Source organism: Pristiophorus japonicus, chromosome 20, assembly GCF_044704955.1.
Source record: "Pristiophorus japonicus isolate sPriJap1 chromosome 20, sPriJap1.hap1, whole genome shotgun sequence".
In the NCBI taxonomy this organism is placed as follows: domain Eukaryota; kingdom Metazoa; phylum Chordata; class Chondrichthyes; family Pristiophoridae; genus Pristiophorus; species Pristiophorus japonicus.
Genome location: NC_091996.1, coordinates 88,117,721 through 88,261,899, shown reverse-complemented (window position 1 = coordinate 88,261,899; position 144,179 = coordinate 88,117,721). Strand labels below are relative to the sequence as shown.

The window sequence follows — 144,179 nt, the reverse complement described above, 5'->3', positions numbered from 1 at the left end:
CTCTGAACCCCCAATTCCCCAATGGCCCGCAGCCTCTGAACCCCTTGATCCCCAATCACCCCCAGCCTCTGAATCCCCCGATCTCCAATCACCCCCAGTCACTGAACCCCACTCCTGATCCCCAATGGCCCCCAGCCTCTGAACCCCCGATCCCCAATGGCCCCCAGCCTCTGAATCCCCAGGTCCCCAATCACCCCCAGCCTCTGGACCCTCAATTCCCCAATCACCCCCAGGGTCTGAACCCCCCGAACCTCAATCACCCCGAGCCTCTGATTCCCCAAACCCCAATCACCCCCCAGCCTCTGAACCCCCATTCCCCAATCACCCCCAGCCTCTGACCCCTGAACCCCAATCACCCCCAGGATCTGAACCCCTGAACCCCAATTGTCCCAAGCCTCTGATTCCCCAAAGCCCAATAACCCCCAGGGTCTGAACCCCCCCCCCGAACACCAATCACCCTGAGCCTCTGATTCCCCAAAACCCCAATCACCCCAGCCTCTGAACCCCGGGTCCCCAATTATCCCCAGCCTCTGAACCCCCGATCTCCAATGGCCTGCAGCCTCTGAACCCCAAGATCCCCAATCACCCTCAGGGTCTGAAACCCCGAACCCCAATCATCTCAGCCTCTGGACCCCAAACCCCAATCGCCCCCAGCCTCTGAAACCCCAAACCCCAATCGCCCCCAGCCTCTGAAACCCCGAACCCCAATCACCCCCAGCCTCTTAACTCCCGAACCCCAATTACCCCCAGTCCCTGAATCCCCCAAACCCCAATCGCTCCCAGCCTCTGAACCCCCAAACCCCAATCGCTCCCAGCCTCTGAACCCCGACCGGCCAATAACCACCAGTGGCTGAACCCCCACACCCCAATGGCCCACAGCTTCTGAACCACCAGATCCCCAATCACCCCCAGCCCCTGAACCCCAAGAACCCCAATCACCCTCAGGGTCTGAAACCCCCGAACCCCAATCATCTCAGCCTCTGGACCCCAATCCCCCCCAGGGGCCTGAAACCCCCAAACCTCAATCACCCCCAGCCTCTGAACCCCCGATCCCCAATTACCCCCAGCCTCTGAACCCCGATCCCCAATTACCCCCAACCTCGGAACCCCAAACCCCAATCGCTCCCAGCCTCTGAACCCCGACCGACCAATAACCCCCAGTGGCTGAACCCCCACACCCCAATGGCCCACAGCCTTTGAACCACCAGATCCCCAATCACCCCCAGCGTCAGAACCCCCATTCCCCAAACAGCCTCGGCTTTTGGACCCCCAATTCCCCAATTACCCCCCAGGGCCTGAACCCACTCCCGAACCCCAATCACCACCAGCCGCTTAAGCCCCGAACCCCAATCACCCCCAGCCTCTGAACCCCCGAACTCCAATCGCCCCAGCCTCTGAACCCCCGAACCCCAATCACTACCCCCAAGAGTCTGAAACCCCCGAACCCCAATCATCCCCAGGATCTGAGCCCCCAAACCCCTATCATCCCCAGCATCTGATTCCCCAAACCCCAATAACCCCCAGTGGCTGAACCCCCCCATACCCCAATCACCCCCAGCCTCTGACCCTCCCAATCCCCAATTACCCCCAGGGGCCTGAAACCCCCAAATCTCAATCACCCCCAGCCTCTGAACCCCCGATCCCCAATTACCCCCAACCTCGGAACCCACGATCCCCAATTACACCCAGCCTCTGAACCCCCGCTCCCCAATCACCCCCAGCCTCTGAACCCCCAGATCCCCAATCACCCCCAGCCTCTGAACCCCCAAACCCCAATCACCCCCCAGCCTCTGACCCCCAAACCCCAATCACCCCCAGCCTCAGAATCCCAAACCCCAATCACCCCAGCCTCCGAACCCCCAAAACCCCAATCATCCCCAGCCTCTGAACCCCAAACCCCAATCACCTCAGCCTCCGAACCCCCCAAACCCCAATCACCCACAGCCTCTGAATCCCTTGATCCCCAATCACCTGCAGCCTCTGAAACCCCTGATTCCCCACTGGCCCGCAGACTCTGAACTCCCGAACCCCAATCACCCCCAGCCTCTGACCCCCCCAAACCCCAAACACCCCCAGGGTCTGAACCCCCCAAACCCCAATCACCCCCAGCCCCTGAACCCCTGAACCCCAATCGCCCCCAGCCTCTGACCCCCCCCATTCCCCAAACACCCCCAGGGTCTGAAACCCCCAAGCCCCAATCTTCCCAGCCTCTTAACCACTGAACCCCAATTGGCCCCAGCCTCTTGATTCCCCAAACCCCAATAACGCCCAGTGGCTGAACCCCACCCCAACCCCAATCGCCCACAGCCTCTGACCCGCTCAAACCCCAATCGCCCCCAGCCTCTGCCCCCCCCCCAATCCCCAAACACCCCCAGGGTCTGAAAACCTGAACCCCAATCATCCAGCCTCTTAACCACCGAACCCCAATTGGTCCCAGCCTCTGATTCCCCAAACCCCAATAATGCCCCATGGCTGAACCCCCGAACCCCAATCGCCCGCAGCCTCTGAACCCCCGATCCCCAATCACCCCCAGCCTCTGAACTCCCAGATCCCCAATCACCCCCAGCCTCTGAACCCCCAAACCCCAATCACCCCTCCTCTGACCCCGGAACCCCAATCGCCCCCCTGCATCTGAACCCCCCAAACCCCAAATCACCCCCAGCCTCTGAACCCCCAAACCCCAATCGCCCCCAGCCACTCTTTTAGATGAGGCGTTAAACCAACTTGTTGCGATGCATATAAAAGGTCCCAAGGCAGTACTCAAAGAAGAGCAAGACATTCTCCCAGCGTCCTGGCCAAGATTCCTCCCTCAACATACGCCACCAATAAACAAATGATTGCATCATCCATTCACTCGCTGTTTGCGAAAGCTTGCCGTGCGGGTAATGGCTGCATTTGCCGGCATATCGACAGTGACCACCCTGCAAAAAGCGAATCACAGATTGTAAAGCAGGAGATATATAATGACGTAAAGTGCAAACATCTGCTAATCTGTATATTTAGGACATTCCACATAAGATTACTTGGAAACGGTGTGCATGTGTGTGTCAGAATGATCACATGCTCACAATGTTTTCTAGACTTACAGTTGAGAAACGCAGACTGCAAGAACAATCTAATGAGTTGGCTTCAGCTTAGGGGACTTCAGTTGCACCCTGCCAGTAACTACGAAGCCAATCCCAGCATCCAACTGCTGACATGAGATTAAGCTAACTCACCACAGAGCTTGCCCAAATGGCAATTATTCACAGGTGAGGCTAAACAGCGTGCATTGGCCAAGTCCCATAACATCCTCACTCCGGATTCTCACATGCACGCCCTTCCCAAAGGTGGTCACTGCATCGCGTCCCGAACCTGGGATCGGACACCTCGCTGAGTGTTGTCCTCTGGGTCAGCCGTCGCCCTCCTGTAGCAGCATGCGCTGCTCCCTGCAGTGGTATGCCACCGCACGCTGCTCCCTCTGATGGCGCCGGTCTGCCGATGGTCTTGCAGGCCGGGACCGTGCCATGACTTGGTTAGAACGCAGGCTTTACTTCCCATACCACCAAGGACGACGTGGGATGCTCGGCGGGTCACCCCCTCTTCTGTCTTCCTCGAAGTGCGGGCAGGTACAGCAGGAGTGGTGAGGTCGGGGCGAAGGAGCGGCGAGAGTTCGTAGAGCAATGTGATCGGGGCCCAGGAGAGGCGTGAGTTCGGGGCTCAGAAGAGGCGAGGGACCCAGGGGCAGCACGGGCCCAGCCCACACTGTGCGATATGTGTGGGTGCACTGGGTCCGTGCAGCAGAGCTGGTCTCCAGTCGTCCTGGTTAACCCTTGCCACTGGACCAAGACCTCGCTCTGTCAAGCCCCGTGTGGTGGCTGGTTTGCAACGGCCACCCCACGTTAAAAAAATCCACCCACAGACATCTTCCACCCTCCAGGATGTAGTTCGGGATCCGGAATATCAGGTCCTTCATTGAAACACCTGTGGACTTTTTGACGTGGAAGCAAGTCATCCTCGATTCGACGGACTGCCTATGATGATGATGACTCTATTCTTGTGCTAGTCTGCGCTGCACTACCTGTTTCGTGGTCAGGTTTGGGGGAATTCGTCCCTGGAATCATGAACTGCAGCTCCTGACCAGCGTTATGACACCAGCAAGAAAGAGAAAACGGTATAATAGGTACTCAGAAATTAACATGAATAGAACAGCGGTCGTAGATATAAGAGTGAAGTTGCACTTCTTAACAGGGACCTAGACAGCATAAATTGGTTCAAGATTTGTTTCTTTAGAGAAGGGGGTAGAGGGATAGAGCAAGGAAGCAAGGTGAATGGACTTGCTGGGCTCTAATGGCCTCATACTATTCCTAAAAACATTATTGTGGGAGCATGAGGATGCTGATACAATGACATGCCGTGAATGCAGCGCTGGTGACTTTGGGCATTTATGTAGCGTCATTCACGACTACTGGACGTCCCAAAGCGCTTTACAGCCAATCAATTACTTCTGGAGTGCAGTCACTGTTGTAATGTGGGAAACACGGCAGCCAATTTGCGCACAGCAAGCTCCCACAAACAGCCATGTGATAATGACCAGATCGTTTGTTGTTTTTTTGTTATGTTGATTGAGCGATAAATATTGTCCAGGACACTGGGGATAACTCTTCTTCGAAATGGTGCCGTGGGGATCTTTTACGTCCACCTGAGAGGGCAGACGGGGCCTCGGTTTAACGTCTCATCTGAAAGACACCACCTCTGACAGTGCAGCGCTCCCTTAGCTGATGGCCTCCAGTTATTGACTCACTGACCAATGAGGGTGTATGTATTGAACCCTCTCATGGAGCACTGTTTTAATTCCCCGCTTTTGTCACATTGTCAGCTTCACTCAGCTGGTAGGCCCCTCGCCTGAGCCAAACAGTCGTGGGTTCAAGACCCACTTGCAGTCTTGAGCATGTAATCCAGGCTGACACTTCAATGCAGTACTGAGGGAGTGCTGCATTGTCAGAGACTCTTTTTCTATTCGTTCCTGCGATGTGGGTGTCGCTGGCAAGGCCGGCATTTATTGCCCATCCCTAATTGCCCCTTGAGAAGGTGGTGGTGAGCTGCCTTCTTGAACCGCTGCAGTCTGTGTGGTGAAGGTGCTCCCACAGTGCTGTTAGTGAGGATTTTTACCCAGCGACAATGAAGGAACGGCCGATATATTTCCAAGTCGGGACGGTGTGTGACTGGGAGGGGAACGTGGAGGTGGTGGTGTTCCCATACGCCTGCTGCCCTTGTCCTTCTAGGCGGTAGAGGTCGCGGGTTTGGGAGGTGCTGCCGAAGAAGCCTTGGCGAGTTGCTGCAGAGCATCTTGTGGATGGTACACACTGCAGCCAGGGGGCGCCGGTGGTGGAGGGAGTGAATGTTGAAGGTGGTGGATGGGGTGCCGATCAAGCGGGCTGCTTTGTCCTGGATGGTGTCGAGCTTCTTGAGTTGAAGCTGCACTCATCCAGGCAAGTGGGGCGTATTCCATCACACTCCTGACTTGTGCCTTGTAGATGGTGGAAAGGCTTTGGGGAGTCAGGAGGTGAGACACTCGCCACAGAATACCCAGCCTCTGACCTGCTCTTGTAGCCACGGTAATTATGTGGCTTTTGGATGAGCCGCTAAACCAATGTCCTAGGGGGAGTGTTTGCTCGTGCTGTTGTGGAGGGGTTAAACTAATATGGCAAGGGGGATGGGAACCTATGCAGGGAGACAGAGGGAAGTAGAATGGGGGCAGAAGCAAAAGATTGAAAGAAAAATTAAAGTGGAGGGCAGAGAAACCCAAGGCAAAAAGCAAAAAGGGCCACATAACAGCAAAATTCTAAAGGGGCAAAGTGTGTTAAAAAGACAAGTCTGAAGGCTCTGTGCCTCAATGCGAGGAGTATTCGGAATAAGGTGGACGAATTAACTGCGCAGATACCAGTTAACGGATATGATGTAATTGGCATCAAGGAGACATGGCTCCAAGATGACCAAGGCTGGAAACTCAACATCCAGGGGTATTCAACATTTAGGAAGGATAGACAGAAAGGAAAAGGAGGTGGGGTGGCGTTGCTGGTTAAAGAGGAAATTAATGCAATAGTAAGGAAGGACATTAGCTTGGATGATGTGGAATCGGTATGGGTGGAGCTACGGAATACCAAAGGGCAGAAAACGCTAGTGGGAGTTGTGTACAGACCACCAAACAGTAGTAGTGAGGTTGGGGACAGCATCAAACAAGAAATTAGGGATGCGTGCAATAAAGATACAGCAGTTATCTACATATTGATTGGGCTAACCAAACTGGTAGCAATGCGGTGGAGGAGGATTTCCTGGAGTGTATTAGGGATGGTATTCTAGACTAATATGTCGAGGAACCAACTAGAGGGCTGGCCATCCTAGACTGGGTGATGTGTAATGAGAAAGGACTAATTAGCAATCTTGTTGTGCGAGGCCCTTGGGGAAGAGTGACCATAATATGGTAGAATTCTTTATTAAGATGGAGAGTGATACAGTTAATTCAGAGACTAGGGTCCTGAACTTAAGGAAAGGTAACTTCGATGGTATGAGACATGAATTGGTTAGAATAGACTGGCGAGTGATACTTAAAGGGTTGACGGTGGATAGGTAATGGCAGACATTTAAAGATCACATGGATGAACTTCAACAATTGTACATCCCTGGCTGTACAAAATAAAACAGGGAAGGTGGCTCAACCGTGGCTAACAAAGGAAATTAAAGGATAGTGTTAAATCCAAGGAAGAGGCATATAAATGGGCCAGAAAAAGCAGCAAACCTGAGGACTGGGAGAATTTTGTAATACAGCAGAGGAGGACAAAGGGTTTAATTAAGAGGGGGAAAATAAAGTATGAGAGGAAGCTTGCTGGGAACATAAAAACTGACTGCAAAAGCTTCTATAGATATGTGAAGAGAAAAAGATTAGTGAAAACAAACATAGGTCCCTTGCAGTCAGATTCAGGTGAATTTATAATGGGAAACAAAGAAATGGCAGACCAGTTAAACAAATACTTTGGTTCTGTCTTCACGAAGGAAGACACAAATAGCCTTCTGGAAATACTAGGGGACCGAGGGTCTAGTGAGAAGGAGGAACTGAAGGAAATCCTTATTAGGCAGGAAATTGCGTTAGGGAAATTGATGGGATTGAAGGCCAATAAATCCCCGGGGCCTGATAGTCTGCATCCCAGAGTACTTAAGGAAGTAGCCCTAGAAATCATGGATGCATTGGTGATCATTTTCTGACAGTCTATCGACTCTGGATCGGTTCCTATGGACTGGAGGGTAGCTAATGTAACACCACTTTTTAAGAAAGGAGGGAGAGAGAAAACGGGTAATTATAGACTGGTTAGCCTGACATCAGTAATGGGGAAAATGTTGGAATCAATTATTAAAGATGAAATAGCAGCTCATTTGGAAAGCAGTGACGGGATTGGTCCAAGTGAGCATGGACTTATGAAAGGGAAATCCTGCTTGACAAATCTTCTAGAATTTTTTGAGGATGTAACTGATAGAGTGGACAAGGGAGAACTAGTGGATGTGGTGTATTTGGACTTTCAAAAGGCTTTTGACAAGGTCCCACACAAGAGATTGGTGTGCAAGATTAAAGCACATGGTATTGGGGGTAATGTACTGATGTGGATAGAGAACTGGTTGGCAGACAGGAAGCAGAGTTGGGATAAACGGGTCCTTTTCAGAATGGCAGGTAGTGACTAGTGGGGTGCCGCAGGGCTCAGTGCTGGGACCCCAGTTATTTACAATATACATTAATGATTTGGATGAGGGAATTGAGTGTAATATCTCCAAGTTTGCAGATGACACTAAGCTGGGTGGCGGTGTGAGCTGTGAGGAGGACGCTAAAAGGCTGCAGGGTGACTTGGACAGTTTAGGTGAGTGGGCAAACGCATGGCAGATGCAGTATAATGTGGATAAATGTAAGGTTATCCACTTTGGTGGCAAAAACGCGAAGGCAGAATATTATCTGAATGGCGGCAGATTAGGAAAAGGGGAGGTTCAACGAGACCTGGGTGTCATGATACATCAGTCATTGAAAGTTGGCATGCAGGTAAAGCAGATGGTGAAGAAGGCAAATGGTATGTTGGCCTTCATAGCGAGAGGATTTGAGTGTAGGAGTAGGGAGGTCTTACTGTAGTTGTACAGGGCCTTGGTGAGGCCTCACCTGAAATATTGTGTTCAGTTTTGGTCTCCTAATCTGAGGAAGGACGTTCTTGCTGTTGAGGGAGTGCAGCGAAGGTTCACCAGACTGATGGCAGGACTGACATATGAGGAGAGACTGGATTGATTGGGCCTGTATTCACTGGAGTTTAGAAGGATGAGAGGGGATCTCATAGAAACATATACAATTCTGACGGGACTGGACAGGTTAGATGCAGGAAGAATGTTCCCGATGTTGGAGAAGTCCAGAACCAGGGGATATAGTCTAACGATAAGGGATAAGCCATTTAGGACTGAGATGAGGAGAAACTTCCTCACTCAGAAAGTTGTTAACCAGTGGAATTCCCTACTGCAGAGAGTTGTTGATGCCAGTTCATTGGATATATTTAAGAGGGAGTTAGATCTGGCCCTTACGGCTAAAGGGACCAAGGGGTATGGAGAGAAAGCAGGAAAGGGATACTGAGGTGAATGATCAGCAATGATCTTACTGAATGGTGGTGCAGGCTCGAAGGGCCAAATGGCCTACTCCTGCACTTATTTTCTATCTTTCTATGTAAACGTTAAGCCCTGTTTGCCAGTTCAGGTGGATGTACAAGATCCCACGGTACTATGTGAAGAGTCCTTGCCATGTCCTGGCCACCATTCATTATCAACGGACACCACCACCAACAAACTTGCAGTTTGTGGGATTTTACTGTGTACAATCTGGTTGTCACATTAATACCTGCAAATCACTACTTTTCAAAATGAATACATTGGCTATGAAGTGCTTTTGGATGTCCTGAGGATGTGAACGGCACCATATAAATGCAAGTCCTTGGTTTCTAGCTTTCATTATTACAGCTCCACTGCTGTCTTTGTGAAGACAACAACAACAACTTGTATTTATATAGCACCTTTAACGTTGTGAAACATCCCAAGACACTTCACAGGAGTATTATGAGACAAAAAATTTGACACTGAGCCGCATAAGGAAAAATTAGGACAGGTGGCAAAAAGCTTGGTCAAAGAGGTCGGTTTTAAGGAGCATCTTAAAGAAGGAAAGAGAGGTAGAAAGGCAGAGAGGTTTAGGGAGGGAGTTCCAGAGCTTGGAGCCCAGGCAACAGAAGTCACGGTCACCATTGGTTAAGTGATTATAATCAGGGATGCTTAAGAGGGCAGAATTAGAGGAGCGCAGAGATCTCAGAGGGTTGTGGGGCTGGAGGAGATTACAGAGATAGGGAGGGGGCGACGGCCATGGAGGGATTTGTAAACAAGGATGAGAATTTTGAAATTAAGGTGTTGCTTAACCGGAAGCCGATGTAAGTCAGCGAGCACAGGGGGTGATGGGTGAGCGGGACTCAGTGCGAGTTAGGACACGGGGCAGCGAGCACAGGGGGTGATGGGTGAGCGGGACTCGGTGCGAGTTAGGACACGGGGCAGCGAGCACAGGGGGTGATGGGTGAGCGGGACTCGCTCCGAGTTAGGACACGGGGCAGCGAGCACAGGGGGTGATGGGTGAGCGGGACTCGCTCCGAGTTAGGACACGGGGCAGCGAGCACAGGGGGTGATGGGTGAGCGGGATTCGGTGCGAGTTAGGACACGGATCAGCGAGCACAGAGGGTGATGGGTGAGCGGGACTCGCTCCGAGTTAGGACACGGGGCAGCGAGCACAGGGGGTGATGGGTGAGCGGGACTCGGTGCGAGTTATGACACGGGGGCAGCAAGCACAGGGGGTGATGGGTGAGCGGGACTCGGTGCGAGTTATGACACGGGGGCAGCAAGCACAGAGGGTGATGGGTGAGCGGGACTCGCTCCGAGTTAGGACACGGATCAGCGAGCACAGAGGGTGATGGGTGAGCGGGACTCGCTCCGAGTTAGGACACGGGGCAGCGAGCACAGGGGGTGATGGGTGAGCGGGACTCGGTGCGAGTTAGGACACAGGGTCAGCGAGCACAGGGGTTGATGGGTGAGCGGGACTCGGTGCGAGTTAGGACACGGGGCAGTGAACACAGGGGGTGATGGGTGAGCAGGTCTCGGTGCGAGTTAGGACACGGGGCAGCGAGCACAGGGGGTGATGGGTGAGCTGGACTCGGTGCAAGTTAGGACACGGATCAGCGAGCACAGGGGGTGATGGGTGAGCGGGACTCGCTCCGAGTTAGGACACGGGGCAGCGAGCACAGGGGGTGATGGGTGAGCGGGACTCGGTGCGAGTTAGGACACGGATCAGCGAGCACAGGGGGTGATGGGTGAGCTGGACTCGGTTCAAGTTAGGACACGGATCAGCGAGCACAGGGGGTGATGGGTGAGCGGGACTCGGTGCGAGTTAGGACACGGATCAGCGAGCACAGAGGGTGATGGGTGAGCGGTACTCGCTCCGAGTTAGGACACGGGGCAGCGAGCACAGGGGGTGATGGGTGAGCAGGACTTGGTGCGAGTTAGGACACGGGCAGCCGAGTTTTGGATCACCTCAAGCTTACGTAGGATAGAATGTGGGAGAACAACAGTATAGTTCAGCGAGGATGTATTAAACTAGTGTAAGTAACTTCAGATTTTGGCTGTATTCCTCATTTTCAATACAAAAACTGAAAATGGTCAGGCAGCATCTGCAGAGAGAGAAGCATGAGTTAATGTGTTAGGTCGCTGACCCTTCGAGCCTGCTCTGTCTTTCAATAAGATCATGGCTGATCTGATCATGCTCCACTTCCCTCCCCATAACCCTTTATTCCCTTATCACTCAAAAATCTGTCTATCTCCGCCTTAAATATATTCAATGACCCAACCTCCACAGATCTCTGGGGTAGAGAATTCCACAGATTTACAACCCTCTGAGAGAAGAAATTTCTCCTCATCTCAGTTTTAAATGGGCAACCCCTTATTCTGAGACAATGTCCCCTAGTTTTAGTTTCCCCTATGATTATCCTCTCTGCATCCACCTTGTCGAGCCCCCTCATTATTTTATTTGTTTCGATAAAATCACCTCTCATTCTTCTGAACTCCAATGTCTATAGGCGCAACCTACTCAGCCTATCTTCATAAGTCAACCTCCTCATCTCCAGAATCAACCGAGTGAACCTTCTCTGAACAGCTTCCAATGCAAGTATATCCTTCCTTAAATACGGAGACCAAAACTGCACGCAGTACTCCAGGTGTGGCCTCACCAATACCCTGTACAGTTGTAGCAGGACCTCTCTGCTTTTATAATCTATCCCCCTTGCAATAGAGGCCAACATTTCATTTGCATTCCTGATTACTTAACTTTTTGTGTTCCATGCACAGGTCCCTCTGTACTGCAGCACTTTGCAATTTTTCTCCATTTAAATTATAATTTGCTTTTCTATTTTTTCTGCCAAAGTGGATAACCTCACATTTTCCCACATTATTTTACTACATCTACCAAATTTTTGCCCATTCACTTAGCCTGCCTATATCCCTTTGTGTCCTCATCACTATTTGCTTTCCCACCCATCTTTGTATCATCAGCAAACTTGTCTACATTACACTCGGTCCTTTCATCCAAGTCGTTAAGGTAGATTGTAAATAGTTGGGGTCCCAGCACCGATCGCTGCGGCACCCCACTAGTTACTGATTGCCAACCCGAGAATGAACCATTTATCCCGACTTTCTGTTTTCTGTTCGTTAGCCAGTCCTCTATCCATGCTACCCCCAGCCCCGTGAACTTTTATATTGTGCAGTAATCTTTTATGTGGCACCTTATCGAATGTCTTCTGAAAATCCAAATACACATCCACTGGCTCCCCCTTATCCACCCTGCTCGTTCCATCCTCAAAGAACTCCAGCAAATTTATCAAACATGATTTCCCTTTCGTAAAACCATGCTGACTCTGCTTGATTGAATTATGATGGTGCAATACGTAAGAAGATGGCAATGGGACAAGAAACAAAAGATGGGTCTGGAGGAGAGAGAAATTGGAAAGGAAGAATCAGCAACAACCGCTGTATGAAACGATGGGGGCAGAGGTTATGACCTGAAATTGTTGAACTCAATGTTGAGTCTGGAAGGCTGTAAAGTGCCTATTCGTCATTTTCAAACCTGCTTCAATATCTTACCTGACCACCAGGTTTTCCGTCTCTCCTATTTCCCCAGGTCTCCCCCCAACTTTAGCTATTTACACACCCTTTGCGTTGAGAAATTCGTCTGTTTAGCTCCACCGTTAGCACCAGAGAGGGGTGCTAAGGGGCCACTAAACACCTCCCGCCCGTGCGCCCCCACGCTGTGACAGCCTGCCGCCAATGTCACTGGTGGTTTAGCGGCGGCGCTGTCATTTAGCGTGGTGCACTCTGGCCCTGCCCACTTGGTGACATCACCGAGTATGCGACGCCCCCTTTGTGACGCCTTTCCGAAATTGACTGCTTTCGCCTGCCGCGTGGTGCCCGGCGCCCCTCCCGACAGGGGGGAAGCAGCCAGTGCACGGAGGATTCCGGGGCTATATCGCGGGGAACGAAGGGGTAAGTGTTTGAGAGTCACAATTACTTATCTCTCTTACCTGCGGAAGGCCATTGGTAGCCTCCCTTCCAATTTACTGCAGGTTTTCCATATTCAACCTCACCTCTTCTTCAGGCGCTAGAAATGCCGGTATCCCAGCACATCAAGTTGAGAAGCGCTCCTGCCCCATGATGGGCCGTTAACGCCCAAAGAGGATTGTGTAACGCTTCCCTTAGTGCTTCACTCTCCTCTCGGGGCGATACAACTGAATATCCCACTTTGGGGCGGTAGACATCGCCCGGCGCTAAAGGCAATGCCCTGGCGGCGTCACCGCCTCAAAGAGGTCTATAACAAATTTCGAGAACTGGGTCTCTTTAATATCATAGGAACAGGAGTAGGCCATTCAGCCCCTTGAGCCTCCTCCGCCACTCAATGAAATCGTGGCTGGTCTGTAGCTCAACTAAATATTTTTGGCCATTGCTTAATTGAGATGATCTGCTACGTGCCCTTCTCTCATAATTCCTCTCTGAGTTTGGCAGTGTTTTTTTAAATGTATATATTTTCCCTCGTCCCCCCTTTTTCAGATTTTCAATTTGCGACACAGGTTAGCAAGGCCATAAAAAAAGCAAACCAGGAACTTGGGTTTATTTCTAGAGGTGTAGAATTGAAAAGTTATGCTGAACCTGTATCGAACTTTGGTTTGACCACTTATAGAGTACTGAGTACAGTTCTGGTCTCCATATTATAAAAAGGATATAGAGGCACTGGAAAAGGTGCAGAGAAGATTTACAAGGATGATACCAGAAATGCGAGGGTATACCTATCAGGAAAGGATGAACAGGCTGGGTCTCTTTTCTCTTGAAAAAAAGACTTTAAAATTATGAAAGGTTTTGATAGAGCAGATACAGAGAGTGTTCCCACTTGTGGGGAAGGGCATAACTAGAGGCCATCAATATAAGATAGTCACCAAGAAATCCAATAGGGAATTCAGAAGAAACTTCTTTACCCAGAGAGCGGTGAAAATGTGGAACTCACTGCCACAGGGAGGGATTGAGGCGAATAGTATCGATGCATTTAAGGGGAGGCTGGACAAGCGCATGGGAGAGAAGGGAATAGAGGGTTATGCATGAACGCTGGCGTGGATTGGTTGGGTCAAATGGCCTGTTTCTGTGCCGTATATCCTATGTATCACTATGCCTGTCCTCTTATGTTTCACTACATAAGAAACAGGAGCAGGAGTAGGCCCCTCGAGCCTGCTTCGCCATTCAATAAGATCATGGCTGATCTGATCATGGACTCAGCTCCACTTCCCCGCCCGCTCCCCATAACCACTTATCATTTAAGAAACTGTCTATTTCTGTCTTAAATTTATTTAATGTCCCAGCTTCCACAGCTCTCTGAGGCAGCGAATTCCACAGATTTACAACCCTCTGAGAGAAGAAATTCCTCCTCATCTCAGTTTTAAATGGGTGGCCCCTTATTCTAAGATCATGCCCCCTAGTTCTAGTCTCCTCCATCAGTGGAAACATCCTCTCTGCATCCACCTTGTCAAGCCCCCTCATAATCTATACGTTTCTATAAGATCACCTCTCATTCTTCTGAATTCCAATGAGTAGAGGCCCAACCTACTCAACCTTTCCTCATAAGTCATCCCCCGGGATCAACCGAGTGAACCTTCTCTGAACTGCCTCCACAGCAAGTATATCCTTTTGTAAATATGGAAACCAAAACTGCACGCAGTACTCCAGGTGTGGCCTCACCAATACCCTGTACAGCTGTAACAAGACTTCCCTGCTTTTATACTCTATCCCCTTTGCAATAAAGGCCAAGATTCCATTGGCCTTCCTGATCATTTGCTGTATCTGCATACTATCCTTTTGTGTTTCATGCACAAGTACCCCCAGGTCCCGCTGTACTGCAGCACTTTGCAATCTTTCTCCATTAAAATAATAACTTGCTCTTTGATTTTTTTTCTGCCAAAGTCACATTTTCCAACATTATACTCCATCTGCCAAATTCTTGCCCATTCACTTAGCCTGTCTATGTCCTCTAGTAGCCTCTCTATGTCCTCCTCACATATTACCCTTCCTCCCATCTTTGTATCATCAGCAAACATGGCTACATTACACTCAGTCCCCTCTTCCAGCAGGGTCCGCTCCCAAAAGGTTGTCTGTCCTCTCTACAGAAACTGTTGTGTGATTGCAGTATTTGCTCTTTTTATTTCAGTCCCTTGAAGTTAAGTATTAGCCTCAGGGCCCTTTGCAACCCCTCCCAGGCTTTGAATGCCTCCCTAGTTCCTTGGTAACCAAAACTGCACACAAGTTGAGAGGTTGCTATGAAAGCATACGGGATCCGTGGCTTTATAAATAGGGGCAGGGAGTACAAAAGCAAGGAAATTATGCTAAACTTTTATAAATCACTGGTTATTGTGTTCAATTCTGGGCACCACACACTTTGGGAAGGATGCCAAGGCCTTGGAGAGGGTGCAGAGGAGATTTACCAGGAATGGTTTCAGGGATGAGGGACTTCAGTTACATGGAGAGACTGGAGAAGCTGGGGTTGTTCTCCTTAGTGCAGAGAAGGCTAAGGGGAGGTTTAACAGAGGGGTTCAAAATCATGAAGGGTTTTTGTCATGTATGTATGCTTGGGGTTACTAGCCACCAGGTGGTGCCACTGTCGGAGGTCACTGGGCTGTACGCACGTGTACGCGGCCCAGATATAAAAGGCAAGCCATCATGTAATGTAATCACTTTGGGCCCGAATAAAGCAGAGCCAGGTTTGTACCTGTGTTAGTTTACAGTATTCAGTCTATCGAGTTATTACATAGATAACATTTGGCGACAAGTTAACTTAAGAACCGTCGCATGCAAAAATGAGCACAATTGGAATTCTGGAGCGATTCGTGGAGGGACAGGACTGGGCAGATTTTGTAACTCGCCTGGACCAGTACTTTGTGGCCAACAAAATGGTGGAACTCACTGACGAAGTTAGGCGCAGGGTAGTCTTCCTCACGGTTTGCGGTCCGAAAATCTATGGACTCATAAAGAATCTTCTCTCGCCTACAAGTCCAGTGGACAAGGACCATGAGGAATTGTGTGCTCTGGTACGTGACCATCTCAAACCAGAAGAAGGCATCATCATCTGACAATATCGATTCTATAAGCACGTTCATTCTGAGGACCAGGATGTGTCGGGATTCGTTGCCGACCTAAGACGTCTAGCTGGACCGTGTAAGTTCGAAAACGCGTTGGGAGACATGCTGCGGGATTTCTTTGTAATCGGCATCAACCACGAAGTGACCCTGCGTAAGCTACTGGCGGTGGAGCCGCTGGATTTGAGCAAGGCTATTACAATTGCCTAGGTGTGCATGACGACGGACAAAAACTTAAAGCAGATATCATCGAAAAATCGGAACTCGGCAAGAATTGTAAACAAGATTGTATCGTCGTTTGGCAGAGCTGCATATGGCAGGACCAACTCGACTGCTTATGCGAAACCTGTGGCTGCCCAAAGTCCGCCAACGGGAATTAATCCGATTTCACCATGTTGGTGTTGTGGGGGCAATCATCGGCCTCATCAGTGTCGGTTTGAACAGTACATTTGTAAAGGCTGTTCGAGACTGGGGCATCTCCAGCGCATGTTTCCGCAACTGAGCAAGCGTGCTGCGACACACCACATGGAGGATGATGACCAGTATAGCGTGAATCCGGATATGCAATCCGAGATACCAGAGGAGGAAGTGTATGGACTGTATTCATTCCTAACAAAGAGCCAACCGATGATTAATGTGAAACTTAACGGTGTGCCGGTACCGATGGAATTGGACACGGGTGCGAGTCAATCAATACTGAGCCAGAGGACATTCGACAAACTGTGGGATACTTAGGCTGTAAGGCCTAAGCTGAGTCCAATCACTGCCAAGTTGCATACGTACACTAAAGAACTCATAACGGTGATTGATAGTGCAGTAGTCAAGGTGTCGTATGACGGTGCGGTTCAAGATTTACCATTATGGATTGTTCCAGGTAATGGTCCAACACTGTTTGGCAGGAATTAGCTAGAAAAAAAATCAAATGGAATTGGAACGACATCAAAGCGTTGCCGTCGGAGGATGATTCTTCATGTGCTCAAGTGCTGAGCAAGTTCCCCTCGCTATTTGAACCAGGCATCGGCAATTTCATGGGAGGAAGGTGCAGATCCACGTGGACTCAGATGCAAGCCCCATCCATCATAAAGCTCGGGTGATTCCATACACGATGAGGGAGGTCGAAATTGAACTGGACAGACTCCAGTGAAGGGGTCATATCACCGGTCGAATTTAACGAATGGGCCAGCCCCATTGTTCCTGTGTTGAAGAGTGATGGCACTGTCAGGATTTGTGGAGACTACAAGGTTACAATCAACCGAGTTCGAAACAGGATCAATACCCGTTACCGAAGGCTGATGACCTGTTTGCAATGCTAGCCGTGGGTGGGGGGAAGTCGTTCACTAAACTGGATCTGACATCGGCCTACATGACACAGCAACTGGTTGAGACGTCGAAGAAACTTACGTGCATCAACACTCATAAAAGACTGTTTATCTACAACAGGTGTCCTTTCGGAATTCGCTCGGCTGCAGCCATATTTCAGAGGAACAAGGAGAGTCTACTGAAGGATATCCCTAGAACCATCGTGTTCCAAGATGACATCCTGGTCACAGGTCGTGACACTGCCGAACATCTGAACAACCTGGAAGAGGTTCTACATCGTCTGGACAAAGTGAGACTCAGACTGAAACGTTCGAAGTGCGTCTTCATGGCACCGGAAGTCAAATTCCTGGGGAGGAAAATTGCTGCTGACGGCATCAGGCCCACGGACTCGAAAACCAAGGCCATCAGAAATGCACCCAAGTCTCAGAATGTGACGGAGCTGCGTTCGTTCTTTGGTCTACTCAACTACTTCGGTAACTTCCTACCTAGATTGAGCACTTCATTAGAGCCACTGCACATGCTGCTAAGAAAAGGCGACAACTAGGTTTGGGGTGCATCTCAAGATAGAGCTTTTGAGAAAGCTACTAATCTGCTTTGCTCTAACAAGCTGCTGGTACATTATGATCCGTGTAAGTGTCTAGTATTGGCCTGTGATGCTTCGTCATATGGAGTTGGTTGCGTGCTCCAATAAGCTAATGAGTCGGGTAAACTACAGCCTGTTGTGTATGCTTCTAAAAGTTTGTCAAAGGCAGAAAGAGCCCACAGCATGGTAGAAAAAGAAGTATTAGACTGTGTGTATGGGGTTAAAAAGATGCATCGGTATCTGTTTGGTCTTCGATTTGAACTGGAAACAGATCACAAGCCACTCATTTCATTGTTTTCGGAAAACAAAGGTATCAATACCAATTCATCATCCCACATCCAGAGGTGGGCGCTGACATTATCTGCCTATGATTATGTCATTCGCTATAGGCCTGGCACCGAAAATTGTGCCGATGCACTGAGCCATCTACCATTGTCCACACCGGAGGTGGAGACGCCACAACCTGCAGACCTACTGTTAGTTATGGATGCTTTTGAAAGTGAAGGAACCCCTGTCACGGCTCAACAAGACCTGGACCAGCCAGGACCAGGTATTATCGGTTGTGAAACGTTGTGTCCTTAGTGGTGATTGGTCTGCCATACCCAAGCAAATGGGTGATGAGGCCAAACCTTACAACTGTCGCAAAGACGAACTATCCATTCAGTTAGATTGTTTACTATAGGGTAATCGTGTTGTTATGCCTGAGAAAGGCAGAGAGAAATTTGTACATGATCATCCTGGTATTGTCATGATGAAAGCCATTGCCAGGTCTCATGTATGGTGGCCTGGAATTGGCTCTGATCTGGAGTCATGTGTGCATCAGTGCAACACTTGCATGCAGCTAAGTAAAGCACCAGCGGAATCGCCGCTGAGTCTGTGGTCGTGGCCATCTAAACCATGGTCCAGGATCCACATCGACTTTGCAGGACCCTTCCTGGGAAAGATGTTTTTAGTTGTGGTGAATGCATATTCCAAGTGGATAGAGAGTATAATCATGTCATCTAGTACATCCACAGCTACCCTTGAGAGTCTTCGGGTCATGTTTGCCACTCATGGTCTGCCCGACATCGTTATAAGCAACAACGAACCTTGCTTCACTAGTCTGGAGTTTTAAGAGTTCATGAAACTCAATGGTATCAAACATGTGAGGTCAGCACCATTCAAACCCGCATCTAATGATCAAGCAGAGCGTGCTGTCCAAACCATCAAGTAGAGTATGAAACGTGTAACTCAAGGTTCACTGCAGATTCGCTTGTCACGCATATTGCTTAGTTATAGGACAAGACCCCACGCACTTACCGGGGTCCCCCCTGCTGAACTATTGATGAAGAGAGGTCTCAAGACCAAGCTTTCTCTTGTTCACCCTGACTTGAACGATCATGTTGAATACAGACTTCAAAGTCAGCAGTGGTATCATGATCGCGCTGCTGTGTAACGTGACATTTCTATTAACGATCCTGTGTATGTACTAAATTATGGTCAAGGTCTAAGTCGGTACTGTTACGGCCAAGGAGGGTAACTGAGTGTTTATCGTCAAGCTCAAGAATGGGCAAACATGTTGATCAGATAAAGCTGCGGCTTACGGATGAACCGGAACAGTCTGAGGAAGACACAATCAGTGACTAAGCAACATACCCTCAGACATCAAAGGACTCCGCTGTCATCAATGAATCTGGACTTTCAATCCGTGACATGGTCATTGCCACTCCCATCAGATCGGCTACCCAGCCCCCAGTCATAACAGGCTCAGAACGGAAAGCCTGGGACCGTCTCAATTTGTAAAAAGACTGTTACTAATATCTTAAAGGGGGATATTGTCATGCATGTATGCTTGGGTTACTAGCCACCAGGTGACGCCACTGTCGGAGGTCATTGGGCTGTACGCACGTGTGTGCAGCCCAGGTATCATGTAATGTAATCACTTTGGGCCCTAATAAAGCAGAGTCAGGTTTGTACCTGTGTTAGTTCACAGTATTCAGTCGATCGAGTTATTACATACATAACAGTTTTGATAAGAGTAAACAAGGAGAAACTGTTTCCAGTGGCAGAAGAGTCAGTAACCAGAGGACACACAGATTTATGGGAATTGGCAAGAGATGAGGAGAAATTCTTTTACACAACGAATTATTGTTGAAACCCTCATCTGTGCCTTTGTTACCTTTAGAATTGACTATTCATAGAAACATAGAAAGTAGGTGCAGGAGTAGGCCATTCGAGCCTGCACCACCATTCAATATGATTATGGCTGACCATGCAACTTCAGTACCCCATTCCTGCTTTCTCTCCATACCCCTTGATCTCTTTAGTTGTAAGGGCCACATCTAACTCTCTTTTGAATATATCTAACGAACTGGCCTCAACAACTTTCGGTGGTAGAGAATTCCACAGGTTCAAAATTCTCTGAGTGAAGAAGTTTCTCCTCATCTCGGTCCCAACTGGCTTACCCCTTATCCTTAGACTGTGACCCCTGGTTCTGGACTTCCCCAACATCGGGAACATTCTTTCCTGTGCTCTCCTAGCTGGCCTCCCATCTTTCACCCTCCGTAAATGTGAGCTCATGTCAAGGAAGGGTGGGGCCAAAAAGGAGTTTCTTCTTGTGTAGGCACAGGGTACGGCTGAGGTACTAAATGAGTGCTTTGCATCTGTCTTCACTAAATAGGATGCTGCAACTGTCGTAATCAAGGAGGTGGTAGAGAAACTGGATGGGATAAAAATAGATATAGGGTATACAATTATACAGGGTATTGGTGAGGCCACACCTGGACTACTGCGTACAGTTTTGGTTTCCATATTTAAGAAAGGATATATTTGTTTTGGAGGCAGTTCAGAGAAGAAACTCGGTTGATTCCGGAGATGAGGGGGTTGACTTATGAGGAAAGGTTGAGGAGGTTGGGCCTCTACTTATTGGAATTGAGAAGAATGAGAGGTGATCTTATCAAAACGTATACGATTATGAGGGGGCTTGACAAGGTGGATACAGAGAGGATGTTTCCAATGATAGGGGAGACTAGAACTAGGGGGCATGATCTTAGAATAAGGGGCCACCCATTTAAAACTGAGATGAGGAGGAATTTTTTCTCAGAGGGTTGTAAATCTGTGGAATTCGCTGCCTCAGAGAGCTGTGGAAGCTGGGACATTGAATAAATTTAAGACAGAGATAGACAGTTTCTTAAACGATAAGGGAATAAGGGGTTATGGGGATCGGGCGGGGAAGTGGACCTGAGTCCATGATCGGATCAGCCATGATCATATTAAATAGCGGAGCAGGCTCGAGGGGCCGTATGGCCAACTCCTGCTCCTATTTCTTATGTCCTTATAAAGAGGAGGTACTTAAAAGGTTGGCAGCGCTCACAGTAGGCAAGTCAACTGGTCCAGATGGGATGCATCCTAGGTTACTGAGGGAAGTAAGGGTGGAAATTGCAGTGCCTCTGGCCTCAGTTACGTTGGTAGACTAGAGAAGCTGGGGTCGTTCTCCTTAGAGAAGGTCAAGAGATTTGATAGAGGCGTTCAAAATCATGAAGGAGTAAATAAGGAGAAGCTGGGTCCACTGGCAGAAACCAGAGGACACAGATTTAGGATAATTGACAAAAGAACTAGAGGCGACATGAGGAAATTAAAAATTACACAGCGAGTGTTGCTGTGATCGGGAACGCACTGCCTGAAAGGGCGGTGGAAGCAGATTCAATAGTAACTTTCAAACGGGGAATTGGATAAATACTTGAAGAGGAGAAAATTGCAGGATTATAGGGAACGAGCAGGGGATTGCTCTTTCAAAGAGCCGGCACAGGCTCGATGGTCCGAATGGACTCCTTCCGTGCTGTAAGATTGCTGCACTCAAGCTGCAGTCTAACGACAGCTCTGGACAGTTTCTGCGTAACATTCTCTGCCATGCACTGGGCTGATTCAGCAAACTAATTCAGCGTTTAATATGTATGGTAATTAATACATTGGAGTTTAATATATTCAGTGTTCAGTCCGTAAGCGTGACCATGAACTTCCGGTCGCCTGTCGCTTTAATTTTCCGCTCCACTCCCACTCTGACTTCTCCGCCCTCGGCCTCCTACACTGTTCCAATGAAGCTCAACGCAAGCTCGAGGAACAGCACCTCATCTTTCGTTTAGGCACTTTACAGCCTTCTGGACTCAACATCGACTTCAATAATTCAGACAGTAAACTCTGCCCCTATTTTTTCCCCTTTTGTTTTACAAACCCCCCCCCCACTTTTTTCTGTCCCTTGGCAGCTGGTGATGATTCCGCCATTCACGCCCTATCTAGACTCATCTTTTGTTTCTTAACTTGTGCCAGTACCATCTCATTTCGGCCCATCATCCCTTTTGTCTCTCTAATCTCTCCTGCCTTCCACCCTAACACAGACCTTCCCTTCTGTTCTTTCCTCCCCTCCCCCTTTCCCCGCCCCCTGCACTTCCTTAAGAATCTGTTACATCTCAAACTTATCCAGTTCTGAGGGTCACAGACCCGAAACGTTAAAACTCTTGTTTCTCTCTCCACAGATGCTGCCTGACCGGCTGAGATTTCCAGCACTTTCTGTTTTTATTTCAGATTCCAGCACCTGCAGTATTTTTGCTTTTGTGTCAGCGTTTAATATGTTGTTGATTGCTGCTTCACGGTAATTGCTGTCAATGAAAATCGGACAGTTGCTCTAACCACCAGCCGCTCCACAGCGCCAGGGTGACAAGCTGAAAGTCTATCCCATTCAGCGTCAACTCTACGAACAGCCCTACTGCCTTTGCAACTTCACCCGTTGCTATTTCAACATCGGTCCTGGAGTATGTGTATCAACCACTTGCTTCTCCAGTGTAGTACCGTCTACATTTTCTGTTGTCTCCTAGGCCCTCTTTGTTACACATTATTTCTTGCCAAACCAAAGTGGACATAGATAATGGCCCTGAAATTCCAACCTCCCCGGATCCGTACGGAGTTCCTACGGACCCGGGAAGGCATTGGAAATGCCGGTTTCCAGCACGCAATGCGCATGCGCTGGAAACCAGCATTTCCGATCTGTCAAGTTTCTGGCTTGACAAATGGCCGCATCTCGGGAACGAGGACAAATTTCCGATATTTACGCTTACAAATGTCCTAAAAAATCTTGCGCCTGAAAAAGCAGGCGCATAGCCTACTTTTACAGGCGTGAGTGTTTTAAAAAACACAAAAACATATAAAAATAAAAGTTATTAAAACATATTTTATCATTAAAAATCCTCCCCACAACGGTAAATTTATTTAAAAAAACTTTTTTTTAAATCGGGAAATTATTTTTTTTAAGACAAATGAATGTAGTGTAATTATTTTCTATTTTTTATTAGTGTTTTGGGAATGGGGCTGTGTTTTGGGTGTTTCAGGCTCTATCACAATAGGAGCTTAAGACCCTGAGGAACTCCTATTACTATGATACCTTACCTGATTGGCTGCCCAGAGCCATGTGACTCCAGCTCGAGGCCTGCGCACGCGTCAACGTGCATGCGCTGCGAATTGCAGTCGAAGGAGGCCTCAGCATCGGAAAGTCGAACGTGGGCAGCAGCTGAAGTTGGTGCATATTTTTTCTCTACAATTCCCGGGGGAAGGCCAAAAAGGTATTTCAGGGCCATTATGCCCCATAGCTTCTAATTAATCTCACTATAATCCACGACTAGGAACATCCAACAGTATAAAAGCATAATCCAGCATAAAAGACTTGCATTCATATAGTGCCTTTCACGACCACTGGATAGCTCAAAGTGCTTTACAGCCAATGAAGTACTTTTGGAGTGTAGTCACTGTTGTAATGTAGGAAATGCGGCAATTTGCGCACAGCAAGCTCCCACAAACAGCAGTGTGATGATGACCAGGTAATCTGTTTTTATGTTGATTGAGGGATAAATATTGGCCTCAGGACACCGGGGAGAACTCCCCTGCTCTTCTTCGAAATAGTGGCCATGGGATCTTTTGCGTCCACTTGAGAGGGCAGACGGGGCCTCGGTTTAATGTCTCATCCGAAAGACTGCACCTCCGGCAGTGCAGTGCTCCCTCAGCACTGTACTGAGAGTGTCAGCCTAGATTTCTTTGTGCCCAAGTCCCTGGAGTGGAACTGTGAATCCACAACCTTCTGACTCAGAGGCGAGTGTGCGACCCACTGAGCCACAGCTGACACTATGGAGGAACCCTGCATTCAGTTTCCAGCTCAATCCCTCCAGGCCACAGCATGTCAATGGACCACGAAAAGAAATATTTTTTTTAATCACATCCCAAATATTCATTCCACAAGATATCCTGCTTGCAGAGCATTTGCCGCAATTTCTTCCAGCTGATTTGTGTTTTACTTTACCGAATTTTGCACTAATCAAGGCCTTACTGCCGGGGAATGGAACACTTTGCAGTCTCAAGCACCCAGTAGGTAAAGCTGTCAGGAGCAGCACAGGGTTGATGCAAACTAATGCTCACTCCATTTTGCCCCAACAGCATGCCTTAATCCCAACTCAGAAGAGCAGGCCCTGCGGCAACCTGTGTGGCAGTTTCCATCTCCTACACCAGCCATTTTGTGGCCTCTCTGAAGTGCGATGGACATTGGGGAAGAAATTTAGCGTCGCCCCGTTTGGGGCTAACTTTCGAAAGCTGGGAAAATTAGCGCTAACGATTCCCAGCTTTGACTAAATTCGGTGTTTGCGCTCCAGGAAGGAAGTGGAGCGCTAAATCAAGTGGTCCATTTTCCTCCTGGAGCGCTAAAGGACGCAGGCAGGGCGGTAGTGGTGCGGCGCTGCACAATGGGCGCGTGTAGCGCTGTCGCGATCCGAGGCTCCTTCCCTCCGTTAAAGGGAAGGACCATCGCTACAGGCTTTGCATTAGGACCAGTGAGCTGGTCATCCACAACAGCTGCGATCCAGCCCGATCAGCCCCATGCACTCCGGCAGAGTCATCATCATCATAGGCAGTCCCTCGGAATCGAGGAAAACTTGCTTCCGCTCTTAAAATGAGTCCTTAGGCGGCTGAACAGTCCAATACGGGAGCCACAGTCCCTGTCACAGGTGGGACAGATAGTTGCTGAGGGAAAGGGAGGGTGGGACTGGTTTGCCGCACGCTCTTTCAGCTTGGTTTCTGCATGCTCTCGGCGACGAGACTCCAGGTGCTCAGCGCCCTCCCGGATGCACTTCCTCCACTTAGGGCGGTCTTGGGCCAGGGACTCCCAGGTGACAGTGGGGATGTTTCACTTCATCAGGGAGGTTTTGAGGCTGTCCTTGGCAGAGTGCTGGGCTGATCGATCGCGGCGCAGATTTGAAAAAAATCACTTTACGGCCCCGTTGAAATCTACCCGCACTAACATACCCTTTTACTTGCGCCTCCGAAGCCCCCGGCCTCCCGAACAAGGCCTTCGGGGGGTGCCAGAGCTTGGGGCCCAGGCAACAGAAGGCACGGCCACCAATGGTTGAGCGACTATAATCAGGGATGCTCAAGAGGGCAGAATTAGAGGAGCGCAGACATCTCGGGGGGTTGTGGGGCTGGAGGAGGTTACAGAGATAGGGAGGGGTGAGGCCATGGAGGTATTTGTAAACAAGAATTTTGAAATCGCTCACTGTTCTTCCTCGTAGTTCTGACAAAAGGGTCATCGACCTGAAATGTTAGCTCCGGTTCTCTCTCCAAAGATGCTGCCTGACCTGCCGAGTGTTTCTAGCATTTTCTGCTTTTTATACTATATATTCTATTCAAAATATTGGACATGTGGTTGCAAGCAAAAGTACCAAAGAAACACAAGACAACTTTGGCCACAAAAAATCAAGGTTATTTTAACGTAAATCAACCTTTGAGAAATTCACCGTTAAGAGCAGTTTAAATATATTTTTCCTCACGGGCAGAAATGTCGGTGAACAGTTATACTTCAGCATCGTCATCATAGATGGTCCCTCGGATCGAAGATGCCTTGCTTCCACGTCAAAAAGGGATGAGTTCACGGGTGTTTCAATGAAGGACCTAATATTCCAGGTCCCGAACTACATGTTGAAGGGTGGAAGATGCCTGTGTGTGGATTTTTTTAACGTGTGGTTGCCATTGCACACCAGCCACCACACGGGCTTGACAGAGCCAGGTCTTGGTCCAGTGGCAAGGGTTAACCAGGACGACTGGAGACCAGCTCTGCTGCACGGACCTAGTGCACACATATATCGCAGTGTGGACTGGCCCATGCAGTTATACTTACGCTGAGTACATAAACGATAAAGGGATAAGGGGATAAGGGGAGCGGGCAGGGAAGTGGAGCTGAGTCCATGATCGGATCAGCCATAATCGCATTAAATGGCGGAGCAGGCTCGAGGGGCCGTATGGCCTACTCCTGTTCCTATTTCTTATGTTCTGATAAGGAGTTGTGGCCCTGAATTGCTGGGAATGTGACAAACCTGAATTTTAGCCTTCTATATAATCGTGAAGAAGAAAAATATCGGCGGATTTACAAATGGAATGCTCGTTTCTCTATTTTAGGAACCACACGCGGCATTGGAATAATGAACTACAAGGACTGAAATGGTGCAAACACTTTAGAAATATCAAATGCCTTCACAATGGTGTGAAAAGTGAAGCAGTTCACACTGAATACCAGCACTCCAAATGGCACAGTGGTGTAAGTGGTTGTGATGTGTTGCAAGGTTCACTGTTGAAAAATACAAGAAGCTGTTCCCCAGCCACAGCTTTAAAAAGTTATAACCATCAACCTGTCTGTATACGAAATAATGACTTGCCTTTTACGACCACCAGACGTCTGACATGAATCCATTAGCCATCTTCTTCAGAGATGATGACGCTATGATCAGGAAGCTCCATACCGACAATTTCTAAAATCAGTGTTTGGTTGGGCATTAATGCAAAATCCTCAAACAAAATACTTATCCACTGTTAAAGAAAGAAAGGCTTGCATTTATATAGCGCCTTTCACCACCACCAGATGTCTCAAAGCGCTTTACAGCCAATGAAGTACTTTTGGAGTGTAGTCACTGTTGTAATGTGGGAAACGCCAATTTGCGCACAGCAAGCTCCCACACACAGCAATGTGACAATGACCCACATAATCTGTTTTTGTTAAATTGAGGGATAAATATTGGCCCCAGCACACTGGGGATAACTCACCCCTACTCTTCTTTGAAATAGTGCCTTGTGATCTTTTGCATCCACCTGAGAGGGCAGATGGGGTCTTGGTTTAACATCTCATCTAAAAGACGGCACACATCCGACAGTGCGGCGCTCCCTCAGCACTGCACTGAGAGTGTCAGCTTAGATGTTTTAATGTGTTGAAGTCCCTGGAGTGGGACTCAAACCCACGACCTTTTGACTCATAGGTGAGTGCGCTACCCACTGAGCCACGACTGACATGAAAAAATTCAGATTATAATAAAGGTTGATCTGTCCCGCCAAAAAAACAGAAATATCGTCTCATAATCTCTATTATCAAATGTTATTGTGAGGGAAGAGCAAATGCTGGGAGCCCCCTGGGCTGATGGAACCATGTCTGATGGTAATGATACAGAGACGCTGAAGAAGCTGTTTCTCCACAGGTGAAGGTGCAAGTAATTACTGGAAGAAATAAATTGTTTGGCAGTAGCTGTGTGCGTGTGTGACATACAACAGCTTGCTGTACGTATATAGCAATGAATCAAGGTCACACTGCAAATTGCTGCTGCCGCTAGCCTGTTTTTAAACCCAGTGGAGGTGCTCGACTGATCCCTGCACAGAGGAGATTTTATGCGCTATCTTTCTTATTTATACACGACTGCTTTCCGCCAACACTCAGGCATAGTACTCATGGCCATCTACTGTCATGCCTACTTCACCGGGATAAAGGCGCACACACATATCCTCAGTCGCTTTTTAACCAAGCATGAGACCACTGCGTATGTCGGACCTGTCAGGAAGCCCTGCGGAATTTTAAAACGGAAAGGGAGCAGGAGTCAGTCTGCAGAGTCGGAAAGTCTGCGGAGTATCACGGCAGTGGCATACAGTTTCCATAGCGACGGTAAAATGTACCGCAGTCTGGCAAGCCCCACTGACAGACATTCAGGCTAATTGGATGAGTTCTTGGCAGCAAAGGCTGTCTATCCCTGGTGGGAGCAGGAACTGACAAGAGTCTGTCAGGCACCCAACCCAACGACAGCAGACAGCAGACAGCGGCTAGCCTGGAGAGGTCCAGAGTGTCCAACACTCCCCACAAAACAGACTTGCATTTATATAGCACCTTTCACGACCACCGCACATCTCAAAGCACTTTACAGCTTTTGGAAGTACTTTTGGACTGTAATCATTGTTGTAATGTGGGAAACGCAGCAGCCAATTTGCGCACAGCAAGCTCCCACAGACAGCAGTGTAATAATGACCAGATAATCTGTTCTTGTTATGTTGATTGAGGGATAAATATTGGGCCCAGGACATCGGGGAGAGCTCCCCCTGCTCTTGTTTGAAATAGTGCTGTGGGCATCTTTTACGTCTAGCGGAGAGAGCAGACAGGGTCCTTGGTTTAATGTCTCATCTGAAGGACGGCCCCTCCGACAGTGCAGTGTTCCTTCAGCACTGCACTGGGAGTGTCAGCCTAGATTTTTCATGCTTAAGTCCGTGGAGTGGGACTTGAACTCACAACCTTCTGACTCAGCGGTCAGCACTTAAGGTCCTGGATGCCCTACGAAAGAAGGAGCGGGTGGACCCTGTCGGGTGGTTCCCTGAGCAGACTGTCGAACTCGTTTGGCAGAACGTCTCACCGCCAGAGCTGTCACACAAGCACCAAGACGTAGCTTGGTTGGCGGTGAGGAGGGCCTCACCCGTCAGAGCGTTCATGCACAGCCGACGTCTCAGCAGCACGGCACGGTGCCCCCGAGTCGGCTGCGGGGCGGACGAGAACGTCACCCATCTCCTTCAGGATTGCGCCTTCGCAAGGCAGGTTTGGAAAGAGATGCAGTGGTTGCTGTCGAGGTTCATCCCGAGCAGCTCCGTAACACAGGACTCTGTGCTCTTCGGGCTGTTCCCAGGGACACACACCGAGACAGACATCACCTGCTGCTGGAGGGCCATTAACTCGGTCAAAGACGCTCTTTGGTCTTGCTGAAATTTGCTAGTCTTCCAGAGCAAGGAGATGTCCACATCTGCGTGCTGCAGACTGGCGCAATCCAAGATCCAGGATTACGTACTGAGGGACGCACTTAAAATTGATGCAGTCGCCGCAAAGGCACGGTGGGGAAGGGCCACAGTTTAAAGCCCTTCTGCCAAGGTAAACCCGGGGGCAGGAATCAGGACAAAACTCCCCTCGGGCCGTACTTGTAACTTCTTTTTTGTGTGCATGGAGCACCATGATCTGTAAACACCTATGTAATGCCATGTACAATGCAAGGTCTGTTTCGTGATGCACGTTGGAAAGGAAAAATGTAAATGTACTGTCACCCATTCCGTGTACTGTATAGTGACACTTATAATGTAATTTGTTGAATGTACTACAATATATTTCGTATTGTACCGAATTGTACTTGAACTGAAAAGCAAGGAAATGTATCGAACGGAACTGCTGTCAGCACCCAAATGTAGTGTGTGGGATTGCTGACCGCAGCTAAATGTAATGAACTGCTTTTGCATGTACTGTACAAATTTTTATATGAATAAAATATATTTTGAAATATAAAAAAAAACCTTCTGACTCAGCGACGAGGGTGCTACCCACTGAGCCATGGCTGATAGTGGCAGCTGAAAAAGGGAGAGTTGGCCTTTTAAGACTGACCCGATGGTCCTTGTCCCCTTTTCCCGTGTTCCTAATGATTAACACAACAGCAACATATAAAGGTACAGCGCTGGTTACTACTCTACCACTTCCTACCCTGTCTTTTGGTTTAAAGTACTCCACCCTCAGCCTGTAAGCAATTTGGGATAATAAGTCATTAGTGACCGTCCAAACTTATGCTGTCAAGAAGCATCTTAGTCCATTAACGGCTCCTTCTATTTAAGGACAGATGAAAGGTCTGGTATTATTGAGCTGGTATGCTGCACGCTACTTCCTTCCTTTGTTTCACTCTAACGGGACCATTCAACTTGAATTAACAATGGCAAGCTTTAAAAAAAAACTTTAATAGAAAGAGCACTCATAACGCTTAAAATTCTGAATACATACATTTAAAAAAAAAAGTCCCCACTGCCCCCCTCCCCGCCATTTTATTCCTTCTTTACTGGAAGCACTGACTCTGAGCTACAGTGCCATGGACGCTGGCTTCCCTCTGGTAACTACACCCAAGGGGTTATACTTCATGTAGGAGCCCAACCCAATCCTTCGCTAACATAGAATCATAGCATAGTACAGCACAGGAGGCCATTCGGCCCATCCAGTCAGCACCGGCTCTTTCGAAGGGCAATGCAGTTAATTCACCCCCACCCCCCTTCCCCCGCCCCACTCTTTCCCCATATCCCTGCAATTTATTCTCCTTCATTGCGAGAGGATTTGAGTATAGGAGCAGGGAGGTCTTACTGCAGTTGTACAGGGCCTTGGTGAGGCTACACCTTGAATATTGTGTACAGTTTTGGTCTCCTAATCTGAGGAAGGACATTCTTGCTATTGAGGGAATGCAGCGAAGGTTCACCAGACTGATTCCCGGGCTGGCAGGACTAGCATATGAAGAAAGACTGGATCGACTAGGCTTATATTCACTGAAATTTAGAAGAATGAGAGGGGATCTCATAGAAACATATAAAATTCTGATGGGATTGGACAGGTTAGATGCAAGAAGAATGTTCCCGATGTTGGGGAAGTCCAGAACCAGTCTAAGGATAAGGGGTAAGCCATTTAGGACCGAGATGAGGAGAAACTTCTTCACTCAGAGAATCATGAACCTGTGGAATTCTCTGCCATAGAAAGTTGTTGAGGCCAGTTCGTTAGATATATTCAAAAGGGAGTTAGATGTGGCCCTTATGGCTAAAGGGGTCAAGGGGTATGGAGAGAAAGCAGGAATGGGGTACTGAAGTTGCATGATCAGCCATGATCATATTGAATGGTGGTGTAGGCTCGAAGGGCCGAATGGCCTACTCCTGCACCTATTTTCTATGTTTCTATGTTTCATTTATCCAATTTCCTTGCTATTGAATCTGTATCCACCGCCCTATCAGGCAGTGCATTCCAAATCCTAACCACTTATTGCGTAAAAATGTTTTTCCTCGTGTTGGCTCTGGTTCTTTTGCTAATCACTTTAAATCTGTGCCCTCTGGTTCTCGACTCTTCAGCCATTGGAAACAGTTTATCTCTATCTACTCTGTCTAAACCTTCATGATTTTAAAAGACCTCTATCCAATCTCCTCTGAGCCTTCTCTGCTCCAAGGAGAACAACCCCAGCTTCTCCAGTCTATCCACACAACTATTCCCTCATCACTGGAATCATCCAGTAAATCTCTTCTGTACCCTGTCCAAAGTCTTTCCAGCACGATAGTGTTTAAAATCATGATGGGTTAGATAAGAGTAAATAAAGAGAAACTGTTTCTAATGGCTGAAAGGTCGATAACCAGAGGGCACAGATTTAAGGTGATAGGCAAAAGACCCAGAAGCAACGTGAGGGAAAACGTTTTTACGTGATGCATGAGGCAGACATTGACGCGGAGATTCAACATTGCCTCTAGTGCGCCAGTGCAGCCTTCAGTCGTCTGAGGAAAAGAGTGTTTGAAGACCAGGCCCTCAAATCTACTACCATGCTCATGGTCTACAGGACTGTAGTAATACCCACCCTCCTGTATGGATCTGAGGCATGGACGATGTATAGAAGGCACCTCAAGTCGCTGGTGATATATCACCAATGATGTCTCCGCAAGATCCTGCAAATCCCCTGGGAGGACAGGCGCACCAACATCAGTGTCCTCGACCAGGCCAACATCCCCAGTACTGAAGCACTGACCACACTCGATCAGCTTCGCTGGGCAGGCCACATAGTACGCATACCAGATACGAGACTCCCTAAGTAAATGCTTTATGCGGAGCTCCTTCATGGTAAACGAGCCAAAGGTGGGCAGCTGAAACGTTACAAGGACACCCTCAAAGCCTCCCTGGTAGGCTGGGAGACCCTGGCCGAAGACCGCCTGAGGTGGAGAAAGTGCATCCGGGAGAGCTCTTCGAGTCTCAACCCAAAGAGCGTGAAGAGGCCAAGCACAGGCAGCGGAAGGAGCGCGCGGCAAACCAGCCCCACCCATCCCTTCCCTCGATGAATGTCTGTCCCACCTGTAACAGGGTCTGTGGCTCTCGTATCGGACTGTTCAGCCATCAAAGAACTCACTTTGGGAGCGGAAGCAAGTCTTCCTCGATTCCGAGGGACTGCCTATGATGATGATGTTGATGGTTAGGATTTGGCATGCACTGCCTGAGAGGGCGGTGGACACGGATTCAATAGTAGCTTTCATAAAAGGAATTAGATAAATACTTGAAGGAGCAAAGAATTGCAGGAATATGGGGAAAGAGCGGGTGGCGGCGAATGGGACTGACGACTGCTCTTCGAAAGAGCGGGCGCAGACTCGATGGGCCGAATGGCCTCTTTCTGTGCTGTATTATTCAATGATTCTATAAGTGTGAGGACCAGGGGTTGGCTTTTGCCTCTCCCTAGCCCTGGGATAGTGTAGGCGACTGTAACACTCCAGTTGCTGGGCAGGACGAGAGTACGCTGGACACATGGCGAGCAGCTGACAGGCAACTGAGAGGAATTCATAACTGGTTCCAATTGTGCTCTGCGATGGCCTGCACCACACCACACAGTGCACTCACCCACTAAGCCAATGGGGGGGGGAGGCGGATGGATAGAAAATAACTTTTTGACGACAGAACTACTGATGTCGATTCAGAATTTTAAACATTTCAACATCTTAATGTCTTAATAAGGGGCCCAGCTGCTGAAATAATGTCAAAGGGTACTTTACTCTAAGTGTGGTCACCCTTACAAAATAAAACTAGTATTGTGCTACACTGCTGGCAAAGCATTCTCAAGAAGCAACCATCTTGGTAATGTTCTCGATGTTGGGGAAGTCCAAAACCAGGGGACATAGTCTTAGGATAAGGGCTAGGCCATTTAGGACTGAGATGAGGAGAAACTTCTTCACCCAGAGAGTTGTTAACCTGTGGAATTCCCTGCCGCAGAGAGTTGTTGATGCCAGTTCATTGGATATATTAAAGAGTGAGTTAGATATGGCCCTTACGGTTAAGGGGATCAAGGGGTATGGAGAGAAAGCAGGAAAGGGGTACTGAAGGAATGATCAGCCATGATCTTATTGAATGGTGGTACAGGCTTGAAGGGCCGAATGGCCTACTCCTGCACCTATTTTCTATGTTTCTATGTTATTCAGATGAAAGAATACATCTAATTCAAAAGTGGCAGGGGGAGGGGAGCACTAATTCAAACAGCAGGAACAAATTGAACCAATTTGTCCTTTTGGTGTAAAAGGAGCGAATCTGGCTCGACCACACGTTGAACACCCCTCCCGATACGCAAATCAGGAGAGATATTTAATGGGTGGCCGACCCGTGTCGCATGTATGCACTAGCGTCTGAAGTCAATTATTACCCCCGTGTCAATAAACCTTGATTCATAAGCGGCACAAACTGCCAATAAAGGCCCTGGACTAACTGCAGTAAACCTCGAGCTCAAACATGTGGTAGGCTAGGCCTACAATAAACCCCAGGATCATAGCTCAAACATGTGGCAGCCCTACAATAAACCCCTGCGTCACTGTTCGAACATGTCCAAGCCCTACAATAAACCCCTGCGTCATTGTTCGAACATGTCCAAGCCCTACAATAAACCCCTGTGTCACTGTTCGAACATGTCCAAGCCTTACAATAAACCTCTGGATCAAACATGTGACAGCCCAACAATAAACCCTTCATTCACAGCCCAAACATGTGCTAGCCCAAACATGTGCTAGCCCTAATATAACCCCTGGATCACAGTCCAAACATGTGCGAGCCCTATTATAAACCCCTGGATCACAGCCCAAACATGTGCTAGCCCAAACATGTGCTAGCCCTATTATAAACCCCTGGATCACAGCCCGAACATGTGCTAGCCCTAATATAATCACTGGATCACAGCCCAAACATGTGCTAGCCCTAATATAATCCCTGGATCACAGTCCAAACATGTGCGAGCCCTATTATAAACCCCTGGATCACAGTCCAAACATGTGCTAGCCCAAACATGTGCTAGCCCTATTATAAACCCCTGGATCACAGCCCGAACATGTGCTAGCCCTAATATAACCCCTGGATCACAGCCCAAACATGTGCTAGCCCTAATATAACCCTGGATCACAGCCCAAACATGTGCTAGCCCTAATATAACCCCTGGATCACAGCCCAAACATGTGCTAGCCCTAATATAACCCCTGGATCACAGTCCAAACATGTGCGAGCCCTATTATAAACTCCTGGATCACAGCCCAAACATGTGCTAGCCCAAACATGTGCTAGCCCTAATATAATCCCTGGATCACAGCCCAAACATGTGCTAGCCCTAATATAACCCCTGGATCACAGCCCAAACATGTGCTAGCCCTATTATAAACCCCTGGATCACAGCCCAGACCTGTGCTAACCCTAATATAACCCCTGGATCACAGTACGAATATGTGGTAGACTAGCCTTACAGTAAACCCCTGGATCACAGTACGAACATGTGGTCGGCTAGCCCTAATATAAACCCCTGGATCACAGTTAAACCATGTGTTAGCCCTAATATAAATCCCTGGAGCACAGTTAAACCATGTGCTAGCCTTATAATAAACACCCAGATCACAGACAACTAACGTGGTACCGTTATAACAAACCGCTGTATCGCAGACCACACCTGCGATGACCTTTTCCGCATTAGATTACGTGCTCGGCAGTTGGGAATGAAACGAAGGTCCGCATGAAGTATTACAACAAGATGCAACACTCAACAATAAGACACTCTCAATTACTCCTCGAACATGAACTTGGTAAATGCGTCTTCCACTTCTGATTTCTTCGACGTCAAGATTGCCATGTCGTCGTCCGAGAACAAGTCCGCGTCTTGCTCTCGTTCCTCGACTTGCTGAAACAGCTTGGTAAAACCTTTGTGGTTCGGGTCGACCCTGCGGGGCATTACGGGATCTTGGTGGCGAACCTTCGGCTCCATCGAGTGTTCCTCTTCATCCGGGACAGTCGAGACGCTCGAATCCATGGTGTAGAGGTCTGGATTCAGGCAAGAATTGCTCTTACCGTACTCAAGGCCCGTGATTTTCTTCTCAGTTACCTTGGCTTTCACAGGACCCAGCTCTGGCTCTTCAGTCCCGTTTGAGACTGCCGACATCTCAGCGACTGTGAAACAGAGCAGTAACGCATTAGTACTAAAGGCGGCAGAAACAGCAAGTACACAAGGGCAAATTCAGTGTTTCCAGCAGGGAGCCATGAATCATAGAAGCTTACGGCACAGAAGGAGGGCATTCGGCCCATCGTGTCCGTGCCGGCCGACAAAGAGCCACCCAGCCTAATCCCACTTTCCAGCTCTCGGTCCGTAGCCCTGCAGGTTACGGCACTTCAGGTGCACATCCAAGTACTTTTTAAATGTGGTGAGGGTTTCTGCCTCTACCACCCTTTCAGGCAGTGAGTTCCAGACCCCCACCGCCCTCTGGGTGAAGAAATTCCCCCTCACACCCCCTCTAAACCTCCCCCCAATTACTTTAATTCTGGTTATTAACCTCTCTGCTAAGTGAAATAGGTCCTTCCTGTCCACTCTGTCTAGGCCCCTCATAATTTTATACACCATGCTCGAGGAGATCTCTGGTTGGAGAATTAGCGCTACAGTGTAATAGCCCTGCCTCAGACCCATACTCCCTTCGAGTGCAACTGCCTGCTGGGAATGCAAAATTGGTGAATTTGGCCCATCATTTATATTTACTTGTAAAGGATTTGTATCATGTTTCACAATAGTCCAAGGTTGCAGCAGGCAAACTGCTCTTAGTTCTGTATTAATGGTTAATGCAACAGGCTCTCAAGCAGAACTTCCTTTCAATTTTTCCCTTGCTCCTCCGGTTTAAGTACTATGGGCTGGATTTTCGGTCTTCTACCGCCCCTGTTAGCGCCCCAGAGGGACGGCAATGGTGGCGTTAAGCACTTCCGGGCGGGCGGCCAACCAGCTTCCAGCGCTCCACCGGGACTTTCGGTGACGGTTTTGAGGGGGGCGCGGAGCATTACCGCCCGGAAGAGGTGAGCCGGTGTGCAACATCCCTGGTTGCGACACCGGCTTGATTTTTGGCTACCGTCCAATCCGTAGCGCCCCGTAGCGCGCCCTGCTGGGACCGCCTGTGAAAGTGGGCGGTCCGACCTGTAACGGCCGCAGTGAGGTGAGTAATGTCGACCTCAGGTAAGTGTGATTGTTTTCTATTTTATTTTTTTTGCGAGTTGTTTTGTGATGACGTGAATTATTTATTGGGAATGTTTTTGGTGCTTTTTTCCAGGTTCCCCTCCCCCCCGCCCCAGGTCGCTCACAGAGCGCTCTCCGAGGCCGGCTGTTTAGCTCGGGATTTTCAGTCACTCAGCCGGCCTAACGCCCTAAGAGAGGTGTGTAACTCCTCCCTTAGCGCTCCGCCCCACACTCAGGACCCAGCTGAAGAATTTTGCTGACTGAGGCGTAAACTGTTCCCGGCTGCAAACTTTACCGCCCCGCTGCCATTACCGCCCCGAAATGAGAAGAACCGAAAATCTAGCCCTAGGCCTCCACAGCAACTTACTTCCCCCACCTGCCAGACAGCAGAGCTAGCTCAACATATAAGGAGTAACACAGATCTTGCTACTGAGCTCATCCAACACTCTACTGCCCCGTGTCCTAATTCGCACCGAGTCCCGCTCACCCATCACCCCCTGTGCTCGCTGACCTACATTGGCTCCCGGCCCGGGAACGCCTCGATTTTAAAATTCTCTTCCTTGTTTTCAAATCCCTCCATGGCCTCGCCCCTTCCTATCTCTGTAATCCCTTCCAGCCCCACAACCCTCCCAACTACCCCCACCCCCCACCCCCGAGATCTCTGCACTCCTCCCAATTCTGGCCTCTTACCCATCCCCGATTTTAATCACTCCACCATTGGCGGCCGTGCCTTCAGCTGCCTCGGCCTTGAGCTCTGGAGTTCCCTCCCTAAACCTCTCCGCCTCTCTCGCCTCCTTTAAGTTGCTCCTTAAAACCTACCTCTTTGACAAAGCCTTTAGTCACCTGTCCTAATAGCTCCTTATGTGGCTTGCTGTCAAATGTTGTTTTATTATGCTCCTGTGAGGCACCTTGGGACGTTTTACTACGTTAAACGTGCTCTATAAATGCAAGTTGTTATTGTGGCACAGCAGAATCCCCCATTTTATAAGCACATTTAATCTGCTCCCCTGATGGCCTGGCAGATGAAGGCACTAAGCTAAAAAAAAAAAGCATCGGGATCCTGGGCTTCATAAATAGAGGCATAGAGTACAAAAGCAAGGAAGTTATGATGAACCTGTATAAAACACTGGTTCGGCCTCAACTGGAGTATTGTGTCCAATTCTGGGCACCGCACTTTAGGAAGGATGTGAAGGCCTTAGAGAGGGTGCGGAGGAGATTTACGAGAATGGTTCCAGGGATGAGGGACTTCAGTGACATGGATAGACTGGAGAAGCTGGGTTGTTCTCCTTGGAGCAGAGAAGGTTGAGAGGAGATTTGATAGAGGAGTTCAAAATCAGGAGGGGTCTAGACAGAGTAGATAGAGAGAAACTGTTCCCATTGGCAGAAGGGCTGAGAACCAGATTTAAGCCGATTGGCAAAAGAACTAAAGGCGACATGAGAAAAAAAATTTTTACGCAGCGTGTGGTTAGGATCTGCCTGAGAGGGTGGTGGAGGCAGACTCAATTGCGGCTTTCAAAAGGGAATTGGATAAGTACCTGATAAAAAAAACATTGCAGGCCTATGGGGAAAGGGCGGGGGGAGTGGGACTGGCTGAGATGCTCTTGCATCCTTTTGTGCCTCCTTCTGTGATGTAACCGTTCTAAGCTGTACAAAGTATAATAAAAGAAAAAAGATTTGCATTTATATAGCGCCTTTCATGACCACTGGACGTCTCAAAGCACTTTACAGCCAATGAAGTACTTTTGGAGTGTAGTCACTGTTGTAATATGGGAAACGCGGCAGCCAGCGTGCATACAGCAAGCTCCCACAAACAGCAATGTGATAATGACCCAGATAATCTGTTTTTGTTACATTGATTGAGGGACATATATTGGCCTAGGACACTGGGGATAACTCCCCTGCCCTTCTTCGAAATAGTGGCCATGGGATCTTTTACATCCACCTGAGAGGGGGCCTCAGTTTAACGTCTCATCCGAAAGACAGCATATCCGACAGTGTGGCACTCCCTCAGCACTGCACTGGAGTGTCAGCCTAGATTTTTGTGCTCAAGTCCCTGGATTAACAGGCTTCTATTTTCTGATCCAGCAGGAATGACCCACTCCAGAAATGCTGACCCTGAGCTGCTCTTGCAAAGTCATCATCATCATAGGCAGTCCCTCGAAATCGAGGAAGACTTGCTTCCACTCTAAAAGTGAGTTCTTAGGTGACTGAACAATCCAATACGGGAATTACAGTCTCTGTCACAGGTGGGACAGACAGTGGTTGAAGGAAAGGGTGGGTGGGGAGTCTGGTTTGCCGCACGCTCCTTCCGCTGCCTGCGCTTGATTTCTGCATGCTCTCGGCGATGAGACTCGAGGTGCTCTGCACCCTCCCAGATACACTTCCTTCACTTAGGGCGGACTGGTCTTTGGCCAGGGACTCCCAGGTGTCGGTGGGGATGTTGCACTTTATCAGGGAGGCTTTGAGGGTGTCCTTGTAACGTTTCCTCTGCCCACCTGGGGCTCGCTTGCCGTGTCGGAGTTCCAAGTATTGGAATTGTTGTTTTTGGCAGGTTTCCAGCGGTATTTTTCCATGCTTGCTGGGTTTGTCCGTCACGAGCGGAGGGAAGGGAATGATAATACCACCTCCTGCCGTGCAGCACAGCCAAAAGGCCCACCTCAGGGCTGAAGCAATCCCTGATGCCTTGTCTCGGTCAAATCACCTGCCTTTCCACTCTGCAAAGCGTCCCTTTAATTACAGGGTTAATCTCTTTTTATGCCCGCCACCCTCCTCCGCAACATTGGAAACCAGGAAAGCAACGGCATTTCTGACACCCAGTGTTGCGAAGGCTTAATAGGAAATATGTCTGATGAAATATTCCTGTCACTACTGTATCACCTGCTGAAACATAGGTGGATGTATACAACCTCTGACAGAACAATCAGAATGTGGTCGTGCACATCAGGAAGTCAGCACAACACCTCCCTGCCATGTTCCTGCTGCCAGAACCTCAAGATTAGATGCGAGTCCCTTCTCAAGTTAAAAATTCTGAAAAGCAAAATACCGCGAATGCTGGAAATCTGAATTAAAAGCAGAAAAATACTCAGCAGGTCAGGCAGCATCTGCGGAAAGAGAAACAGAGTTAACGTTTCAGGTCGGCGACCCTTTGTCAGGACTGGAAAAAAGTTATATAGAGATGCAACAGGATTTTAAACAAGGGTAGGAGCAGGGAAAGTGGGGAGGGCAGAGGAAAGAACAAAGGTCTGTGATAGGGTGGGAGGCAGGTATTGTGTCTGTAAGCACTCTAGCAATGACTCCACGAGGCAAGGTATTGTACTTGAATTGTGGTGACCTTAGTCCAGTTATTGCAGCTCCTGAGTGAGGGTACAGTAAGGTGAGCTGAGCTCCCTTTTATACCTGGTTACCTGTCGTGTACAGGTGACCCCTAGGTCTCCACCAGTTGCACCCTCTAGTGGTACAAGCATAGTATATACAGTGTGAAGATACATCCAGTGGTCTTATGTGACTATATATTGAGTGTGCAGGGAGTATACTTACGTTATACATACACAACAGCAAGAGAGATCAAGAGACAAAAGGGATGATGGTGCGACACCAAAGGAGATGGTAACGGGACAAGTTAAGAAACAAAAGATGAGTCTAGATAGGGTGTAAATGGAGATGGCAGAATAAGCAACAGCTGCCGTGGGAAAGAGAGAGAGAAAAAATAGGAAAAAAAATAAGGTCTGAAATTGCTGAACTCGATGTTGAGTCCAGAAGGCTGTAAAGTGCCTGAATGCAAGATGAGGTGCTGTTCCTCAAGCTTCATAAAATTCTCATCCTTGTTTTCAAATCCTTCCGTGTCCTCGCCTCCTCCCTATCTCTGTAATCTCCTCCAGCCCCACAGCCCCCGAAATCTTTGCGCCCCTCCAATCCAGGCCGCGAGTGCATGTGCGCACCGGGATCCGGACAGAATCTGGCTGAACTGTGACGCATTCGATGATCACATCACCTCACTGTCCAGGCTCACACACACTTTGGGTGAGTCACCAGAGCCTCCTGAGGCTTGTAGAATCGCGCCCTAGAAATCAGCCAGTCACTGTGGGGGCTGAGATTGTATCTGCCAAACCTACATTACACAATCATTGAACCAGCTCAACGCTGTTACGGGTAAATGACCAGAGCCTGCAAATTAAAGAAAGACTTGGATTTATATAGCGCCTTTCACGACCACCAGACGTCTCAAAGCACTTTACAGCCAATGAAGTACTTTTGCAGTATGATCACTGTTGTAATGTGGGAAACGCAGCAGCCAATTTGCGCACAGCAAGCTCCCACAAACAGCAACGTGATAATGACCCAGATCATCTGTTTTTTTGTTACGTTGATTGAGGGATAAATATTGACCCCAGGACACCGGGGATAACTCCCCTACTCTTCTTCGAATAGTGCTGTGGGACCTTTTATGTCCACCTGAGAGAGCAGACGGGGCCTCGGTTTAATGTCTCATTCGAAAGACGGCACCTCCGACAGTGCAGCGCTCCCTCAGTACTGCACTTGGCGTGTCAGCCTAGATTTATGTGCTCAAGTCGCTGGAGTGGGACTTGAACCCTACAACCTTCTGACTCAGAGGCAAGGGAGCTGTGTGAAATTATATTGTGTAATCAGATCCAATTCTTCTGGTCTGTATTTTAATAGAGGGCTTAACACTTTGAAAATGAACAAATTAGCGCTACCACTGAAATAACAGACAGAGGAATTTGATGCAAACACGTTTAATGTCTGTGTGATATCACAAAGCTTAATTTACAGGTTTGTACTGGCATTAGTTGGGGGCAGGGTGGGGGGGGGGGAGCGTGGGATGTACTGTTTCAGGTAGAGATGAGGTAACAGATGCTTTTTACTCTCTACAATAACAACTTGTATTTATATAGCGCCTTTAATAAGAACATAAGAAATAGGAGCAGGAGTCGGCCATACGGCCCCTCGAGCCTGCTCCGCCATTTAATACGATCATGGCTGATTTGATCATGGACTCAGCTCCACTTCATTGCCCGCTCCCCATAACCCTTATCCCCTTATCTTTTAAGAAACTGTCTATTTCTGTCTTAAATTTATTCAATGTCCCAGCTTCCACAGCTCTCTGAGGCAGTGAATTCCACAGATTTACAACCCACTGAGAGAAGAAATTTCTCCTCATCTCAGTTTTAAATGGGAGGCCCCTTATTCTAAGATCATGCCCTCTAGTTCTAGTCTCCCCCATCAGTGGAAACATCCTCGCTGCATCTTGTCAAACCCCCTCACAATCTTATAAGTTTTGATAAGATTACCTCTCATTCTTCTGAATTCCAACCTACTCAACCTTTCCTCATAAGTCAACACCCTCATCCCCGGGATCAACCGAGTGAACCTTCTCTGAACTGCCTCCACAGCAAGTATATCCTTTCATAAATATGGAAACCAAAAGTGCACGCAGTATTCCAGGTGTGGCCTCACCAATATCCTGTACAGCTGTAGTGAAACATCCCAAGGCGCTTCACAGGAGTATTATGAGATACAAATGTGACACCGAGCCACATAAGTAGAAATCAGTGCATGTGACCAAAAGCTTGGTCAAAGAGGTAGGTTTTAAGGAGGAAAGAGAGGTAGGGAGGCGGAGTGGATGAGGCAGGGAGTTCCAGAGCTTGGGGCCCAGGCAACAGAAGGCACGGCCGCCGATGGTGGAGCGATTATAATCAGGAATGCTCAATAGGGCAGAATTAGAGGAGCCCAGACATCTGGGGGGAGTTGTGGGGCTGGAGGAGATTACAGAGATAGGGAGGGGCGAGGGCCATGGAAGTATTTGAAAATAAGGATGAGAATTTTGAAATCGAGGCATTGCTGGACCGGGAGCCAATGTAGGTCACTGGAGAACGTGTATTTGAGTGATAGGCAGTCTGGGGAAGGATTATTAAATGTAGAATTTCTCAATTTACTGGGTGACCGCAAGTTTCAACAGCCAGATTAAAAGGAGGTTATTACGGAAAGACGGTTATATTTCCTCCAACCCAACCCCAATTTTCATTCCTCTGCTGAGGGCATTCAGGCTCCTACACAGGTTTTCAGGTTCAGTCATTGCTCCCAGCTACTTGCATCAATCATGCCGTCAGTACTCGGCTTAAACTAAAATTTGCATGAAAGTCAAATCGAAAATGAACAGAGGAACAAAAAGAATATTATAGTTCATCATTATTTCTTTTTAAACTTTTTTTATTTTCAGGAGTCTTTAATGACGAGACACTCTCCTTCGACTCAAGTGTCAGCCATGACTCAGTGGGTAACACCCTTGCCTTTGATGTCAGAAGGTTGTAGGTTCAAGTCCCGCTCCAGAGACTTGAGCACAGAAATTTAGGCTGTCATTCCGAGGGAGTGCTGTACTGTCGGAGGTGCCGTTTTTTGGATGAGACGTTAAACCGAGGCCCCGGCTGTCCTCTCAGGTGGATGTAAAAGATCCCATGGCACTATTGCGAGTGCAAGAGTTATCCCTTGTGTCCTGGGGCCAATATTTATCCCTCAATCAGCATAAAAAAACAGATTATCTGTTTGTGGGAGTTTGCTGTCTGCAAATTGGCTGCCGCGTTTCCTACATTACAACAGTGACCACACATTCCAAAAGTACTTCATTGGCTGTAAAGGGCTTTGAGGCGCCCGGTGGTTGTGAAAGGCGCTATATAAATACAAGTCCTCCCTTTAATTCTGCAAATAACGTGTATGTATACAGCAATATCTTGGGGGCCTCTCACGAAGTGCCATGCTGGCTCAGGTGGTAAATATGCTCCTGGGTGTGGTACTTTACCATAATGACGGAACTAGAGCCATAGACATTTCAGCATAAGACGCCCATCGTGCCAGTGCTAGCTCCACATCAAAGCTCTCTTTTCCCTACACCTTTCAATACTTTCCTTCGCGGGGGTGGGGGAGGAGTCTCCGATCGAGCCGGGGTGGGTTAGACAGAGACGCTTGATCCGGGAGCAAAGACACTTACCTCCTGGATCCAACAGTGCTCGCCTTACTTTAGCTGGCCGATTTCGCCAGGCCTGCAAAACCCGACCAGCTACAGGTAAATTTAAAATGGTTGCTATATCTGAGGCACGGCAAGCTCATTATAATATTTAAATGAGCGACCCGCCTCCTGGGGGCAGGTTGGCTGCCCCGCCCCCTCGGTTAAAACCGGAAGTGGGCGGGTTAGAGGCAGACTGGAGTCAGGATTCAGGCTTTCAACACTCTTAACTTCCCACTCGACTCCAACCCAGCTGTTTGCTTTGGGTTAAAATCCCCTCCAAAATCTTCTGCAGAGGCTGCCCTGTTATTTTGATCCACCTGTCAATTAAGATGCTGTGAAAAAATAAAAATTCAAACCTTAACGCAGCTGGGCCAAGATTGAGCCGATTGTGAAGTAGACCAATTTGACGCCCACCTAAAAACGTTGGCGATGACAAAGTAATGCCAAATGGCATTATTTTCTGCATGTGGTTTCTTTTCAGCGTTGAACCTATTATAATGGGGTTAAGATCATAAGAAATAGGAGCAGGAGTCGGCCATTTGGCCCCTCGAGCTTGCTCCGCCATTCATTAAGATCATGGCTGATCTGATCTTGGGCTCAGCTCCACTTCCCCGCCCGCTCCCCATAACCCTTCACCCCCTTATCGCTCAAAAATCTGTCTATCTCTCCGCCTTAAATATATTCAATGACCCAGCCTCCACAGCTCTCTAGGGCAGAGAATTCCACAGATTTACAACCCTCCGAGAGAAGAAATTCCTCCTCATCTCAGTCCTAAATGGGCGGCCCCTTATTCTGAGACTATGCCCCCTAGTTCTAGATTCCCCCACCAGTGGAAACATCCTCTCTGCATCCACCTTGTCGAGCCCCCTCAGAATCTTATACGTTTCAATAAGATCACCTCTCATTCATCTAAACTCCAATGAGTATCGGCCCAACCTACTAAACTCTCAGCGGTTCTCAGCAACAGGAGCATGGGAAGTTACTCTGCAAATTTGCCCAAAAATATTCGGAAGGGTTTACATTTGCCTCGTTCACGTTATTACATCCCACTCGACGCTGCACCCGAGCTGCAGCCCAGCAACATGTAACTTCCATTTAGCTGACCTGTCTGATGGTCGCCGGAGCTGCTCGTTTTCGCTGCGGGGACTCTGAATTTCTTGGAGTGAGTCGGTAATGCCTCCCTCAAAAACGGCACTGGAGATCCCATCTTCCTTCGTTTCTTTGGTTCAGCACTAATATGTTTGCCGTCTGCATTTTAAAGGGATAAGTTATCATTAGTTGGTGTAGTTGGTGTCAGCCTTGGCTCAATGGGTAGACACACTTGCCATTGGGGACATGAAAGTTGTGGGTTCAAGTCCCACTCCAGAGACTTGAGCACATAAATCTAGGCTGACACTCCCAGTGCAGTGCTGAGGGAGCGCCGCACTGTCGGAGGTGCCGTCTTTTGGATGAGACGTTAAACCGAGGCCTCGTCTGCCCTCTCAGGTGGATGTAAAAGATCCCATGGTGCTATTTCGAAGAAGAGCAGCGGAGTTATCCTGGGGCCAATATTTATCCATCAACCAACATAACAAAAAACAGATTATCTGGGTCATTATCAAATTGCTATTTGTGGGAGCTTGCTGTGCGCAAATTGGCTGCCGCGTTTCCCACATTACAACAGTGACTACACACCAAAAGTACTTCATTGGCTATAAAGCGCTTTTGTCGTGAAAGGCGCTATATAAATGCAAGCGTTTCTTTATTTTGCGCATGGTATTGGGGGTAATGTACTGACGTGGATAGAGAACTGGTTGGCAGACAGGAAGCAGAGAGTCGGGATAAACGGGTTCTTTGTGGGAGCTTGCTTTGCGCAAATTGGTTGCCGCGTTTCCCACATTACAACAGGCAGTGACTAGTGGAGTGCTGCAGGGCTCAGTGCTGGGATCCCAGCTCTTTACAATATACATTAACAATTTAGATGAAGGAATTGAGTGTAATATCTCCAAGTTTGTGGATGACACTAAACTGGGTGGCGGTGTGAGCTGTGAGGAGGATGCTAAGAGGCTGCAAGGTGACTTGGACAGGTTAGGCGAGTGGGCAAATGCATGGCAGATGCAGTATAATGTGGATAAATGTGAGGTTATCCATTTTGGGGGCAAAAACACGAAGGCAGAATATTATCTGAATGGCGGCAGATTAGGAAAAGGGGAGGTGCAACGAGACCTGGGTGTCATGGTTCATCAGTCACTGAAAGTGGGCATGCAGGTACAGCAGGCGGTAAAGAAGGCAAATGGTATGTTGGCCTTCATAGCTAGGGGATTTGAGTATAGGAGCAGGGAGGTCTTACTGCAGTTGTACAGGGTCTTAGTGAGGCCTCACCTGAAATATTGTGTTCAGTTTTGGTCTCCTAATCTGAGGAAGGACGTTCTTGCTATTGAGGGAGTGCAGCGAAGGTTCACCAGACTGATTCCAGGGATGGCTGGACTGTCATATGAGGAGAGACTGGGCCTTTATTCACTGGAGTTTAGAAGGATGAGAGGGGATCTCATAGAAACGTATAAGATTCTGACGGGACTGGACAGGTTAGATGCGGGAAGAATGTTCCCGATGTTGGGGAAGTCCAGAACCAGGGGACATAGCCTTAGGATAAGGGGTAGGTCATTTAGGACTGAGATGAGGAGAAACTTCTTCACTCAGAGAATTGTTAACCTGTGGAATTCCCTGCAGCAGAGGGTTGTTGATGCCAGTTCATTGGATATATTTAAGAGGGAGTTAGATATGGCCCTTACGGCTAAAGGGATCAAGGGTTATGGAGAAAAAGCAGGAAAGGGATACTGAAGGAATGATCAGCTATGATCTTATTGAATGGCAGTGCAGGCTCGAAGGGCCGAATGGCCTACTCCTGCACCTATTTTCTATGTTTCTATGTTTAGTTGTAGTTTTAACGGGTTATTCTGAGAATGTGTTGAGGAGGGATTTCCCCTCCTCCCCCCTAAAGATGGTTGGGATTGAAATTCGACACAAAACCGGCGGTATGGCTTTTGCCGCCCGTTATATGTCCCGTCCAGTATTCATTGACTTCAATGGGACTGAATATCGGGTGGGTCGTATAACGCGTGGCAGAATCGACACCGCCCGGTGAGTCTTTCTGGGGTTTGGATCCACCAGGGTGCCCAACCTCTGCTAACTCAGCTGTGAGACCTTTCTTCATGGAGATTTATAGGAAAAGGAGCAGTGCTTTTCAGTACTAGATCACCTGGGGTAGCACCACCACTGTTATAGTTCGCATGCCAGATACGAGACTCCCAAAGCAAACGCTCTACTCGGAACTCCCTCACGGCAAACGAGCCAAAGGTGGGCAGAGGAAACATTACAAGGACACCCTCAAAGCCTCCCTGATAAAGTGCAACATCCCCACCGACACCTGGAAGTCCCTGGCCAAAGACCGCCTTAAGCGGAGGAAGAACATCCGGGAGGGTGCTGAGCACCTCGAGTCTCCTCGCCGAGAGCGTGCAGAAACCAAGCGCAGTCAGCGGAAGGAGCGTGCGGCAAACCAGTCCCACCCACCCTTTCCCTCAACCACTGTCTGTCCCACCTGTGACAGGGACTGTGGTTCTCGTATTGGACTGTTTGGTCACCTGAGAACTCACTTTTAGAGTGGAAGCAAGTCTGCCTCGATCTCGAGGGACTGCCAATGATGATGATGATGATGATGATGATTTAAGTCTCTGCTCTTAGCCAGTCGTTCCAATGTGATCAAGTCGTCCAGGCTTGAATCACCTGGGGCAGTATCGCCACCACGAAAAGAAAGAAAATGAAAGAAAGAAAAAAAGAAAAGAAAGGACAGAAGGAAGGGAGGGAGGGAAGGGAGGCAGGAAAGAATGAGAGGGAGGACGAGAGGGAAGGAGGAAAGAAGGGAGTGAGAGGGAGAGAGAGAAAGAAAGAAGAAAAAGAAAAAACGGAAAGAAAGAAAGAAAGAACAGAATGAGAGGGAGGACGGGAGGGAAGGGAAGGGAGGGAGGGAAGAAGGGAGGGAGGGAAGAAGGGAGGGAGGAAGGGAGAGGGAGAGGGAGAGAGAAAAAGAAAGAAAAAAAAATAAAGTATAGCACCTTTCAACCTCAGGACGTCCGAAAAGCGCTTCACAGCCAATGAAGTGCTTTTGGAGTGCAGTCACTGTTGTAATGTGGGAAACGTGGCGGACAATTTGCGCACAGCAAGCTCCCACACACAGCAATGTGATAATGACCAGATAATCTGTTTTAGTGATGTTGATTGAGGGATAAATATTGGCCCCAGGACACCGGGGAGAACTCCCCTGCTCTTCTTCCAAATGGTGCCGTGAGAGAGCAGACGGGACCTCGGTTTAACGTCTCATCCGAAAGACGGCACCTCCGACTGGGAGTGTCAGCCTGGATTTTGTGCTCAAGTCCCTAGATAGGGATAACAGACACTGCCAAGTCCCATGGGGATGTTCCAGGATCCCAGGCTGGTTTTGGAGCCTTTTTTCTGCCATTGTCTTCCCTTTCTGACTCATTCTTATAAGACATTTTTATAATGGTGTTTATTTAATCTGGATCATAAGCACCAAAACCCCAGCATGTCTCTGTGTTCGTGCTGCTAAACCAGGCACTCTTTTGTGGGTTCAAGTCCGACTCCAGCGACTTGAGCACATAAATCTAGGCTGACACTCCCAGTGCAGTGCTGAGGGAGCACCGCACTGTCGGAGATGCCGTTTTTCGGATGAGACGTTGACCCGAGGCCCCGTCTGCTCTCTCAGGTGGATGTAAAAGATCCCGCTGCACTATTTCGAAGAAGGGCAAGGGAGTTCTCCCCGGTGTCCTGGGGCCAATATTTATCCTTCAACCAACATAACAAAAACAGGTTATCTGGTCATGATCACATTGCTGTTTGTGGGAGCTTCGCTGCGTGTAGATTGGCTGCTGCGTTTCGCACATCACAACAGCGACTACGCTTCAAAAGTACTTCATTGGCTGTGACGCGCTTTGGGACGTCCTGAGGTTGTGAAAGGCGCTATAGAAATGCAAGTCTTTCTTTTCTTTTTTCTGGCCACAGTAAGAGAGCTGGAGTCAGCAATGTAAATGGGAGGGGCAGCTGATTCATGGATGCCAGCTCCTGTAATCCAAACTAAAGACTCACCAATGTAAGGATACTTCTACAATGCCCTCGAATTCCCCTGAATCAGTACTTCCTGATTTATCTCGCCGCCTTCTCTTTTCAGCCCTGATTGTCTCCCACACGAGTGGCCTTGGGCCTTCACCTAATTTCCCCAGCATATATATATATATAAAATAAACTTCTGTACTTCCCTTTTTCCTTTCTTGCTTTCTGCTGATGGGTTTTGACCTTAATAGGCACCTTCTCTGCATTGTCCTGTAAGCAAACATACATTGTACTTTGTAAAACAAGGGGAGTTCAAATCACAAAGCATAAAATGACCTGCATTTGTTCGGCATTAATGTGTGATGTTCCTCGTTATAGCTAGTCTTAATTATATCGTAAGGAGAGAGTTAGGCCACAGCTGGAGTACTGCGTACAGTTCTGGTCACCACAATACAGGAAAGATGTGACCGCACTGGAGAGGGTACAGAGGGGATTTACCAGGATGTGGCCGGGACTGGAGAATTTTAGCATGAGAAAAGATTGGATAGGCTGAGGTTGTTTTCTTTGGAATGGAGGAGGCTGAGGGGAGATTTAATTGAGGTGTATAAAATGATGAGGGGCCTAGATAGAGTGGATAGGAAGGACCAATTTCCTCTAGCAAAGAGGTCAATTACTAGGGGGCATAGATTTAAAGTATTTGTTAGAAGGATTAGAGGGGAGCTGAAGATAATGTTTTACACCCAGAGGGTGGTGGGGGTCTGGAACTCACTGCCTGAAAGGGTGGTAGAAGCAGAAACCCTCATAGCATTTAAAAAGCATTTGGATGTGCACCTGAAGTGCCGGAACCTGCAGGGCTACAGACCAAGAGCTGGAAAGTGGGATTAGGCTGGATGGCTCTTCTCCGGCCGTCACAGTCACAATGGGCCAAATGACCTCCTTCTGTAAACGTCTATGACTCTATGAGTACAGCAGCATGAGGCACAATTGGGAACCATCAGATGAATTCCCACATGTTGCCACAATTGCGAATCCCCACATGCTTCTTTGGATAAGCTACTTACTGGCTTATCCCCTGAGGGGCTGAGCTGTACAGAACAGGAATATCCGAGGGGCCAATCTGGGTTCCGTGTTGAGTTAGCTGGTGGCGGGGAAGCGGGCGGGCCTCAGAAACCTTGCGCTAGGCTGGGGAAAATCATCCAGGGTTGCCTGCTTCTGATCTCCATCCAGCAGCCTCTGTTGAAACTGTGTGGCTGAGGGAGGGCAGACATACACTATCCTGGTAAAACTAGCTATTAAAGGAACACTGCTTAAAAAGGAATTAAGTAGAAATTAATTTTAACATGTGCAAATTTGATTCCAGTGTCATTAATATCTTATGAGAAGGAAATCTGCCACCTTTACCCGGTCTGACCTACATGTGACACCAGACCCACAGCAATCTGGTTGACTCTTAACTGCCCCTCTGAAATGGCCTAGTGAGACACTCAGTTGTACCAAACCGCTACGACAACGTCAGCACTGTGGGAGTCCCTTCACCACACGGACTGCAGCGGTTCAAGGCAGCGGCTCACCACCGCCTTCTCAAGGGGCGATCAGGGACGGGCAATAAATGCCGGCCTTGCCAGCGACGCCCACACCCCAGGAACTAATAAGTAATTAAAATAGGTTTTTATTTTACATAATACTTACATTTTTATTTCCTTTCCAGTTTTTGTGCCAAAAAGTGCTTCGCTGGATAAGTTGTAAAAATGCTGACTTATGCTGGAATACAGTTCCACAGGCACTGGACTCCCTCCAATACCTCGCCCAAATGCACATTCTTTGTGTGTAAGTTAAGACAGTGGGTGTTGGCAAACTGCTGAACTGTACAGCCCAACGGTGTCCTCACCCGACATCCATGCACAGGCACATTAAGCAGAGACTGCTGCCTAGTAATCGGGAGTGGGAACCCAACCAAGTCTTACCCTCCACTCCCAGTCCAAAGGCGCTGATGCAAACTGGAGCTGCCCTGCCTGCGATACAACAACAACTTGCATTTATACAGCACCTTTAGCGTACTAAAACATCCCAAGGCACTTCACAGGAGCGTTGTAAAACAAAGTCTGACACCGAGCCACATAAGGAGATATTAGGGCAGGTGACCAAAAGCTAGGTCAAAGAGGTACGTTTTAAGGAGTGTCTTAAAGGAGGAGAGCGAGGTAGAGAGGTTTAGGGAGGGAATTCTAGAGCTTAGGGCCTAGGCAGCTGAAGGCACGGCCACCGATGGTGGAGCGATTAAAATCAGGAATGCTCAAGAGGCCAGAACTGGAGGAGCGCAGACATCTCGGGGCAGGTTGTGGGGCTGAAGGAGATTACAGAGATAGGGAGTGGGGTGAGGCCATGGAGGGATTTGAAAACAAGGATGAGAATTTTAAAATAGAGGTGTTGCTTAACCGGGCAAATGTAGGTCGGCGAGCACAGGGGGTGATGGGTGAATGGAACTTGGTGCGAGTTAGGACACGGGCAGCCGAATTTTGAATGACCTCAAGTTTAGGTAGGGTAGAATAGTGAAGTTTGGAGGTGTCTAGCTCAGCACAGACCAGGGATTAAATCTGGGATTTTAAGGTGTGAATAGCAAAGTGCTGCACCAGACAATTCCTTGACCCATTCGGCCACTGAGGGGGCCATAACAACGGTCACAGCAGTCCACAAGTACTTTACTGTCTGAACATCCTTGAGATATCTCAACAATGTGCTATATAAATGCTAAGGGGTCGCAATTCCGTTTCTAACGCCGCCGTTACCACCGGAGAGAGGCGGCTAACGGGCGGCAACGGTACGGCCTACCGTTGGCGGTAAGCAGCGTCCGCACCTCCGGAGAAATTCAGTTGGGTCTTTGGTGGAGGCGGCAAGAGGTAACGCTGTGCCCTCTAACGCCACCCACGTGGCGATGTCATCCAACGCGCAACGCACCTTTGGCGCCGCTGTCACAATATTTGGTTTCAACGGAGGCCTCACCGGTAGGCGGAGTTACAGCCTGAAAAAAGTGGTGAGTACATAGTGGATCGCGGGCGGAATTGCCCAGAGAGCAAGGAAAGTTTTTTAATCATTATTTATTTCTGCATTTTTTCAATTAGTTGTAACAGTGGGGAAGTGTGTGTAGGTCGGAGACAGTTTTTTTTCTCTTCCCATTTTTTCTCCCGTTGCAAAATTGAGTCGGCCTCCTGAGCTCCCGCCCCGTTGGCGCCCGAGGATGAGTGTGCAATGCCATTTTTTAGCGCTGCTCTCTCATCTTTGGGCGCAAAAACTCCATTTGGCAGTTTTGAGCCTGCACCTAACTCCTGACGGTAAAATCAGCACTCAGGCAATGACACCGCCTCAAAAACGGCGATACCGAATTTCGACTCCTAAGTATTTTAAAAATAAACTCGTGGTACTGACCTCACAAAGGTTAAGCCCACAGCATTATCATCACACGTCAAATGCGGCAGCAAGCTGGAAATCGGTGTCTATACTGACACTTAAAAGGGGAAATTATAGCTCCCAGGTGTCGAAGGCGGTGGGACATGGGGCCGGCGTGGGAGGCCCGACCCATTTTACCGGCTGGGCCTCATTAACATCCTGCTGGCTAGCTGACCGTCTGAAACGGCTGTCCAGGGGCAGGCCTGGAAGGTGCCAGTCAGGTGAGTCGTGCGGGTAGGGCAGAAGGTTCGTGGGAGGGACGTTGTTACTGTGGCTCAGTGGGCAGCACTCTCTCTCGCCTCTGAGTCAGAAGGTCGTGGGTTCAAATCCCACTCCAGGGACTTGAGCACAAAAATCCAGGCTGACGCTCCCAGTGCAATGCTGAGGGAGCGTAGCACTGTCGGAGGAGTCGTCTTGTGGATGAGACGTTAAACCGAGGCCCTGTCTGTTCTCTCAGGTGGACGTAAAAGATCCACGGGCACTATTTTGAAAAGCAGGTGGGTTATCCTCAGTGAACCTGGGGCCAATATTTAGCTCTCAATTAACATAATAAAAACAGATTATCTGGATCATTATCACATTGCTGTTTGTGGGAGCTTGCTGTGCGCAAATTGGCTGCCGCGTTTCCCGCATTACAACAGTGACTACATTCCAAAAAGTACTCTGTTGACTGTAAAGCGCTTTGAGTCGTGAAAAAACACTATATAAATGTAAGTCTTTCTTTTTTCTTTGGAAAGGGGCAGAGTGGGGAGAATAGAGCTCAGGGTCCAAACTTTCTTTGCAAGACTCAAAGAAGGCCGTTAAAATTGCACTTGGGCCCTATCGAATTGAGTCCTGATTCACATATATTTATGAGACTCCCACGTGAGTCCTCAACCGCCGCTAAAACCGCGGTGCGAAATCGCCACTGGGAGGAAAATGAGCGCTAATTGTACCACTTGGATCCTAACTCTTGGCCCATCCCCAGCAGAATAGCCAGCCTCTGACCTGCTCATGCTGCCACAGTGCTTATGTGGCTGGTCCAGTTAAGTTTCTGGTCAATGATGACCCCCCCCCCAGGATGTTGATGGTGGGGGACTTGGCGATGGTATTGCCGTTGATTGTCATGGGGTGGTGGTTAGACTCTCGCTTGTTGGAGATGGTCATTGCCTGGCACTTGTGTGGCCCAAATGTTACTTGCCACTTATCAGCCCAAGCCTGAATGTCGTCCAGGTCTTGTTGCGTGCGGGCACGGAGTGCTCTATTATCTGAAGAGTTGCGAATGGCACTGAACACTGTGCAGTCATCGGCAAACATCCCCACTTCTGACTTTATGAAGGATGGAAGGTAATTGATGAAGCAGCTGAAGATGGTTGGGCCTAGGACACTGCCCTGAGGAACTCCTGCAGCCATGTCCTGGGGCTGCGATGATTGACCTCCAACCACCACAACCATCTTTCTTCGTGTTAAGTACGACTCCAGCCAGTGGAGAGCATGAAAAGTTAAATATCAGGGAATTATTGCAAGGACTGTTATGGACTACACAAGCTGCCAGCTGAAATCCTTGATTACATTGCGATCTGTAACCGATTTCTGCGTATTAATTACTCTGCAGATAAGCCATCTGAATCCCGATTACAGCTTCAAAGTCTTTTGCCAGGTATCCAACTATTTTGTATATTATCCATCCTAATTCCATGATTAGATTACAACATGTAGCTCACTTCCAGGTATTCAATATTATTCAATATATAATCCATCTGAATCCTCAATTAAATGAGACTAGCCTGCCTGTAGGTCACTCCCAGGTCATCACTGTTCCTGTGTAATGCAAGAATTGTCGAAACACCAATGGAGGTGCTACAACAAAGGTGCATCTCTGTGATGCCCCATCAAGTCAAGTCCTTGAGTTCCACTGCCTCCATTGCACTGGCTGATGTGCCTGGGAACAGCTTCACGTTTACCGATGTGTTCACATTGCTCTCCTGGCCGGCTTCCCACCTTCCCTAAACTGCCCCGTATCCTAACGCGCACCGAGTCCCGTTCACTTATCACCCCCTGTGCTCGCTGCTGACCGATGGTCTGGCAACACCTTGATTTTTAAAATTCTCATACTCACGTTTAAATCCCTCGCCTCCCCCTATCTCTGTAACTTCGTCCAGCCCTACAACCCTCCGGGATCTCTGCGCTCCTCCAAATCTCGCCTCTTGGGCATCCCCTATTTCCATCGCCCCACCATTGGTGGCCGTGCCTTCAGCTGCCTGAGACCTGAGCTCTGGAATTCCCTCCCTAAACCTCTCTACCTTTCCATCTCTCTTTCCTCCTTTAGGACGTACTTAAAACCTACCTCTTTGATCAAGCTTTTAGTCACCTGTCCTAATATCATCTTATGTGGCTCGGTGTCAAATTTTGTCTCACAACGCTTTTATGAAGCGCCTTGTGATAGAATCATAGAAACATAGAAAATAGGTGTGGGAGTAGGCCATTCGGCCCTTCGAGCCTGCACCACCATTCAATATGATCATGGCTGATCATGCAACTTCAGTGCCCCATTCCTGCTTTCTCTCCATACCCCTTGACCCCTTTAGCCATAGGGGCCACATCTAACTCCCTTTTGAATATATCTAACGAACTGTCCTCAACAACTTTCTGTGGTAGAGAATTCCACAGGTTCACAACTCTCTGAGTGAAGAAGTTTCTCCTCATCTCGGTCCTAAATGGCTTACCCCTTATCCTTAGACTGTGACCCCTGGTTCTGGACTTCCCCAACATCGGGAACATAGAAAATAGGTGCAGGAGTAGGCCATTCGGCCCTTCGAGCCTGCACCACCATTCAATAAGATCATGGCTGATCATCATTCTTCCTGCACCTAATCTGTCCAATCCCGTCAGAATTTTTACTGCTTTACAGGTGTTGTATAAATACAAGTTGTTGTTGTATTCAACTATTGCAATACACTCCATCGTAACTTTCACAAGCATGCACTTTCCATCAAGGATCAATGAAGCGAGACCAAGGGTGAACTATCACGCTTTTCTTCTGCCTTCCTAGCCCAGAGATGCCACGATCTAACTGCAGTGCTCTTACAGCTGCCTCGCCCGAGATCAAGTAACTTGTCGCGGACTAGGGACTTTCTCGATCCTGGACATTTTGCTGCGACCTACCTCACTCCAACAATCCTCATCCCTCCTGGCCTTGGACTCTGCTGCATCCTTGACACTGCAGGGAGTTTCTGTGGAATAAAAGCAATGGCTTCAATGCTGATGATTCTGTACCTGTAGCTGTGTGGCCACGCTCAATTGGTGTGCGTGATCAGTGTGTTTTCTCATTGCCTAGTCTCACTTTCTAAGCTGACAGCCAGTCGTAGGATTGCAGGATCGGATAGCCAATCAGCAAATAGGACTACTGCGTCCATTTCTGGTCACCGTGACACAGTTCCGGCATTGGAGTCAGCACAGAGAAGAGACAAGTGGTTGATCCCCAGTGTCTGCGTTATGAGGAAAGTCTGGACAGACTTGGGGGCCGAAATTGTCCCGCGCTGGATTTTAGGCGCACAGTTTGAATTAAAAGAAAGTTTAGCGCCCGGCGAGACGGACCGTTAAATGTTCCGGAATTGGGCTCTTAGAGCCAAAGAATGTTGTGTGCCGGTAACGGGGCGTTCGCGAGATGCGACTCTCAGCGCTGCGCCTGGCATATCACCATGAGGGTCCCGCACAAGCCACTTAAAATCCTCAAAAGTTACAGCACAGAAGGAGGCAATTTTGGCCCATCGTGTCTTGCCGGTTTCTTAATGCAAAAACCGTGCATGGGCGGAAGTTTGAATGTATTTAGAGAGAACATTGTTGAGGAATCATCATCATAGGCAGCTCCTCGAACGAGGATGACTTGCTTCCACAAGAGTTCACTGATGTTTCAATGAAGGACCCGATGTTTCAGTCTTGAACTCCAATTGAGGGGGTGGAAGATGCCTGTGCGTGGATTTTTTTAACATGTGGTGACCGTTGCACACCAGCCACCACACGGGCTTGACAGAGCTAGGTCTTGGTCCAGTGGCAAAGGTTGAACCAGGACGACTGGAGACCTGCTCTGCTGCACAGACCTAGTGCGCGCACATATCGCAGTGTGGGCTGGGCCCGTGCTGCCTCTGGGCCCTCGGCTCTTCTGGGCCCCGTACCCTCATTCGCTGCACCTCCGCCCACAATGTTCCAGGGCCCGGTGCTCCAGCTCTATTTATAGCCCCGACCTGCGGTGGTGTTCTCACACAGGTCGGGGCGGCCCATGATGTCCCAGGGCCCGGCGCTCCAACTCTAAGAGTAGAGCAGGTGCAGACCTGCCCCCAATCAGCTTCAGCTGGCGTGGACGCGGCTTAAGAACCGGCTGCCAGAGGAATGGTCAGTTTTAGTCGTTTTCTTTTTAAGTTCCTGTGGCTGTGCAGCACTCCGCCCCCACCCCGTCCCAGCGCTCACGCGAGATTGCTGCCTGCAAGGCAGGCAGCCTGAAATCGGTTCATGCAGAAGGGCGAGCTGCCCGTGGAGGTGCGACGGGCCTGTGAAAGTACCTCACTGGGATTATTTCAGATAAGGACTGAGGTCCCGTCTTCAGCCGGCCTCGGGCCTCCCGGCTTGGGTACACATTGCCTCCAAAACCGGGCGTCAACAGCTTCTGCCTCAGTGCCTCCATTGTAAGTTGTGTTTGTCTTCTGCTACAGCTAACATTCTTATGCTGTGCTAGCGTACCTACAATTTACATTAAAATGCTGCATTTTTAAATAAAATCTATTAGTAAAGAATTCAATTTGCCAAAGAAAACAGAATTTTCAAGTTGTATAAAGTATTTAAAAAGTACTTGGATAAAATTATGAGGGACCTAAATAAAGTGGATAGGACGAACCTATTTCCCTTAGCAGAGGGGTCAACAACCAGGGGGCATAGATTTAAAGTAACTGGGCGGAGGTTTAGAGGGGATTTGAGGGGAAATGTCTTCACACAGAGGGTGGTGGGGGTCTGGAACTCACTGCCTGAAAGGGTGGTAGAGGCAGAAACCTTCACCACATTTAAAAAGTACTTGGATGTGCACTTGAAGTACCGTAACCTACAGGGCTACGGACCGAGAGCTGGAAAGTGGGATTAGGCTGGATGGCTCTTTGTCAGACACGATGGGCCGAATGGCCTCCTTCTGTGCTGTAACTTTCTACGATTCCAATGTGTTGGAGAAATAATCAACATATAGTTACCCGGCGAATCTTGACTGTTATTCTCTTTGGTGAGTTCAGTGTCTTCATTTTCCTTGTATCTGACAATAAAGCCAAAGTGGGATAGTCGGTCCTGCCAAGTAAAATAAAATAATTCTGATGAACAAAACGGAGCTTTAATACAGTAATATATCCCCCCACCCCCCGCACACTCGCCATGGGCAGTCACAACAGACTTGTTCTCACACCCAACACACGCATGCTGTAGTCTCACACCACAAACCGCAGGTGCAGCCCCGCACTATAAAGAAAGATTTGGATTTATATAGTGCCTGTCACGACCACCGGACGTCTCAAAGAGCATTACAGCCAATGAAGTACTTTTGGAGTGTAGTCACTGTTGTAATGTGGGAAACGCAGCAGCCAATTTGCATACAGCAAGCTCCCACAAACCCCATCAGCATCATCATAGGCAGTCCCTCGGAATCGAGGAAGACTTGCTTCCACTCCTGGTGAGTTCTTTGGTGGCTGAACAGTCCAATACGAGAGCCACAGGTGGGACAGATAGTCATTGAGAGTAAGGGAGGGTGGGACTGGTTTGCTGCATGCTCTTTCCGCTGCCTGCGCTTGTTTTCTGCAAGCTCTCGGCATTGTGATTCGAGGTGCTCAGCGCCCTCCCAGATGCGCTTTCTCCACTTAGGGCGGTCTTGGGCCAGGGACTCCCAGGTGTCAGTAGGGATGTCGCACTTTATCAGGGAGGCTTTAAGGGTATCCTTGTAACGTTTCCGCTGCCCACCTTTGGCTCGTTTGCCATGAAGGAGCTCCGCGTAGAGCACTTGCTTTGGGAGTCTCGTGTCTGGCATGCGGACTATGCGGCCTGCCCAGCGGAGCTGGTGCTGTTAGCCTGACCAAGGACGCTGATGTTGGTGCGCCTGTCCTCCCAGGGGATTTGTAGGATCTTGCGAAGACATTGTTGATGATATTTCTCCAGCGACTTGAGGTGTCTACTGTACATGGTCCATGTCTCAGCCATACAGGAGGGGCGGGTATTACTACAGCCCTGTAGACCATGAGCTTGGTGGCAGTTTTGAGAGCCTGGTCTTCAAACAGCAATGTGATAAATGACCAGACAACCTGTTTTTTTGTTATGTTAATTGAGGGATAAATATTGGCCCCAGGGATAACTCCCCTGCTCTTCTTCAAGATAGCACCATGGGATCGTTTATGTCCACTTGTAAGAGCAGACAGGATCTCCGTTTAACATCTCATTTGAAAGACAGCACCTCCAACTGCATTGGAGTGTCAGCCAAGATTTTCTTGTGCTCATGACCCTGGAGTGGGACTTGAACCCACAGCCTTCTGACTCAGAGGCAAGGGTGCTACCCACTGAGCCACAGCTGACACAATGACCAAACCACAAACTACCACACTTCACAAGCTAACACCAAACACACTGCCACACAAGCACATTGTCACACCACATACACTGCTAACCCACTCCCACACCACAGAAATGTTCTCACACTAAACGCACAACATGAATTAAACACACTCCCCCACTATACTTCAGGTACAGAAAATAATCAAAAAGGCTAATGGAATGCTGGCCTTTATATCCAGAGGACTAGAGTACAAGGAGGGTAGAAGTTATGCTGCAGCTGTACAAAGCCCTGGTTAGACCACACCTGGAGCACTATGAGCCGTTCTGGGCACCACACTTTAGGGAGGATATATTGGCCTTGGAGGGAGTACAGTGCGGGTTTACCAGAGTGATACCCGCACTCCAAGGGTTAAGTTACGAGGAGAGATTACACAAATTAGGGTTGTATTCCCTAGCATTTAGAACGTTAAGGGGTGACCTGATCGAAGTTTTCAAGATATTAATGGCAACAGACAGGGTAGATAGAGAGAAACTTTTCCCACTGGTTGGGGAGTCTGGGGGCTGAATTTTAGGCTTCCCTGTTTTCGGGGCGGAAACGGAGGCGGGGCGGGAAAGTTAACAGGCGGGAATAGTTTGCGCTTTGGTAAGGAAGTTTTGGCATCTGGGCCCCTGCATCAAAGGGCGCAGCGCGAAGGGAGGCATTGTGTACTTTTTGTGGTGCAAAAATGGGAAACTCGCGAACTAAAGTGCCGGGCCGTGTGCACTCCAAGAGATGCCGGTGGCGGGGGGGGAGAAATACCTTAAAACACAAATACATTCCCAAAACATTGCCCACACCACCGCAACACAAATCGGTGAAAATCGGCACTTGCCTTCGGAGCACTTGACCTTCCTCACCGCCGCCGGCTATGGTGGACCGCTCTGGTTTCTCAGGCGGGCGTTGCGGGCGCATTTCCGGGCGGACGGGTCGAGGAAAAGTCCAAACTGCTGCCGGTGTTGCAACCAGAGGCGTTGCAACACCCGGCGCAGCACTTCCCGGCGGTGCTGCTCAGCGCCCACCGCGAGAATGGATCGGAGGATCGCGGGACACCTGGATGCTGCCTTCCGGGCCGTGCCGGGGCGAAACCGGGAGCGTGAAAGACCAGAAAATCCAGCCTTAGGACTGGGGGGGGGGGGGAAGGGGGCAGTCTAAAAATTAAAGCCAGGCCTTTCAGGAGTGAAATCAGGAAACACTTCTACACGCAAAGGGTGGGAGAGGTTTTGAAGTCTGTTCCGCAAACGGCAATCGATGCGAGATCAATTGTTAATTTTAAATCGGAGATTGATAGCTTTCTGTTAACCAAAGGTATTAGGGATATGGGGGCGAAGGTGGGTATATGGAGCTGGGCCGCAGATCAGCCGTGACCTCAGCGAATGGTGGAACAGGCTCGAGGGGCTGAATGGCCTCCTCCTGCTCCTATGTGTTATATGTGTAAGCACTTTAGTAATAACTCCACGAGGTACGGTATTGTACTTGAACTGTTGTGACCTTAGTCCATTTATTGTAGCTCCTGAGTGAGGATACAGTGAGGTGAGCTCCCTTTTATACTTGGTTGCCTGCAGTGTGCAGGTGGCCCTTAGGTCTCCACCAGTAGCACCCTCTGGTGGTACAGGTATGGTGTATACAGTGTGAAGGTACATTCAGTGGTCTAATGTTACAGTATATATATTATACACACACACAGCACTATGTTCCTATATACAGGCTAGAAATTGGCACTCTAGTGCAGTAGAGGTGCACGTCTGAGATTGGTGCTGAGAAATGTGGGCTAGAAATTAGTCTCAGGCGGTGGCGCACAACAGTTGCTATTGGATCGGCCACCCGTGATGCACAGTGCCTGATATTCAGCTCCTTTGCAGTCAATGGATTGTTTGTCAGGCGCTGCTTTTAATGGGCTGCCGATCCGATATCACTCCGTTTGTGCCACTGCCCAACACCAATTTCTAGACCATTGTCAGGGCAACAGAGAGTGACTGGATGCCTGAAATGGCTGTCCCCTTTATCAGCTCTAAGATCCTCACCTCGATGAGCACGATAAAAGAATTGAAAGGCTTGACATTTATGTTTGTGACACGTGGTCAGATCAAGGAAGGTTTCCTGCCTAATTTGGTTACCCTCTGGTGTTCTTACTAGTTAGTATATTTTTGTGAAGGTCAAATCCGATTCCTTTTTTGACTATCTGCAAAAACATACAAGGGAAGACAGACAAGCTGGCTTTAAAGCTCAAAATCGTAAATTAACAGAGACTCTAAAACACCTGAATTTTCACTTTCTGAGCCTCTTCAGCCATCTTCTTTCCAGCTTTTATCCTCTTTGTGAAATCATATTTCTAGATACAAGAGAAATAAAATAAAACAATGCTGGATTCTTCCCATAATAGCCTTTCTCAGTTCAACAAATGTTTAAGTAGCAGACGGGGCTTACCCCCGAAGCCCGCAATGTGAAGCCTGCGGCGGAGGAATGGAGCGCAGCCCGATCCCCGAGCCCGTCCGGCAGCGCCTCCACAGCCTGAGTCACACCTTCTTTACCCAGGAGCGCGGCGAGGCAGCGGAGCAGGGGGAGGGGCGGCCGCTGCGGTGTGACCCCGGTAATACAGAGACACAGACCTGCATTTATATAGCGCCTTTCACCACCTCGGGACAGCCCAAAGCGCTTCACAGGCAATGAAGGACTTGGAGTGCAGTCACTGCGTATTGCGGGAAACGCGGCAACCAATTAGTGCACAGCAAGATCCCACAGGCATCGATGTGTTGAAGACCAGATGAACTGTTTTTTTAGTTATGTTGATTGGGGGATAAATATTGGCCCCAGGACACCGATGGTAATTCCCCCTGCTCTTCTTCGAAATAGTGCCCTGGGATCTTTTACATCCACCTGAGAGGGCAGACGGGGCCTCGGTTTAACATCTCATCCCGAAAGACGGAAAATGGGATCAGGCAGGAGAGCTCTTGGTCGGCCAGCGCGCGGACACGATGGGCTGTAAATGTGCTGTAAATTTCTGTGATTCTGTGAAACTTCTCACATCACGGAAACGTCCCAAAACATTCCGACTGGCCCCGATTTTAACTCGACAGACTCCCCGCGCAGGCCTGAGCTAAAATTATAGTCGGGTCTCAATGATGTCACTGGGCTGCAACATGCATATGTAACGAAGGACTCGCTTGGCTCCGGGCGGGTGTCCTTGCTGCCTGTTCAGGAGAGCAGGTTAAAAATTGCAGAAGTTGCGATCATGGCAGCTTTCAGACAGGTCAGAACTAGGGCGATTTTACCGCCCACTCACCAGGTTTATGCTGAGCGAGTAGGGTAAAGATCACCCCTTGCGCAGGCAAACTGAGCAGCCACTCTGCAGGAACAACGCGCCACAAACTGCAACGAGATGAATGGTCGACCAGTCCGTGCCGGTGTTTATGCTCGAGTGGAGCACAAACGCCGACATGGACTGGTTGGGCCGAATAGCCCCTTTCTGTGCTGTATATGGTGTCAGCTGTGGCTCAGTGGGTAGCACACTCGCCTCCGAGTCAGAAGGTTGTGGATTCGAGTCCCACTCCAACTTGAGCTTAATCTGTATAGTTAAACAGGACCCGCTGATTGTGGGCTGGCATGCTTGACGCCTGCAATTTACAATAGAAGACGGCCAGATTGGGATGGAATAGCACCCCCCGCCCCCCCCACTCCATTTTAATTGTTCTCCACCCCCACAGAAACCAGGCGGGAGGTGTTAAAATCAAACCCCACATCCCACATGGAGGTGGCGTTACTCATTCATTTAAAATAAGTTGAGAGCAGAAGGACGCTGCAATGTGTGCACCTGTGAGTACGCTCACAGGTTGGTTGAGCTGTTGAGTTGGGAGTGGCTTAGCCAGTCACGTGATGTTCACAAGACTCAATAAAACCCTGGCCTGTTGGGTTCGGGGGATTCACGCTGAGGTATGCAGTTGTGAGCCTGGTGGATGAACTGGTAATGTGTCGTGCGATGGCTAAACCTTTGTTAATTAACTAGTTCTTAATAGCAATGTGTTGCTATGAATTCTTAAGCAAAGAATCCATAGAAACATAGAAATTTACAGCGCAGAAGGAGGCCATTTCGGCCCACCATGTTCGCTCCGGCCGACAAAGAGCCACACGACCCTCGGTCAGCAGCCCTGAAGGTTATACATAAACCTATGAACAATGGCGGAAAGGTAAAGAGCACCCAGCCCAACCAGTCCACCTCACACAACTGCAACACCCCTTACACCGAAACATTCTACACTCCACCCCAACTGGAGCCATGTGATCTCCTGGGAGAGGCAAAAACCAGATAAAAATCCAGGCCAATTTAGGGGAACAAATCTGGGAAAATTCCTCTCCGACCCATTCAGGCGATCGACACTAGTCCAGATCACCCTGGCCGTATTCGATTCCCTGCAATACTTACCATTATATCTGCGCCAGCCAGCAAGAGGTCATCCAGTCTAATCCCAATTACCAGCTCTAGGCCCGTAACCCTGCAGGTTACGGCACTTTAAGTGCCCATCCAACCATCTCTTAAAAGTGGTGAGGGTTTCTGCATCCACCACTCTTCCAGGCAGTGAGTTCCAGATCCCCACAACCCTCTACGTGAAGATGCCCCCCCTCAAATCCCCTCTAAACCTTCCAGCAGCCACCTTAAAACTATGCCCCCTCGTAATAGACCCCTCCACCAATGGAAATAGGCCCTGACTATCCATTATGTACAATCGATAGGGTCTCCTCTCAACCTCCTCTGTTCCAATGAGAACAAACCCATGAGGCAAGTACATTACAGATGCCATGTGTAATCGAAATTTGGTTGATGAAGTTTACTCACCGATATGTTTCTCTCCAGAGGAAGATCCTGGAAACTCTTTATTAGTGATACAGAGATCCATGCATGGCTTACAGTGTTGTCGAAAAATGTAATGTGGTATTTTGACTGGAAAAGCAACACAGGTGTTTAGTGAATAAGGCTATCACAATCAACTCACATTGTTCACCTCACATTGTTTAACAATGATTTTTTTAAACAGTTACACGGGGCTCCAAATGCGGCCCTCTCCCGGCCTCTAATGAAGTGTTGAGCTGTGCAGTTCGCAAAGTTGCACAATCCCAGGGCTGGAATTTCCGGTCCTTTGTGTTCAGGGTTTCGCCGCGGAGCGGCGTGAAGGGCGGCGGTCTCCAGCGCCCCGCAGCGATCCTCCGGTCGGGTTTCGCGGCGGCGCTGAGCAGCACCGCCCGGAAGAGCTGCGCCGGGTGTACAACGTCCCCCTGGTTGCGACACCGGCCCGAGTTTTGAGTCTTGCCCGACCCGGAACGGTCCGCCCAGAAGTGCGCCCGCAACGACCGGCTGGGAAATCAGAGCACTCTCTGGCTGGCTGTTTCGCGCGAGAGTTCCCCTTCCTTGAGCCAAGAGCGGTGTACAACGCCTTCCTTAGCGCTGCACCCCCTGACGCAGGGAGGGCCCAGGTGCCCAAACTTAAAGTGCTAACTTTCCCGCCCCGCCGCCTTTATCGCCCCGAAAACAAAAAAGCCTAAAATCCAGTCAATGCAGCGCTAGCTGACCTCAACCGGGGGAGGGGCATTACAATTGACCTCGGTGTTGACTGGGCTTGGGAGAGGGGAAAAAAAATCAACCAAAGTTGCTGCCTTCGATCACCATCCCTGCAGGAAAGAGCACGTGCGTGGTCGTCACATGTGGGACAGCAACAAAAACAACAGCTTGCATTTATATAGCGCCTTTAACGTAGTAAAACATCCCAGGGTGCTTCACAGGAGCGTTATCATTGACACCGAGCCACATTCAGGTGCTCCTGTCCTCCCGTTCACATCCGTTCCCCCACCCCCCTCCCTACATCAGCTGGGGGTCCCGCAGCGGTTCGATTTAAAAATTCTCATCCTTGTTTTTCAAATTCCTCCATGGCCTCGTCCCTCCCTCTCTCTGTGACCTCCTCCAGCCCTATAATGCCCCCACCCTCCCCCCCACCCCAAGATCTCTGTGTTCCTCCAATGGTCTCTTGCGCAACTCCGATCGGTGGCCGTGCCTTCAGTTGTCTGGGCCTTAAGCTCTGGACCTCTCTGCCTCTCAACCTCTCTGTCTCTCAACCTCTCCTTCCTCCTTTAAGACTCTCATTCAAACTTGCCTCTTTAACCAAGCTTTTGGTCATCGGCCCTAATATCTCCTTATGTGTCAAATTATCTCAGTGTCAAATTTTGCTTGATAACGCTCCTGTGAAGTGTCATGGTACGTCCTACTAAGTTAAAGGCGCTATATAAATACAGGTTGTTGTTATGTGGTTGACTTTCAATACTTTTGGAAGTGGCCTTGCAAGCCACTTTGTTGTAAAATAATTGCTATAGCCACCTTCTCAGGGCAATTAGGAATGGACAATAAATACGCCAGCCAACTCCCACATCCAGAGAACAAATACTCTGCACAGATCGTGAATTGAACCTGCAACCTATGGTGGCCGTGGCTTAGTGCTATACGAGACAGTAGAGACATACTGACCGGAAACTGATCTGAGTTGTTTGTGAACATAAAGTATTTCCCAGTCTGAGGATCATGGTCCACCATCCCTGGCCACCTAAATACAGTAAGTCAACAGTTGACCTCAGTCTTTAAAAACAGAATTTGAATGCAGAAACACAATTTTAGCAGTGTGACCACAGCCATGTCTGTGGCTAGTCAGCAATTTCTGTTGGACAACACTGACATGAGTTGACACTTCTGTACACTATGGAGGAAAGGCTCCACTATTGGTGATGCTGTCATTCAGGTGATGTCTTGTCTACCTGCTCAGGTGGGCATGAACGATCTTGTAATGTATGCACCTGCGAGTATGCTCACAGGATTGTAGAGCTGTTGTGAAGGCCTCCTCGTAGGACTGCTCCTGGGCATGGCCAAGGTGGCCATCAACCGGTCCAGGCTGCGGGCGGTCGAGGGGATCGTTCAGTGCGACTGCCTGCCTCTCTTCCGCGGTTACATCAGAGCCAGGGTGTCCCTGGAGATGGAGCACGCGGTGTCCACCGGTACGCTCGCGGCCTTCCACGAGAGGTGGGCGCCGGAGGGACTGGAGTGCATCATCACCCCCGGGAACCAAATGTTAATTTGAACCGTTAGTGTCTGAAGTTTAATTTGTTTAAGTTTGTCGGCTTTAGTGCCCCCCCCGGCCCCCCTTTTAACCAGGGGGCACTTGTATAATTTGTGTTCTTAGTTCCCCCCCAAAAAAAACAAACAAGGGTCCACTTGAAAAGTTTTTGGAGTGTGCCCCCCCCGTCCCCCTTTAACGAGGGGGGGCACTGGATTATTAGTTTACAACAAAAAGTTGGAGCAGCGCGAGTCCGGGGTTGGTGAGGCGAACTTGTGCAGCTACAGGGAGAAGGCAAAAAAGAAGTAAAAAGAAACAGAAAGGTGACGTCACAGCCAAATGGGTAAGTGATTGGCTGGTGATTGGTGAGTAGTTTTTCTTTCTTCTCTTTAACAGTGAGTAAACTTTAACATTATTGTTGCCTATCTAAAGGTTAAGTCATGGCAGAAGAGCTCGGTCGCGTGTTATGCTCCTCCTGTACCATGTGGGAACTCAGGGACGACTCCAGTGTTCCTGACGACTACGTGTGCGGGAAGTGTATCCACCTCCAGCTCCTGACAGACCGTGTTGCGGAGTTGGAGCTGAGGGTGGATTCACTCTGGAGCATCCACGATGCTGAGAATGATGTGAGTAGCACGTGTAGCGAGTTGGTCATACCACAGGAGAAGGGTCCACAGCCAGCTAGGGAATGGAAGACCAGCAGGAAGAGCAGTGCAAAGAAGGTAGTGCAAGGGTCCCCTGAGGTCATCCCACTGCAAAACAGATACACTGCTTTGGGTACTGTTGAGGGAGATGACTCATCAGGGGAGGGCAGCAGCAGCCAAATTCATGGCACCGTGGCTGGCTCTGTTGCACAGGAGGGCAGGAAAAAGAGTGGGAGAGCGATAGTGATAGGGGATTCAATTATTAGGGGAATAGATAGGCATTTCTGCAGCCGCAACCGAGACTCCAGGAGAGTATGTTGCCTTCCTGGTGCAAAGGTCAAGGATGTCTCGGAGCGGGTGCAGGACATTCTAAAAAGGGAGGGAGAACAGCCAGTTGTTGTGGTGCACATTGATACCAACGATATAGGTAAAAAAAAAGGGATGAGGTCCTACGAAACGAATTTAAGGAGCTAGGAGCTAAATTAAAAAATAGGACCTCAAAAGTAGTAATCTCGGGATTGCTACCATTACCACGGGCTAGTCAGAGTAGAAATCGCAGGATAGCGCAGATGAATACGTGGCTTGAACAGTGGTGCAGCAGGGAGGGATTCAAATTCCTGGGGCATTGGAACCGGTTCTGGGGGAGGTGGGACCAGTACAAACCAGACGGTCTGCACCTGGGCAGGACCGGAACCAATGTCCTCGGGGGAGTGTTTGCTAGTGCTGTTGGGGAGGAGTTAAACTAATATGGCAGGGGAATAGGAACCAATGGAGGGAGACAGAGGGAAACAAAAAGGAGACAAAATCAAAAAACAGAAAAGAGATGAGAAAAAGTGGAGGGCAGAGAAATGCAAGACAAAGAACAAAAAGGGCCACTGTACAACAAAATTCTAAAAGGACAAAGGGTGCTAAAAAAACAAGCCTGAAGGCTTTGTGTCTTAATGCAAGGAGTATCCGAAATAAGCTGGATGAATTAACTGTGCAAATAGATGTTAACAAATATGATGTGATTGGGATTACAGAGACGTGGCTCCAGGATGATCAGGGCTGGGAACTCAACATCCAGGGGTATTCAACATTCAGGAAGGATAGAATAAAAGGAAAAGGAGGTGGGGTAGCATTGCTGGTTAAAGAGGAGATTAATACAATAGTTAGGAATGACATTAGCTTGAATGATGTGGAATCTACATGGGTAGAGCTGCAGAACACCAAAGGGCAAAAAACGTTAGTGGGAGTTGTGTACAGACCTCCAAACAGTAGTAGTGATGTTGGGGAGGGCATCAAACAAGAAATTATGGGTGCATGCAATAAGGGTGCAGCAGTTATAATGGGTTTAATATGCACATAGATTGGAAGCAATACGGTGGAGGAGGATTTCCTGGAGTGCATAAGGGATGGTTTTCTAGACCAATATGTCGAGGAACCAACTAGGGGAGAGGCCATCTTAGACTGGGTGTTGTGTAATGAGAGAGGATTAATTAGCAATCTCATTGTGCGAGGCCCCTTGGGGAAGAGTGACCATAATATGGTGGAATTCTGCATTAGGATGGAGAATGAAACAGTTAATTCAGAGACCATGGTGCAGAACTTAAAGGGTAACTTTGAAGGTATGAGGCGTGAATTGTCTAGGATTGATTGGCGAATGATACTTGAGGGGTTGACTGTGGATGGGCAATGGCAGACATTTAGAGACCGCATGGATGAACTACAACAATTGTACATTCCTGTCTGGCATAAAAATAAAAAAGCGAAGGTGGGTCAAGCGTGGCTATCAAGGGAAATCAGGGATAGTATTAAAGCCAAGGAAGTGGCATACAAATTGGCCAGAAATAGCAGCGAACCCGGAGACTGGGAGAAATTTAGAACTCAGCAGAGGAGGACAAAGGGTTTGATTAGGGCAGGGAAAATGGAGTACGAGAAGAAGCTTGCAGGGAACATTAAGACGGATTGCAAAAGTTTCTATAGATATGTAAAGAGAAAAAGGTTAGTAAAGACAAACGTAGGTCTCCTGCAGTCAGAATCAGGGGAAGTCATAACGGGGAACAAAGAAATGGCAGACCAATTGAACAAGTACTTTGGTTCGGTATTCACTAAGGAGGACACTAACAACATTCCGGATATAAGAAGGGTCAGAGGGTCTAGTAAGGAGATAGAACTGAGGGAAATCCTTATTAGTCGGGAAATTGTGTTGGGGAAATTGATGGGATTGAAGGCCGATAAATCTCCAGGGCCTGATGGACTGCATCCCAGAGTACTTAAGGAGGTGGCCTTGGAAATAGCGGATGCATTGACAGTCATTTTCCAACATTCCATTGACTCTGGATCAGTTCCTATCGAGTGGAGGGTAGCCAATGTAACCCCACTTTTCAAAAAAGGAGGGAGAGAGAAAACGGAATTATAGACCGGTCAGCCTGACATCGGTTGTGGGTAAGATGATGGAATCAATTATTAAGGATGTCATAGCAGCGCATTTGGAAAGAGGTGACATGATAGGTCCAAATGAGCATGGATTTGTGAAAGGGAAATCATGCTTGACAAATCTTCTGGAATTTTTTGAGGATGTTTCCAGTAGAGTGGACAAGGGAGAACCATTTGATGTGGTATATTTGAACTTTCAGAAGGCTTTCAACAAGGTTCCACACAAGAGATTAATATGCAAAGTTAAAGCACATGGGATTGGGGGAAGTGTGCTGACATGGATTGAGAAATGGTTGTCAGACAGGAAGCAAAGAGTAGGAGTAAATGGGTACTTTTCAGAATGGCAAGCGGTGAGTAGTGGGGTACCGCAAGGTTCTGTGCTGGGGCCCCAGCTGTTTACACTGTATATTAATGATTTAGACGAGGGGATTAAATGTAGTATCTCCAAATTTGCGGATGACACTAAGTTAGGTGGCAGTGTGAGCTGCGAGGAGGATGCTATGAGGCTGCAGAGCGACTTGGATAGGTTAGGTGAGTGGGCAAATGCATGGCAGATGAAGTATAATGTGGATAAATGTGAGGTTGTCCACTTTGGTGGTAAAAACAGAGAGACAGACTATTATCTGAATGGTGACAGATTAGGAAAAGGGGAGGTGCAACGAGACCTGGGTGTCATGGTACATCAGTCATTGAAGGTTGGCATGCAGGTACAGCAGGTGGTTAAGAAAGCAAATGGCATGTTGGCCTTCATAGCAAGGGGATTTGAGTACAGGGGCAGGGAGGTGTTGCTACAGTTGTACAGGGCCTTGATGAGGCCACACCTGGAGTATTGTGTACAGTTTTGGTCTCCTAACCTGAGGAAGGACATTCTTGTTATTAAGGGAGTGCAGCGAAGGCTCATCAGACTGATTCCCGGGATGGCGGGACTGACCTATCAAGAAAGACTAAATCAACTGGGCTTGTATTCACTGGAGTTCAGAAGAATGAGAGGGGACCTTATAGAAACGTTTAAAATTCTGATGGGTTTAGACAGGTTAGATGCAGGAAGAATGTTCCCAATGTTGGGGAAGTCCAGAACCAGGGGTCACAGTCTAAGGATAAGGGGTAAGCCATTTAGGACCGAGATGAGGAGAAACTTCTTCACCCAGAGAGTGGTGAACCTGTGGAATTCTCTACCACAGAAAGTTGTTGAGGCCAATTCACTAAATATATTCAAAAAGGAGTTAGATGTAATCCTTACTACTAGGGGGATCAAGGGGTATGGCAAGAAAGCAGGAATGGGGTACTGAAGTTACATGTTCAGCCATGAACTCATTGAATGGCGGTGCAGGCTAGAAGGGCCGAATGGCCTACTCCTGCACCTATTTTCTATGTTTCTATGTTTCTAAAATAGTTGTAGAGCTGTTGTGAAGACCTCCTCGTAGGACTGCTCCTGGGCATGGTCAAGGTGGCCATCAACCAGTTCAGGCAGCGGACGGTCGTTCAGCCCGACTGCCTGCCTCTCTTCCGCAGTTACAGCCGAGCCAGGGTGTCCCTGGAGATGAAGCATGCGGTGTCCACCGGTACGCTCGCGGCCTTCTGCGAGAGGTGGGCGCCGGAGGGGCTGGAGTGCACCATCGGCAACCAAATTTTAATTTGATTCACTAATGTCTAAAGTTTAATTTGTTTAAGTTTATCAGTTTTAGTGCCCCCCCCTTTAATCAGTGGGCACTTGATTCATGGTTTCAACTGAAATAGTTGTAGAGCTGTTGTTACCAAAAATAGTTGTAGAGCTGTTGTTACCAAAATAGTTGTAGAGCTGTTGAGTTGGGAGTGATGTTCACAAGACTCAATAAAACCCCAGCCAGTTGGGTTCGGGGAATCCACAATGAGATAGGTGGTTGTGAGCCTGGTGGATGAACTGGTAATGTGTAGTGTGATTGTTAAACCTTTGCTGATAAACCAACTAGTTCTTAATAGCAATGTGTTGCTATCAATTCTTAAGCAAAGAACCCATGAATCAAATACATTACAGATCTCACGTTAAAGGTCTGGGCGGGGGGGGGGAACGAGGGAAATCTGAGAATGGGATTTAATTATTTTTTTTAAAGCTGAAATTGCTTGAAATGTGCAGCAGGTCAATTAGGATCTGACAAGAGAAAGGAAAGTTAACATTTCAGTTGCAACCAATGGTCCCTGTAAGCTGCACTTAGTGTTCTGAGCGGCATGTTTCTTTTAATGCGCGGTGCCTTTACATTTCTTCCCATGCGCGGGGTTTACAATGTAAAAACCAGTGAGCGGCCTGCACGGGATCCTTCTGATCACTGTGCGGCCATGGCGCGCACTCGGGAACATTGGGTACAACCCTTCATCAGAACTCTGCCACAAATCCATACCAACATTCACAGGGGGCGAAATTTGGTGGCGCCTCACTCGGGGCGGTAACCCAGGCGGAGCGGTAATTTTAGCGCCTTGAAAAGGGGTCGGCCCGTATGACGATGACATAATCGGCGCGTGCGCTCCCGCCCGGGGCGAAAAGTAAGTGGCGCAACGCAAACCCGTTTTCGCCCACGGCATCCCGGGGGTAATTCTAGGCGGGTCGCTATCGCTGTCTGATCCCGGGGATAAATCATTAGCACCTCGTGGTAAACAATGTCAGGGTTACTAGTAGAATTGTACATCAAAAATATTTGTGGGAGTAAGGTAAGCAACGTGCACATGATAGATTGTAGACGAGTAGCTTTAAGACACTGCAGTGATACGTTTCAAAATCATACATTAAATGATTCAGGTGTTTCAATTCCTATTGTATCTGCATGTTTGTGGAATCAGTGATTGCTGGTTTGCTGAAAGAATTTTGCTGTCATTTGTTCTGTGTTAACGGGGCTATAAAAAGGGCCAATTTCGGTCCACTGAGTTTTTAGACCAGAATCCCATGACTGAGGAGCGAGGACAAATTTTGTGTGCATCCTAGACAATTTTCAGGTGGTGCTACTTAAGCATTTTTAGTTTAAACACTGCCCATTTCTTGGCTGTAATGAAATGGGGGCCGGGGGAAAATGAACAGCAACATCTAAAAAAAAACACAGGAAGGGTCTCTGTGCATTGTACTGATGAACCCACCATGGATATCCAAGCTGCTTAGCCCACACTATGGAACCAGGAACCAGTTCAGCATAAATGATGTCATTCTCTCTTCCAACCCAGATCTCTTCTGGTAGGTCACACATATTGTACAGGAGGTCTGCAACACACAGTTCAACATTGTTATTCGATATAACAAGCATCTCTTACCAGCGTGTCTGTACAACTCGGGCATCAGCTTCCCCTCATTATAGAAAGAAAAGACTTGGATTTATATAGCGCCTTTCACAACCTCAAGACGTCCCAAAGCGCTTTACAGCCAATTAAGTACTTTATTATTCTTACTTTACAAACTAGCCAAAGGTGGGCAGAGGAAACGTTACAAGGGCACCCTCAAGCCGCTTTCCTCCGATAGCTCAGTTGGTAGAGAGGAGGACTAGAGTGGAATACGAAGCAAAGTCATCCTTAGGTCGCTGGTTCAATTCCGGCTCGAAGGAGCGAGTGTTCTTTCAAAAAAAAAAAAGGACACCCTCAAAGCCTCTCTGATAAAGTGCAACATCCTCACCGACACCTGGGAGTCCCTGGCCAAAGACCGCCCTAAGTGGAGGAAGAGCATCCGGGAGGGCGCTGAGCACCTCGAGTCTCGTCGCCGAGAGCGTGCAGAAATCAAGTGCAGGCAGCGGAAGGAGCGTGCGGCAAACCAGTCCCACCCACCCCGTCCCTCAACCACTGTCTGTCCCACCTGTGACAGGGACTGTGGTTCTCATATTGGACTGTATAGCCATTTTAAGGACTCATTTTAAGAGTGGAAGCAAGTCATTCTCGATTCCGAGGGACTGCCTATGATGATGATGATGATGCTAAGTATATTTTGAAGTGTAGCCTATGCTGCAATGGAGGAAACGTGGCAGCAAGATCCCATAAACAGCAATGTGATAATGCTCAGATAATGTTTTTTTTTAGTGATGTTGGTTGAGGAATCAATATTGGCCAGGACACCGGGGAGACTCCCCTTGCCCTTCTTTGAAATAGTGCACGGGTAGAACTGATTAATATTTTGGAGCCGAAATTGCGTATCGCTCCGTATCGTTGGGGGCGGTAACCTTTCCGAAGCCGGGACATTCTACGCCCGTCGCAGAAGTTCAGCCCTGGAAGCGAAATCGGGCTTACCGGCCCCTGACAGGAAGTGGAGTGCAATGTCGCGCGCTCCACTTCCTCTCGGGCCGAGCTCGGTGGCACTTCCCAGGCGAACGTCGGAGCGCTGAGCTTCTGTTAAAGGGGTGGGACACTGCGCGCTCTGCATGGCCCTTGTTGGGCCTCCACTGGGGCCACTGGGGGTTGCCGTGGCCGCAGCCCGGCATCAAAATGGAGTGCCGGGCTGCATGATCGCAGCACGGACCCCGTGAAATCGACAGAGAAAGGCCCGACCGGTAAGTCGGCAAAAAAAAATGGCCGCGTGCGGACCATCGTTTAAGTTTCGCCGCACGAGCGGAGTGCGGCCCAGTTCTCGACCCGAGAGGCTGGCGCTGACATCGCCCGCGGCGGCCTCACAGGGCGCTGCCCAGTTTCTGCCGCGGGGCGAAAGGGGTCGCCAGGCACGGCGATAACGTCACTGCCGGTGGCACAGCGGCCCAGCGCGCTACCATCAGGGGCTAACGCTTTCGTGCCTCCCTTAACTCTCGCGCAATTTCGCGGGAGCCTGTAACGCCCCACCCCACCATGCGAAACACTTTGGCACCCCGTTAGCCCTCCTGGAGGCGCTAACGGCAAGCACACAGCAGGTGAATTTCGCCCCATTTTATGTCTTCGTTTCCCGTCCACCTGAGAATAAGGATAAACTGTTTCCAATGGCAGGAGGGTCGGTAACCAGAGGACATAGATTGAAGATGATTGGCAAAAAAACCAAAGGGATAGATGAGGGGAGATTTTTGAATACAACGAGTCGTTATGATATGGAATGCATTGCCCGAAAGGGCGGTGGAAGAAGATTCAATAGTAACTTTCAAAATGGAATTGGATATATACTTGAAAAGGAAACTTTGCAGGACTATGAGGAAAGAGTGGGGGAGAAGTGGAGCTTAATTGGATAGCTCTATCAGAGTGCTGACACGTACACCAAGGGCTGAATGGCCTCCTTCTGCGCTGTATTATTTCATGATTTATCCCATCATGTTATCTAACTGGATCTTGAATGAATACAAGGATTTTACCTCCAATGTAATGCCCCTATTTAAAAAGGGAGGCAGACAGAAAGCAGGAAACTGTAGACCAGTTAGCCGAACATCTGTCGTTGGGAAAATGCAGGCGTCCATTATTAAGGAAGCAGTAGCAGGACATTTGGAAAAGCATAATACAGTCAAGCAGAGGCAACATGGTTTTATGAAAGGAAATCATGTTTGACAAATTTGATGGGAGTCTTTTGAGGATGCAACGAGCAGGGTGGATAAGGGGGAACCAGTGGATGTGGTGTATTTGGATTTCCAGAAGGCATTCAATAAGGTTATTGCACAAGATAAAAGTTCACGGGGTTGAGGGCAATATATTAGCCTGAATAGTGGAAAGGCTAACTAACAGAAATCAGAGAGTGGGGATAAATGGGTCATTTTCTGGTTGGCAAACGGCAACTAGTAGGGTGCCGCAGGGATCGGTGCTGGGGCCCCAACTATTTACAATCTATATTAATGACTTGGATGAAGGGACCGAGTGTAATGTAGTTAAGTTTGCTGATGATACAGAGATGGGTGGGAAAACATGTTGTGAGGAGGACACAAAGAATCTGCAACGGGATATAGACGAGCTAAGTGAGTGGGCAAAAAAGTTGGCAGATGCAATCCTCGGCAAAGTATCGCCGAAGATTGAGTCGGGCCCAGGGAGGGGGGAACTGATGAAATAAAAAATGTTTAAAACGTTAAAAAAAACCCACTAGAAATCCTTTAGGGGACTCCATCCACCTGACCCCCTGCAAAAAAAATAAAGAAAAGTGGACTAACCTTTTCAGGTCTTCATACTTACCGTTGAGGTTAGACCTGCTCCCACGCGGCGGCCTTTTCCCCTGCTGTAGCGGAGGACCGCACGGACCAAACTGGCAGCTCAGCGGACGGGAGGACTCTACTGGGCATTGCACGCCGGTGAACGCCAGCGAACGGTACCCAGCGGTCTTCTCTCCCCGCCGGCGGGAGACCTCCACCAAATTTGCTCGGAGGGGAGACCGCCCAGAAACCAGGGAGACCGCCGATGAAACTCGGTGGCAGCGGACGGTAAGTCCACCAATTTCGAGCCCGTAGGCTTTAACGAGTGTCTTAAAGGAAGAAAGTGAGGTAGGGAGGCGGAGAGGTTTAGGCAGCGAGTTCCAGAGCTTATGGTCTAGGCAGCTAAAGGCACGGCTACCGATGGTGGAGTGATTATAAACAGGGATGCTCAAGAGGCCCGAATTGGAGGAGTGCAAATATCTCATAGGGTTGTGGGGCTGGAGGAGATTACAGAGATAGGGAGGGGGAGCGAGGCCATGGAGGGATTTGAAAACCAGGATGAGAATTTTAAAATCAAGACGCTGCTTAACCAGGAGCCAATGTAGGGCGGCGAGCACAGGGGGTGATGAGTGAGCGGGACTTGATGCGAGTTAGGACACGGGGCAGCCGAGTTTTGGATCACTTCTAGTTTACGTAGGGTAGAATGTGGGAGGTCAGCCATATCATGTATCTCACATTACTGTATATAACTGTATCTTACCATGCTATACATGACTGTAACTGGATATGACCTGTAACAATAAGCATACCTTACCACCAGGGGTGCACTTGCAGGAGACACTCCATACCTGTCCCACTGAGGTATATAAACGGAGGTCTCAGGCAGGTGCAGGACTGGAGAGCTATGAATTAAAGGTGCAGGTCCTGAGTGACCATGACATCAGCATGTATCTCGTGTAAGTCAGCACATTAGAGTCAGGACTTAACAAGTCAGGAGTGCGTTGGAATAATCAAGTCTGGAGGTAACAAGGGCACGGATGAGGGCTTCAGCAGCGGATGAGCTGAGGCCAGGGCGGAGACGGGCGATGTTACAGAGGTGGAAATAGGCGGTCTTAGTTATGCTCGAGGTAACAAAGGCATGGGTGAGTTTGCTTCTAATGACAATAATTAAAAATAGTTTCAGTCATGAATTTAAACTGAAGACGGACTATTCTGAGCAATAACATCATCATGTTTATTGTGGAAGGATCACTCAGTACCTGGATTCTGACTGCATATCCAGTCCTCTGGCAGGGTCGCTGGATCCACATCATCTCCCAACCGTCTCCACTTCCCACATTTCTTCCTGCTGCATTGAACCCAGGCGACGTAATTATCTGGAAGGAAACAAAGGACATTGTATCAGCAGAGGCCACCTTCAGTAAACAACCGGTTACCCAGGAGTGCAAAGAGACTGAATGCAGCAATTGCAAGTTTGCATTTCCTACAGATTCAGATTTTTTTTTATATCCCAAACATTTTCATAAAGAAAAGACTTGCATTTATATAGCGCCTTTCACGTCCACAGAATGTCCCAAAGCGCTTCACAGCCAATGAGGTACTTTTTGAAGTGTAGTCACTGTTGTAATGTGGGAAACGCGGCAGTCAATTTGCACACAGCAAGCTCCCACAAACTGCAATGTGATAATGACCCAGATTATCTGTTGATTGATGGATAAGTATCGGCCCCAGGACACCGGCGATAACTCCCCTGCTTTCTTCGAAATAGTGGCCGTGGAATCTGTTACGTCCACCTGAGAGAGCAGAACGTCTCATCCGAAAGACGGTACCTCCGACAGTGCAGGGCTCCCTCGGCACTGCACTGGGAGTGTCAGGCTGGATTATGTCACCTGCAATTGAGTTAAAAACAGCTGCTGCTATTCTCTCGGCTGGCAGACCATGGGCACAGGATGCTATGGCAAACCAACGGAACTTTATGCTCCCTGCACGACAGGTTGGCAACCCAGATGTTGATCTATCATAGGAAAGCGAGGCTATTTGTTTGCGTTTGCACTTGGGGCAGTAGGTTCAGGGACTATCTCTGCCAAACTTGAAGCTTTTACTTCCATATCTAAAAATCTAAGTTGACACTCCCAGTGCAGTACTGAGGGAACACTGTACTGCCGGAGGTGCCGTCTTTCAGATGAGACGTTAAACCGAGGTCCCGTCTGTACTCTCAGGTGGACATAAAAGATCCCACGGGCACTATTTCGAGGAAGAGCAGGGGAGTTGCCCCCCTTGTTCTGGGGCCAGACAATCTCAATCAACGTCACTAAAAACAGATGATCTGGGTCATTATCACATTGCTGTTTGTGGGAGCTTGCTGTGTGCAAATTGGCTGCTACATTGCAACAGCGACTACACTTCAAAATGTATTTCATTGGCTGTAAAGCTCTTTGAGATGTCCACTGGTCGTGAAAGGCGCGACAGAAATGAAAGTCTTCTTCTCTTCCCCAGGGGGAAGAAGGTGGGAAATTGGAGAGTAATTCAGTCACCTCCTAGCTTTTGTGAAGGCCTGGAAACAGGTCACATGCCAACTCTCTCAGACGGAGGAATGATGCACAAAGAGACATAAAGCAGGGGTAATATTTAAAGAAATAACGGGCAACAACAACTTGCATTTATCTAGCCCCTTTAACGTAGTAAAATGTCCTAAGGTGCTTCACAGGAGCATTATCAAACAAAATTTGACACCGAGCCACATAAGGAGGTATTAGACCAAAAGAGGGAGGTTTTAAGGAGTGACTTAAAGAAGGTGAGAGAGGTTTAAGAACATAAGAAATAGGAGCAGGAGTAGGCAATACGGCCCCTCGAGCCTGCTCCGCCATTCAATATCACGGCTGACCATCGACCTCAACTCCACTTTCCTGCCCGATCCCCATATCCCTTGATTCCCCTAGACTCCAAAAATCTATATCATATATTCAGAGACTCAGCATCCACAACCCTCTGGGGCAGAGAATTCCAAAGATTCACCACCCTATGAGTGAAGAAATTCCTCCTCGGCTATCTTAAATGGCCGACCCCTTATCCTGAGACTGTGCCCCCTGGTTCTAGACTCTCCAGCCAGGGGAAACAGCATCTACCCTGTCAAGCCCCCTCATAATCTTATATGTTTCAATAAGATCACCTCTAATTTTTCTAAGTTCCTCCTCATCTCTGTCTTAAATGGCCGACCCCTTATCCTGAGACTGTGACCCCTGGTTCTAGACTCTCCAGCCAGGGGGAAACAACCTCTCAGCATCTACCCTGTCAATCCCCCTCAGAATCTTTAGGGCGAAAATTCTTGAGCTCAGGGTTGCTGAAGGGACGGCCGCCAATGGTGGAGCGATGACATAACAGGGAAGTACCCCGAGGGCGCCCGCTGAGTCTTCTATTGAAATACAGGGCTGAACGTTGATCATGCTGCGTCGTAACAAAAACATTTTGTAGCGTTACATACAGATGTCGCCTGTTGCCACACTGGGGACCTCCTCTCTTCCCTCCCCCATTTACCGTGACACGTTCATGTTGCAATGCCTTCGGCCGCCTGAGGAAGAGAGTGTTCAAAGATCGGGCCCTCAATTCTGGCACCAAGCTTATGGTCTACAGGTCTGTAGTGATACCCGCCCTCTTGTATGGCTCAGAGACGTGGACCATATACAGTAGACACCTCAAATCGCTGGAGAAATACAACCAACGATGTCTCTGCAAGATCCTGCAAATCCCCTAGGAGTATAGGCGCACTAACGTTAGCGTCCTCGACCAGGCCAACATCCCCAGCATCGAAGCACTGACCACACTCGACCAGCTCCGTTGGGCGGGCCACATTGTCCACATGCCTGACACAAGACTCCCAAAGCAAGCGCTCTACTCGGAACTCCTACATGGCAAGCGAGCCACAGGTGGGCAGAGGAAACGTTTCAAGGACATCTCAAAGCCTCCTTGATAAAATGCAACATCCCCACCGACACCTGGGAGTCCGTGGCCAAAGACTGCCCTAAGTGGAGGAAGAGCATTGAGCAGCTCGAGTCTCGTCGCCGAGAGCGTGCAGAAAACAAGCACAGGCAGCAGAAGGGGCGCGCGGCAAACCAGTCCCACCCACCCTTTCCTTCAACGGCTGTCTGTCCCCCCTGTGACAGTGACTGTAATTCCCGTATTGGACTGTTCAGTCACCTGAGAACTCACTTTTAGAGTGGAAGCAAGTCTTCCTCGATTCCGAGGGACTGCCTTTGATGATGATGCAATGCGCCACACGGGAGCAGACAAGAGTCTGTAGTGATCCAGCACTCGTGTTCAGGTACAACCACAGCACTCACAAGATACTTCATGAAAGGAAGATTACGTCAGGCATTTCATTAATTTAGAGCGTCATGTGTATCAATTTTTCTTTTTAAGTTGTAAATAAAACTTAGACCTAACAGCACGGTGTTTGTTTTGTATTTTTTTTTAAATGATGCTCCCTGTCCTTTCATCCAGGGAAGGAAATAGTCTCTGAATTTATAAAGCCTGGCCATTTCCTTCCTGATGCCCCAGCAACATTTCAGTGTGCCGACACAAAAACACGGCAGAAATACATTCAAGTGCTCTCCTGCAGTTTGCTCAGGGGTGCAAAGCACTGCTACACGCTGCTGATTCACACAGACAAAGCAAGACCTCGAAAGAACTACAAGGCATTGCAGCATGAAATTCAGTGATCAGAAACACAGAAGGATGTTGATCCTTGCTTGTCGTGTAGGTCAGCAGAACAGATTAAAAAACAGTTGCATTTTCCCCCTCCTTTACGGGTTTTATTTAGCCAAGAACAGTTTCTTTTTTAACCGAGGCAGTACTACACTCCTACCAGCAGATGGCTACGCATCTGTATGAAATTGGTGGTTTGTATTTTAGCACAGAACAGTAGTCTGCTGGGCCTCCACTCCTATTTAAAGATGACAGTAAATCTTGCTTGAGATTCAGCCCATGAGATCATCAGTAAAACAATCCACTTAAAGGTGGCACGGTAATGTAAATTTGACACTGAAACGGAACACACAAAATTCATCATTTTAAACGTTATCATTTTAATAGGGAATCTGCAATTCCTTCAAATGTTTAGCTTGCTGTATGTTAAACCGAGGCCCCGTCCGCCCTCTCAGGTGGATGTAAAAGATCCCATGACCACTATTCCGAAGAAGAGCAGGGGAGTTCTCCCCGGTGTCCTGGGGCCAATATTTATCCCTCAATCAACATCACTAAAACAGATTATCAGGGTCATTATCACGTTGCTGTGTGTGGGAGCTTGCTCTGTGCAAATTGGCTGCTGCGTTTCCCACATTACAACAGTGACTACACTCCAAAAGTACTTCACTGGCTGTAAAAGCGCTTTGAGACGTCCGGTGGTCATGAAAGGCGCTATATAAATCCAAGTACTTCTTTAATTTAGGATGCTGACTTAACGTTCTACATTTTTTTTTAAGTTAGTGCAGGTTTGACGCAAGTCCCACTGTACCAAAAAAATTATCTTTTTTTCTGTAATTATCAGAAAGACGAGCTCAGTCAGAACGTTGTGCGTTTAAGTTTCACTCTGGGACTGACAGTCCAGTGCCACAACGTTGGAACTGCTGCCCTTCAGATGAGATATTAAACAAAGGCCCGTAGAATTATAGAAATTTACGGCACAGGAGGAGGCCATTTCGGCCCATCGTGTCCGCGCCGGCCGACACAGAGCCACCCAGCCCAATCCCACTTTCCAGCTCTCGGTCCGTAGCCCTGCAGGTTACGGCACTTCAGGCGCACATCCAAGTACTTTTTAAATGTAGTGAGGGTTTCTGCCTCTATCACCCTTTCAGGCAGTGAGTTCCAGACCCCCACCACCCTCTGGGTGAAGACATTTCCCCTCAAATCCCCTCTAAACCTCCCCCCAATTACTTTAAATCTATGCCCCCTGTATATCGACCTCTCTGCCAAGGGAAACAGGTTCTTCCAATCCAGTCTATCCAGGCCCCTCGTAAATTTAAATCTCCCCTCAGCCTCCTCTGTTCCAAATAAAACAAACCCAGCCTATCCAATCTTTCCTCCGAGCTAAAATTCTCCAGTCCTGTCAACATCTTCGTAAACTTGCCTGTTCGGGTGTATGTAAAAAAAAAAATCCCATAACACTATTAATTAATTATAAATCTCACTGCAGTTTACGGGTCCTTGCTGTGCACAAATTGGCAGCGTTGTTGCCTACATTACGGAAACTACTCTTCAAAATAAACTGAATGGCTCTGAAGTGCTTTGGGATGTCCTGAGGACGTGAAAGGTGCTATGTGAATGTTAGTCTGAGCTCGTCAGCAACAAGGAAGGTTAGTCCAGCCTCATCAGTAATAGGGAAGGTTAGTCCAGCCTTGGCAATAATGGTGAAGGCTAGCCTAGCCTTGCTAGTAACTATGAAAGCCAGTTTAGCCTCACTAGTAACTATGACGGCCAGTTTAGCCTCACTAGTAACTACGAAGGCCAGTTTAGCCTCACTAGTAACTACGAAAGCCAGTTTAGCCTCACTAGTAACTATGAAGGCCAGTTTAACCTTGCTAGTAACTAAGAAAGCCAGTTTAGCCTTGCAAGTAACTATGAAGACCAATTTAACCTTGCTAGTAACTAAGAAAGCCAGTTTAGCCTTGCTGGTAACTATGAAGACCAGTTTAGCCTCACTAGTAACTATGAAGACCAGTTTAGCCTCGCTAGTAACTATGAAGACCAGTTTAGCCTTGCTAGTAAATATGAGCCAATTTAGGCTTAAATTTAATTGAGGTGTATAAAATTATGAGAGGCTTAGAGTGAATAGGAAGGACCTATTTCCCTTAGCAGAGAGGTAAATAACCAGTTCTTTCGAGGTCTTGCTTTTGTCTGTGTGAATCAGCAGCGTGCAACAGTGCTGTGCACCCCTGAGCGATCATGGAGGGCAGCACCTGAGTGTATTCCTGCCGTGTTTTTGCGTTGGCACACTGAAATGTTGCTTTAATTAGTGCCGGGTGAACACTCCGTTACCGCAGGCAACATTTTATTTTGTTAAAGAGCCCAAATCTGCGACAGAACCGTTGCTTCCTGCGCTGGCGCATAAAAATCTTTGAGCGAAACGACCGCCTCAAACCCAGCATGGGCCAATTTCAGCCCCATTATATCTCTTAACTTTTTCCAGTCATCGACCTGAAACGTCAACTCTGTTTCTCTCTCCACAGATGCTGCCTGACCTGCCAAGTAGTGCCAGCATTTTCTGTTTTGATTTCAATCTGGCTATTTGTGGTGGTGTTGGCCGTGGGAGGAACACCGGCCAGGACACCAGGCGAACTCCTTGTTCTTCTTCAAGTAGTTCCATTGGCTTCTTTAACATCTATCCGAACCACAGGGACACTCAACTTGGCGTCTTGGTTTAATGCCCAATCTGAAAGTCAGCTGGTCTGACGGTGCCGCACTCTCTCAGTACTGCACAGGTATGTCATCTTAGATTAGCGCACGGGTACTGGAAACCAGGGCTTTGAGACGTCCGGTGGTCATAACCAGCCTTCACCATTATTGCCAAGGCCGGACTAACCTTCCCTATTACTGATGAGGCTGGGCTAAGCTTCCTTGTTGCTGACGAGCTCAGACTAACATTCACATAGCACTTTTCACATCCTCAGAACATCCCAAAGCCATTCAGTTTATTTTGAAGAGTAGTTTCTGTAATGAAGGCAACAACGCAGCCAATTTGTGCACAGCAAGGACCCGCAAACTGCAGTGAGTTAATTAATAAGTGTTCTGGGATTTATTTTTTACATACACCTGAACAGGCAGGTTTACGAGGATGCTGCCAGGACTGGAGAATTTTAGCTAGGAGGAAAGATTGGATAGGGACTATTGAAAGCAACAGCTTTCTGACTCAGAGGCAACTGTGCTAAGCTGACACAGTGCTGAGGCTGCACTCACCAACTTACTCGCACTGTTCCTGGTGAGGCTGAACTTGCCTTCACTGTTACTGGTGAAGCTAAACTGGCCTTTAAAGTTACTGGTGAGACTAAACTGGCCTTTATAGTTACTAACAAGCCTCAACTGGCCTTCATAGTTGCCAGCGAGCCTAAACAGGCCGGGGGCAGAGAGGCGAGAGTGGGAGTGGAGCGGAGAATTAAAGTGACCGGCGACCAGAATTTCGGGGTCTCGTTTGAGGACCGAACAGAGGCGTTCCTGCAAAGCGGTCACCCAATCTGCGTTTGGTCTCCCCAATGTTTGAAGAACAGGTCCTCAAAATTGCCACCAAGCTCATTGTCTACAAGGCTGTAGTAATAACCGCCCTCCTGTATGGCTCAGAGACATGGACCATGTACAGTAGACACCTCAAGTCGCTGGAGAAATACCACCAACAATGCCTCCGCAAGATCCTGAAAAGTCCCTGAGAGGACAGACATTAGCGTCCTCGACCAGGCCAACATCCCCAGCATCATAGCACTGACCACACTCGATCAGCTCCGCTGGGCAGGCCACGTTGTCCGCATGCCAAAGCAAGCGCTCTACTCGGAACTCCTTCACGGCAAACGAGCCAAAGGGGGGTGGGGCAGAGGAAACGTTACAAGGATACCTTCAAAGCCTCCCTGGCAAAGTGCAACACCCCACCGGCACCTGGGAGTCCCTGGCCAAAGACCGTCCTAAAATGGAGGAAGTGCATCCGGGAGGGCGCTGAGCACCTCGAGTCTCGTCGCCGAGAGCATGCAGAAATCAAGCGCAGGCAGCGGAAGGAGCGTGCGGCAAACCTGTCCCACTCATCCTTTCCCTCATCGACTGACTGTCCCACCTGTGACAGGGACTGTGGTTCTCGTCTTGGACTGTTCAGCCACCTAAGGACTCATTTTAAGAGTGGAAGCAAGTCTTCCTCGATTCCGAGGGACTGCCTATGATGATGGTAGAGGAGACTGCTGTCGATGGATAAGCTGGCTATCTGCAGCGTATTGTTGTGGTGCAAATTGGCCATTGCATCTGCCTACATTAACAGTAGCTACACTTCATATGCAATTCAGTGATGTGTGAAGGGGGTCTGGCATATTTCTGAGAGGTGCAATACCATGCTGTATAAACACAAGTCTGTCTTTCTTTCACTAGCGGGGAAGACGAGTTGAGCTTTGCCAGCAGCAGTGCATATTTCTTCTCTGGCATTAACAGCTCCTTTCAGACTTTTCTAGGTGACATCATAGGGCAGCTCACAAGGTCAAATTGCATAAAACAAGTTAACAGCTGTACTGGCAAAGCAGGCACCGCGCTGTACCTGTTTTTTTTGACACATAGAATCATGAACAGCAAACACAAAGGATTTGTTCATCACTGGCTTCCCCTGGGTCCTGATTCCTGTCAACTGCACACTTGTTGAATCTTGTGCCCTTCGACAAAACAAACTCTTTAGTCTGTAACTGGAACGAGGAGTGTCTGTGAATGTACAGTCTGAGATTCCCCCATGTGTTTGCAACATAAATTTTCGATCTTTTAATAATAACTTTGATTTATTTAGCGCCTTTAACGTAGTAAAACGTCCCAAGGCGCTTCACAAGACACAGATAAATTTGACACCGAGCCACAGAAGAAATTAAGGCAGATGATCAAAAGCTCGTTTAAAGAGGTAGGTTTTAAGAATCGTCTTAAAGGAGGACAAGTAGTGAGGCGTAGAGGTTTGGGCAGGGAGTTCCAGAGCTTTGGGCCCAGGCAGCTGAAGGCACGTCCACCGATGGTTGAGCAGTTATAATGAGGGATGTTCAAGAGTGCAGAATTTGAGGAGCACAGACATCTTGTGGGGTTCAAAAAGATTACAGAGATAGGGAGGTGCAAGGCCATGGAGTGATTTGTAAACAAGGATGAGAATTTTGAAATCAAGATGTTGTTTAACTGGGAGCCAATGTGGGTCCGAAAGCCATCATCATTACAGGCGGTCCCTCGTATCGAGGATGACTTGCTTTTACGCCAAATCCAATTCAAAGGAGCAGCATGCAGCCCGAACCAGCATTCAGTGCGCCGGCCCCGACCTGCAGGTCGGGCGCTTCAAAGCAGCATACGACTTCAAGGTACAGCGCGTGCTGGAGAGCGACGGCTGTGAAGAGGGCGACTGGACTGGACGTCACCAAGACCCAGGTCGCTGGTCAGAAAGCACAGGTGGTGGTGGGTGATCTTGAATCGGTGCTGGTTTAAGTTTAACTTTAAGACGGTCTGTAGGCAGGTAACTGTTCTGACATGGAAGAGCATGCAGTGTGCCTAATGAATGCTAACTCAACTTTCGTGGTAAGTCTTCCTTTCTCTGCGGGTGACAGACATCACAGTCTGAAACATTAGTCGCTTACCCCATTGGTCGACTCTGAAGACGTCAGCAGAAGAAACAGGATTGCAAAATTACTTTTCTGAGTTACTGCTCCAGGGTTATGTCCTGACCTCGAATTCAAAGCTGCTGTTCCAGATAATTCAAGGAAAGTTTCTATTTGAGTTGTGCAATGTCTGAAATGTATCTTTTTACCTATTTTGGCGTTCATTTTTTGTTTCTTTCACTCTCTTTCTTTACTTTAATAAAAATGCATATTTTTGTTCAATTTAAGTTACATCCGCACCACCGCCCCGCCTCCCCCCCACCCCACCGTGACGTAATCCAATTTGTGCTCTGCGATTGTAAAAGACTTGCTTTTTTGCAGCGCCTTTCACGACCACCGGTCGTCTCAAAGTGCTTTACAAACAATCAAGTATTTTTCCCCATCGAGAGTTTCCTCACTTGCACTCGGCACCTCCATCATGGCCAGGTCACACAGGTTCACGAGTTGCAATACTGAGCTTGTAGACCAATGCCATCAGGCAACCTGTCAGCCGTGGCTCAGTGGGCAGCACCCTTGCCTCTGAGTCAGAAAGTGGTGGGTTCAAGTCCCACTTCTGTCTATCTCTGCCTTATATATATTCAATGACCCAGCCTCCACAGCTTTCTAGGGCAGAGAATTCCACAGATTCATGGCCCTCTCCTCATCTCAGTTTTAAATGGGCGGCCCCTTATTCCAAGACCTATGAGTGGAAATATCCTCTCTGCATCCACCTTGTCGAGCCCCCTCATTATCTTATCAGTTTCAATAAGATCACTTCTCATTCTTCTGAACTCCAACTCCACTGAGACTCAACCTATCCTCATAAACCGAGGCCCCGTCCACTCTCTCGGGTAGATGTAAACGGTCCTGTGGCACTATTGGAAGAAGAACAGGGGCATTCTCCCCGGTGAACCTGCCCAATATTTATCCCTTAATCACCACCACTAAAAAAATAACAATGATCTGGGTCATTATCACATTGCTGTTTGTGGGACCTTGCTGTGCGCAAATTTGTTGCCATGTTTACTTCATTACAACAGTGATTGCACTTCAACAAAAAAAACCTCATTGGCTAGAAAGCGCTTTAGGATGTCCGGTGGTCGTGAAAGGTGCTATATAAATGCAAGTCTTTTTACTATGCGCTATTGCATGTCTAAAAGCCTAACAAGTTTACAAGACATTAAGCTGGGTCCTTGTTGCCCGCATCAAGGCAAATGGGATTTTCTGTTAAAATGCTTGTTTTTTCCAGCTGTTCTCCAAGGAGGCGTAGACATGCATTGTATGTAGTGTAACAAGAAAAATAACACCAAACTAAGGGATTGCATAGGCAGGACCATTTATTGTTTCACAATTGGAAACACAAAATTGGTATTTTTTTTTGCTCTTCGTTCTAAGCCCTCTCTTAACTCTCCTCTTTAACCCCTTCCCCCGCACCAACTCCGTACACCAGTCACCAACTGAGAAGATGCGCAGATGGCTCATTTCATGGCATCTGCCAAGCAATCGGCCTTCAGATATTGCACGAGTGGAGTCTGGGATGATTTACCCGCTTGTCCATTCTCCCGGCGGAGACAAACCCCCGCTCGGCATTTCTTCCCGACAAGGCTGGGCAAGATCAGGAACTCGCCGAGCAGGGGCACCGCGGATGGCCAAACTCACCCTAGCCCTCTGTGAGACGGCGCATTAAGAACAACGATGCGCTACACAGCCTAGGGCTTCCCTTTTTAAGCATTTTCCAAGTTCACAGTTTCCACACCACTGCCACCCTTCCTCCCCCAATGAAAAAGGAAATTCAAATGGCATCTAACGGGAAACAGAGACCCAAGAACGTTTCAAACAGAAGTAAACAAACTGTGGAATTTTTACATCATTTATCGCGAACGAATCCATTCCCTCACACACTTCTGTTAACTAACAAATGGCTGGGAGACCTTGGCAGGGTGGCATTCAATCGCACCCTCCCACATCCAGTTTACAGAACAAAATATCAACACGGGACCGCCTCCACGATCAAACGACCTCACCAAGTAAAACAGCTCCCCTTTCCAAAATTATACAAAATGTCAAGTTAGCCGAAACAGTTGCTGAAATAACAGGATGGTGTACAAATTCCACTGGCCGAGCAATAGTTTCGAGACTTCAGACAAAGGGCGTCCCAGTCAACTGTCTGTTCTCATATGCCTGCTCTGACTAGTTTCGCCGGGGTCTCGCCGCTCCTTGCTGTCGCAGGCGACCGACGTTTCCTGAGGGTGGCAGAAAGCAGAGGAGCGGTGGACGCCCTGCTGCCTACTGCCTCGGGCTCAGCTTGCTCCGTGGCAGCGGTGAGGGCGGGCGCCGTCCCCGAAGAGTCCTGGACCCCCTCGTCGGCGGTTTGACAGGCGATGGAGTCCTGCGCCGGGGGACTGGGGGTCAGGGCGGTGTTGACGCTCCGCAGGAGCTCCACCAGCACTGACATCTGATTGGACAGCCTGACTAGCCTCTTGCCCAGTTTCCGGGAGAAACTATTGATTCCTTCCCCCAGGGTTTCTTGCAGCTGCAACAGATGCCTGTGCAGGATGTGAAACCCTTCCTGTTGCAGCTCTAAGAACCTGGAAGCCAGGACCTCCCCTGCCTCTCCCTCTGGCTGCTGGCTCCCACACCCAGCATTTCTGTACTGGTCAACCTCCCTGGGCTCCCGAGAAAGACTCCTAGGGGCACTTTGTGCTGGACTATCGTGGACACTCTCCTCCTCCTCCTTTGGCAGGCATTCCCTCACATCCGCTGGAGTGGCCCATGGATCGGGGTTGCCAGCTGGCATATCGTGGCTACTCTCCCCACGAGAAGGCTCCAGGGACCCGCTCCCTCTGGTGGTGTCTGACCTGGATGTGGCGATGAAGGAGGGGCTGGGCCGGTTGCTGAACTCTGAGGATGAGAACCATTGAGATATTATAATCGCAAATATGAATTTTTGACCCCGTTGCCCTACACAATTAACCAACTACCTTCATAGCTCAGTAATGAGAATGAAAGAAGGAGGCCGGGGGTACTAATCTCCTAAATCGGGTTTGCTGTCCTGATGACTTTTGAGAAAGATCCAGTTGGTAATGTTCATATTTTAAATAAAATATCTAGCATTGTTCGACCTAAAGGGATCAAGAGCTATGGAGAGAAAGCAGGAATGGGGTACTGAGGTGAATGATCAGCCATGATCATATTGAATGGTGGTGCAGGCTCGAAGGGCCGAATGGCCTACTCCTGCACCTATTTTCTATGTTTCTAACCTCCTCTTCAATTAGGTTCTCTATAATTAAATGGGTGATATAGTGCCTTGCAGTACCAGGAATGATCCATGGCCTGTGCTATCTATAATACTACCCTCTGCACAAAGAAAGCTTTCTCTGCCTTCCTTTCTTGCTCCTAACTACCACGTGTCAGCCGTGGCTCAGTGGGTCGCACTCTCGCTTCTGAGTCAGAAGGTTGTAGGTTCAAGTCCCACTCCAGGGACTTGAGCACATAAATCCAGGCAGACACTCCCAGTGCAGTACTGAAGGAGCGCTGCACTGTCGGAGGTGCCGTCTTTCAAATGAGACGTTAAACCGAGGCCCTGTCTGCTCTCTCAGGTGGACCTAAAAGTTCCCATGGCACTATTTTGAAGAAGAGCAGGGGAGTTATCCCCAGTGTCCTGGGGCCAATATTTATTCCTCAATCAACATAACAAAAAACAGATTATCTGGTCATTATTACATTGCTGTTTGTGGGAGCTTGCTTGTGTGTAAATTGGTTGCCGTGTTCCCCACATTACAACAGTGACCACACTCCAAAGGTACTTCACTGGCTGCAAATCGCTTTGGGACATCTGGTGGTCGTGAAAGGCGCTATATAAATGCAAGTCTTTCTTTCTAGCTTTCTGATTTTTAACGTATGCCCTGGTATTTGAATCCTTTGCCCCTGTAAACAGTTTACTTGGACCAACTTTGTCCATCAGTCTCCATAAAATGTCTTTTTTCTAAACACCCCAACTAAGGGACATAAAGAGAAGCCTGAGATGAAGACACCCTCCTGAGCTGTGATTGATGTGTGATGCCACCACATCTAGAGAAATTCCGCCATTCAGTAAGATCATGGCTGATCTTCCACCTCAACTCCACTTTCCCGCCCAATCCTCATATTCCTCGATTCCCTTAGAGTCCAAAAATCTATCGATCTCAGCCCTGAATATACTCAACAACTGAGCATCCACAACCCTTTGGGGTAGAGAATTCCAAAGATTCACAACTCTTAAATGTTTGACCCCTTATTCCTGAGACCATGACTCCGAGTTCTAGTCTCTCCAGCCAGGGGGAAACATCCTCTCTGCATCTACCCTGTCAATCCCCCCTCAGAATCTTATATGTTTCAATGAGATCACCTCTCATTCTTCTAAACTCCAGAGAGTATAGGCCCAATCTACTCAATCTCTCCTCAATGTAAATAAAAGTCTTACATCTATGTGTGTCTGTCACACCTCAAAATATCACGCCTCAAAGTATCACACTTTATCAAGTATGCATCAACTTGAACCTGTTTAATCCAAAATAAACAGCAACAAGTCACAACCGAACAATATTTCTCAATTATTTACAAGAGAAAGAAGTTTTCTGCTGATTTCTTCCGTCCTTGATAACCTCGCCTCTCCCTAAGCGGAGGAGTCGTGGTTTGTAAGAAATTCCTTGTTTGAGAAACTTCCCTTGGAACTATTACCTGCCATGAACCTCAGGATTCCCCCACAATCACTTCTTCCCCACAGAAAAAAGCTGAGCAGCAGCCTTAATGGAACAGGACAGATTAGACACAACATTCTCGATAGTACTCAAAGACCCCAGGCTACCTGCGAGCAATATCGTAGGCGATCAGCTACTTTTAAAATAGTATCACCGAATGCGTTCTGTAAATGACAACGGTTTTACATCAGGTACGCCTGTGCAAGTACTTTAAATAAGGTGGCATGTCGAATGGCAGACATCACTGGTTCACCAGACTGATTCCCAGGATGGCAGGACTGACATATGAAGAAAGACTGGATCGACTAGGCTTATATTTACTGGAATTTAGAAGAATGAGAGGGGATCACATTGAAACATAAAATTCTGACGGGATTGGACAGGTTAGATGCAGGAAGGATGCTCCCGATGTTGGGGAAGTCCAGAACCAGGGGTCACAGTCTAAGGATAAGGGGTAAGCTACTTAGGACCGAGATGAGGAGAAACTTCTTCACTCAGAGAATTGTCAACCTGTGGAATTCTCTACTGCAGAAAGTTGTTGATGCCAGTTCATTAGATAAATTCAAAAGGGAGTTAGATGTGGATCTTACGGCTAAAGGGATCAAGGGGCATGGAGAGAAAGCAGGAGTGGGGTACTGAGGTGAATGATCAGCCATGATCATATTGAATGATGGTGCAGTCTCGAAGGGCCGAATGGCCTACTCTTGCACCTACTTTCTATGTTTCTATGTCTATGTTTCTATCTACTATGTCTAGGATGGCATTTAGTCTGTCCCATTGGCTTCAACTTCCAGCACCAGCTGTGAAAATGAGCTGGGAAGGTTTGATTAATTTGTGGGAGGGAGGACAGACAGCTGGTTATACGTATCCACCCCCTCCCCACACCCCCACCATAGGAATTCCTCTGAGCCTGCTCTGTCAGTCGATAAGATCATGGCTGATCTTACACCTCAACTCCGTTTTTATGCCCAATCCCCATATTCCTTGATTCCCCCAGAGTCCAAAAATCTAGCGATCTCAGCCTTGAATATCCTGAACCGTTGTGAGTGAAGAAATTTCTCCTCATCTTGGTCGTGACGACCTTGTCGACGACACCCACATAACCGAGGAATGATTATAAAAGACACAAGAAAATCCCAGGTTTGATCTCAGCCAAGACAGCAATTGGGGTGCTGCAAGTGGTCCCTAACCCTTGGGGTTAAAGAGGTAAAAATCCCACTGGATGCCCGTTTCCGATCGCTGGGCTGGAAATTTGCTGAGATACCGACCCCAACAAGGGAAGGGTTGGCAGCCGCGAGCGTCGGAATTAGCGCCACTCGGCAATTTCAGTACACCTGTACTGGCGGTGCTGAGGAGTATCGCCCGAGAGCATCGCGCCGGTCGGTGTACAACACCTCCTGGTATCGACCCGCTTTAAAAATCTGCTTTGCGCTGAATCCGTAGCGCCCCGTGGTGACCCCGCCAGAGAAAGTTGACACGTAGAGTTGTCCCGGCAGCGGTGAGGGAAGGAATGACTGCGTGAGGTAAGTGTGATTGTTTTCTATTTTTTACGATTTAAGTTTATTTGGGGTGTGTAGTAATGTATTGGGATTAAAAACAGAAAATGCTGGAAATCTCAGCGGGTCAGACAGCATCTGTGGAGAGAAAAACAGAGTTAATGTTTCAGGTCGATGTCCCTTCGTCAGAACTCACCGACCTGAAACGTTAACTCTGTTTTTCTGCCTGACCCGCTGAGATTTCCAGTATATTCTGCGTTTATTTCAGATTCCAACATCCGCAGTATTTTGCTAATGTATAGGGGATGATTTTGTTCTGATTTCTTTTTTGCAGGGAGGTCTCTCTTAGGGCGCTACGAAGTCGGCTCTTTAGCAACGGAGATTCAGTTGCTCACCCGGCCTAGCGCCCCAAGAGAAGTGTGGAACGCGTCCCTTAGCTTCCCGCTCCACTGTCAGGCCGCAGCTGCTGAATGTTCTGGCTGCCGACGCAAACCATTTGCTAGCGCTAAATTTTATCCACTGCCCGACATTAAGGCCTCAAAAAAAAACATCAATCTAATTTTCCAGCCCATCTAGCGACTCTTGCAGAAAACGTACATGTGTGGATTCTCAGTGAGAGAGTCACAACTCAACTGGCATGTTGGCCTTCAAAGCTAGGGGATTTGAGTATAGGAGCAGGGAGGTCTTACTGCAGTTGTACAGGGCTGGGTGAGGCCTCACCTGGAATATTGTGTTCAGTTTTGGCCTCCTAATCTAAGGAAGGACGCTCTTGCTATTGAGGGTGTGCAGCGAAGGTTCACCAGACTGATTCCCGGGATGGCAGGACTGACATATGAGGAGAGACTGGATCGACTGGGCCTGTATTCACTGGGGTTTAGAAGAATGAGAGGGGATCTCATAGAAGCATATAAAATTCTGACGGGACTGGACAGGTTAGATGTAGGAAAAATTTTCCCGATGTTGGGGAAGTCCAGAACCAGAGGTCACAGTCTAAGGATAAGGAAGGGGTAAGCCATTTAGGACCGAGATGAGGAGAAACTTCTTCACTCAGAGAGTGGTTAACCTGTGGAATTCTCTATCGCAGAGAGTTGTTGATGTCAGTTCGTTAGATATATTCAAGAGGGAGTTAGATATGGCCCTTACGGCTAAAGGGATCAAGGGGTATGGAGAGAAAGCAGGAAAGGGGTACTGAGGTGAATGATCAGCCATGATCATATTGAATGGTGGTGCAGGCTCGAAGGGCCGAATGGCCTACTCCCGCACCTATTTTCTATGTTTCTATGTAACTGTAATGCTCCCACAGTTAAACAGCGTTCTGAAACTCACCGCCCACTGCCATTGCTCACATGTGAGCAATGGCCACTCAGGTGAGATAGGAGATTATGCCTGGCACTCATAGAACTTATAACCCAGCAAGGAAATTTGAAACTCTCTTCCCCCAAATAGCCACTGGAGGTCAAGTGAAAATTTCAAAACTGGGATTGATAGATTTTTTTTTTGTTAGGTAAAGGTATGGAACCAAGACGGCTAAAGAGCCAAGATACAGATCAGCCATGATCTAATTAAATGGCACAACAGGCTCGAGGGTCTGAACGGCCTACTCCTGTTCCTAGCAGCTAATAGCTTCAAAGAAGAGAGCGCAGGACAGGAGAGAGAAAGGAATTCAAAATAAACGTGTTAGGAGTCTGAGTGCTGTTCAGAAAGGAAATCAATTGTTTTCACCTCTAAACCACATCCAGCTCTGAACACAGAATGCTGTTTGACCATGCACGCACACAGCCAAGCCCCAAACCTGTCCTCACCAAACATTTACACCCGCACAGCTATAAACACTATTCTCAGACACACACACTGGGTGTGTCCAAGAATGCCAACAGCCCACATATTTACGTTCCACAGGTGGTAGGACACCAGACGTACCTAATATGGTATCCTCATCGTCATCAATAAATTTGGTGTAGTCCTGAACAATTTTCTTTGGCTGGCCTTTCCGCTTGTGCTTACGTCCTTCCTTGGTTGCTTCATGTAATTCATCTAATAATGAAAGAGTTATAAAAAATAAGTTACTGCCCGGAAAACCCTCCCATAAATAGGGTTGACAAATAGTTATCCCTATGTTTGCGCATGTTAATCTACCACATTTAGTGCAAAAAGTCTTACAGAAAATTAAATTTGCACATTGGTTGCACGAAGTATGTTTTGCACCAGTATTTTCTGATTTACACTATAAGAACATTAGAACTTAAAAAATAGGAACAGGAGTTAGCTTTACGGCCCCTCGAGCCTGCTCCGCCATTCAATAAGATCATGGCTGATCCGATCATGGACTCAGGTCCACTTCCCCACCTGCTCCCCATAACCTCTTATCCCCTTATCATTTAAGAAACTGTCTATTTCTGTCTTAAATTTATTCATTGTCCCAGCCTCCACAGCTCTCTGAGGCAGCGAATTCCACAGATTTACAACCCTCTGAGAGAAGAAATTCCTCCTCATCTCAGTTTTAAACGGGTGGCCCCTTATTCTAAGATCATGCCCCCTAGTTCTAGTCTCCCCCATCAGTGGAAACATCCTCTCTGCATCCACCTTGTCGAGCCCCCTCATAATCTTACACGTTTCGATAAGATCACCTCTCATTCTTCTGAATTCCAATGTGTAGAGGCCCAACCTACTCAACCTTTCCTCATAAGTCAACCCCCTCATCTCCGGAATCAACCTAGTGAACCTTCTCTGGACTGCTTCCACAGCAAGTATATCCTTTCGTAAATATGGAAACCAAAACTGCACGCAGTATTCCATTAGTGGCCTCACCAATATTTTGTATAGCTGTAGCAAGACTTCCCTGCTTTTATACTCCGTCCCCTTTGCAATAAAGGCCAACATTCCATTGGCCTTCCTGGTCACTTGCTGTACCTGCATATTATCCTTTTGTGTTTCATGCACAAATACCATGATCTTTTATAACATAAGAAATAGGAGCAGGAGTAGGCCATTCGGCCCCTTGAGCCTGCTCCCACATTCAATATAATCTTCAGTCAGGAAATGGATTATAATAGGGGCGGGCCTTAGACTCAAAACCAGGCTGACTGGCTGAAAACGGGTTGGTGGGGCCGTACGCCGCTGCGAATCAACGTGGTGACTCCACAGCATGTGTGCGTCACCACGCTCCCTTCCCTCCGTTAAAGAGGAGAGATTCGATCAATTTTTAACTTTGGCCACTGGGCCACCAGGGAGGGTTTCGGCCGGGCCAGTGGCCTGGCACCCAAGAGGGGGTGCCAGGCTGTCTCTTGGCAGCCCGGCTGAACCCAGGGGCAGTAATTTGCCAGCCGATCAGCAAGTCGGCCGATAAAATTGTCGGGGGCACCACGCGGCGGGGGATCGACGGATGAAGCTGAAAATGGATAGGTTAAGAATTTATTTTATTTTAATTTGAAGGTGCATCTACTTGGGCGAGATGGGGGTCCAGGCCGAAATATTTTCAGTCTTCTGCTGCCCCTGTTAGTGCCCCGAAGGGGCGGCAATGGCGGAGGTAAGCACTTCCAGGCGGGCGGCCATCTTCCAGCGCACTGCCGGGGCATTCGGTGCCGGTTTCATGGGGGCGCAGAGCATTACCACCCAGAAGCGGTGAGCCGGTTTGCAAAGCCCCCGGTTGTGGCACCGGCTCGATATTTGGTTGGTGTCCGATCCCCAGCGCGCCCCAGTGGGAATGTCTGTGGAAGGAGTGAGGTAAATAAAGTCGACCCGAGGTAAGCGTGAGTGTTTTTTTATTTTTGCGATTTATGTTGTGGTGGCGTTGAGTAATGTATTGGGAATGTTGTTTTTTTTTTGGTCCCGATGCCTCTCTTAGAGCACTCCGAGGCCGGCTGTTTAGCTCGGGATTTTCATTTGCTCAGCTGGCCAAGCGCCCTAAAAGAGGTGTGCAATGCCTCCCTTAGCGCTCCGCACCACACTCGTGGCCCAGCTAATGAATTTTTGCGGCGGCAGACGCAAATCATTTGCCGGCGCTAAATTTCCGCTCTGCCTGGATTAACGGCGCAACAGAGGTGCGACCGAATAGCCGCCCCATAGTTCTCTTTTCCAGTTCTCCGCGGTAATCTTCTGGAAAACTCACAGTATGGAGAAGCACGGGCTCAAACACATACCTAACCACTCCTTGAAAACTCCAATACAACAAAGCCTTTGTTCGCACACTAATACTATAACCCAGTATGTCCCTTGTGCTGCACCTTGATACCATACATCAAATCATTTTCTTAATCTGCGCAGACTTTACTCATTCCTTACTTGTATTGGTGAGAATTTTATTTTTCCGAGAGAGTTTGTTAACTTTCTTGTCCTTTTCTTTGGTCTTTGTTTTCCGAACTCGCTGCGTTTCTGAATCCTCGTTGCCTTTGGTTACGGGGGGCTCTGCTGGTACAGTGTTCTCGCTGCGTGGGAAGAAACGTTTTGCGTGAGCAGGGATGAAAACAGGCGCAGCATCGCCAGCATTTTAGTCAGCTAAAGGTTGCGTCGTTCAGCTAGTAAAAGTTTTGAGAATCGTGTGGGGAAGCACTTCTTCACGCGAGTGATTAATGGTGTTGCGGGTCGGCCAGTAGAGGCAATATCTAGTGAATCGATCAAGACATTAGTATCTGGGACACTAACCTGACAAGCAGCAGTTCGCTATTCTCCTGCAAGCTTTGCACTTCATGCATTAGCTTCTTACTACTAGCTGTGATAAAATGAAATAAAAGACAGTTTCATTATCCTAAGAACTTTAATTTCAAAACAGGAACAAACACGGGAATGTAAAAACGCCAGGCAACTGAATTTACCCTTTAACGATCTCATTTAATTGACTATTTTTTTTCATCCAAAATATTTTCCCCAGCCAATTTTCGCCTCGTCTCTCTTTTGCTGAAGACTTTGACTCCTTGCTGGGGTATGATTCCTCAGGTGCAGGTCTTGTTCCCTGCCCAAGCGCCCAATATCTATGTGTGAGTGTGAACTTTAACAGTAAAGCCCTTCCCCCCCCCCCAACCCCGATTTTAACTCACGCTGCAAGTTTGGTGTACGGTAGACGAGGCAGGCGGCAAACGGTCCAGCACCCCGGGTGATTTTAACTCACTGGACTCATTTAAATCGGCTTCCCCTCGACCCCGCCCCAGGGTCGAGGGCGGGAATTACTACTTAGCCCAAGCGGGATTTTGGGGTGACAGGAGGCTGTCACTGGGGACCTGAGGGTACAGTCCCCGGCATAAGGCAGGGATCCTGAGGCAACTGGGTTCAGGCGGAAGGGATGCCCGGGGCTGGAGTGACCTATGGTTTTCTTGTGGGGCCTGGAAGATCAGTCCTGCTCCTCGTGGCCCACAAGGAAACCTTCAACAAAATTATAAAGTAGAATTTACCTGGGCCTCTTCTGACTACCACTAGGTTTCACTGGCAGCCAGGCACTGGGTATCACTGCCACGATGCCCACCCAAACAAGGTCAAATGCATTAAAGGGAGCTTAGTGAGGGGATGGGGTCCAGCCCAGGTGATTTCTCGCACCGAGCCTGAGAAGCTGCCTAGTGTCAGCCGCGACTCAGTTGGTAGCATCCTCACCTCTGAGTCAGTCGGTTGTAAGTTCAGTGTCCCACTCCAGAGACTTGACCACAAACATCTAGGCTGTCACTCTAGTGCAGTACTGAGGGAGATGCCGCCTTTCGGGTGAGACATAAACCGGGGTCCCGTCTGCTCTCTCGGGTGGGCGTAAAAGATCCTACAGCACTATTTCGAAGAAGAGCAAGGGGAGTTCTCCCCGCTGTCCTGGGGCAAATATTTGCCCCTCAACCAACATCACTGAAACAGATTATCTGGGTCATATTATCACATTGCTATTGGCCGTCGCGTTCCCTACATTACAACAGTGACTACACTTCAAAAAAAAAGTACTTCATTGGCTGTAAAGTGGTTTGGGGCGTCCTGAGGTTGTGAAAGGCACTATATAAACACAAGTCTTTTAGTGAAATAAAGCATGTCAGCCTTCTAGATGGGCCTACCAAAAAAAAAATTAAATGTCAATTTTTTTTCTTTATTCCCCCTTTTAAAGGGGTTCAATGGGTAAATGACAGAATGTTTCCGGGAGATGGAGGGAGAGAGGAAGAATGCGGATTGGCTCAGGCACCACTCCCCCTCCAGTACAGACAGCCTCTGCCGGGATTGACAGCTCCGCCACTGATTTTTTTTAATGAGGAAAACCTCCTATAGACTCGAATATTCCAACTGGGTCAGTGCCCGAGGTTCCCAGTGGACGCATCTCACTGACCTTCTGACCTACAGATTTTCGGGGGCCCTTTTACTCAACTGTGCACCGTGCCTGCTTGCTCGAGTTTGATTTGAGTCTAAGAGCATCCTCTAGTGGATCGCTGCCTTACTGCACACGCTAAATTGCTAACTTTTCGGGATACAGAATTTTACCACAGAGGAGGCCCTTTGCAGCTTTCTGAAAGAGTTCTTTGCTTAGTCCCATTCCCCTGCCTTTACTCCATCTGCAGTACTGATTCTAACATTTTTCTTCAGTCAGTCAGATGTGTCAAAGGCTCAAAAACCCGCCACCGTGTTTAAGAGTCTCCACAGCAAATTACCGACAAATCCAGACGTAGTTTCTATCTGCCTGATTTGAACAGACTGTTTTCCCCACAGGGACACACATTCAACTACATACATCCAGGGAGCTTTAGCCCAGAGGGCTTTGGAGGCTCAGTCGTTGAGTAGATGCAGAGCAGAGATCGATAGATTTTTGAATATTTGGGGGCAGTGGGGGGTCGAGGGATATGGAGGCAGTGCAGGAGAGTGGGGTTGAGATAGAAGATCAGCCGTGAGTGGCGGAGCAGGCTCAAGGGGCCAAATGGCCTACTCCTGCTCCTACTGCTTATGATCTTATAACAGAGGGTCTGTGCAGCAGAACACGTCTCCAGTCGTCCTGGTTAACCCTTGCCACTGGATAAAGGCCCAGCTCTGTCAAGCCCGTGTGGTGGCTGGTGTGCAACGGTCACCACACGTTAAAAAAAATTCACGCACAGGCATCTTCCACGGGTCCTTCATTGAAACACCTGTGAACTCTTGTGGAAGCAAGTCATCCTCGTTCGCGGGACCGCCTATGATGATGAGTGCAGGCTGGCAAAGGTCAAGCCAACTGTGATGTGCAACAGGACTTGAGAACAAAAATCTAGGCTGACACTGCCAGTGCAGTACTGAGGGAGTGCTGCCCTATCGGAAGTGCCGTCTTTTGGATGAGTCGTTAAACCAAAGCCCCATCTGCCCTCGAAGGTGGATGTTGATTGAGGGATAAATATTGGCCCCAGCTCACTAAAACCGAGGTCTGGTCTTTATCACTGCTGTTTGTGGGAGCTTGCTGTGTGCAAATTGGCTGCCTGTTTCCTATATTACTACAGTGACTGCACTTAAAAAAAAATACTTCATTGGTTGTACTTTTGGACATCCGGTGGTCGTGAAAGGTGCTATATAAATGCAAGTCTTTCTTTCTTTTGCTGCTTGATCAGCTAAAACCAAGCAGCCTTCAAGCACAGAGTGCTTCTAAGCTTCCCATTGGATGTCCAACCAGAACCTTCCTCGGGTTCTGGCTTGCAGAGATATGCAGATCCAGAGAGAAGAATCATATCTCCCAACCAGTCTACCTCCAGGTCCCATTAGCCAGCCAGGCTGTCTGGTCAATCATCAACAGTGCCCTGGAGTTCTGCATACCAACAGGAGGAGACCTTTCAGCCCTTCCAGCCTGTTCCACCATTCAGTTATATCCTGGCTGATCTATATCTTAACTCTATTTACCCGCCTTTGTTCCATAACCCTTAATACCCTTATCTAACAAAAATCCATCAATTTCGATCATTCAAATTTCAATTCACACCCAGCATCCACAGCTTTTTGGGGAAGAGAATACCACGTTTCCACTATCCTTCGAGTGAAAAGTGCTTCCTGATTTCACTCCTAAACAGCCTGGCTCTCATTTTAAGATTATGTCCACTTGTTCTGGACTCCCCCCACTTGAGGAATTAGTTTCTCTGTATCTACCCTATCAACTCCTTTTAGCATGCTAAACACCTTGATCAAATCACCTCTCAACCTAAACTCACGGGAATACAAGCAAGTTTATGCAACCTGTCCTCATAACTTAAGAATGAGAGGGGATCTCATAGAAACATATAAAATTCTGACGGGATTGGACAAGTTAGATGCGGGAAGAATGTTCCCGATGTTGGGGAAGTCCAGAACCAGGGGTCACAGTCTAAGTATAAGGGGTAAGCCATTTAGGACCGAGATGAGGAGAAACTTCTTCACTCCGAGAGTTGTGAACCTGTGGCACTCTCTACCACAGAAAGTTGTTGAGGCCAGTTCGTTAGATATATTCAAAAGGGAGTTAGATGTGGCCCTCACGGCTAAAAGGATCAAGGGGTATGGAGAGAAAGCAGGAATGGAGTACTAAAAGTTGCAAAAATGATCAGCCATGATCATATTGAATGGTGGTGCAGGTTTGAAGGGCCGAATGGCCTGCTCCTGCACTTATTTTCTATGTTTCACATTACAACAGTGACTACACTTCAAAAGTATTTCATTGGCTGTAAAACACTTTGTGAAGATCGGTGATCGTGAAAGGCGCTATATAAATGCAAGTCTTTCTTTCTTTAAACTATTTTGCCTTTTTGATTACATTTGTACCTGTCCACGAGCCTTCAGCGATTTGTGTACTTAGGACATGTAAAAATCCCTTTGTAACTCCACAGCTCATAGTCTCCCACAATGAAGAAAATATTACGTTTGCTCTTTCTCAGATCCAAAGTGGATGACCTCACATTTTCCGACATTGAAATCCTTCTGCCCCACTTATTCGATCCATGTCCGTTTGTAAAGTCCTATTTCTGTCCATACTATTTACTGTGCCTAACTCAGTGTCATCTGCAAACTTTAATAAACAACTCTCTATTCCTTCATCCAAGTACATGGCGAAAAACTGAGGCCCCGGAACAGTAGCATTTTGGTTATGCCTATATGTGAGTCTAAACATAGAAAATAGGTGCAGGAGTAGGCCATTCGGCCCTTCGAGTCTGCACCACCATTCAATATGATCATGGCTGATCATGCATTTCAGTACTCCATTCCTGCTTTCTCTCCATACCCCTTAATCCCTTTAGCCATGAGGGCCACATCTAACTCCCTTTTGAATCTATCTAACGAACTGGCCTCAACAACTGTGGTAGAGAATTCCACAGGTTCACAACTCTCTGAGTGAAGAAGTTTCTCCTCCTCTCGGTCCTAAATGGCCTACCCCTTATCCTTAGATTGTGACCCCTGGTTCTGGACTTCCCCAACATCGGGAACAGTCTTCCTGCATCTAACCTGTCCAGTCCCGTCAGAATTTTATATGTTTCTATGAGATCCCCTCTCATTCTTCTAAATTCCAGTGAATATAAGCCTAGTTGATCCAGTCTTTCTTCATATGTCAGTCCTGTCATCCCGGGAATCAGTCTGGTGAACCTTAGCTGTACTCCCTCAATAGCAAGAATGTCCTTCCTCAGATTAGGAGACCAAAACTGTACACAATATTCAAGGTGTGGCCTCACCAAGGCCCTGTACAACTGTAGTAAGACCTCCCTGCTCCTATAATAAATCCTCTCGCTATGAAGGCCAATATGCCATTTGTCTTCTTCACAGACCCACAGCAATGTGGTTGACTCTTAATTGCCCTCTGAACTCGCTTCGAAAGCCATTCAGCTGTATCAAACTGTAACGAAAAACTATAATAAGCATGGTTCAAGAAGGCGACTCACCACCACCACCACCTTCTCGACGGCAATTAGGGATCGGCAATAAATGCTGGCCTTGCCAACGACCCTCATCCCATGAATGAATTTTAAAAAGATCCCTGGGGAACACCGCTTGTCATATGCTGCCTAGCTCAGGTATGGAATTCCCAACACTGCTACAGAAGACTGACTTGGTTCCAATCTTCCATCGTCAACAAAGAAATACATACGCAGAAATTCCAACACATAAACAGGCCCAACCAGTCCGTTTACCCACCCTCATCATAGACAGTCCCTCGAACGAGGATGACTTGCTTCCACAACAGTTCACAGATGTTTCAATGAAGGACCCGCTATTCCAGTCCTGAACTCCAATTAAAGGGTTGGAAGATGCCTGTGCGTGGATTTTTTTTAACGTGTGGATAAGATTTGTCAAGCACGACTGTCCCTTTTAAAATCCATGCTGGCTACATCCAACTACTTTTTCTTTATCTGGATACGTGGTAATTTCATCCCTAATTAGAGACTCTAAAATTTTCCCCTGCCGCAGATGAGAAAGAAATTACTTGCATTTAAATAGCGCCTTTCACGACCTCGTAATATCCCAAAGCACTTCACGGACAATTAAATATTTTGAATTGTCGTCACTGTTGTAATGTCGGAAACGCAGCAGCCAGTTGGTGCACAGCAAGCTCCTACAAATAGCAATGTGATAAATAACCAGATGATCTGGAGTTTTTTTTAGTGGTGTTCATCATGGGCGGTCCCTCGAACGAGGATGACTTGCTTCCACAAGAGTTCACAGATGTTTCAATGAAGGACCCGATGTTCCAGTCCTGAACTCCAATTGAGCGGGTGGAAGATGCCTGTGCGTGGTTTTTTATTAACGTGGCGTGACAGTTCCACATGGGCTTGACAGAGCTAGGCCTTTATCCAGTGGCAAGGATTAACCAGGACGTCTGGAGACCTGCAATGCTGCACGGACCTAGTGCGCACACATATCGCAGTGTGGGCTGGTTCCCCTATTCCCCATTTACTGGTGCCCCTCCCCTATCCCCCTCTCCCCATTTACTGGTGCCTCTCCCCTATCCTCCATTTACTGGTTCCCTTCCCCAATCCCCCATTTATTTGTGCCCCTCCCCTATCCCCCCATTTACTGGTGCCCCTTCCCCTAGTGGTTTTAGTTGAGGGATAAATATTGGCCAGGATAGTGCCATTATTCTTCAGATAGTGCCACTGGATCCTTGATGTCCATCTGAGAGGGCAGGCCTCGGCTTAATGCCTCATCTGATAGATAGCAGCTTCAGCTCTTTCACTGCAATTATACAGGGCCCTGGTGAGACCACACCTGGAGTATTGTGTAGTTTTGGTCTCCTTACCTAAGAAAGGATATACTTGCCATTGAGGGAGTGCAACGAAGGTTCACCAGACTGATTCCTGGAATTGGGGGGTTGTCCTATGAGGAGAGATTGAGTAGACTAGGCCTGTATTCTCTAGAGTTTAGAAGAATGAGGGGTGATCTCATTGAAACATACAAAATTCTTACAGAGCTTGACAGGGTAGATGCAGGGAGGATGTTTCCCCCGGGCTGGGGAGTCTAGAACCAGGGGTCACTGTCTCAGAATAAGGGGTCAGCCATTTAGGACTGAGATGAGGAGAAACTTCTTCAATCAGAGGATGGTGAATCTTTGGAATTCCCTACCCCAGAGGGCTGTGGAGGCTCAGTCGTTGAGTATATTCAAGACATCGAGATCGATAGATTTTTGGATATGAAGGTATTATGGAGATCGGGCGGGAAAGTGGAGTTGAGGTAGAAGATCAGCCATGTTCTCATTGAAAGGTGGAGCAGGCTCAAGGGGCCGAATGGCCTGCTCCTGCTCCTAATTCTTATGTTATATTCTTCAGTATTGCACTGAACTGTCAGTCTGGAATATGTGCTCCAGTCTCTGGAGTGAAACATGAACCTATAACCTTCTGACTCGGAGGCAGGAATGCGACCAGCTGAGCCCAGGCTGACACAGATATTAAACTAACTGAGCTCTATAATTGTGCAGAATAGCACTGTCTCCCTTTTAAAAAATTGGTATTTCATTGGCCATTCCCCAGTCCTCCAGCACACATCCGCACTCAATAGAGCTCTGAAATATAACTTTTATATCTTCGGCAATTTCCTCCCTCAGGAGCCTTGAATGTAGCCTATTGGGCCTCAGTGATTTATCTTCTTTTCATCCAAATAATTTACCTAAAACGTTTCTTTTATCCATTATTATTATCACTCATCCCCAGTCTGAACCACTTCAGGATTCACCTCATCTCCGACATCCCTTTTTTTTCCATCTTTGAACTGCCTCAACCCTAAAAGGACCTTGTTTATTTTGAAATGTTAACTTACATAAGAAATAGGAGCAAGAGGTCGGCCATTCGGTCCCTCGAGCCTGCTCCGCCATTCAATAAGATCATGGCTGATCTGATCTTGGGATCAGCCATGATCATACTGAATGGGGGTGCAGGCTCGAAGGGCCAAATGGCCTACTCCTGCACCTATTTTCTATGTTTCCCTGCCTGCTCCCCATAACCCTTGACTCCCCTATCGTTCAAAAATCTGTCTATCTCTACCTTAAATATATTCAATGACTCAACCTCCACAGCTCTCTGGGGAAGAGAATTCCAAAGATTCACGACCCTCTGAGAGAAGAAATTCCTTCTCATCTGCGTCTTAAATGTGCGACTCGTCATTCTGAAACTATGTCCCCCAGTTCTAAATTCCCCCACGAGGGGAAAGATCCTCTCTGCATCTACCCTGTCAAGCACCTCAGAATCATGTCCTTTCTCTTTTGAAATATCTGCCTGCTGTGTATTTCCAGTCTTATTCTGCAAAGTACAGGTGCAGTATATGGTCCGAGAGAACTGTGCAGTGGAGATGGGAGGACGCTGTATAAAATGGAGACTACGGTACAAATATGGATAAGCACTCGTGTATTTTGCACCATGGTTTACTGTACGCTTATAGTAACCAACACTGACAACCTAATAACATAATAAAAGCTGAAATGAGAAACGGTCTATTGGCTCACTGAGTCCACTTCTTCCAAACACTGTTTACATTCTGCAGTGGTAGGCTCTCCCTAGTGGATTTGAGGCTTAAGATTCCCCTTTAAACAAAAAACAGAAGAATGCCTGCTTTTCCTCCATCATTAACGTGCTAACAGAATCACTGGAACGTGCAGCTTTGAAATGTGTGGCTACTGAGAATGCAATTTTGTCGGTGGATTGCTAATGATCAAGATAAACACGCATTCTCTTTGGCTCAGTGGGTAGCACACTTGCCACTGAGTCAGAAGGTTGTGGGTTGAAATCTCACTCCAGGGACTTGAGCACATAAATCTAGGCTGACACTCTAGTGCAGGGCTCAGGGAGTGCTATACTATTGGAGGTGCCGTATTTCGGATGAGATGTTAAACCGAGGCCCCGTCTGCCCTCTCAGGTGAACGTAAAAGATGCCACGGCCACTATTTGGAAGAAGAGCCAGGGGAGTTATCCCGGTGTCCTGGGGCCAATATTTATCCCTCAATCAACATAACAAAAACAATTTATCTGGCTCATTATCACATTGCTGTTTGTGGGAGCTTGCTGTGCACAAATTGGCTGCCACATTACAACAGTGACTACACTCCAAAAGTACTTCATTGGCTGTAAAGCGCCTGAAATGTCCGGTGGTCATGAAAGGTGCGATATAAATGTAAGTCTTTCTTTCATTGAAGGAGGAATTTCATTTCTTGAAGTAAGTAAATAACCAGAGGTAACTGTGTGAAATGTCTGCATGCACTGGTCCCCAAAGGGAAATGGGGTAGTAACTCTAGGATATAGAAACATAGAAATTTACAGCGCAGAAGGAGGCCATTTCGGCCCATCGTGTCTGCGCCGGCCAACAAAGAGCCACACGGCCCTCGGTCAGCAGTCCTGAAGGTTACATACAAACCTATGAACAATGGCGGACAGGTAAAGAGCGTCCTACACAACTGCGATACCCCACGTATCGCAACATTTTACACACCATCCCACCTGGAGCCATGTGATCTCCTGGTTGAGGCAAAACAACAGATAAAAACCCAGGCCAATTAGAGAAAAAAAATCTGGGAAAATTCCTCTCCGACCCATCCAGGCAATCGACACTAGTCCAGGAGACCACTCTGGCCGTATTAGATTCTCTGAAGTACTTACCATCGTATCTGCACCAGCCAACAAGAGGTTATCCAGTCTAATCCCACTTACCAGCTCTAGGTCCGTAACCCTGCAGGTTACGGCGCTTCAAGTGCCTATCTAAGCACCTTTTAAACGTGGTGAGGGTTTCTGCCTCTACCATCTTTCCAGGCAGTGAGTTCCAGACCCCCACAACCTTCTGCGTGAAGAAGCTTCCCCTCAAATCCTCTCTAAACCTTCCACCCGTAAACCTATGCCACCTCGTAATTGACCCTTCCACCAAGGGAAATAGGCCCTTGTTATCCACTATATCCAGGCCCCTCAAAATTGTATACACCTCAATGAGGTCTCCCCTCAGCCTCCTCTGTTCCAAGGAGAACAAACCCAGCCTATCCAATCAGTCCTCATAGCAAAGATTCTCCATTCCAGGCAGCATCCTCGTGAATTTCCTCTGCACCCTCTCCAGTGCAATCACGTCCTTCCTATAATACGCCAACCAGAACTGAACGCAGTATTCCAACTGTGGCCTAACCAGTGTATTATACAATTTAAGCATAACCTCCCTGCTTTTATATTCTATGCCTCGGCCAATAAAGGCAAGCATTCCGTATGTTTTCTTAACCACCTTATCCACCTGGCCTGCTATTTTCAGGGCTCTGTGGACAAGCACTCCAAGGTCTCTTTGTTCATCTACACTTCTAAGTGGTCTACCATTTAATGTGTATACCCGTTCCTTATTAGCCCTCCCCAAGTGCATTACCTCACACTTCTCTGAATTAAACTCCATTTGCCACTGTTCTGCCCTCCTGACCAGTAGATTGATATCCCTTGCAGTCCATGACTTTCCTCTTCATTATCAACCACACAGCCAATTTTAGTGTCATCTGCAAACTTCTTAATCATACTCCCTATATTCAAATCTAGATCTCAAATCTCAATCTAACACTGTATTGGAATGAGACACAGATAACCTTCTTTGTACTAGCAGCGATTCAACTGCACCTGTATAGGAGCGCGCACTGAGCCAGACACAAGTATGGGATGTGAGTGAACTGTTCCTTTTTTAACCCAGTAAGTACTGTAGCGAAGGATAAAAGAATGGGAAAAACAGCAAAATACTGCGGATGCTGGAAACCTGAAATATAAACAGAAAATGCTGGAAATACTCAGCAGGTCAGGCAACATCTGTGGAGAGAGAAACAGAGTTAACGTTTACAGGTTGATGACCTCTCGAAAGCATTTCCAGCAATTATTACAAAAGAATGGAAGTACGGAGTGATGCAGACCTAGAAGGCCCCTAGGTTTGGGCCCTTATTTGTTTTATTCATTCATGGGATGTGGGCAAGGCCAGCAGTTAGGCCCATCCTGTAATGTATGCACCTGTGAGTATGCTCAGAGGTTTGTGTGGGTGAGTGGGACTCAAACCTACAACCTTTTTGATTCAGAGGTGAGGGTGCTGCCCACTGAGCCACGGCTGACAGCACCCTTGCCTCTGAATCAGAAGGTTGTGGGTTCGAGTCCCACTCCAGAGACTTGAGCACAAAATCCAGGCTGACACTCTGTCAGAGATGCCGTCTTTCTGCTGAGACAGTAAACCAAGGCGGACATAAAGGATCCCATGGCTCTATTTGAAGTAGAGCAGCTGTCCTGGCTAATATTTGGCAGTGTTTCCTTAGTGTAGTGGTTATCTCGTTCGCCTTAAAACACGTAAAGTCACGGTTCGAAACTGGGCAGAAATATTTGGCTATGGCCCCACTAGTTTGAAAACGCCTGATCTCGTCGGATCTCAGAAGCTAAACAGAGTCATGACCTGGTTAGTACTTGGATGGGAGACTACCTGGGGATACCAGGTGCAGTAGGCTTTTCAACAAAATAGTTATTGAGCGGAAAGCCTCCCTCATTGAGCTGCTCCTGGGCCTGGCCAAGGTGGCTATTAACTGGTTCAGGCAGCGGGCGGTTGAGGGAGTTATTTAGCCCGACTGCCTGCCTCTCTTCCATGGTTACGTTCGAGCCAGGGTGTCTCTGGAGATGGAACATGCTCGCGGCCATCCGCGAGAGGTGGGCACCGGAGGGACTGAAGTGCATCATCACCCCCGGCAACCAAATATTAATTTGATTTGTTTACTGTCAAAAGTTTAATTTGTTTACTTTGTCGGTTTTAGTGCCCCTTTAATAAAGGGACACTTGAATTATAGTTTTACCAAAATAGTTGTAGAGCTGTTGAGTTGGGAGGGGCTTAGCCAATCACATGATGGTCACAAGACTCAATGAAACCCCGGCCAGTTGGGTTCAGGGAATCCACGATGAGGCAGGTGGTTGTGAGCCTGGTGGATGAACTGGTGATGTGTAGTGCGATTGTTAAACCTTTTGCTAATAAACCAACTAGTTCTTAATAGCTATGTGTTGCTATGAATTCTTAAGCAAAGAACCCATGAAGCAAATACATTACATATCCCTAATTGCCCTTGAGAAGGTGGTGGTAAGTTACCTTCTTGACAACTGAGGCCATTTCAGAGGGCAGTTAAGAGTCAACCACATTGCTGTGGGTCTGGAGTCACACGTAGGCCAGACCGGGTAAGGGCGTCAGATTTCCTTCCCTAAAGGTGAACCAGATGGGGCTTTACGACAATCCAGCAGTTTCGTGGTCACCATTACTGATAGCAGATTTTATATTCCAGATTTATTTAATTAAATTTAAATTCCCCAGCTGCCGTGGTGGGATTTGAACTCTTGTCTCCGGATCATTAGTCTAGGCCTTCTGGATTACTAGTCCAGTGACATAAGATTATGAGGGGGCTTGACAAGGTGGATGCAGAGAGGATGTTTCCACTGATAGGGGAGACTAGAACTAGAGGGCACGATCTTAGAATAAGGGCCGCCCATTTAAAACTGAGATGAGGAGGAATTTCTTCTCTCAGAGAGTTGTAAATTTGTGGAATTCGCTGCCTCAGAGCTGTGGAAGCTGGGTCATTGAGTAGATTTAAGACTGTGATAGACAGTTTCTTAACCGATAAGGGGTTATGGGGAGCAGTTGGGGAAGTGGACCCGAATCCATGATCGGATCAGCCATGATCGTATTAAATGGCGGAGCAGGCTCGAGGGGCCGTATGGCCTACTCCTGCTTCTATTTCTTCTGTTCTTATATAACCACTATGATACTGGATCGACTAGGCTTGTATTCAATGGAATTTAGAAGAATGAGAGGGGATCTCATAGAAACATATAAAATTCTGACACGATTGGACAGGTTAGATGCATGAAGAATGCTCCCGATGTTGGGGAAGTCCAGAACCAGAGGTCACAGTCTAAGGATAAGGGGTGAGCCATTTAAGACCGAGATGAGGAGAAACTTCTTCACTCAGAGAGTTGTGGTCATGTGGAATTCTCTACCACAGAAAGTTGTTGGGGCCAGTTCGTTAGATATATTCAAAAGGAAGTTAGATGTGGCCCTCACGGCTAAAGGGATCAAGGGGTATGGAGAGAAAGCAGGAATGGGGTACTGAAATGCATGATCAGCCATGATCTTATTGAATGGTGGCGCAGGCTCGAAAGGGCCGAATAGCCTACCCCTGCACCTATTTTCTATGTTTCTATGATACCTTTACCGCTATCTGTGCTAAATTAGCTGGTCCCTGACAGGGCCGTATAGAGATGCTACAATTAGCCTCCGGACCTCTGGGTTAGGGAGGGAAAACGTAGCCTCGATTTCCAATCCTGATCGCTATTCAGTGACTGTAACTACAGGGACACGTTTCCTCTGAGATGTACTGCCCCTCAGTTGAGCTACCTGCCGACACTCATTGTCTGGGATCATACACAAAGAACGGTTGCTTGGTTGAGGTACTGCAGGGCTGCCGCACCTGTGAAAACCAAACCCCAGCATGACTCAGCATTTTTAGGCGGGGAGAACTTTTTTGAAAATACTTTTTTGGAAAAAAAAAGTATGGAATAAGGAAAATCATATCAAGCTCCCTCCTCAAGAAGGAAGGATATATCGGCCTTGGAGGGGGCTGCAGCGCAGATTCACCAAAATGATACCTGGTGCTAAAAGGGTTAAATTACAAGGGACAAGTCGCACAGACTAAGCTTGTTTTCCCTCGAGTATAGAAGATTAAGTGATGATCTAATCGAGGTGTTTAAGATGATTAAAGGATTTGATAGGGTAGAGAGAAACTATTTCCTCTGGTGGGGGGAGTTCAGAACAAGGGGGCATTAACCTTGAAATTAGAGCCAGGCCGTTCAGGGATGATGTCAGGAAGCACTTCTTCACACAAAGGGCAGTGGGAATCTGGAACTCTCTTCCCCAAAAAGTTGACGCTGGAAGTCAATTAAAAATTTCAAAGCTAAGATTGATAGGCTTTTTTTGGGCAAGGGTATTAAGGGTTACGGAACCAAGGTGGGTTGGATGGGGTTAGGATACAGATCAGCTATGATCTAATTGTACGGTGGAACAGACTCGAGGGGCTGAATGGCCTCCTCCTGTTCCTATAACATCACCACGGTTCGAGCTTCCTGCTCACTGCCTCCCCGCCATTTCAATTGCCTCCTCCCCCTGAAGGCGCTGACTCTCGGCGGGGCGCCTTGGGCTCCTGCTGCCCTGCTTCCGGGACCTCGCCCAAGAGCCCATATTTGACTATGGGCGGCATCACAAAGCTGTCGCTGCTGTGGGGGGGGGGGGGGCGGTCAACTGACCATTTCTAAACTGAGATTGACAGACTTTTGTCAGGCATGGGTATTAAGGGTTGCTGAACTGAGGCAGGTAGATGGAGTTAAGATGCAGAACAGACATTTTTTGAGCGACAGGGAGTAAAGGGTTATGGGGAGCGGGCAGGGAAGTGGAGCTGAGTCCATGATCAGATCAGCCATGATCTTATTGAATGGTGGAGCAGGCTCGAGAGGCCAAATGGCTTACTCCTGCTTCTATTTCTTATATTCTAATTGTATGGCGGAACAGGCTCGAGGGACTGAATGGCTTCCTCCTATTCCTATGTTCTACAATTCCCCTATCTTAGATTCCATTCTATTCATTTAATCTCCTGAAGATAAATGAAGCAAAAATGATGCAAGGTTTATTTGTCCTCACATATGCACTATTCAATCGCGCTCTAAGAGAGTGAGAAGTGTGATTAGAAAGAAAGACAGACTTGGATTTATATAGCACCTTTCACAACCACCGGATGTCTCAAAACGCTTTATAGCCAATGAAGTACTTTTGGAGTGTAGTCACTGTTGTAGTGTAGGAAAAATTTGGAGAAATTTCCTGACTCAAAAGGTTGTTGGTGCCTGGAATACTTTGTCACCCAGCATGGGGGGGGGGGGGCGCAGAGATCACAGCATCTTTTAAAGGAAAACTGGATCAATATTTGAGGCAAAGGAAGTACAGGGCTACGGGGAGACAGCAGATCCGTACAATTAGTTTAGGAATGCTCTAACAAAAAGCCATCACAAGCTTGGCCTCCAATGCTATTACCGGGAGCCTGTTCCACATGTACTGTGTTAAAGACTGGCTTCCCAAGATAGCACACAGTGTTCCAAATGCGGCCGCATCAACTATTTCTACTTGGTTAGAATAAATTGCCTCGACTTACTGTCAAATGCTCAAGGAATACGCCCAGTATTTTCATAGACTTTGCTGATAACAGCTTCAGATTCACATGTAACTTTCAGTAAGTGATCAATAATTAACCCAAAGTCCTTTCCATTTATGCTAATGGACAGTCTTTCATTGTATACATACATTCCCGCACCTTATTTTATCTGTATTAAAATCCATCAGTTATATCTTAGCTGGTCTCTTTGAATAGTGTTTAACTCACCTGAATTAAAAATGTATTTAAAATGTAACAGTTACCACCACTCCCAACTTTGCCGACAATGGCCCAAACCTCCGCAGGCCTTCTGACGCATCACGGGAGGACCCTGTTTGTGGATGAGTCTCTGCCCCGCCCCAAACATGATTGCCTGTGTCAGAGGGGTGTAGCCAAATGAGGGGGCTCCCAGGCCAAGGTGTTTCCTCAGCCCTGGCCTGAGAATCGGCCAGCAGGCTGGTATGTCAATTGACACCTACCTATGGGTTCAGATCTAGGACCTGCCCTGGACCCTCAAAGGTTTCAAAAACTGTTATAAAGGGATCCAGTAGAGGTTCTCTTTCCACTCGCCTCGAGCAACTAGCCAGTGCTGCATTTTCTTCCCTCTCCCCCTCCTTGTGGTGGGCCCCTAAGATGGGCACATATGGTGCAGGCGTCCACTGTTGATAATCTAATGAAAGACTTGCATTTATATAGCGCCTTTCACCACCACTGGATGTCTCAAAGCTCTTTACAGCCAATTAAGTACTTTTGGAGTGTAGCCACTGTTGTAATGTAGGAAACACGGCAGCCAATTTGCGCACAGCAAGCTCCCATAAACAGCAATGTGATAATGACCAGATCATCTGTTTTAGTGATGTTGGTTGAGGGATAAATATTGGCCCAGGACACCAGGGATAACTCCCCTGCTCTTCTTCGAAATAGTGGCTGTGGGATCTTTTACATCCACCTGAGAGAGCAGACGGGGCCTCGGTTTAACATCTCATTCGAAAGACGGCACCTCCGACAGTGCAGCGCTCCCTCAGTACTACCCCTCCGACAGTGCGGCGACCCTCAGTACTGCCCCTCCGACAGTGCGGCGCTCCCTCAGTACTGCCCCTCCGACAGTGCGGCGCTCCCTCAGTACTGCCCCTTCGACAGTGCGGCGCTCCCGCAGTACTGCCCCTCCTACAGTGCGGCGCTCCTGCAGTACTGCCCCTCCGACAGTGCGGCGCTCCCTCAGTACGGCCCCTCCGACAGTGCGGCGCTCCCTCAGTACTGCCCCTCCCTCAGTACTGCCCTTCTGACAGTGCAGCACTCCCAGTACTGGCACTGGGAGTGTCGGCCTAGATTTTTGTGCTCAAGTCCCTGGAGTGGGACTCGAACCCACAACCTTCTGACTCAGAGGCGAGAGTGCTGCCCACTGAGTCACAGCTGACATGAGGGAATCTCTCAACCCCAGAAAGCTCAGCAAGGTGTGGGAGCTGAGGTTTGGAGCATACACGCTTACGCTAAGATGTCACAGATACTTGTCTGCAACGTGCTTTGGCGGTGCTTGGGTGGCTACTGCATATAACAGACCTCTATCGTTAAACAGGCAGTGGCGGCATCTTTCAAGTCATGCTGCTGGCAAAATGCCTCACTTACTGGCAGTGCAAATTAGGATTTCAGGCGTATGCTGTCCACAATCTACCCACCGCCAACTGAGTAACTGTTACTGGGAGGGCTGACTAACAATCACAGCACAGTGCGCCGCAAGACTGAACAGAATCCTAATCATACGTCTAGGTACAATACCTATGCATTCCTCCAGAGACTTGTCTATGACAGACTGGAAGAGCTTTTCATACTGACTGTCACTGAGTGTTGGAATCTCCTGAAAAGATAAGCGAAGGTAACAGTTTAAAAAAAATAGAATCAAAAAGATTAAAATTCCACAGGTTTGCAGGTAATTATTACCCAGTTGCTATGCAAGAAATCATGACCATTAAATTGTGTCGTGCAGTGTAAGTGAACAAACGTTTAATACTTAGATATGAAATTCTTCTGTCTGCTATTTTTAAACAGATGTTAACTACTTGTTTTAAACAGGCCGTTAAAACAGCAGATAAAGGAATTTCATAAAACAGGTTAAGTGTTCATACACCTTTATTGCATTGAGTAATTCCAAAGATTTTACTCCTTGGATTTTGAAGACTTGATCCTCTCTCCCTGTCTCTACTCTTCCACCATCCACTCACACACTAAGGGTCCGAAATTGCCACTTTACTTAAGGCCTGTTATCACCGGAAATCGGCGGCTTTTCGTGTAATAGCCGCTATTATCCAAATTCCACTCCTGCAGTACCCCGGCGGTGACCCGCTCCCCACCTACCTCTCCGCTACTGTCGATCCGTTCTAAGTGCGTCATTAGAGTGCGCACTGCCGATGATCCCCCCCCCCCCGCCCCCCGAGAAAATTTTCTGCTCCTGTTGGGCAGTGTCAAAAGCTGTTTTTTTCAGGCTGTGGCCTTCTGAAATTGCGGTGCGGCTCCAATTAAAGGGGAGGACGCACTGCCGCTGCCGCCATTTTTTTTTTGTTGGGCCGACAATTATGCCCCCCCCCCCCCCGGGTTCGGCCTCTTGGGTGACAGGCTGCTGGCCTGGCCGAAACCCTAGCTGGTGGCCCAGTGGACCGAACTTTAAAATTCGCAAAGGCTCTCCCCTGTCAGTGAAGGGGAATGCCGTGGTGACGCAATGCTGTGATGACTGACAGCGGCGGACACACCACCCCCCGCGCCACCCCCCCCGCCCCCGCAAACTTCCGCCCCTCTAGCATGCTCAGTGCCACATACCCGACCCCAATGTGAGCGACTTTCCGACCACCCGAAAATAAAAAGCCAAAGAGCGGAATTTCGCTCAAGAGGCCACCTCAAGAACCACAGCGGTAAAAACACTAGAAACAGGGTGCCCTGTTTCCAGCGGTGGCCAATTTCGGCCCCGAAATCTCTGTCATTAAAGGGGAAGGGCCAAGCTGCCAACTCTGCGGGGGAGAAACGGGACCCTACCTGGGCTATCGGGGAGCAGGGTGCCGTGGCATCAGCCCGGCATCACAAGTGGGGTGTCAGGCTGCAAGATCATGGCACGGACCCCGCGAGCCGCCATGAAGAAGACTGTGAGGCGGCCATTTTTTTTCTTCCAATTTCCCACCTCCCCGTTAAATTTCGCCCCGCGAGCGGCCTACAGCCAAGCGCCATCTGAAGCTGTCGCTGGCATAACTTCTGGGGGGAGGCGCTACTGAATTTTCACTCCAGGGAAAAAAAATGGGTCGCTGTGCACAGTGATGACGCCGTCATCGCCAGAGCAGCAGAGCGGGCCGCTAGCGGTTACCGCCACCACTAAATGCCCACGGGAGTCGTTAGTGGTGCCGCGCCCGGGAGAGAAGTCGTTTGCACCCCGAATTTCTTCCCCCACATTTATTATATCAATCTCGGCCTTTCTGCATGACACCAAATCTAGTCTTCCTTTCTTACACTTAAACATGTGAAATCGGTTGCCAACCCTACAACATTGCCTTGGAGTCACCAGGAATTAACGATTACTGTCCTGAACACTGCTGCGAACAACCTGAGAGAGAGAAATCATAGGGGCATATATCGGAAGGTGTGAATAAAGGTTCTTTGACTGACAGTCAAGAATCATCCAACTGAGTGACAGTCTTGTTTGCTTTCCAACTGGCGCTGGGAAAGCAGCACGCCGCGAGGAAGGACATGTCGGGCGACCAGTAACGGGAGCGTGGGGGCAGGAGGTCGTGTGATGAAACCTCTCGGAATACGTCCAACCCGAGTGGGCAACCCTAAATGGATGCAATCTGGGATTACCCACGCTGGCCTCGAAGCCACTACACCTGAGACTGAGTTGCGCACAATTAGTGACAAACTCATTTGTATGAAATTCCTCTCCTAACTGTAGTGCAAACAGATTCCTAGCTCCGTTAAGAGAGCAGGATATGAACTCATTAAACACTCACATGCCGAGACTGCAAGGTCTTCTCACTTCCCCCACCCCTCCAGAGTAGGTTTGATACCTTTTTTTTTTTTACTTTGCCCATCAGAGGTTTTGGCATTTCCTTTAACTAAACGTCCCACAGGCTAGGATTATGTTAATTTTCTAACTTAAACCCTGACATTCTTAATTCAGGATGTGTTAAGGAAGTATCTGTATTCATCTCGACATGTTTTTTTAATCTAGCCAGAAATGCAGGTGGCTTATTCCAGAACCACACCTTATTCGTTTTAGCCGTGCCTCCGACGCACTTGGTTTTGCGTTTAACCTTCTCTTCATTGCTCTTACTGCTGACTTTTCCTGGTTTGCCCACGCAGCCTCCATCGGGACAAGTCTTGGCCTGTTTCTTGTCCAGCACAGCTATCTTTTTCTTCAGTGCAAAGCTTGGCTGGCCCTTCCGTTCCACATCTGAGCCCATGCCGTCCGTGCTGTCTCCATTCTGACCCTCGATGGCGGCAGGGGAATTCTCACATAGCACCTCTTTCTTCTTCTTCAGCTTCAGGAGGTTGTCCTTCCCGCCGGGAGCTGCGATGTCGGCGCCCATCTTCACGTTCCTCTCGATACCTGAATATTTAAAGATCTTTCGTGACAAGGCACTTTTATTTGCCCTACGCTCTTTCTTAAACAATTCTGTACGGCGGAAATAGTGCTGCGCTCTTGCCGCCCCGAAGGCCCCGCTGCGCGTGGATACAAGCAGCGCACAGGTTCACACGTAGCACTCCCCGCGGGGCTGTGCTCCTGATCGGAAACAGCTCCGTTTGGGATGGCACGACACAGAAAGCAAGCTCTTCCCCCCCACAACAAACGTGGAGGAAAATTGGAAGGTTAGAAATAAAAAAGAAACTGAAATGGGAGTGGATGGGGGTGAAATTGGGCTCGGGCGGGGGTCGAAAAACAGGCGTGGGACGCCCGATATTACCTCTGGATTGAGTCCTAGGACCTGACCTGGACCCCCAAAGTTTTAGAAAACCTTGGCGGTTCTATTTGCCCTCTCCTTGAGCAATTAGCCTCCCCCCGCCTCCTTGTGGCAGGCATCTAAGATGGGCACAAGAGCGTAACCGTGTTAATAAAAAACAAACTGACAATTTCATGTAGCCCTAGCGCACAGATGAAGTGTTCACCTCATATGATGAATTTAATTTTTGCACTGAAGAATTGAGGTAACAATACTCACTCTTTATCAAAAGGAAATAAACAAGCAGGTGAAAATATAAAAAATAAATTGTCCTATGAGGAGAGATTGAGCAGACTGGGCCTATGTTCTCTAGAGTTTAGAAGAATGAGAGGTGATCTAATTGAAACAGCCAAAATTCTTACAGGGGTTGACAGGGTAGATGCAGGGAGGATGTTTCCCCCGGGCTGGGGAGTCTAGAACCAGGGGTCACAGTCTCAGGATAATGGGTCAGCCATTTAGGACTGAGATGAGGAGAAATTTCTTCTCTCAGAGGGTGGTGAATCTTTGGAATTCTCTGCTCCAGAGGGCTGTGGAGGCTCAGTCGTTGAGTATATTCAAGACCGAGATCAATAGATTTTTGGATATTACGGGAATCAAGGGATATGGGGATCGGGCAGGAAAGTGGAGTTGAGGCAGAAGATCAACCATGATCTTATTGAATGGCGGAGCAGGCTCGAGGGGCCGAATGGCCTACTCCTGCTCCTAATTCTTATGTTCTTATAAGGGATTTATTCTTTGGAACTGAGAAGTTTCAGATAAGGTACAGATAGAGATTTGCTCTGTAAATGTGTATGCCCAGTTTTATGCCTTCTTTGCAAAGTAACTTTCTTTGTTTTTCTTCTTTATATTTGAGAGTTTGAGATGGGGCGATCTAGACAAGTAGGGCTGCAGATTGTTTATGGGGCATGAGATTTTATTTAAGAACATAAGAAATAGGAGCAGGAGTCGGTCATTTGGCCCCTCGAGCCTGCTCTGCCATTCAATAAGATTATGGCTGATCATCGACCTCAGCTCCACTTCCCCGCCTGCTCCCCATAACCCTTGACTCCCTTATTTTTCAAAAATCTGTCTGTCTCCACCTTCAATATATTCAATTAAAGCTTTTGTTTTGCGGATATACAAAACACTTGGGAATACTGAACACTTACTTAGGAATTATAAGATCGAAATGGTGCAGTCTCAGAGACTGGACATGTCGAGGTTTTGCTGTACTTTTCAAGTCCCTACTGAGTGTTGTCTGGGGTAATGTGCCTCTCCCCCACAACCAACTCCTGAAGGCACTGACCGGGAAATTTGTCACAGGCGCTGGTGCAAAACAGGTGGTATTGGATCGTCCGTCCACTACACACAGTGCCTAATAATTCAGTTCCACTGACTGCACTGCAGCTGAATATCATTTCGCCCCAGCGCCCGAGGCAGATTTCTAGGCCATTGACTCTTGCCGGGGTATAGCTCCACAGGCGATGGCAGCACATGTTCCTCACCCACATGCGAATGGGCGTAAACACTGGGCGGGGGGGAAATTCAGTTGGATAGCGCCCCTCCGCTAAAGAATTTGCAGCCGCGAGCGCCGGCATTAGCACCGGTTGTCAAATTCAGCGTGCCGGTACCAGGGGAGTACGCTAAGGAGTATCGCCTGGGAGCGTAGCTCTGGTGTGCAACGCTCCCCGTATCGACACGGGTGGAAAATTTGGTTTGCCCTGTACCCGTAGCGCCTCGCCAGAGAAAGTTGCCGTGCAGCGCTGTCCTGAGGTGCTAAGGGAAGGAATGACTGCATGAGGTTAAGTGTGATTGATAAAAATAATTTTTGCGATTTAACTTTATTTGGGGTGAGTAATGTATCGGGAATGTTTTTTGTTCCGATTCTTTTATTTGCAGGGAGGTCTCGCTTAGGGTGCTACGAAGCCGGCTCTTTAGCACGGGATATTCTCACCCGGCCTAGTGCACCAAGAGAAGTGTGGAACGCTTCCCTTAGTGTTCCGCTCCACTGTCAGGACGCAACCACTGAATTTTGTGGCTGCCGTCGCTAACCATTTTCCGGCACTAAATTTAGCCACCGCCTGACATTAGCGCCTTACGAACCCTCCAACCGAATTTCTAGCCCTGGGTGTCATTGGGCTATTTGCCCACAGGTGCATCACAGCCAAGCCTGGTGCAGTCCTCATCCTCACACACACTTTCCAGGGTCACTTGATAGCAATCCAAGAGTGAGAACTAGGCCAGGGTGCTCAGGCCAATTGTATCGGCACCAACCAGCTGAGGTCACCTAACACAGACCAGGAACTTAACGTCGACCTTCTGGTCTGCTACACAAGACAGTATCTTCACCCATTAAGCCATCGAGTCGAAAAGTACTTCTTCAAAAGTAGCTTTTCCTCGCTCCTTTTCTGCACATTCATCTTAAGACACAAACGGTAGCTATTCCCCGCAAGGAGAGTATTAGCCATGCCATCAGTGACACTTTCCAACATGGACAGAGGAGCCACAGACTGCGTGTGTCTTGTGTGTGTGTGTATGTGTGTGTGTCACTGCCCACCCAGTCCAAAAAAGGTACAACTCCTAGCAGCCATCTCAACAGCAGCACTGGCAGGGATCGGGACACCACGAGGGGAACGTCACGTCACACAGGGTTGAGGGAACCGAAAGCAGGAAAGGAAAATACATTTCACAACAGGGCACACGAATAAAGTGAAAACAATGTCCTTGGAATAGTGCTGTGTACAAACTTTCATTTGAAATTCCTTGGCTCGTAATTTTAAACGAAATATTAAACCATTTAAAATAAAGGGATTTTTTTCTTCTAATCGTTCTGGGATGTGGGCGTCACTGGCAAGGCCGACATTTATTGCCCATCCCTAATTGAGAAGGTGGTGTGAGCCGCCTTCTTGAACCGCTGCAGTCCCGTGCGGTGAAAGTGCTCCCACAGTGCTGTTAGGGAGGGAGTCCCAGGATTTTGACCCAGCGCCGCTGAAGGAACAGCCGATATATTTCCAAATCAGGGTGGTGTGTGTAACTTGGAGGGGAACTTGGAGGCGGTGGTGTTCCCACGCGCCTGCTGCCCTTGTTCTTCTAGGTTAATGACTGTTAATGGCGGTGAAAAAGAATTTAATACAAATGTGGCAGTGTAATTTCAACAGCTATACCTGAAATATGTTACAGGTCTATTCAGGCATAGTTCTTGGTCAGAGTGTGACAATATCAAAGAAAAGCCCGTTTTTCCCAGCAAATATGGAGGTGTTTGGCACCTCCATGTGAGGTACCTGTATACAACTTACCGTTACTTGCTGCAGACATCTCAATCTCATCAGAATTATCAGCACAGCAGAGTTTCCTCAGCTCTAGAGAGAGACAAGTACAGTCAATTAAAAGCTCATTTTTTTAAAGCGGTGTGTTGCCTTATTGTGTAATACCATAGGCACCTTATTGTGTACAGTGGGTGTTGCAGTAGGACCTGTATGGCAGCAGCAGTGTGATACCACTTTTTCACAAGACTACTTTCAACTATTGCAAGATAGGCCAGAGATTCCACTGCCACTGCTGCTCTCGCTATCTGATTAACACAGAGAAGAAAATCAACCACATTACTGCTACAGTTAAACCGAGTCACTGGGCTGGAAATTAGGTTGACGGTTTTTTGAACTGTTATTGTCGGGCGGTGGATAAATTTAGTGCCGGGAAATGGTTTGGGTCGGCTGCCAAAACATTCAGCAGCTGTGCCCTGACAGTGGAGGGGAACACGAAGGGAAGTGTTCTCTCAGGACTCTAGGCCGGGTGAGCAACTGAATATCTGGAGCTAAAGAGCCGGCTTCGTAGCGCCCTAAGAGGGGCCTTCCTGCAACAACAAGAAAATCGCAACAGAAAACATTCCCTGTACACTACTCACTCCAAATAAAGTCAAATCGCAAAAAGAAAAACCATCAATCACACTTAGCTCACGCAGTCATCCCTTCCCTCACCGCCACCGGGACAGCTCTGTGCGCTCGCTCTTCGCGCCAGCTTTCTCCGGCGGGCTCACTACGGGGCGCCAAGGGTTCAGCGTAAAACAAATATTGAAAGCGGGTCGATACCGCGAGCGGCGTACACCGGCGCGATGCTCCCGGCACACTGAAATTGCCGAGCGGCGCAAATGCCGGCGCTTGCGGCAGCAATCCCTTTACCGCAGCCCCCCCACCCCCACCCCGGTCCGACCCTCGCGAGGGGCAGTATCCCAGCGAAGTTCCAGCCCAGTCAAATAAAAACCTTCTACACTTTATTTTCTTCAATGAAGTACAATTGATTTTCTATACAACGGCAGCAATGGGAAGAAGTGTTCTGCTTGCTCCGCGTAATATCTTTTTTGAATGCGTTTTATGATTTTGTTCGGAGTACCGACAAGAGGAATTCTCTGTGAGCGTGCTTACAATATCACTACACATAGCAAGCTATCGGCACTGGGCTAGAAATGTATCTGGGGAGGTGCCACAAAAGCAGGCAGTATTGGATCAGCCACCCGTTATACGCAGCGCCTGACATTCAGTTCCATTGACTCCGTTGAGACCAGAATTGGGTCGGGATTCAGATTTTTACCACTTTAGCTTCCCACCCACCCCCAGCCCGCCTGTTATTTTTAGAGAAAGGAAGACTTACATTTATATAGCGCCTTTCACGACCACCGGACACCTCAAAGCCATTGAAGTACTTTTGCCGTGTAGTCACTGTTGTAACGTGGGAAACGCAGCAGACAATTTGTGCACAGCAAGCTCCCACAGACAGTAATGTGATAATGATCAGATAATCTGTTTTTGTTATGTTGATTGAGGGATAAATATTGGCCCCAGGACACTGGGGATAACTCCCCTGCTCTTCCTCGAAATAGTGCCATGGGATCTTTTACGTCCACCTGAGAGAGCAGACGGGGCATCAGTTTAGCGTCTCATCCGAAAGACGGCACCTCCGACAGTGCGGCGCTCCCTCAGCACTGCCCCTCCGACAGTGCGGCACTCCCTCAGCACTGCACTGGGAGTGTCGACCAGGATTTTCGTGCTCAAGTCCAGGAATGGGATTTGGACCCACGACCTTCTGACTCAGAAGCGAGAGAGTGCTGCCCACTGAGCCACAGCTGGCATTCAGTTCCATTGGCTTTAGATTAAAATTCCCTCCCAGTTCTCAGATTGTCCCACTGCAGCACTCCTGAGTTGAGGAACTCGGTGGAGTGGGCGACTGAACCCGAATTGCTCCACTCCATGGAACCAACGCCGCAGCACCGCCCTATTTGTTTTGAATCTTTACTAGACTGGCATTTTTATTCAACGACGCAATGTACAACTTTTCAATGCACACGATCAAAAGTTATTAGCACAACCGCACCTTCGAAGTCTTTCATGGTCCTCTCTCTGCACCTCAGCTCTCTGAACAGTTTAATTTGGTTCATGTGAGGTTCACAATTATTATCTGGTAAACACTGGTCTTCTTCCGTCACACGCTCTGTCCCTGTGGGTAAAGAGGAACGGAAATCTAAAAGAATGTCCTTCACTTAGTATGATTTTCTTACATACTTTAAAGAACTATTTTGACAATCCCATGTTCATAATTTTAAACTGTCAATATACAGCTGCTGTTCTAATTTTTTATCCCCCATTTTCTCTTTCCGGCTCTATTTTATAGTTTAGTCTTTCATCTTTTTTTCGTTCAGCTACTTCATAACAACTTGCATTTATAATCGCACCTTTAAGGTAGTAAAACATAATAGTGCTTCGCAGGAGCGTTATCAAACTAAATTTGACACTGAGCCACATAGGAGATCTTAGGACAGGCGAGGTAGGTTTTAAGGAACGTCTTAAAGAGAGAGGCGGAGAGGTTTATGGAGGGAGTTCCAGAGCTTGGGGTCCAGGCAGCTGAAGGCACATCCACCAATGGCGGAGCAATTAAAATCGGGGCTGCTCAAGAGGCCATAATCGGAGGAGCGCAGAGATCTCAGGGTGGAGGAGGAAAGGTTGTAAGGCTGGAGGAGGTTCCTTCTGAACATCCTCTCAGACTAAACTTAAAATTACCTGGCGTCCAACTGTTTTAATCCTAAATACTAATTACATTATATACGAGGAGATCTGCCATGGTGTTGCTGAAAGTGAGCGAGGTTACGCTGTTTTATAATAGGGGTGTTTATCCTTTGGGCGGGCCACATTGTCCGCATGCCCGACACAAGACTCCCAAAGCAAGCACTCTACTCGGAACTCCTACACGGCAAACGATCCCCAGGTGGGCAGAGGAAACGTTTCAAGGACACCCTCAAAGCCTCCCTGATAAAATGCAACATCCCCACCGACACCTGGGAGTCCCTGGCCAGAGACCCGCCCTAAGTGGAGGAAGAGCATCCGGGAGGGCGCTGAGCACCTCGAGTCTCGTCGCCGAGAGCATGCAGAGAACAAGCGCAGGCAGCGGAAGGAGCGTGCGGCAAACCAGACTCCCCACCCACCCTTTCCTTCAACCACTGTCTGTTCCACCTGTGACAGAGACTGTAATTCCCGTATTGGACTGTTCAGCCACCTGAGAATTCACTTTTAGAGTGGAAGCAAGTCTTCCTCGACGTCAAGAAACTGCCTATGATGATGATGATGATGATTATGTTTATGCAACATAGGGGATAACATCAGTGCCATTGATTTACAGTGACTGAGAAAGTCAAATAACATTTGCATTAAATGGTATTCCAGGTTTCTTACTGGTACTTTGGGGATTTGCATCCATAATTGTGTCCATTATTCTGCAAAAACCATAAACGAATGGCCTTTATTTTATACATAGATTCCTTAATTATGTATTTAATTTTTAACTCTTACTAGTTTAAAGCTGGGCAAACACAAGCTGGTATGCAAGATGTACCAGCTGGAGTTAGAGATCTCGGCCCCAAAATACCTGAGCTCTGTTCTGCTGTCGACATTTAGGACCGAGATGCGGAGGAACTTCTTCACCCAGAGAGTGGTGAACCTGTGGAATTCTCTACCACAGAAAGTTGTTGAGGCCAATTCACTAAATATATTCAAAAAGGAGTTAGATGAGGTCCTTACTGCTAGGGGGATCAAGGGGTATGGCGAGAAAGCAGGAATGAGGTACTGAAGTTGAATGTTCAGCCATGAACTCATTGAATGGCGGTGCAGGCTAGAAGGGCCGAATGGCCTACTCCTGCACCTATTTTCTATGTTTCTATGACAGATCTGACCCACAACCTGCTCTAGTCCCAGGCCGGAGAACCACCCCCCCCCGGCCCCAACCCTTGCAAGGATGTGGCAGTGGCACATACCCCAATCCGCCCTTGTAAAGCAGGGCGCTCCACTCCACAGCCACTGCACTTGAGGTCGCCCAAGGCCCAATAGAATCAGAGGCAAGGGTGCTGATGTTTCCTGGGCACACTGCACACACTCAGACTGAAGGACCTGCCTTTAGCTGCCAGACTCCGGGCAAAAATATCCGGTCCAAGTTTAGGGGCTGGTTTTTCAGTTCTGCTCATTTCAGGCCTGTGAAGTTTGCGCCCGGGAACAGTTTGTGGCTCAGTCAGCAAAATTCATCAGCTGGGCCCTGAGTGTGGAGTGGAGCGCTAAGGGAGGGAGGTTACACACCTCTCTTAAGGCGCTAGGCCAGCTGAGCAACTAAAAATCCCGAGCTGAACATAGAAACATAGAAAACAGGTGCAGGAGTAGGCCATTCGGCCCTTCGAGCCTGCACCCCCATTCAACAAAATCATGGCTGATCATTCACCACAGTACCACCTTCCTGCTTTCTCTTCAGCCGGCCTGGGAGAGAGGCCTGGGGGCTGAAAACATTCCCAATAAATAACGCACGCCACCGCAACATAATTTTTTTTTAAATCATAAAATAAAAAACAATCACATTTACCAGAGGTCGACATTACTTAGCTCACTGCGACCGTTACAGGTTGGACAGCAGCTTTCATAGGCAGTCCCAGCACGGCGTTCTACGGAGCGCTACGGATCAGGCAGCAGCCAGAAATTGAGCCGGTGTCGCAACCAGGCTCACCTCTTTCAAAAGCGGCACCAAAAGTCCCGGAAGTGCTTACCGCCGCCATTGCCACCTCTCCAGGGCATTAACAGGGGCAACAGGAGACCGAAAATCCAGCCCTAGGCTTTTGGGAGCAACTGAGACCTTCAAGGAAGATTTATTCCCATTATAATGGTGAAATGTTTCTTATGGGGCTTTTCCATTATAAATATTGACACAGGAACTAAGGTTTGTGGCTTGGATGTTCACACAAACATCTAATATATAGACAACTGCAGCAGTTTCTCAATTATTAATTTATAATGCCACAATATTCCTCAATAAATACAAGATAACTCAAAACATTTCCTAAATATTAGATTATGTGAACGTTGGTGAGATAGTTACAATAAAAAAGTTTCATTAAGGGGGCACAATGCACTGAAGCAGCAGTGTGCGGCAGTGCGGAATGCAAGCTTTTCTCTTTGCCAATTTTCTCACTCGCTTCTCGCCTTAAAATGTTGACAGATCCACAGGAGCCAGTCAGCCTCGGTGGCTATAATTCACACATGAGCCTTGAAATTGAGTATCAGGCGGCTATTCTTTTGTGGCGAGCATCACAGCAGACCCTGATCCTACCGTACTCAAAATATCCACACCCGCACACTTCCAGCTTGGCTGGAAAGGGATCAGGTGTGGGATAGCTGGCTACTTTTCCTCCCACGGGGGACCCTGAATTGTTCAGCACACCCTCTTGCCGCTCCAGCTGAGATAGGTGACAGATCAACAGCAATAGATTGCATTTATATAGCGCCTTTAACGTCCCAAGGCATTACTGGAGTGAAGTCAAGACATAAAAACTGGCACTGTGCCGCATAAGGGCTGGTGACTAAAAGCTTGGTCAAAGGTGTAGGTTTTAAGGAGTATCCCAAAGGAGGAGGGAATTCCAGAGCTTAGTTCTGACACAGCTGAAGGCGCGGCCACCAAAGGTGGACCGAAGGAAGTGTAAACCAGTAACCTTATGGTTTGCGACGTTCAGCTATTCACTGAGCCACTGGGAAAGCAGAATGTAGGACAGATGTTCCACACAACTGAATTCCTGGCCTCAGCCATGCTGTGCGTAGAGACAGCGGAGGCAGGGGGTGCTGGGGCAGGGGTTGCAATTCAGCTTTGGCGGTAGAGAAAATCGGAGCAATGAGTTTGTTGTAAGCTGTATGTCCCTCGCTAGCTCACTCAGAAGTACTCGTGGAAGCACAGAGGCGCGTGGACTGCCTGCCCTCCCTCTCACCTGCATGTTGTGCATTGTCCGCAGAGGCTATGGGAACTGGGAGAAAATTGAAGGATGTGGGCTAAACTTTCGCCTTCATTTTCGGGGGTTTACTCGACGGTGCAACTGTTTTTTTGACGCAAAACCGCCCGGCGAAAGTTTCCTCTTTTTATTTTTTAAAGAGTTCCGCCCACATTTTGAAAAGGCCGGCGGGGAGCAAACCGCCCGCGTGCACCACCGAGAAAACCGCCAGAATCGAAGTACGGCCTCAGCGGAGGACCCGTACACACCGCCATGGAAACTGCCCACGAAAAGCTGCCTGAAACAGAGCGGCCGGTGATTACACTGCAAAGAAAGGCAAGTTCGTTTTTTATAATTATTATTAAAATTCTAAAACAGCGATTACATTAAAAAATGTCTTGAGAATGTTTCAGAATTTTTGTTTAAGTGAAAAAGTATTTTTTGAGTTTTCCCCCCTCCCTAGGCCCAATCGCAGCCTCGGACTAAATTTTTAAAAACATTTTAAGAACCGCCTGTTCTCGCTACTTTCGGCTGTAACTGCCCAGAAACCGCCGAGAATCTTAGTGTAAGAACCATTTTCTCGCCGTCGGGTTTAATTACCTAATTAGTGGAAACTTTCGCCGGTGTTAACTGATGAAGCTTAGCGGCATTTTCTGGGCGGCAATCGGGCGGTGAGGGCCTTGTGGAAAGTCTACCCCTCAGAAAAACTAAAATGAGTAAGGCGATATGATTGCAGTATTTGCTGAATACTGTGATGACTATTACTGAGATGCTTATTACACTGTATGTGCTACATTGACTACCCCTAAGGTTTATTACGATTTTAAATGTTGTAATTATTGTAACTAGCATTTGTTACACATTATTAAATGGTGCCATGATCAAGGAGGCACCAGATAAGATAGTGTGGAAAAATGTAGGGCACAGTTGATTAGTTATTTGAGGGAGTTGGTGTCGGGTGGCTGTTAGTTCGTGGGACCAGTCTTTTTTGGTCCTGTACTTTTCAAAATCACAACTAGCCATTATGCTATCTGAGCTATTTAGTACACTACACATTATAATGCTATAGTTGAAGTATTTTTCACACTATAATGTAATGACAGTTGTCCATCACAATAACACCTAATACTAAAGTCAAGGTAATGCGACACTAAGAACGATAATGCTATACCTCGTACTTGCAAAATGGTAGTTGTTTCTTTGCACTCAAGAGCTGTGCTATTTTTTACAAAGCACTATAAGGTGAGGGTATTTATCACAGTAAGCACCAATATTCGCCCTAATTGTATTTGGGTGTGGCTGCACAGCCTATTCAGTTTTGCACATGTGCGAAATTTAACACTGAAAAAGCCGGGATGCGCGGGACTGGCAGAGTGCTGGGTGGCCACACAGCTCGGAGGGAATGTTGCAAAGCACTGTAATTAGCACTAAGTACTATATTGTTTGAGATAAAAACTTTATGCGATATTGCTAGTTAGATCTTTCATCGCACTAGGAGTTATTTTTAAAAAATTTGTTCCTGGGATGTGGGCGTCACTGGCAAGGCCAGCATTTATTGCCGGTCCCTAATCGCCCTTAAGTGGTGAGCTTCCGCCTTCTTGAACCGCTCGAGTTCTTGTGTACTTCCACAGTACTGACATTGTCGCAGCGGTTCAGTACAACTGAATGGCTTGCGGAAAGAGCATGCGGCAAACCAGTCCCACCCACCCTTTCCCTCAACGACTATCTGTCCCACCAGTGACAAAGTCTGTGGCTCTCGTATTGGACTGTTCACCCACCAAAGAATGCACTTCAGGAGTGGAAGCAAGTCTTCCTCGATTTCGAAGGACTGCCTATAATGTTGATGGCTTGCTAGGTCATTTCAGATGGCAGTTAAGAGTCAACCACATTGCTGTGGGTCTGGAGTAAGGACAGCAGGTATCCTCCCCTAAAGGACGTAATGAACCAGTTGGGTGGTTACAACAATCCAGTAGCTTCATGAGTGTAACGTATGCACCTGTGAGCATGCTCACAGGTTGGTAGAGCTGTTGTTGTGCCTTTCAGTTCTGCGCGGAGGGATTTCCTGTACGGGCTGCTCCTGCACACCCTCAACCTTGCCATCCGGACACACCATGACATACCATCTTGCCGTCCGGAGGAGGCGGGGGTCCCCAATGGAGTGCACTCTACGCGGGAGTCCTCCCACTATTTATCGGGGACTTGGCCTGGAGGGTGGTGCACGGAGCAGTCCCATGAAATAAATTTTTAAGTCGGTTCACGGACTCCCAGGCCGCCTGCAATTTCTGCGGTATGGAAGAGTCCGTGTTCCATGTTTTTATGGAGTGTGCGAGGTTGCAGCCCCTGTTCCATTATTTAAAGGGGCTGCTCTTTAATTTCTGGTTGCACTTCAGTCCCACACTCGTGATCTTTGGGCACCCTGTGCGAAGGGGAGCGGGTAGGTCCGAGGGCCTCCTCGTAGGACTGCTCCTGGGCACGGCCAAGGGTGCCATCAGCCGGTCCAGGCAGCGGGCGGTCGAGGGAGTCGTTCAGCCTGACTGCCTGCCTCTCTTCCGCGCCTACATCCGGGCCAGGGTGTCCTTAGAGATGGAGCACGCGGTGTCCACCGGTACGCTCGCGGCCTTCCGCGAGAGGTGGGCACCGGAGGGACTGGAGTGCATTGTCACCCCCGGCAACCAAATTTTAATTCGATTTTATATGTTTTAAAGTTTAATTTGTTTTAATTGCCGGGTTTTTAGTGTCCCCCTCCCCTTTTATAGGGGGCACTTGTAAAAATTTATGATTTTATTGCCCAAAAAAAAAAATCACAAAAAAAAAGTCAAAATAAAATCAAACAAAAAAGGGTAGAGCTGTTGTTGTGCCTTTCAGTTCTGCGCGGAGGGATTTCCTGTACGGGCTGCTCCTGCACACCTTCAACCTTGCCATCCTCGTCTGCCGTCCGGACACACCATGGCGTACCATCTTGCCATCCGAAGGAGGCGGGGGTCCCTGATGGAGTGCACTCTACGCGGGAGTCCTCCCACTATTTATCGGGGACTTGGCCTGGAGGGTGGTGCACGGAGCAGTCCCGTGCAACAAATTTTTAAGCGGTTCACGTGCTCCCAGGCCGCCTGCAATTTCTGCGGTCTGGAGGAGTCCATGTTCCACGTCTTTACTGAATGTGTGAGGTTGCAGCCCCTGTGCCACTATTTAAAGGGGCTGCTACTGAAATTCTGGTTGCACTTCAGTCCCACACTCCTGATCTTTGGGCACCCTGTGCGGAGAGGAACGGGTAGGTCCGAGGGCCTCCTCGTAGGACTGCTCCTGGGCACGGCCAAGGGTGCCTTCAGCCGGTCCAGGAGGTCGTTCAACCTGACTGCCTGCCTCTCTTCCGCGCCTACATCCGGGCCAGGGTGTCCCTGGAGATGGAGCACGCGGTGTCCACCGGTACGCTCGCGGCCTTCCGCGAGAGGTTGGCGCCGGAGGGACTGGAGTGCATCATCACCCCCAGTAACCAAATTTTAATTTGATTTTATGTTTTAAAGTTTAATTTGTTTTAATTGCCGGGTTTTAGTGTCCCCCTCCCCTTTTATAGGGGGCACTTGTAAATTATATGATTTTAATGCCCCAACAAAATCCCAAAAAAAAGCAAAAAAAAAGAGGGCAGTTAAAAGTATCTGGGGTGTTCCCCAGATCAGGGGGCACTCGATCTAATGTTTATTTTGTTCCCCCCTCAAAAGTGGTAGAGCTGTTGAGTTGGGAGTGGCTTAGCCAGTCACGTGATGTTCACAAGATTCAATAAAACCCCGGCCAGTTGGGTTCAGGGGATCCACGATGAGGCAGGTGGTTGTGAGCCTGGTGGATGAACTGGTAATGTGTCGTGTGAGTGTTAAACCTTTTGCTAATAAACCAACTAGCTCTTAATAGCAATGTGTTGCAATGAATTCTTAAACAAAGAACCCATGAAGCAAATATATTAAATGGTCACCATTACTAAGACTAGCTTTCTATTTCAGATTTATTTAATGAACTGAATTTACATTCCCCAGCTGCCGTGGTGGGATTTGAACTCATGCCGCCAGATTATTAGACTAAGCCTCTGGATTACCAGGCCAGTAACTTAACCACAGTAACTACCCTATCTGAACTTGTCTGCGGAGGAGGGAGAACCTGAAGTGAGACCCAGCAGAGAACACGAAGAGGCCCGCGCTCTCCACAGTCCATCTGCAACAAGCGGCAAAATTTACCCCGGAACTGAAAGAAAGGACTTGCATTTATATAGCACCTTTCACGCCCTCAGGATAAGCACATGAGGAAGAAAGGAATAGAAGGAGGTGAAAGAAAGACTTGCATTTCTATAGCGCCTTTCACGACAACCGGAGATCCCAAACACTTTACAGCCAACAAAGTACTTTTGGAGTGTAGTCACTGTTATAGTGCGCGAAACGCGGCAGCCAATTTGCGCACAGAAAGCTCCCACAAACAGCAATTGATTTTGACCAAATTATAAATTTTTTTGTTATGTTGATTGAGGGATAAATATTGGCCCCAGGACACTGGAGAGAATTTCCCCCTGCTCTTCTTCGAAATAATGTCATGGAATCTTTTACGGGGCTTCAGTTTAACATCTCATCCGAAAGACGGCACCTACAACAGAGCAGCACTGCACTGGGAGTGTCAGCCTAGATTGTGGGCTCTGGAGTGGGACCTGAACCCACGACCTTCTGACTCAGAGGTGAGACTGTTACTCACTGAGCCACGGCTGGCGTGGTGACGGACGTAGATGAAGAGGGGTGGGAGGAGGCTCGTGTGGAGCAAAAACACCGGCATAGACCATTTGGGACGACTGTGCTATAAATACTTTGTAACTTGCAATATTATGTGCTATATTGCTGGAGCTGGAGTATTTTCCACAGTGAGCATTTACAATGCTGTTTTCAAGTCATTTTCTACAGCATGTATGATTTTTGAGACATGCATTTACACAAATGCTATATTAACTGTATTTATTATCATAGGAACTGTATTTAAGGTATATTACTCTGATTTTGAAGAATTCCAGTTTTACCAAGACATTTTGAAAAAATTTGAGGTATTTTTCCCACCGTTTCCAGATATTTTTCTTCTGCTTTTTAAAGTAGTTCTTCCACCATTTTGAGGTGTTTATCATTATTTTACAGTTCTTACTGTTTTGAAGCCTTTGTCATACTATAGAGATAATTATCCCACTGCTTTACAGGACCTTATACCAGTTCCAAGCTATTCATTGTACTTATCCCATTGGTTTTACATAACCGTCTACATTTTTCCAAAGTATTTATCCCACTGTTTTTGAGATATTTGTGATGTACAGGTATTTATCCAACACTCTTGGATGTCCTTAGTCCTGTTTTGAGGTATTTAGCCCATTGCGTTTGATGGGTTTAGCTCACTGTTCAGGTCTTTAGCCTGTTTTGGGAGATATTTGTCACACTGTTTCTGGTGCATTTAACCCTTGTTTTAATGTATTTATCTGACTACTTTCCTGACGATCTGAGATATTTATCCCATGATTATTAGATATTTACCCCAGCTTTTGAGGTAACCCATTTTTTGAAGTATTTCCCAGTTTTTGAGGTATTGATCCTCATTTTTGGTATTTTTCACATTTTTGAGGAATATATCCCATGTTTTTAAGGTGTTTATTCCAGTTTTGAGGTATTTATTTCATTTTGAGGTATTTATTCCAGTTTTTAAGGTATTTATTCCAATCTTGAGGTATTTATTCCAGTTTTGAGGTATTTATGCCATGTTTTTATGGTATTTATTCCAGTTTTGAGGTATTTATGCCATTTTTGAGGTTTTTAAGCCCATGTTTTTTTATCCCATGATTATTAGGTATTTATCCCAGTGTTTGATTTACCCAATTTTTTTGAAGTATTTTCCAGATTTTGAGTTATTTATCCCAGTTTTTCTTTAGGTATTTATCCCTTTTTTTCCGGTATTTATCCCAGTTTTTGAGGTTTATCTCATGAAGCACGAGACTGGTCCTTACATTATACATCCGTAAGACAAAGGTTCTCTACCAACTTGCCCCCTCCACACAGTACTGCCCGCCCCCCCCCCCCCCACCGATTATCAAGATCCATGATGAAACCTTGGACAATGTGGATCACTTTCCATACCTTGGGAGCCGACTGTCAACAAGGACAGATGCCGATGACGAAGTCCAACACCGCCTTCAGTGTGCCAGTGCAGCCTTTGGTCGCCTGAGGAAAAGAGTGTTTGAAGACCAGGATCTCAAACCCAGCACCTCAAACCCAGCACCAAGCTCGTGGTCTACAGAGCAGTCGTGACAGCCACCCTCCAATATGCCTCAGAGACATGGACTATGTACAGTAGCCACCTCAAAGCACTGGAGAAGTACCACCAATGCTGCCTCTGCAAAATCCTACAAATCCATTGGTAGGCTAGGCGCACCAACATCAGTGTTCTCGCTCAGGCCAACATCCCCAGCATCGAAGCATTGACCATGCTCAACCAGCTCCAATGGACGGGCCACATTGTCCGCATGCCCGACACTAGACTCCCGAAACAAGCAGTCTACTCCGAGCTCCGAGCGAGTCCTAGGAAGGCAGAGAAAACGTTTCAAGGACACCCTCGAATCCCCACCAACACCTGGGAATCCCTGGCCCAAGGCCGCCCAAAGTAGAGGAGAAACATCCGGGAAGGTGCCGAGCACTTTGAGTCTCTTCATCGGGAGCACACGGAGGCCAAGTACAAACAGCAGAAGGAGCGTATGACAAACCAAGCACCCCACCCACCCATCCCTCCAACCACTGTCTGCCCCACCTATGACAGAGACTGTAGGTCCCGCATTGGTCTGATCAGTCCCCTTAGAACTCATTAATGTGGAAGCAAGTCATCCTCGAACCCGAGGGACTGCCTAAGAAGATTAGGTATTTACCTTGGTTTTTGAGGTAATTTAGCCCATGTTTTTGAATTATTTACCCTAGTTTGTGAGGTATTTATCCCTGTTTTTGAGATATTTATCCATGTTTGATTTATCCAATTTTTTTAAGTATTTCCCAGTTTTTGAGGTGTTTCTCCGGTGTTTTTGAGGTATTTATTCCTGTTTTTGAGATATTTATCCATGTTTGATTTATCCAATTTTTTGAAGTATTTCCCAGTTTTTGAGGTATTTCTCCCATGTTTTTGAAATATTTATCCCAGTTTTGATTTATTCCAGTTGAGGTATTTATCCCAGTGTTTTAAATATTTATCCCATATTTTTAAGGTATTTACCCATTTTGAGGTATGTATTCCAATTCTTTTGAATTATTTGCTGTGCTGCTTTTTAGGCATTTATCTCATTGTTTTGAGGTACTTGTCCAAATAAGTTCAAGGTATTTATCTCCCTGTTTCTGACATATTTATCCCATTCTTTTAGTATTTATCATGCTATTTTAAGGTAATTTTCCCACTAGAGATATTAAGTGATATTTCCAATTATTTTTCAAATATTTATCCCAATTTTACAATTATTTATCCAACTAATTTTGAAGTATTCATCCTGTTGTTTTTCAAGTATTTAATGCTGTTTTAAGGTATTTATCCCAGTTTTATCATTATTTATCCAACTATTTTATCCCACTATTTTTGAGGTAGTTATCTCCTTTTTTTGAGATATTTATCTCAATTTTTCAGAAGTATCTGTAGTTATAAACCATTTATCTTAGTTTTACTCATTATTTATCCAACCAATTTTGAAGCCATCATCCTGCTGTTTTGAGGGATTTACCGTGTTTTTAGGTGCGAAATCCCATTTTGAGATATTTATCCATCTATTTTCACTGTAATCTCTATATTGAGGTGTTTGCCAAATATTTGGAGACATTTCCCCAGTTTTTAGGTATTTAATCTCCATTTTTTTAATAATTCAGATATTTAGCCCACATTTTGATCGAATTCTATTGTTCTTTACGTACATATTCCCAACTATTTTAAACATTTATCCCACCTATTTGAACATTGATCCCACATACTTCCACATTTATTCTACTGTTTTTGAAAATTTATCCTATGTTATTGAACATTCATCCCACCTTTTACAACATTTATCCCACCTTTTTGAACATTTATCCCACTGTATTTGAACATTTATCCCACCTTTTTGAACATTTATCCCACCTTTTTGAACATTCATCCCACCTTTTACAACATTTATCCCCTTTTTCAACATTTATTCCACTGTATTTGAACATTTATCCCACCTTTTTGAACATTCATCCCATCTTTTACAACATTTATCCCACCTTTTTGAACATTCATCCCACCTTTTACAACATTTATCCCACCTTTTTGAACATTCATCCCACCTTTTACAACATTTATCCCACCTTTTTGAACATTTATCCCACTGTATTTGAACATTCATCCTACCTTTTTGAACATTTATCCCACTGTATTTGAACATTCATCCCACCTTTTACAACATTTATCCCACCTTTTTGAACATTCATCCCACCTTTTTCAACATTTATTCCACTGTATTTGAACATTTATCCCACTGTATTTGAACATTTATCCCAGTTTTTGAACAATCCTATGTCTTTGAACATATATCCCTCCCTTTTCGAACATTTATCCTGTGTTTCTGAACATTTATCACACCTTTTTCAACATTTATCCCAGTTTTTTTTTGAACATATATCGCACCTTGTTGAACATTTATCCCACCTTTCTGGCGATCTGTGATGTGTTTTAAGCATTTACCCCCACTGTCTAGTCAGCACTGGCCACACCCTGTGTGTGGCACCTTTGGCCGGCCCTGCCGTGCCGCGGGTTTTCGGGGTGTTTGCGGCAGTGCTCTGACCCAGTTGCCATACCTTTCCTGCCTTGCCCACTTTTGGACGACGCTGTTTTCCAGGTGCTCTGCAGTTGGTGGCCACGCTCGCTTCTCGGGGATTTGAGGCAAACTAATAATTAATTTCGTTATTACAATTATTTCTGGTGTTTTTTTTTCCCCTGAAAAAAGATCTTTTTTGGGTTGCTGCGTTGGTTTGGTTATTTTCTGTGTGTGTGCGTGTGGGTGTGTGGGGCGGATCTCGGTCGGAATTCCGGCGTTGATGTGGCGCCGCTCACTCGCTCGCTCGCGCGCGTGCGTTCGGCTGGAAGATCCGCCTGGCGCTCATTTGCCGCCCACCGGCTCAGCCAATCAGCGGGCGGCCGGGCTCCGTCCCGACCCCGCCCACTTGTCCCGTCTCCCCCCCCCCCCACGCCCCCTCCGACCGCGCAAGCGCACCGCGACCTCCTTCTCCGCCCCCCCCCCCCCACTTCGCGCAAGCGCACCGCTCCCTCCTTCCCCACCCCACTCCGCGCAAGCGCACCGCTCCCTCCCGGCCGCCCCCCCCCACAACCGTCCGTACGGCGAGCACTTGGTTGCTGGCGTTGCTCCCGGAACTCGAAACCCCAACCCACTTCCCCCATTTGCCCTCTTCCCCCGACACAACAAGGCCTGCTATCTTGTTGTCTATGCAGCTTGCCAATGTAAGAGGTGGAAAGCTTCCCCCCACACTTTAAAAGGGGGGCACAGCCCATAAACTGTACATTAAACACACAACAAAGCAACCATAACAAATTAAAATGTTGTTTTTAGGGGGGGAGGGGTGATGAAGCCCACCGGTGCTAGAACAACCAGGTCTACAACATGTCACCTCCCTCTAAACCTGCTGCCCGCAACAATCACACACAGTACTGAAGGACGCCATTCATAAGAACATAAGAAATAGGAGCAGGAGTCGGCCATTCGGCCCCTCGAGCCTGCTCCGCCATTCAATACGATCATGGCTGATCTGATCATTGGCTCAGCTCCACTTCCCCGCCCGCTCCCCATAACCCCTTATCTCCTTATTCTTTAAGAAACTGTCCGTTTCCGTCTTCAGTCTATTCAATGTCCCGGCTTCCACAGCTCTCTGAGGCAGCGAATTCCACAGATTTACAACCCTCTGAGAGAAGAAATTTCTCCTCATCTCAGTTCTAAATGGGCGGCCCCTTACCCTAAGATCATGCCCTTTAGTTCTAGACTCCCTCATCAGTGGAAACATCCTCTCTGCATCCACCTTGTCAAGCCCCCTCATAATCTTATATGTTTCGATAAGATCACCTCTCATTCTTCTGAATTCCAATGAGGCCCAACCTACTCAACCTTTCCTCATAAGTCAACCCCCTCTTGCTCGGAATCAACCGAGTGAACCTTCTCAGAACTGCCTCCACAGCAAGTATATCCTTTTGTAAATATGGAAACCAAAACTGCACGCAGTATTCCAGGTGTGGCCTCACCAAGACCCTGTACAGCTGTAGCAAGACTTCCCTGCTTTTATACTCCATCCCCTTTGCAATAAAGGCCAAGATACCAGTGGCCTTCCTGATCACTTGCTGTACCTGCATACTAACCTTTTGTGTTTCATGCACAAGTACCCCCAGGTCCCGCTGTACTGCGGCACTTTGCAATCTTTCTCCATTTAAATAATAACTTGCTCTTTGATTTTTTTTCTGCCAAAGTGCATGACCTCACACTTTCCAACATTGTACTCCATCTGCCAAATTCTTGCCCACTCACTTGGCCTGTCTATGTCTTATATCGACCCTTTTCGCAACCTCAACTCGGCCCAAAGCGCCTTACAGCCAATGAAGTACTTTGGTCATCTACCCTAATATCTCTTTATGTGGCTCGGTGTCACATTTAAAAATATATATATACATAAGGCTCCTGTGAAGCACCTTGGGACCTTTAATTACGTTCAAGGCACTATATAAATACAAGTTGTTGTTATTTCTCCACACGCTCAAACTCTTCCCCCTGCTGCAGATAGAAATAATCCCACTTTTAAATGTAGGGTTCTGGTATTGCTCAGAAAAACTTCACTCTGGCAGCTTCTTTGGTTTAAATTGCGAGACAGGTTAGCAAGGCCATATGAAAAGCATAAGGGGATAAAAAAAAAAAGCAAACCAAGCACTCTGGTTTATTTCTAGAGGGATAGAATTGAAAAGTAGGGAAGTTACACTAACCCTGTATCAAACCTTGGTTAGACCACACTTGGAGTACTGTGTACAGTTCTGATCGCCATATTGTATAAAGGATATCACCATAGGCAGTCCGTCGAAGCGAGGATGACCCACTTCCACACCAAAAAGGAATGAGTTCACAGGTGTTTCAATTCCAGGTCCCGAACTACATCCTGAAGGGTGGAAGATGCCTGTGCGTGGATTTTTTTAACGCGGGGTGGCCGTTGCACACCAGCCACCACACGGGCTTGACAGAGCTAGGTCTTGGTCCAGTGGCAAGGATTAACCAGGACGACTGGAGACCTGCTCTGCCGCACGGACCGAACGCACACACATATCGAGGCACTGGAGAGGGTGCAGAGAAGATTTACAAGGATGATACCAGAAATGCGAGGGTATACCTATCAGGAAAGGATGAACACGCTGGGTCTCTTTTCTCTTGCAAAAAGAAGGCTGAGGGGGTGACCTAATAGAGGTCTTTATAATTATGGTTTTGATAGAGTGGATACAGACAGTGCCACACTGGTAGAGGTGCCGTCCGGATGAGACTTTAAACCAAGGCCCCAGCTACCCTCCACAATACAACAGTGACTACACTCCAAAAGTATTTCATTGGCTGTAAAGCGCTCTGGGACGTCCGGTGGTCGTGAAAGGCGCTATATAAATGCAAGTTTTTATTTCTAGCTTTCTCTAAGGTGGACATAAAAGATTCCATGGTACTATTTCGTAGAAGAGCAGAGGAGTTCTCCCCAGTGTCCTGGGCCAATATTTATCCCTCAACCAACATCATCAACACAGATTATCTGGGTCATTATCTCATTGCTGTTTGTGGGAGCTTCCATAGGAACTGATCCCGAGTCGATAGACTGTTGGAAAATGATCACCAATGCATCCACTATTTCTAGGGCCACTTCCTTAAGTACTCTGGAATGCAGACTATCATGTGTTTTTTTTTTACATTCGCCTGAAGAGATAGACAGGAACATCTGTGATGGAGGCAGGGAATTTCAAAAGGGAATTGGATGAGTACCTGAAGGGGAAAAAAAATTGGTAAGTCTACGGGGAAAGGGCGGGGAAGTGGGACTAGCTGAAGTGCTCTTGCAGAGAGCCGGCACGGATTCGACGGGCCGAATGGCCTCCTTCTGTGCTGCAACCATTCTATGATCTAGATTCACCAGAATGGTATCAGGGATGAAGGATTTCAGTGCTGTGGAGAGACTGGAGAAGCTGAGAAGGTTAAGACGAGATTTAATCGAGATGTTCAAAATGATGAAGGGTTTTGATAGAGTAAAGTGGGTTCATGCCTCCCTGACTTGTATGCTCTTCACAGACTACCACTAGGACATCACAGTTTGATTGCTGTCCAGCCTCCAAACTCTCTCTCCCTCTCTCCCACAGCCACTCGGAGAATATTTTTGATTGTATGCTTCTGGCTTGGCACAAGCAGCCTGCAGTTCCACCTGTTCCTGTTGACGGTAGAAGAAGGAACGACTTGTATTTTTACTATACTTTTCATCGCCACCAGACGCCCCAAAGCTCTTTACAGCCAAATTTAGTACTTTTCTAAATGTAGTCGAGAGGCGGGAGCAGCGTCGGAGCGGCCTATAAAAGGCCCAGCGGGTGTTCCACAGGCAGCGGCAGTCGGTGAGAGGCGGGAGCAGCGTCGGAGCGGCCTATAAAGGTGTGACTTGTGCAGCTGCAGCGGGGAGAGAAGGCAAAAAAGAAGTAGAAAGGAATTAAAAGGTGACGTCACAGCCAAGGGGGTAAGTGATTGGCTGGTGATTGGTGAGTAGCTTTTCTTTTTCTTTTTTATATCAGTAAATAACCTGTTAACATTTTTGTTACCAATTTAAGGGTATCTAAGGGTTAAGGCATGGCAGGAGAGCTCGGTCACGTGATATGCTCCTCCTGTACCATGTGGGAACTCAGGGACACTTCCTGATAGGTCCTTACTATACAGTATAAATGCACACGAGGCCCATGCTTGAGAGAAGGTCAGTCTGTGACCTGTCCTTTATTCCTTAGCACTCAAGCGATGAAGGTGGGTGGAGCTTCCCCTTTTATACCTGAAGGTCCAGGTTAGGAGTGTCTCCCACCTAGTGGTCAGTGTACTCACGGTGTACAACTTAGGTCAGTTTATACATGGGTTACAATGCTGGTTGAATACATGACATCACCTCCCCCCCCAAAGTCTTATTGGGATCACAGGTTGAGTCTCTCTGGTGGTTTACGCTCCCTTGTAGAGCGCCTGAGTTGGGGCTCCGGTTGTTGGGCGCTGGCCTGAGTGTCTGCTGTTTGCAGTGCCTCAGGCCTGTCCGGACTGCCCACAGTGACTGGGCTCTCCTCCCTTTGGTTCCGGTGTTCGGTCACCTGTGGTGGAGTGAACTCTATATCGTGATCTTCCTCTGCTTCTTCTATGGGGTTGCTGAACCTCCTTTTTGTTTGATCCACATGTTTGTGGCAGATTTGTCCATTGGTAAGTTTAACTACCAGAATCCTATTTCCCTCTTTGGCAACCACAGTGCCTGCGAGCCATTTGGGCCCTGCAGCGTAGTTGAGGACAAAAACAGGATCATTTACATCAATACATCGCGCCCTCACATTCCTGTCATGGTAGTGATGTTGTGACTGCCGCCTGTCTCGACAATTTCTTTCATGTTGGGGTGTATAAGGGATAATCGGGTTTTGAGCATCCTTTTCATTAGTAGCTCTGCGGGTGGAACCCCTATGAGCGAGTGTGGTCGGGATCTATAGGCCAACAGGAGGCGTGATAAGCGGGTTTGTAGGAAACCCCCTTGGAATCTGAGCGTCCCTTGTTTGATTATCTGCACTGCTTGTTCTGCCTGGCCGTTTGAGGCCGGTTTGAACGGTGCCGTTCTAACATGGTTAATTCCATTGCCTGCCATGAAGTCCTGGAATTCAGCGTTTGTGAAGCACGGGCCATTGTCGCTGACCAAGATGTCCGGTAGACCGTGGGCGGCGAACATTGCCCGTAGACTTTCTACCGTGGCAGAGGATGTGCTTGAATTTAAAATGTCACATTCGATCCATTTGGAGTAGGCGTCTACTACAACCAAAAACATTTTCCCCATGAAAGGACCTGCGTAGTCCACATGGATGCGTGACCAAGGCTTGGCGGGCCATGGCCAGGGGCTAAGGGGGGCTTCCCTGGGCGCATGGCCCAGCTGGGCACACGTGTTGCACCTGCGAACACAAAGTTCCAGATCTGCGTCTATCCCTGGCCACCAAACGTGTGACCTGGCATTTGCCTTCATCGTGACAATGCCCGGGTGCCCATTGTGGAGTTCTCTGATGAACACCTCTCTGCCCATCTGGGGCATGACTACGCGGTTTCCCCACAGTAGGCAATCGGCCTGAATCGAGAGTTCATCCATGCGCCTGTGAAGTGGTTTAAATTTCTCAGGGCATGCCCTGTACGTGGCTGCCCAGTCCCCATTTAGGACACATTTCTTGACTAGAGACAATAGCGGGTCTCTATTTGTCCAGCATTTAATCTGACGGGCTGTCACAGGTGAGCCTTCGCTTCCGAAAGCTTCAACAGCCATGACCATCTCAGCACCATGCTCGGTAGCCCCCTCAGTGGTGGCTAGTGGGAGCCTGCTGAGTGCATCGGCGCAGTTTTCGGTGCCCGGTCTGTGCCGAATTGTGTAGTCATAGGCAGCTAACGTGAGTGCCCACCTCTGTATGCGGGCCGATGCGTTTGCATTTATGGCCTTGTTGTCGGCCAAAAGGGACGTTAGGGGTTTGTGATCTGTCTCCAGCTCAAATTTCCTGCCAAACAGGTACTGGTGCATTTTCTTTACCGCATGTACACATGCGAGCGCCTCCTTTTCTACCATCCCGTAGCCCCTTTCTACCTGGGACAGACTCCTGGAGGCATAAGCTACCGGCTGTAACTGACCCTTAGCATTGACATGCTGCAACACACACCCGACACCATAGGATGACGCATTGCACGTTAACACAAGTTTCTTACATGGGTCATATAGCGTTAACAGATTGTTGGAACATAACAAATTGCGTGCTCTATTAAAAGCCCTTTCCTGGCTGTCCCCCCAGACCCATTCGCGACCTTTGCATAGGAGCACGTGTAGCGGCTCTAGCAGCATGCTCAATTCGGGAAGAAAGTTACCAAAATAGTTCAGGAGCCCCAGGAACGAACGCAGCTCCGTCGTGTTACGGGGTCTGGGTGCTCTCTGGATCGCTTCCGTCTTGGATGCAGTAGGGCTGATCCCGTCTGCTGCTACCCTCATCCCCAGGAATTCTACCTCTGGAGCTAGGAAGACGCACTTCGCCTTTTTCAGTCGCAGACCTACCCGGTCCAGTCTGCGTAGCACCTCCTCCAGGTTGTGGAGGTGTTCTTCAGTATCGTAACCCGTAATGAGGATGTCGTCCTGAAAAACCACCATCCCTGGAATCGACTTGAGGAGGCTTTCCATATGTCGTTGGAAGATCGCGGCGGCCGAGCGAATCCCGAACGGACATCTGTTGTACTCAAACAACCCCTTGTGTGTCGTGATGGTGGTCAGCTTCTTCGACTCACTCGCCAGCTCCTGGGTCATGTAAGCTGAGGTCAGGTCCAATTTTGAAAAAAGTTTGCCACCGGATAGCGTCGCAAAGAGGTCCTCCGCTCTCGGTAGCGGGTACTGGTCTTGGAGTGACACCCGATTGATGGTGGCCTTGTAATCGCCACATATCCTGACCGACCCATCCGCCTTGAGCACCGGCACAATCGGGCTCGCCCAGTCACTGAATTCGACTGGCGAGATGATGCCTTCCCTCAACAGGCGGTCCAATTCGCCTTCTATCTTTTCCTGCATCACGTACGGCACCGCTCTGGCCTTGTGGTGTACTGGTCTGGCGTCCGGGTTTATGTGAATCACTACCTTGGCCCCCATGAAAGTGCCAATGCCGGGTTGAAATAATGAGTCAAATTTGTCCAGGATCTGTGAGCATGATACTCGCTCCACAGAGGAAATTGCATTGACATTGCCCCATTTCCAGTTCATGACAGCAAGCCAACTCCTCCCCAGTAGTGCGGGACTGTCCCCTGGGACAATCCAGAGTGGCAACCTGTTCTCCGAATCTTTGTGGGTCACGACTACCGTGGCGCTGCCTAGCACCGGAATGATCCGCTTTGTGTAAGTCCGTAGCTGTGCGTCAATCGGCGATAATTTTGGCCTCCTGGCCTTGGATGCCCACAACTTTTCGAACTGTTTGATACCCATCAGGGACTGGCTGGCCCCCGTGTCTAACTCCATTGATACTGGGATGCCATTGAGGAGCACTTTCATCATTATCGGTGGCGTCCTGGTGTATGAACTGTATACGTGTGCTACATGAACTCGCTGAACTTCAGCTTCCAGCGATTTCCCCCAGTGTCCATTTCTGCAATTTCTGCAGGTATTTTGCTCATCTCTGCAAACTCCGGCTGAATGTATGCCTCCATGCCTCCAGCATGAGTTGCGGTTTGAAACAGAAGTCCCTTGCCAGTCGATCGTCCCTGACTGCCCCTGTTATTGTCCTTGAGTGCACCATTAACAGGTGTTGATGGCCCCATTACTGGCCGCATTGTCCCTTGCAATGGCATGAATCGCTGTTCAGCTTGCCATTGTCTCTGTCGAACTCTGGGTTCGACTACATGTTGGGGCATGCTTGACTGCCCTTGTCTGCTTGGAGAACTGTGTGCTGCTTTAACAATGTTGAATCTCTGTCCCAACCATTCCTTAACACAGTACCTCTCGTCTGTTCTGCTAGTGGCCATGCTCGCGTGGTTTAAATCCCAGTTTCTTGTCGCCATTGATACGTCCTTACTACACAGTATAAATGCACATGAGGCCCATGCTTGAGAGAAGGTCAGTCTGTGACCTGTCCTTTATTCCTTAGCACTCAAGTGATGAAGGTGGGTGGAGCTTCCCCTTTTATACTTGAAGGTCCAGGTTAGGAGTGTCTCCCACCTAGTGGTCAGTGTTCTCACGGTGTACAACTTAAGTCAGTTTATACATGGGTTACAATGCTGGTTGAATACATGACACTTCCGGTGTCCCTGACGACTACGTGAGAAGTGTATCCGCCTCCATCTCCTGACGGACCGCGTTGCGGAATTGGAGCTGAGGGTGGATTCACTCTGGAGCATCCACGATGCTGAGAATGACATAAGTGGCACGTGTAGTGAGTTGGTCTTACCGCATGAGAAGGATCCACAGCCAGCTAGGGAATGGAAGGCCAGCAGGAAGAGTAGTACAAAAGAAGGTAGTGCAGGGGTCCCATCTGGTCATCCCCCTGCAACACAGATACACTGTTTTGAGTGCTGTTGAGGGAGATGACTCATCAGGGGAGAGCAGCAGCAGCCAAGTTCATGGCGCCGTGGCTGGCTCTGTTGTACAGGAGGGCATGAAAAAGAATGAGAGAGCGATAGTTATAGGGGATTCAATCATAAGGGAAATAGATAGGCGTTTCTGCGGCCGCAATCGAGACTCCAGGATGGTATGTTGCCTCCCTGGTGCAAGGGTCAAGGATGTCTCCGAGCGAGTGCAGGACATTGGTACCAACGACATAGGTAAAAAAAAGGGATGAGGTCCTACGAGACGAATTTAAGGAGCTAGGAACTAAATTAAAAAGTAGGACCTCAAAAGTAGTAATCTCGGGATTGCTACTAGTGCCACGTGCTAGTCAGAGTAGGAATCGCAGGATAGCACAGATGAATACGTGGCTTGAGCAGTGGTGCAGCAGGGAGGGATTCAAATTCGTGGGGCATTGGAACAGGTTTTGGGGGAGGTGGGACCAGTACAAACTGGACGGTCTGCACTTGGGCAGGACCGGAACCAATGTCCAAGGGGGAGTGTTTGCTAGTGCTGTTGGGGAGGAGTTAAACTAATATGGCAGGGGGATGGGAACCAATACAGGGGAGACAGAGGGAAACAAAAAGGAGACAAAAACAAAAGACAGAAAAGAGATGAGTAAAAGTGGAGGGCAGAGAAACCAAAAGCAAGAAACAAAAAGGGCCACTGAATATAAAAGGGCTGCAGGAGGGGTCAAAACTAAAAATCATGGTTTAAAAACTAGGATGAAAACACTCTACCTAAATGCACGCAGCATTCGAAATAAAGTAAATGAGTTGACGGCACAAATCATTACAAATGGGTATCTGTACATACAGAGGTATCTGATGATTCAGAAAGATAGACAAGAAGGGAAAGGAGGTGGGGTAGCTCTGTTAATAAAAGATGATATCAGGGCAGTTGTGAGGGATGATATTGGCTCCAATGAACAAAATGTTGAATCATTGTGGGTGGAGATTAGAGATAGTAAGGGGAAAAAGTCACTGGTCGGCGTAGTTTATAGGACCCCAAATAATAACTTCACGGTGGGGCGGGCAATAATCAAGGGAATAATGGAGGCATGTGAAAAAGGAACGGCAGTAGTCATGGGGGATTTTAACCTACATATCAATTGGTCAAATCAAATCACACGGGGTAGCCTGGAGGAGGAATTCATAGAATGCATACGGGATTGTTTCTTAGAACAGTATGTAACAGAACCTACAAGGGAGCAAGCCATCTTAGATCTGGTCCTGTGTAATGAGACAGGAAAAATAAACGATCTCCTCGTAAAAGATCCTCTCGGAATGAGTGATCACAATATGGTTGAATTTGTAATACAGATTGAGGATGAGGAAGTTGTGTCAGAAACGAGCATACTATGCTTAAACAAAGGGGACTACAGTGAGATGAGGGCAGAGTTGGCTAAAGTAGACTGGAAACAAGGACTAAACGGTGGCACAATTGAGGAACAGTGGAGGACTTTTAAGGAGCTCTTTCATAGTGCGCAACAAAAATATATTCCAGTGAAAAAGAAGGGCGGCAAGAGAAGGGATAACCAGCCGTGGATAACCAAGGAAATAAAGGAAAGTATCAAATCAAAGACCAATGCGTATAAGGTGGCCAAGGTTAGTGGGAAAGTAGAGGATTGGGAAAATTTTAAGCAACAGCAAAGAATGACTAAAAAAGCAATAAAGAAAGGGAAGATAGTTTACGAAGGTAAACTTGCGCAAAACATAAAAACAGATAGTAAAAGCTTTTACAGATATATAAAACGGAAAAGAGTGACTAAAGTAAATGTTGGTCCCTTAGAAGATGAAAAGGGGGATTTAATAATGGGAAATGTGGAAATGGCTGAGACCTTAAACAATTATTTTGCTTCCGTCTTCACAGTGGAAGACACAAAAACCATGCCAAAATTTGCAGGCCACAGGAATGTGGGAAGTGAGGACCTTGAGACAATCACTATCACTAGGGGGGTAGTGCTGGACAGGCTAATGGGACTGAAGGTCGACAAGTCCCCTGGTCCTGATGAAATGCATCCCAGGGTATTAAAAGAGATGGCGGAAGTTATAGCAGATGCATTCGTTATAATCTACCAAAATTC

General features: G+C 48.0%; 1 protein-coding gene across 2 annotated transcripts; it reads right to left on the bottom strand.

The window, feature by feature from the left end:
* Window positions 1-30,883: 30,883 nt before the first annotated feature.
* LOC139232661 (zinc finger CW-type PWWP domain protein 1-like) lies at window positions 30,884-133,876 on the bottom strand. 2 transcript variants are annotated; one of them, XM_070863121.1, is made up of 19 exons: window positions 133,553-133,876; window positions 130,850-130,933; window positions 120,797-120,919; window positions 118,726-118,788; window positions 114,716-115,059; window positions 112,251-112,329; window positions 95,549-95,615; window positions 95,189-95,331; window positions 92,828-92,941; window positions 75,598-75,714; window positions 71,409-71,529; window positions 64,665-64,740; window positions 62,988-63,092; window positions 60,417-60,488; window positions 56,781-56,871; window positions 54,712-54,779; window positions 48,335-48,396; window positions 44,128-44,273; window positions 30,884-34,957 (listed from the first exon to the last, which is right to left on the bottom strand). In XM_070863121.1, exons 3-19 carry the CDS (start codon window positions 120,858-120,860, stop codon window positions 34,575-34,577), a joined length of 2,115 nt encoding a protein of 704 aa, XP_070719222.1. In that variant the 5' UTR covers window positions 120,861-120,919; window positions 130,850-130,933; window positions 133,553-133,876; the 3' UTR covers window positions 30,884-34,574. The 2 variants fall into 2 exon arrangements, with proteins under 2 accessions (XP_070719222.1, XP_070719221.1); XM_070863120.1 differs by lacking the exon at window positions 130,850-130,933 and having other exon boundaries at window positions 133,553-133,875.
* Between the last annotated feature and the right edge of the window lie 10,303 nt (window positions 133,877-144,179).

Bases quoted from the DNA above. Each gene is read 5' to 3' on its own strand.
- LOC139232661 (XM_070863121.1), bottom strand. From the start codon at position 120,860: ATGAACCAAATTAAACTGTTCAGAGAGCTGAGGTGCAGAGAGAGGACC. The intron at 112,330-114,715 runs GTGTGGTTCTGG...TTATCTTTTCAG, and splicing joins GCACGGCTAAAACGAATAAG to GAGATTCCAACACTCAGTGA. The intron at 48,397-54,711 runs GTAGGTCGCAGC...GTTTGCTTACAG, and splicing joins ATGAGGATTGTTGGAGTGAG to GACAATGCAGAGAAGGTGCC.